The sequence below is a fragment of the Peromyscus maniculatus genome, chromosome 7 (genome assembly GCF_049852395.1).
Source record: "Peromyscus maniculatus bairdii isolate BWxNUB_F1_BW_parent chromosome 7, HU_Pman_BW_mat_3.1, whole genome shotgun sequence".
Lineage (NCBI taxonomy): Eukaryota > Metazoa > Chordata > Mammalia > Rodentia > Cricetidae > Peromyscus > Peromyscus maniculatus.
The window spans coordinates 72,906,858-73,048,369 of record NC_134858.1 but is presented as its reverse complement, the minus strand read 5'-3'; the positions used below and the strand labels follow the sequence as shown (position 1 = coordinate 73,048,369).

At 45.2% G+C, this 141,512-nt stretch overlaps 5 protein-coding genes across 10 annotated transcripts in view; 2 read left to right on the top strand and 3 right to left on the bottom strand.

Annotated features, from left to right (window-relative positions):
- Tmod3 (tropomodulin 3) overlaps positions 1–34,474 on the top strand; it is a 61,385-nt gene extending 26,911 nt beyond the window's left edge. For both annotated transcript variants that reach the window (XM_006973748.4, XM_006973749.4), the window contains exons 2-10: positions 2,468–2,638; positions 7,005–7,161; positions 17,309–17,431; positions 18,620–18,709; positions 22,459–22,589; positions 23,687–23,794; positions 26,808–26,951; positions 28,032–28,176; positions 32,090–34,474. In XM_006973748.4, the coding sequence (XP_006973810.1) occupies positions 2,513–2,638; positions 7,005–7,161; positions 17,309–17,431; positions 18,620–18,709; positions 22,459–22,589; positions 23,687–23,794; positions 26,808–26,951; positions 28,032–28,176; positions 32,090–32,124 (1,059 nt within the window). In that variant the 5' untranslated portion in view covers positions 2,468–2,512 and the 3' untranslated portion in view covers positions 32,125–34,474. The remainder of the gene's footprint in view (positions 1–2,467; positions 2,639–7,004; positions 7,162–17,308; positions 17,432–18,619; positions 18,710–22,458; positions 22,590–23,686; positions 23,795–26,807; positions 26,952–28,031; positions 28,177–32,089) is intronic.
- A 5,728-nt stretch (positions 34,475–40,202) lies between these two features.
- Positions 40,203–57,214, bottom strand: LOC107400792 (RNA polymerase-associated protein LEO1-like). Its single transcript, XM_042281279.2, has 10 exons — positions 56,870–57,214; positions 53,665–53,759; positions 52,915–53,060; positions 51,775–51,859; positions 49,105–49,199; positions 47,628–47,762; positions 45,292–45,424; positions 43,767–43,941; positions 42,090–42,178; positions 40,203–40,982 (listed from the first exon to the last, which is right to left on the bottom strand). Exons 2-10 carry the CDS (start codon positions 53,743–53,745, stop codon positions 40,929–40,931), a joined length of 993 nt encoding a protein of 330 aa, XP_042137213.1. The 5' UTR covers positions 53,746–53,759; positions 56,870–57,214; the 3' UTR covers positions 40,203–40,928.
- Positions 57,215–59,265: 2,051 nt separating this feature from the next.
- Leo1 (LEO1 component of Paf1/RNA polymerase II complex) lies at positions 59,266–83,976 on the bottom strand. Of its 2 annotated transcripts, none has more exons than XM_006973750.4 (12): positions 83,811–83,976; positions 78,955–79,731; positions 76,018–76,122; positions 74,141–74,235; positions 73,154–73,299; positions 71,733–71,817; positions 69,084–69,178; positions 68,523–68,657; positions 67,537–67,672; positions 66,124–66,310; positions 64,928–65,025; positions 59,266–59,504 (listed from the first exon to the last, which is right to left on the bottom strand). In XM_006973750.4, exons 1-12 carry the CDS (start codon positions 83,866–83,868, stop codon positions 59,403–59,405), a joined length of 2,019 nt encoding a protein of 672 aa, XP_006973812.1. In that variant the 5' UTR covers positions 83,869–83,976; the 3' UTR covers positions 59,266–59,402. The 2 variants fall into 2 exon arrangements, with proteins under 2 accessions (XP_006973812.1, XP_076431513.1); XM_076575398.1 differs by having other exon boundaries at positions 59,335–59,500; positions 83,811–83,966.
- A 21,521-nt stretch (positions 83,977–105,497) lies between these two features.
- On the bottom strand, positions 105,498–121,850 carry LOC121830905 (uncharacterized). Its single transcript, XM_076577462.1, has 7 exons — positions 121,785–121,850; positions 119,223–119,326; positions 111,340–111,455; positions 110,047–111,139; positions 108,289–108,481; positions 106,072–106,825; positions 105,498–105,999 (listed from the first exon to the last, which is right to left on the bottom strand). The coding sequence occupies exons 1-4, from the start codon at positions 121,848–121,850 to the stop codon at positions 110,487–110,489; spliced, it is 939 nt and encodes a 312-aa protein (XP_076433577.1). The 3' UTR covers positions 105,498–105,999; positions 106,072–106,825; positions 108,289–108,481; positions 110,047–110,486.
- Positions 110,390–133,111, top strand: Mapk6 (mitogen-activated protein kinase 6). 4 transcript variants are annotated; one of them, XM_076575394.1, is made up of 6 exons: positions 110,390–110,619; positions 122,521–123,692; positions 125,713–125,857; positions 127,872–128,036; positions 129,507–129,708; positions 131,398–133,111. In XM_076575394.1, exons 2-6 carry the CDS (start codon positions 123,138–123,140, stop codon positions 132,500–132,502), a joined length of 2,172 nt encoding a protein of 723 aa, XP_076431509.1. In that variant the 5' UTR covers positions 110,390–110,619; positions 122,521–123,137; the 3' UTR covers positions 132,503–133,111. The 4 variants fall into 4 exon arrangements, with proteins under 4 accessions (XP_076431509.1, XP_076431508.1, XP_076431510.1 ...); XM_076575393.1 differs by lacking the exon at positions 110,390–110,619 and adding an exon at positions 111,132–111,330; XM_076575395.1 differs by lacking the exon at positions 110,390–110,619 and adding an exon at positions 111,132–111,451.
- The last annotated feature ends 8,401 nt before the right edge of the window (positions 133,112–141,512 follow it).

Below are 141,512 nucleotides of genomic sequence, written 5' to 3'. Positions count from 1 at the left end.
AAGTGTGTGACTCCTAAGTACTGAGATGAAAGGTGTGTACCACTACTGCCTGGCTCTGTTTCTCTCCTAGACTGAATCAATCTCATATAATCCAGGGTGGCTTTGAACTCACAGAGATCCAGACAGATCTCTGCCTCTTGAGTGCTTAGGATTAAAGGTGTGAGCCACCACTGCCTGGCCTCTATGTTTAATTTAGTGGCTTGTTCTGTCCTCTGATCTTCAGGCAAATTTTACTAGGGTACAATATGTATCACCACATTGAACTTGTATCCCCTGTGTGACCCTCCTCAATGGCTGAAGTTACACGTCTGTGCCACCAGGTCCATCTAGCAGAATTGTTCTTGATACATGCTTGTAAACCTTTGTCAATCTGTTACCCTTACCTGTCTCAAATAATCACCTTACTGATATTTTTATGAAAGGACTATTTTTCAAAGCCATCTTATTTTAAATAATTTTCCCCTCCAAATTATCCATCACCTCCTGCATTACTTTTTATGGTTAATATATTTGAAAGTTCTGGGAACTTATCTGAAATGGCAAATTATGGGCTCTCACCAGACTCATACTTGATTAGTCAATCAGGAAACTGGGTAAGGCTCTGGATTCTGGATCTTAAAGTGTGGCTGCATTCTGATAACAGTCAACGTAGAGAACTTTCGGAGGGGATCTCTGTCGTTCAATGGTAGGGAGTTTGTGTAGCATTCACAAGGCCCTGGATAGACAGTTAAAAAATAAAAACAAACCGTTGTCTTAAAGTTGGAAATACAAAGTGGGAGTTGCTTAGCGATAATAATCCGCTCAAAACCAAACAATAACAACAACAAGAAGCAACCCAGGCACCATAGCACCCCTGTAACTCCAGCATGTGGGGGGCTAAAGCAGGAGCAGTGCCAGCTTGTGCTACAGGAAGTACAGGATGCCTGCTACCCGGAGGAACTGCCACTCAACAAGTGTACGCCAGGCCTGTCTTCGGCAGTTACCCAGAATGCCTGCAGTGTAGCATCTGCAGAGATGGATGCTGCCCGTGTACTTGTCGTTAGACCTTAGGGTTGCTAGTAAATTAGTGGGTGAGTCTTCCTTCTATACACGAGGCAGAAAAATCTGTAATGAGTTTGTAGTGGAAGATATACCAGCTAAAATAGTAAGCTGGGAACTCTTGGGAGAAAAGGAGGCAAAGGATACGGATCAGACCTTGGCATTACTGGTCATTTCACAGCCAAGAAAAAACCAGGCAAATCACTAGTGCAAGCACTGTCTCTTCTACGAACATTTTGTGTGATGGTCCAGGCATGCTGATAGAGATTTTGAAGCACATGATCGCCAGCTTCCCATATTGTTGTGGCCTGTTTTCAGTGTCCTTTCCTGTAGAGTAGTCCTGCTGTGTGTAGGGATGGCCGTTATCAGTGTACAGCCACACTGACAAAATGAAGAGCCTCCCTGGGGTCAGGCCTTTGGTCACTCTACCAACTACTGGGTGATGCATCCCAGTGTGTTTTAAGGAAGACTTTTCAGAATGCCTTTTTATTGTTGTTTAAAAACATCTTTTCAGCTGGATATGGTAGTATATACCTGTGTTTGTAATACTCCGGAGGCCAATGCAGGAGGCTCACCTTGAATTCAAGGCTAGCTTGGTCTATGTAGAGAGTTCCTGGTTAGCCTGGGCTATGGTGTAAGAGCTTGTCTAAAAAAACCTTACATGAACAAATAACAAAATAATATTTTCCTTTAAAAATGTTTTTAAAAGATTCCCTTGTTTTTATTTTATATATACCTGTGAGTGTCTGCATGTATGTGTGTGTATCACATGTGTGTGAGTACTCTTGGAATTCAAAAGAGTGCCAGATCATCTGGAACACAGGCAATTGTGAGCCACCCCATGTGAATGCTGGGAACTGACCACAAACTCTCTACAGGGAGTATTCTTAACTGCTGAGCCATCCTCTCCATCTCCTAAAATAATCTTTTTGAAAAAATATTTTTTAAAACTCTTTTCCCAGAGGCAGGGGACTATTCCTTCCTGTGACACATTATTACTGTGTCCTAAATTGCACTCCTAAATAGTTTGTAGCGAAACAAATGTCCATTGGGACAATTTGACATCACTGATAGAAACAAATGTTGTCCTTTAGGACAATTTAACATCACTGAAAAATTTGTTTTGGCAATATATATATATATATATATATATATATATATATATGTATGTATTATTTCGCCACTGAAATTCAGTTATCAGAAATTGTAATTCTATAAGTAGTTATTTTAATGATTTTCATTTTCACTTTTTCCCACTTTATTATTTTTCTACAGAGACAAAAAGTGAAGGCATGAATGATCTGTAGCTAAGAGTAGCGTATGATATGATCAAGAATGTATGACAAATGGACGTAACAGTTCCCTTCCCCCAATAATAGATACAGCTAGATAAGATTTATGTTTAAATGGCTGTTTCTTTCCTCCATAGCTATCAGAAGTGGGGCAGATCACGAGACTGGCTACACTGCGAACCATGGCACTGCCATTCCGGAAGGACTTGGGGGAGTATAAGGACTTGGATGAAGATGAGCTCCTTGGCAATCTATCAGAAGCAGAGCTGAAACAGCTCGAAACTGTCCTGGATGATCTCGACCCCGAGGTTGGTGCTGGTCCAGGAAGAGAAATGCGATAGCTTGTCAGACTGCCGGCTTGCTTTCTATGGCTTTCCCCGGTTCCCTTCACCCACTCTCTATCCAGGTCCCCATATCCACCTCCACATCTTACCACACAGGCATTCTAAACTATCGTTAAACATCTACACAAGTTTTTCTCTATTCTAATCTTCCCTCTGTGCAGTTGAAAGTAATAATAGCTAATTAGCTCTTTAATTGATGCTAATCTGTTTCTCTTCAGAGTTTCTGTACCAGGCTGGTGCCAGTATACTGGGCCTCTAGAGTGTTCTTAATGGCCTAAACCTAATTATAACGGTCCTTGAGAAAAGTTGACCAAATGGTAGAAGTCATTAGCATTGGTAGAACAGTTCTAAGATGCAGATCTGAACACAGATATTTCTTTACTGATAAACCCATCCTAGGTTGCAAATATTATACATTGAAGTGCATTTAATATACCTGGCCTACTACATCATAGCTTTTCCTAGCCTACCTGAAGTGTGCTCAGAACACTTAAATAACATTTGGACAAAATCATCTAATACAAGCCTAGTTTGTAACAAAGTATTGAATACGTTGTGTAAGTTGTGTGCTATAGTGAAAATGAAAATCAGTGATTGAGTGGGTGCACTTCTCCACCATCGTAGAGTTGATCCATTGTTAAGTCAAGGACATTGTAGATGTACCCTTGTCTGTATTTGCCAAGCGGCTGTTACTTGTCTCATACAAGGCTACATAAGGCTAATTAATGTAGAACCCTTTAACCTTTGAGTGTGGCTCGAGGAGGAGCAGGTAGCAGGAAGAACAGCAAAGTGGTGGTTATTAGCAAAGCTTTACCATGTCTCTTAAAGCCATTGGTTTTATATGCCCTTTAAGAATTGAGGTATCATGAGCTTCTAGGGCAAGGAGAGGTACTGGGATTAATTAAAATCAGGGCCTCAAGCATGCTAAAAATGTGCTTTATAAAATTGTTCTTGTTGCTAGCTGGTATGTCTATACCATAGGTCAAGTCCTTTGACCATAATTACTATTACGAGGAAAACTGCTCATACCTAAGACTGAGAGATTTCTCAGGATAATAGAGCTGTCAGCAGTATATTTGGCAGTCAGTTGATGAGACCAATTTAAATAAAATGGTTTAAGAACCAGAAAGCATGTAAGAGACTGTCTAGCCTGGGTTTTTCACCTGGGCCAATGACTTTTTTGAGGGCCTGTCCTGTGCTTTACAGGATGTTTAACAACCCCTTGCCTCAGTAGGAGCAATCTCCATTGGGGAGCAGTCTTCAGGCTGTGACTATCCAGGGGAAGAAAACTATGGTAGACATTTTTGTACACACTGTCAACATCCACACCTAGAAGCAATAGGGCTCACTATTCCCTTCTGAGTCCCACCCCCAAGGAGAAGGCTTTACCATTTTCTCCCTGGGTCTAAGACTGCGGGGTCCTTAACATGGCCATGCCTATGTCAACAGCACCATTCTCTCAGGACTTCACTCAGGGCTTCCTCTGCTCCCTACACGCAGGTGTATATACTTCAGTCCCCAGCTCTGGAATCTTGATTCGGTAAACGTTGGGGGACAGCCTGCAGGTCCTGGCCGCTGTGCTACAATCAGGAAACGCAGGAGTGAACAAAACAAATGTAATTTTTGCCCCGTGATGCAGGCTGGTAGGAACGGGGAAAACTAGACTTGAATCAGATAACAAAACTATGTTAAAGGAGTGATGAGTGCTACAGACAGTAACTTATGAATGAGACATCAGGAAAAACGTTCCCGGGGGCCTGATGCCGGAGTCTTAAGAATGAGTAACCGGAAAGGATGGACAGAACCTTCAGGGGAAGTGGTCTCCGTATTTCACACATTTAAAGGTCGTCGTTGAAGGAGTGTATGACAAGAACAAGGAAGGAAATAGTGTACCAAGAATGGAGGTGTGGGCTGAGCCTGGGCTAACAGATGGAGGGGCGCGAAGGGAGGACGAGACCGGGCACCTGATGTCCTGAGGTCAGTACACTAGTGTAACATTCCAGCCAAGCTCACATCAGAGCTTGCACCCAAGTACTGGCCTTGGGGATGAGGAAGTGATGGTTGTATTCGTTAGGAAGTAAAACTGGATAAACTTGCAGGCTGAATGGGCTATTTGTCAGTTCTTCTCATATTTCAGCATCTAAAGGTAGAAATCTTATGTTTGGTCTTTAAAGTTGCACAGATAGTTTCTTAATTGTAAATGCACACAATATTCAGGGTTAGGAACAGATCTTTGTGGTTTGTCCTTGTAGATCAGCCTTCTAAGTAATGAGTATCACTACATTAAGAATTTTGTGAAAACTGTTGTGGACTTCAGGAAATGGCCAAAGCGTAAGCATGATATTTTTAGTTATAAAGTCATCATTTCCCATTATTGTCCATAGAAAAAAATCACCTTTTGTAGTGAAAATGTATACCATCTGTGAGGTTGAACATCACTGCTAGTAATAGGTGTTGCCTTCACTGGCTGCCTCAATTGTAGAACAAGGAATATTCAGGAATATGAGGCAAGGCAACCTGTCTTTGCTTTTCTTTGCTTTGCATTGCTTTGCTTTAAGACAAGATCTCTTGTAACCCAGGTTGGCCTGGCTGTGAACTCTTTGTCCTCCTGTCTCTGTGCCAAGGACTGAGAGTCCAGCCATGCGGCCCTGGTTGAGGTTGACTTTTGACAAGCAGGGTGGTACTTACTTTGTCTTGTTACTCTGTTAATACAAATTGAGAGTCCTGACTTCAGGGGCAACTTCAAGCATTCCTCCCCTTTCTAACTCTAGTCAGTCCATGTGCTCAAGGCTGTGCGGTGTGGACACCAGAGGACTTCTGTGTCTCAGGGTACCATGAGGCATGCATAGCAAAGACATTAACTGTTACTAGCATACACTAACACTTATGTGTGCATATGGAAACATACACAGTGAACGGTTTTGTACTAGATTTAAATCTAGTAAACAGTCTTAATGTTGGACTGTGTATGTTTTTAGCTTGATAAGAGCTCTGTGATCAAATGGAAGTCATTACAAGGAATATTATATAGTAGTTTGAAGTTCTTTTGTGATAGAATTAGTTTATGTACATGTTTACTGGTCAGTAAGCATTAAGAAAATTGTTGCCGGGCGGTGGTGGCGCACGCCTTTAATCCCAGCACTCGGGAGGCAGAGCCAGGTGATCTCTGTGAGTTCGAGGCCAGCCTGGGCTACCAAGTGAGTCCCAGGAAAGGCGCAAAGCTATACAGAGAAACCCTGTCTCGAAAAACCAAAAAAAAAAAAGGAAAAAAAAAGAAAATTGTTGCTGTTGTTTGGACATTGAACTTTTTATCCTCCGGCTTCAGCTCCCTAAGAACTAGAACATAGGTATGTGTTACTAGGCCAAGCTAGGAAAACCTTTTTCTTAATAGTCCTTGGAGAAAAATAAAAATATCAACTTGAATATAAATATCAACATAAAGTAAAACACCTTCCCTGGAAAAATAATAATCCATGGACACTTAAAAATTAAAGGGTGGCCGGGCGGTGGTGGCGCACGCCTTTAATCCCAGCACTCGGGAGGCAGAGGCAGGCGGATCTCTGTGAGTTCGAGGCCAGCCTGGGCTACCAAGTGAGTTCCAGGAAAGGCGCAAAGCTACACAGAGAAACCCTGTCTCGAAAAACCAAAAAAAAAAAAAAAAAAAAAAAAAAAATTAAAGGGTGAAGTTAGGCAAAATGACTCGGCAAGAAGGATCATAGCAAGTTTGTGGCCAGCATGGTACACATTGTGAATTCCAAGCCAGTCATGGTGATATATCAAGAGCCTGTTTCAAAAAAACAAAATGCTAATGGGTGTTCCCTCCTAGATGATTTCTGAAGAAAATATGTAGGTGCCTATTTTTAATAATGTAAGTGAATTCTGCCTACTTAAAAACAATAAGACTTGCCAAGTGGTGGTGATGCATGCTTTTGAGAGGCAGAGGCAGGCGGATCTCTGTGAGTTTGAGGCCAGCCTGGTCTACAGAGCGAGTTCCAGAACAGCCAAGGCTACACAGAGAAACCCTGTCTTGAAAACAAACAGACTTGTGAGCCAGTCAGATGGGGCAGCACTAAAGGCAGTTACCAGTAACTCCCTAAGTTGTCCTCTGACCTCTATATGTGCCCACACCCCAAATCAATAAATCAGTGTTTCAATATAAAAAACTTGTAATACCTCTCACGTGACTGTCCTAACATCCTGCAAGGAGGTGTTTGATGCCTGTGTCCTGCTGTTCCTTGATCTTTCTCACTTGGGAAGTCCGTAGAAGCATGGAGGGTTGGCATTCTTGGTGGTTTGCTGCTCACAGTGACTGACTCATTCTCTTTGGCAGAATGCCCTTCTGCCTGCAGGGTTTCGGCAGAAGAACCAGACCTCAAAGTCCGCCACGGGACCCTTTGATAGAGAGCGTCTCCTTTCTTATCTAGAGAAGGAGGCACTGGAGCATAAAGACCGGGAAGACTATGTGCCCTACACCGGAGAGAAAAAAGGTAAGTAAGCCCAGGACTGGATGTTGTCGTTCAGCAGCTTCAGGTCCTTTTTATAATGGATGCCCAAGGAGAAACTGGTTTCTAGAGGTGCATAATATTACAGCAGCCTTTGAAGATGCAATACTGTCGACCTAAAAGTTCACTAGGTAGTGTAGACACTTCACTTATATTTATCAGCTTATCTAGTGAGATTTTTGTCTCAATTATTCATTAGTGAGGTTTTATTACACAGAGACTTTGTATAACATTACTTCACGCTACAAGTTGTGGAAGCAAATTTAAAACCTAGTTTATTTACAGAGTGCAAGTGACAGCAAAAAATGCTCTTCCTAAAGTCTTTAGAGTGAAATTCCATAAAATAATTCACGCTTTTTAAAAGATACCCTTCCTTAACTGTCTTTAATACATCATAGTTTGCTAATGTTTCCTATGGTGAGTTTGAGGAAATTTTTCTTTTTTTTTTTTTTTGGTTTTTTCGAGACAGGGTTTCTCTGTGTAGCTTTGCGCCTTTCCTGAAACTCACTTGGTAGCCCAGGCTGGCCTCAAACTCACAGAGATCTGCCTGGCTCTGCCTCCCGAGTGCTGGGATTAAAGGCGTACACCACCACCGCCCGCCCGGCTTATCTTTTCTAATCAATAAAAAAAGAACAAACAATGCATGAAGATGTGGCTTAGATTGAACTTTACTTTTCAGAGTGAAAAAGTTTACCAGCTAAAGTTACAGCTCAAGAAGTAGTGGGGGGCTGGAGAGATGGCTGAAAGGTTAAGAGCACCGACTCCTCTTCCCAAGGTCCTGAGTTCAATTCCCAGCACCCACATGGTGGCTCACAACCATCTGTAATGAGATCTGGTGCCCTCTTCTGTATACATAATAAATAAATAAATCTTTAAAAAAAAAAAAAAAGAAGAAGAAGTAGTGGGTAGCATATAACTTAGAATTGGGGCATACATGAGGAAACAGAAAACCGGGAACTAAGGACAGGTAGTAGACTTTTACTTTAAAGTACAACTAGATAGAAATTCTGCAGGATGGCTTAGCTCATATGCAGGTTATACTATAGAAGTTACAGGAAAGGCTGGAGAGGTGCTTCAGTGGCTAGACCACTTGCTGCTGATCCACAGGACCTGTATTCAGTTTGCAGTGCCTATGTGATACAACTCACAACTTCCTGTAGCTCTAGCTCTCAAGACTCCAACGCCCTCTTCTGGTCTCTGAGGGGACCTGCACTCACTTGCACATACCCCCCCCCAATACATAATCAAAAATTAATATTTTTTCAAGTAAAATCAGAGTACATAAAACAAGAACCAAATATATGAACACATAGGGTACAATTATGTATATTAGATAGATCCCTTGATACAGTAAAAGAAGTTTGTTTTTTTAATTTGAGGGTTTCTTTTTAAAAATACGTGTTTGTGCTTATATCTGTGTATGTTTTATGTGCACGAATCCTAAATGTTCTTTTAATAAAAAGCTGGAACCAGATATTGGGGTAAATACTGAAAGATCAGAGAGACAAAGAAAGAAGCCACTGCCCACATCTCACCTCACCAACTCCTCAGCCGATCTCCACAAATCCTCAGACTGAATGCCTCTGAGCCCTCAGCCGAAAAGGCTCTTAAGTTCCTGTCTCCTCACACCTTATATGCCTTTCTCCACCCAGCCATTTCACTTCCTATCTCAACCTTCCTAGTGCTGGGATTAAAGGTGTGTGTGCTTCCCAAATCCTGGAGTTAAAGGTGTGTGCCACCACTGCCTGGTTCTGCTTTTCTCCTAGACTGGATCAATTTCATGTAGCCCAGGGTGGCTTTGAACTCACAGAGATCCAGATGGATCTTTGCCCTCCCCCACCCCCAGTGCTAGGATTAAAGGTATGTGCCACCACTGCCTGACCTCTGTGTTTAACTCTATGGCTGGCTCTGTCCTCTGATCTTCAGGCAATCTTTATTTCTTAGATTACAAATATATCACCACAACTGTGTGTAAAGTTTCCTGTGAGGCCAGGAGAGGGAGTTGTGTAGCTACAGTTGTGAGCCACCCAATATGGATGCTGAGACTTGGGTCTTTTGAAAGAGCTGCAGGTGCTTCTAACCGCTGAACATCTCTCTAGCCCCAAACTTGCTTTTTTCTTATTATTGCATTTACTCATCTATTTTCTGTTTATATGTGTGGATATATGTGTGTGGGTGAGTGTGCATGTAGAGGTCAGAGAACAACTTGAAGGAATGAGTTTTCTCTTTCTACTTTATGGATCTAGTAGTTGAACTCAGATCTTTAGACTTGGTGGAAAGCATCCTAACCTACTGAGCCATCTCTCCAGCCCAGGAAAGCTATTTTTTAAATTACCCAGCATCCTTGTAAGACAGCATTTAGGTTACCTAATAGGGAAGAATTGTGGTGGTGGGTTTTTTGTTATTCTTTGTTTTTGTTTTTTAAGATAGTGTCTTACTAGTCTAGACTGGCCTGGAACTAGCTGAGGCTGACCTAACCCTTGTGTAATCCTCCTGCCTCAGCCTCCCAGAGTGCTGGGATTGCAGATGTGAGCCACCATGCCTCTTTTTTTTTTTTTTTTTTTTTTTTGCAGTGCTGGAGATTAAGCCAGTGGTTCTCAACCTTCCTAATGCTGCGACCCTTCAATACATGTTGTGGTGACCCAAACGATAGAATTATTTTGTTACTACTTCATAACTGTGATTTTGCTGCTGTTATGAGTCATAATGTAAATATCTGTGTTTTCTGATGGTCTTAGGTGATCCCTGTGAAAGGGTCATTTGCCCCCCCACCCAAGGGATCACAACCCATATGTTGAGAACCACTGGATTAAGCCCAAGAGGTTGTGCATGATAAACAAAACGCTCCAAGAGAATCAGGGGTATGAAGCCAACCTGGGCTACATGAGACCCTGTCTCTCACCACATATACACACACACATAAATAAATAAGATAAAATTGCAAAATGGGTAGCTGGGCATAGTCAAAGACAAGGATGAGGGAGAGTATTTTTCTAGCTCTTTTGAAAAATGATGAACATGCACAATGTTGACTATGGCTATTTCCCACCATACTTCCACATGTCATCAATAGTCTGTCTCAGAATTAAATAAGGCATAGAGCTGTCCCATGAATTTATCACTTGGCAAATTATGTGCCTAGTCTTTAATATTTCTTTCTGTCTTTCATGTTGCTTTGCTGTGTGAATCCTTGTTCATTTTGCTCCTACCTTGCTTCACTCTTGTCTGGACTGTTTTTCCTATGCCCATTATTTCAATGTCTTGACTGAAGTCTATTTGCTACAGATAGGTGTGTACCGTTGCATTGTTTGAACTCTGACTCATCAGGGGAGGGACTCATCAGGGTTGGGTCCCTCCTGTCCCTGAGGAACACTCCTGTTCTCTCTGCCAGTTCTTCGGGTGGAGCCCTCAGCACTTTATTGTTCTTCTTCTTTTCTTTCCAACTCTGAGAATGTAGTATTCTCAGGTTCCTCCCCAAGAATCCTATGTACTCCCCCTTGCTTCCCAACGGTGAATTAACAGGTTGTCTTAAATGCATGACTTGTTAAATACATTTCCACTCACCTGCAGCTGCCTCAGCTTTCCAGAAGTCTTGTGTTCACCATTATTCTGAGAGACTTCCAACATCTCCTTGAGTATGTGGCTCTGACGACCATTTGACTCTTGAGTGAGTCAGAAAGATGCAGTTCGAGGCCTTTGCAGCAGCTGCATGTGCGGGTTTGGGGGTGGCTGAAGCTCTGCATCAGAGACTTAAACTCCCACTGTTACTTGCTTTATTTTGTTTGGGGGTAGGACTGGATCATTTCATACTGGTTCCAGGGATTATTTTTCCTGGTCTAGTCATTGTTTATATTTTGCTACCAGTGTAAAAAATTGATTATAATTTAAAAATTCCAGTTCTGGATTTTGTTAAACAAGGAAATTAAAGTCAATCATATAGCGAGCACTTGCATTCAAATGCACATTGCCACAAGCATGCATGCTGCAGTGAATATTGCGTGCAAATGGTTGTTGTTGCTGTGGGTTTTTGTTTGTTTGTTTTTGTTTTTGTTTTTGTTTTTTTTAATGACAGCTATGTGCTGTAGCCCAGGCTGACCCCAAACTCCTAGAGATCCTCCTGCCTCTATTCCTAGTGCTGGGATTACAGGTGTGAGCCTTTACACACAGCTTTCTGATTTGTTTTGAATTAATACTTGTGATGGGGGGGGGGGGCGTCCAACTTCCAGGGGTCTTGCCTGTGACTGTCTAGTTAGCTACTGATCTTTCTCAATTGAATTGTCTTTATGTGCTTGTAGGTAAATCAGTTGCCCAAGTATAAGAGTTTACTTATGGATCTAGTCCATTGGTCTATATATCTTATTTTCTACACAATAGTACTAGCTTAATTATAGTAGGCTTGCATTCAATCTTAAAATGGTCAAGTGTGAGTTCTCTGGTGTTGGTCCTTTTCAAGGTAGCATGGCTGTTCCGGCTTACATTTGTTTCCATATGAATTTTCAGATCAGCTTGTCATTTCATGTAAAGTGACCATTTAGGATTTTGAAAAAGACTGAAGTCAAAAAATAAATTTGGAAAGAGCCCACAGATTTTGTATTATAGAGTAAATGTAGATCCTAATTTATACTTTCTTATAAAATTAATCTCGTACTTATTAATGTTAAAGTACTCACAAAGAAAATATGAAGTAATTTTTTTATTGTTGGATAGGAGGAGCTGTCTTTTCTATTTTGCCCTTTTTTTTTCTTCCTCCTGACTTGGCACGTTAGGCAAACCAGCGCCGCTGAGCTAAGTCCTCAGCCCCCTCTCTTTCCTCCCCACCCCTCTTATTGAAACTGGAGTCTTCTCTCATACGGTACATCCTGATTACAGTCCCTCCCCACCTCCCCTCCCCTCAGAGCCACACCCTTTCTGTCTCTCATTAGAAAAGAATAGGATGAAGTCATTACTTTTCATGATTAACACATTTCTATATATGGAGAGGTTATCATAAAGAGAATGCCGAGACAGGTGCCAGTCCATGTCAGGAATTATTTAAAAATAACATTTGGTCTGTGTGCTGCCACTTTCTAATATCCTCGTAAGAGTACAACAGCTCATTTGTAATTGACCTTATTTAGAAATGAGACATTAAGTTGTATTTAAAACTTGGAAGGAAATGTGAATTCATCACAGATCATTATGCCCCTGGAGATTGTTGTTATCTTTAGTGCCTTTAAAAATGTGTAACCATGTCTCTATTTATCAAAGAATTAATAAAATGAGTTTAATTCCAAAAAATAAAGATAAAAATCTGTGTTAGAATTTCCATAGGTCTTCAGAAATTTTGTTTTGCCTTTTTTTTGCTTTTTCTTTTTTCTATTAAGATTTATTTTGTGCTTTTAAGCTTTAGCAAAAGTTTGTGGGTGGGGAAAATCAGATATAAATAGTAATACCTCTAAGAAATGTGGTAAGGATCACAAAAACAAACATCTTAGATTTTTACAATGCTTTAGATTCCTTCAGTTCCTCTAAGACGTGGACAGCTATTGGATAGTTCGGGTGGTTTTCTTTCTCATTTTCTTTTCTATTTTTATTTTTTAAAGACAGGGTCTTAAAAATATTTTTAAGTCTAGGCTGGCCTCAAACTTAGTATATGTTAGACCTGAGGATGATATCCATCTTCTGCCTCTACCTCCCACATAAGGCCACACCAGCTTCTCTTTTTTAATTGACAAAAATAGAAACTATATATATTTACACTATGCAACAAAAGGTTTTCTATATGTACACAGGATAGAATGGCAAAATCAAGATATTTGATATATGTATTGCCTGACATATTTTTTAATTTTCTTGTGGCAAATATGGTTTTGTTTGATCCAGTGAATGCCACAATCCAGTGGTTCTTAACCTTGTCTGCTGTCTCTTGGAGTGCAGATGCCCCCAGCAGCACATCAGACCAATTAACCAGAGAACTCAGAGTGTAGAATTTATCAAAACTTGTTGCCAAGTCTAGCGTGCATTCACTGTTTATAAACAGCAGGGAATGTGGGCTAGCTTGAGCCCGGGATAGTGCAATGGCAGTAGAAGGCATTGCATGATAAGCACGTGCTCTGCCACTGAGCCCTACTCCTTGCCCCGCCAAATACCATTTTTATTATAATAGTAACCACTGTGAGTATTTTAGGACACTATTATTTGGATTTGCCTTTAATTATGAACCAATAATGAAAAATTACCTAAAAGGCTAGAGAGATGGCACTTGATACTCCTACAAAGCACACAGGTTTAGTTCCCAGAACATACACAATGGCTCACAACTGTAAATCCTGTTCCAGGAGATCCAACACCCTCCTCTGGCCTCTGTGGGCGCCAAACACGCACATGTAAACAAACATGTAAACATGTGTGAACAAGCACTCATGCACATAAAGTAAAAAGAAATAGTAAAAAGACATTATCTAATCACCAGAATCCCAAAGTTTGGTGTTGAGATCAGTTATGCGTACTGCCATTTAGCTTGGCATTTTCTTGTTGGGGGGGGGCTCTTACTAAAATTAAAATTTTAAGCTACCAACTTGTTGGAAGATGCACTGGCTTAAGAGTTTGGAAACTTTTATTCCAGGGCTGTAGAGATGGCTCAGTGGTTAAGAGCGCTGGCCTCTCTTCTAGAGGACCCATGTGACAGCTCACGACCGTCTGTAACTCCAGTTCCAGAGGATCTGATGCCCTCTGCTGGCCTCTGTAGGCCCCAGGCATTCATGTGGTGCACAGACATAGGTACAGGCAAAACACCCCTATTGATAAAATAAAATTATTTCTAGTTAGTTATCTCACCTTTGAACCAGCGTGTTCAAGTTTTGACAAAGTGAGACTATTTCGACTAAAAAGTTGACCTTCAGTAGTTCTTCAGCAAGTTGGATTACCACGGCTTTGTCACTTTATTTCCGGTTCTCTGTTCTCTTCCAGTTGTCTGTTTCCGTCATCCCCAGGCCACCTTTGTCACTACTGCAGTGTCATCTGAGGGTCGCCGATACCTCCAGTTTTGTTCCTACACTTTAAGATTGCATTGGCCACCTGTGGCCTTGAGTCCATGTGACTCCTTAGATTTCTTTCCCTAGATCTGTGAAATAGCATCTGAATTTTGATGGGTATTGTGTTAAATCCGTAGGTTAATTTTGGTAGTAACGCCATTTTCACAAATAATTCTGCCAATTTAGGAGCATGGAAAATCCTCTGTTATCTAATATCTTCATTCATTTCCTTTTTCAGTGTCTTGAGGTTTTCTTTGTGGAGGCCTTTAGTTCTTTGGTTAGGTTTATTTCTAGCTACTTTTAGCAGAGGAAGGAGCTCAATGTAAATGAGATACTTTTCCTAATTTCTTTCTCTGAGAGTTCGTTTTTGGTGTATGTATCTACATAGAAAGGCCACTTGTTTCTTATATTGATTGTGTATCCTGCAACTGTATTGTGTTTATTAGAGCTAAGAGTTTTCTAGTACGTTGAGCGGTGGTGGCACACACCTTTAATCCCAGCACTCGGGAGGTAGAGGCAGGCAATCTCTGAGTTCAAGGTCTACAGGACAACCAGGACTACACAGAGAAACTCTGTCTTGAAAAACGAGAGCAGGGGATGAAAGACCATATATAGTCTGCAAATAAGGATGGTTTGATGTCTGGTCTTACCCCTTTTATGTCTTCCTCTTGTTTAATTGCTGTAGCTGGGACTTCAGACTCTGTGTCTCAACTAGATGGTCTGTGGTATGCCTGTCATTAACATATCCTCACGGCTGTCGCTAGGACTTAAAGCTCTGTGTTTCAACCGGGTGTTCTGTGCCGTGTATGCAGTTAACATGGCCTCACTAATACATACAAAGCCATCTGGATTCACCCAGTGATAGGTTCTGATCAGAAATCCCTGGCTTTGAATTCAGAGGTAGGAAGTTATAAAAACTGTTATTCTCGCACTCTTAGTTTTTCTGTCATTTTAACAAAAGACCTCAGCAAGACAACTTTGTTTCTTTTAAAGGGAAAACTTAGGGCTGGATGTGGTAGCACACACCTTTATAGTTCCTGCACTTGGGAGACGGAGGCAGACACAGGAGGATCTCTGTGAGTTCAAGGCCAGCCAGGGCTATCCAGTGAGACCCTGTTGTTGAAAAGGTGATATTTGATCACTGCCCGGGAAGTGTCAATCCATGGCCAACCAGCTCCTTTATCCTGGGCCTGAGGTGAAGCAGAGCACCATGATGAGAGCCCTGTTGCGGAACAAAGCTGCTTGCCACGTGACAGGAAGGGGCTGGACGTGGGGTAGACCTCCCCGGGCCACGCTCCAGGAACTTGCTTCTAACTAGTTCCACCACCCACCACCCCACGTTCCAGGGCCACCATGTTATTAGGTCACAGCTCTCATGAGTGACTGCTTACCAACTGGAGAACACGACTCCTGCCCATGGACTCTCGAGGTACTTCACAGCAAGGCCGTCACAACCAAAATAGACAGAGTAAACTCTAACTGGCTGCTATCTGCCATCCTCGTTAGTCCAGATATCCAACAAGGTGTGTCCACTGAGCACTGGAAGGATGGCTGAAGTTTTATAAGAGCCCCATGTGGCCAGTGGCCATTGGCATTGGACACCGGGCAGCAAGAGAGACAGATTGCGAGTCTGTGTTTCGTGTGGGGATGGTACTTCAGGAACAGAGCGGAGAGGAAAGCTCCCCAAGGCTTGCCTGTCAGCTAGGAGAGACTGGGGGAGAGCAGCAGAGAGCTACAGCTCTCTCCAGGCCACCCTCCCCCTCACTGGGGAGAAGGTAGACGAGATAAGCACAGGTCCAGTTGTCCTCCAGGGTACAAAAAGTAGAGAGAGGAAGGTGGGAAACGCTGTCAGCTGCCTGGAGAGCTTGTAGTCAGGGCTGTATTTGGGGCGGGGTGGGGGTGTCACTCAGGGTTCACAGAAAAGTAGGCAGCTCCTCCAAAATCTCAGGGTCCACCTGTCAGACCATGACAAGAAACTCGTGATATGTTCTCAAACGGTTCAGCACTCAGGAGGCAGAGGAGGTGGATCTCTGTGAGATGAAGCCAGCCTGGTCTACATTGTGAGTTCCAGAGTAGCCAAGGCTACAAAGAGAGACCTTGTCTCAAACAGAACAAAGTAAATCAATAAAAATAATACAAATAATAAATATTTAATTATGTTAAAACTAACCTAAGAATCTTTATAGAAATGTATACAGTGGCATATATAAAGGGATGGGGAGCTTTTAGAAGAGACATGGAGTAACTTGGCTTTGATTTTTTTTTTTTTTCCGTGGGAGGGGAGACAGTATCTCATGCATCTCAGGCTAACCTTGAACTTCTGACCCTCTTGCTTCTACTTCACAGCTTGTTAGTGTGCTTGCTTCAGAAGAACAATTGTAAAGTTTTAGAACACTACTGAGGACATAGAGAAATTTCCTTAGAATTAGAACTTGAATTCTGGAATCATAATTGTGTCTGCTGTTCCTCACGTGACTGTAACAGTTTGTAGCTTAACAAGAAGAAACTGGATCCTGTTTTAATTTTTAAGTTTTATAAGTTTTATAGACGAGAGAGAGAGAGAGAGAGAGAGAGAGAGAGAGAGAGAGAAGAGAGAGAGAGAGAGTGTGTAGAGTGAGTTCGTGCAGTTGGTTGATTGGTTTAGACTTTGTTTTGTTTTCTCGTGCTAGACTGGCCTGGAGACTATGCCCATGCTGGCTTCGGGTCCTCCTTCCTTAGTTTCCCAAGTGCTCCGATTACTCAACTAGCTTCATTTAAATATTGGTTCAGAATTTGTGAAATAACTCATAATTGCTCCATGAAAGAACTGAGCATTGTGCACTCAGGAGGCAGAGGTGAAAGGATTATGAGTTCAAGGCCAGTTCTAGGCCAGTCTCAGCCACGTGGTGAAATTCTATCTCAAAACAAAACAGAAAACAAAAAGAGCCATTTTTATTTGCACAGATGGGGGAGTTTCTCAGGGATTCTTCCTTTCTAACGTCTATAGCCAGTATATCGCTAGTATATTGTCCATTTCAGTTGCACATGCCTAACCTAACGTTTGTTAGAAGGGCAAAGATGGTAATGAGTTAGTAGAAATGAATAACAAATGTGTGGTTTGGTTTTGTTTTGTTTTTCAGGGAAAATTTTTATCCCCAAACAGAAACCTGTGCAGTCTTTTACAGAAGACAACATATCCCTTGATCCAGAATTAGAAGAAGCTTTGACAAGTGCCTCTGATACAGAATTGTGTGACCTTGCAGGTATCGCCTCAAACGAGCAATTGTAAATGAGTGTGGTGTGGGAAGACTCACGCAGGGCCCACCTGCATGCACTACACAAACACTTACTTTGCACTTCACACAGAAAACCGGGCAGTAGGTTCTTTTTAAGTACTCTCTATGGTGAAATTTTAAGGTGATAAAATTTGATACTTTTTCCTTCGTCACTGTATTTTAAATTCTTTCTAACAACAAAGCCATATCACCAGCTGGTGAGCCTGTCCTGTCTGAGCCCTAGACACACTTCAGGGTCAACTTCTGCCCTGTTTCATGGAGAGTAAATAAAAATCAAAAGCTGTATTCATGTCCTCAACTCTGCCAGAGTGACAGGGAGCGCTGCAGACCTGAATCCACACCGCCAGTGTTCGCCTAGGCTACTCTGCCCTACTTACCGTGCGGGAAATACCCATTCCCCCGGTGGAAGACCGCATGCCAGAGGACTCTAAGAACTGACATGTTTGAAAGTAGATTGAAGGTTTTTTGGAAGCGCCCTAGAAAGGGCAGAGTGAGGTGTGGTCTCTCAGCTAGAGAAGGTGGTGTATTCTTGAGGGACAAAGGACTGGTGGATTTGTAGATGGTACTTTCATTAGAGGGGACATCAAAAGATTTGAGTGTTTCTGAGGATGCTACATTACCTTAAATGAACGACCTTAACTGTACTTTAGTATAGTCTCACATGCACCACTGTGCTTGGACTGTTTTGTTCCTAGAAACCTAGACAATGAGCAGCCAAGTAGATCTTGTCCGTTTCCTCTCTTAGCCACCAGGTGGCGCTAAGCATAGCGTTCCCTTTAGGGTCTGCCTGGCTCACACTGTTGTCTAAATTAAGACATTGGGAAATAGCAACGGTATTGATGAAAATGAATGGGAAATTGTCGGTGATTTCTAAACACTACACCCACCCGTCCTCTTGTTTGGGGTTGTAAAGTCCATTTTCAATTTAATAGAAAAATGTCTAGAGAATGTTAAAATTATTAATACAAATTTTTGTTTGCAAACTGGGTACTGGGCACACATCAGTAGTCACAGATACTTGGAAGTCTTGAGGCAGGCGACTGCTTCTGCCTAGGAGTTAGAGGCCTGCCTGGGCACCACAGCAGACTCCATCTACACACAGTAGAAATGAAAGTTTAGAGCAGGTAGAAGTGAAAACCTCTGTTCTCTCTGCAGCTATTCTTGGAATGCACAATCTGATCACAAACTCACAGTTCTGTGATGTGGTGGGGAGCAGTAATGGCGTCGACCAAGAACATTTTTCAAGTGAGTAATTGAAATGCCTTGAGAATGCCAGTCCTTTGTCAGATGTTCTGCTTCCTCCATGTATTAACTTCAGTATTTATTACACCAAATAGTGTGTGTGTGTGTGTGTGTGTGTGTGTGTGTGTGTGTGTGTGAAACTTAAAATTCAAGTTTGATAGTACTGTTACAGAAAGCCATTAAAATACAAAATGTGGTCAGGTGTAGTGATTCATGCCTGTATCCCATCATTAAGAACACTTCCTGTTCTTCTGGAGGACGGAAGTTTAGTTCCTACGTTGTACAGCTTACAACTACCTATAACTCCAGCTCCAGGGGATCCCATGCCCGTTCCAGGCCTCCAAGCCCCTGCCCACATGTGGCATACACACATACACATAAATTAAAATAAATATTTTTCAAATCAAACTTTAAAAAATAGAATAAATACTGAGTATTTTAGTTTTTTTAAAACAGGGTCTCACTGTGTAGCCTTAGCTGACCTCAAACTCAGATCCGCCTGTCTCGGCCCTCTGCCTCCTGAGTGCTGGCATATGCCACCATACCTGGAGGTCTTTTAATCTTAATGTGGTGGCAAATGTAATGAGAACTGCTTTTGCCACATAAATACTGATGACAAGCAGTATGAAAACTAGACCAGCTTAGGGAGTTTAATTTGTCTTTTTTTTTTTTTTTTTTTTCTGAGTTGTCTTTGCAGTGTGGGGATCCAGCCCAGGACCTTAAGCATACTACCTGAACTCTCTGCCACTGAACAGCCCCAGCTCAGCCATGCTTAGTTGTTGTCGACATTTTATTGTTGTGTTGCTAGTTTTAAGGAATCCATGGAAATTCTGACAAAGTTTCTTATTTAAAAATATAGGATGATTTTAAATTCTCAAGGTAAATATATGCTGTTGTAGCATATTTAAACATGACATAAACGTATACACTACAAAGTAAATGTCTCAGAGCTGGAGAGATGACTCAGCTAGAGCTTACTGCTCCTGTAGAGGACTTCAGTTTGGTTCCCAGCACCTCCACGGTGGTTCACAACCACCTGCAATTTCATTTCCAGGAGATCCGATGCCCTTTTCTGGCCTCCGTAGGCTCCTGCTTGCAAGTGATGTACTTATATTTCAAGCAGGCACACATACATACATATAAATAATTTCCTTTAAAAAGGAAGTAAATGTCTCTATTCACAAGCATTATGTAGCCTGTCCCCCTGCCCCAGCGTTAATAAGATGGTATGTATCCTGTTTTATGATTCTGTCCTGTTTGAAGTTTATATACAAATATATACATACATGTTATACATAAACTGCCTTTTTAGTAAAAATTATATATTTATCGCAACTTGATTTTAAAAGTTTTAATGTTTTATCTAAGTATGTGTGTCAGTGTACCCGTGCTGGCAGGAAGAGGCTGCTGGAGTCCTGGGACTGGAATTGGGTGTGAGCCACCCTGGGGGTGCTGGGAATCAAACCCAGGTCCTCGGGAAGAGCAGCCCATGCTCTTAACTGCTGAGCCATCTCTCCAGCCCACAGCTTAATTTTTCAGTAATAGCACTGTTTCTAGGGTTGTTTGTTTGCTTTGTAAATTCTTTCTATGGACCTCCTCTGTGTATGCCCTCAAATGCAGATTAATCTCACTTAATACTCACAACAGCCCTATGGAAGAGGCATTATTGTTCTCTTTAATGTCCCCCTGAGGGAGCTGGGATTTCAGAGTGCTAGGAGCCTTGGGGCCACATAAAGAAGCAGTGAGGTTCCAACCACTACATGCAGATTTATTTTATTCAAACGTTTATATAGCTGTCCCTCTTAGAATGTTCTGTGGTTTAGCTATTTCCCATGGTTTTTAACTTTTTATTTTCATAAATGTTCGACTGTGAGAAAGAAGAAAACATCAGGTATTCATTACCTGCCTCCAGCTATTTTATTAACATTACCAACCTTTCTTCTGCCTCCCTCTCAGCTCCTTCACAGTTTTTCTGAAGTAAGTTCGGTTGTCCTCCCTCCTCCCTCCCCCCCTCCCTCCCTCCCTTTCTTTTGTATTTAGAGGTAGAGGGCAGCCTTCATGAGTCCCTGTTCTCCCAGGGATCACAAGGTCATCTGACTCTCAGCAGGCACCCTCACCTGCTGGGCCATCTCACCAGCCTTTTTTTTTCCCTGAATTTTTTAAAACTCAAACCTTTAGCCATGTGGTGGTAGCGTACGCCTTTAATCCCAGCACTCGAGAGGCAGAGGCAGGCGGATCTCAGTGAGTTCGAGGCCAGCCTGGTCTACAGAGCGAGATCCAGGACAGCCAGAACTGTTACACAGAGAAACCCTGTCTCAGAAAAACCGGGGGGGGAAAAAGTCAAACATTTTGTTACTTTGTGCATAAACACAAACATATATGTGTATATACATACACACATATAATGTATATATGTCTCTCACAAATTTAAGACTTTTTAAGACATAACCCAATGCCATTATTAAACACAAAATTTAATATTTACTTTATATCTTCTGAAATTCAGTCTGTGTCCAAACTTCTCTTGCTTTCAAAATCATCAGCTCATCCTTGCTTCACATGAGAATCCGAGTAAGGGTTTCACGTTGTGTTTGTTTGTTTTTCAGTCTCTTTTTCCTTCCTTTGAAAACTCCTTCTGCCGTGTTGCACGTGTGTAAACGAGAAGACAACTGCAAGAGTCAGTTCTCTCCTTCACCTTAGGGGTCCCGGGGGTCCAGGCTCGGCAGGAAACCCCTTCGCCTGCTGAGACCTCCCACCAGCCCAGTCTGTTTCCTAACAGTTCCTTTCCTCAGCTTTATCCCTCCTCTTCCCTGTCATTTATTTCACCAGTGAACTAGGTTATTTGCCGAATAAAAACTTCTCCATTCTGGACTTGGTTTATTGCAACCCCAGGGCGTTATTTTATGTTTTTATATCTCCGGTGTTTCTATAAACTTTAGGTTAATGGCGAGGTCAGATTCAGATGTAGGAATTTTGACTTAATGTTTAAATCACGTAACATATCAAGTGTGGTCCCTCATTTTTGGAGACTGTTCAGACTGATCATTGAGGAACTATGTGTGTCGTGGAGGTACACAATTCTAATCTCAGCACTAGAGAGTCTAAAGCAAGAGGATTCCAGGTTCTCGACAGCCTTGGTTACATGACAAGACTGTCTCAGAATGAGGAGGAGGGAGGCAGAGAATAAAATAAGAGATGAGCTGGTTCAGGCATCAGCCTGGTCCATCCACTTACAGTTCCTCACGAACCTTTCATGTAGTTGTAGCAGGGCATTGAGCAGATACTATTTTGAAAGTCAGACTTTATTTTTGTTACTTTGTGCCTATATGTATATATATGTCTCACAAATTAAGAACTTTTTAAAAACATAATCTAATGCCATTATTAGATGCTGGACCTAAAATATACCTAGTCTGTCTGTGGTTTTGTAAAACTGAGTACTCACTCAAGCCTCCGTTCATTGAAGAAGTACTCTTCCACCTCCTTTGCTCCACTAGCTGGAAGAAAGCTGCCAACTTAGATTGAATTGGGAGCAGGCCTGCTCTTCCCTTGTCATCTCCTCATAACACTTTCTGTGGTGACACGGTGACTACCAACAGAGAGAGGATCTTTTAGCAGTTGTGCAGAAGGGATTCCAGACTACACGTGTTGATGGTGTGGCCTGGGAGGGGGGCAGAGATGACCAGGTTAATGTGTCTCCTCTCAATTCCAGCCGACTCGGTCAACCCTTGCTCTTCCGTTTGTTCCTACAGATGTGGTAAAAGGTGAAAAGATTCTTCCAGTGTTTGATGAGCCTCCAAATCCAACCAACGTTGAAGAGAGTTTAAAGAGAATTAAGGAAAATGATTCCCGTCTTGTTGAAGTTAATTTGAATAATATAAAAGTAAGTATGTTAAGCATGCAATATACATATGTATCAGCATCAACACATGTGATGTTTGCTTTGAGTCAGCTGAACCCAGGTAGTAATATGACAGTTCCGATGTGTAGTCGTAACTTCTGCTTTAAGGGCAAGTATACTAACAGTATACAAACATAGATTTCTTCAAAGTTTGTAATTCAAGTATTATAGAAAATATTTTGTTACTTGCTTTTTAAAGAGTTTATCATGTAAGAATGTGGCCCTTGTCAGTAAGTTACTCTCATTTTTGAAGTACTGCCCACTTTTAAGAACTTTCACCTTTGGTTTTAATTTTAATTAAATTTAATTTAATTTTGGTTTATTTTAATCAGGTTTATTAAGGTATTTTTAATATAGTTAAGTAAAATTCTTTTAATGTACAGTCCTGGGATGTAAAGCTGTAAAATACCACTGACAAGCTGTAAAACCAAAAATAAACGCCTGACTAAGTGATGTAAAGCCCACCTGTAACGTCAGAAGCTCTTCGGCCCCTGTGTTATTTATTTCCCGTCCATCTTGCCTTCTCCAGCCTTGTAGATGGAGTTGGGTTTGCAGCCTTTTGAGTCTTCCCTTTGGGCTAACGCGTTTGAGACTCACCGTGTTGTGTAGGCGCCACTAGTCTGTCCTTTGTCACTGTGGAGTCCTTCTCTCCCGGGACATGCTGTGGTTTGTTCATCCCGGAGTCCAGTAGTTGACGTATGGGTTGCTTCCATTCTAGAATGGTGATGTGTAAAGCGGCGGCACACACTTACATGTGAGGCCTTTGAAAAATAGAGGGTTTTGTGTCTCTTGACCAAATGCCTAGAAATTGGCTTTCTGGGATCTGGTTTTTTGTTTTGTTTTTTTCAAGTTATTATTACTGTTTGTTTGTTTGTTTGTTTGTTTGTTTGTTTGTTTTGAGACAAGGTTTCTCTATGTAGTCCTGGCTATCTTAGAACTTGCTTTGTAGACTAGGCTGCTTATTTGCATACTTCCTGAATATGTTTTTAATCAATCAGTAAGTATAAATGTATTTGATTGATGGATTGAACTTCCTGAAGCTAAAATGTTGATGGTGTTTCACATTTTTGTCTTTCAAGAATATCCCAATTCCAACTCTAAAAGATTTTGCTAAGACTTTGGAAACCAACACACATGTGAAACATTTCAGTCTTGCAGCCACCAGGAGCAATGACCCCGTGGCTGTGGTAAGTACGCTGTGATTGATGCTGTCAGTAATTCCCAGCTGATGTCTGCAGACCTGTGTTAGATTGAGGTTAACCGACTTGTTTTGTGAGACGGCGTCTCTCCTCGCCCAGCTGGCCTTGGATTCACGTGTAGTGGAAGATGATCTCGAACTCCCAGTGTAGTGGAAGATGATCTTGAACTCCCAGTGTAGTGGAAGATGATCTCGAACTCCCAGTGTAGTGGAAGATGATCTTGAACTCCCAGTGTAGTGGAAGATGATCTCGAACTCCCAGTTCTCCTGCCTCCACTTCCCGAGTGCTGGAATTATTGGCCTGAACCACTATACCCTCTTACACTGTGACTCCTTCTACACTCATATTGATTGATTTGGCGGGGGGGGGGGGGGGGGGGGGGGGGGGGGGTTACATGTGTCATAGTACACATGTGGAGGTCAGAGGACCACTTGCAGGAGTCAGTTCTCTCCACCACATGGGTCCCAGGGATGGAATTCAGGTAGTCAGGCTTCACAGCCAGTGCCCTGATCCACGGAGCCATCTCCTTGGCCCAAACTGTGATACATATATATACACACACACACACACACACACACATATGGGTTTTTTTTTTTCACTTACCATTTTACCTCACATATACTACATTATGTACCCTTTTGTATTTTTAAATTTTTATTTGTATTTATCATTTTTTTAAATATATTTTTTCCTCTTTGGGGGCAGGAAAGAGATAGGTTCCCAAGATAACAACTCACTGGGTAACCTAAGCTGCCGTCAAATTCATGATCTTACTGCCTTGGCCTCCTTCTCATTTTTTAAGCATAAATGGTGCCTGGAAATAAGACTGAATGGTAAAGTACTGGCCTGTGAGTTAAGTTACCTGTGAGTCCCTGTCTCTAATCTCCAGGACCACAAAAAAAGAAGAAAGAATGAATTGACTCGATTTTGATTTCTCATTCAACTGAATATGTTGGAGCTCTTTTTGTGTCAGCAGACAGAGGTCTGCTGTATCCTTAGCATCTATCCGTTCAGGGTCCCATTAGGGGTTTGTATCAAATGCTCTCTCTGGAGATGAGTGTGTGGTGTTTGTTCTTCAACACCAACCCTGACTTGTGTGTGTTGAGCTGGGCTTATGTTCTTCCAGAAGATCGTCCAGAGAGCCTTTTCCTCCCGTGGCTTTGCGCAGTCACCCCTTCTGGTTCTCCCCCAGCGTCACTAGTCCCGGGTTCCCGCCAGCAGTCCTCCTCGGAACACTCGAGTGCTCCAGGGCCCCAGCGTCACTAGTCCCAGGTTCCCACCTGCAGTCCTCCTCGGAACACTCAGTGCTCCAGGGCTTTCTGCTCACTGGCACTCCTGCCTGGGCAAGCTCATCGTTTCAGTGCTGTAGGTTGTTTGGACATGCGGGTGACTCCAGTCCCCCTTGTACCCGGCTCCTTCACTCTGCACTGACCCCCAGCTACCTACTAAGTAGTGTACCTGGATGTCTAGTGGACATCTCATATCAGAGACTCGGACTGAACTCCTGACTCTGTCCCATGCCTGGTGTTTTCAGTCTTTATCACCAAGTGGCAGCATCAGTCTACTTTCCCTGGTAGACAGGAAACAAATTAAAAGCAATCACTCTTAACTTCCCTTTCTTACAGCTTTAAAGCATAGATTCAGCAGTCCTGTCTTCAAAATATTTTTAGAACCCAGGATAGTCATGCCGACTCACACATTTAATCCTGGTATTCAAGAGGCAGAGGCAGGAGGATTGCCATAAGTTTGAGTCCAGCCTGGTTTCTTCATAGCAGCCTCCAGGCCATTCTGGGCCGTATGATGAGATCTTATCTTTTAAGAGCAACATGGTGCGATAGATCAGCAAGTAAAGTCACATGTCACCCAGGCCTGAGAGCTTTAGTTCAGTCCTCGGAACCCGTGTGAAGGCAGAAGGAGAGAACTGGCTCCACCAAGCTGCCCTGACTTCCTCATGCACACCACAATGCACATGCATCTGCACACATCATATAGACACATTCAAGATTTCTAATGGCCCAGATCCGGGTGCAGGGGTGCACGCCTTTAATTCCAGCAGTCTGGAAGTGGAAGCAGGCCAGTCTGTGTGTTCCAGACCAGACAATGCTCCATTGTGAAGCTTGTCTCAGAGGGGGTGGGGAGGGCTAGAGACGGCACTCACGTAGTGGAGTGCTCACTCAGCATCCCAGAGGCCTGGATTTATCCCCAGCACTGCACAGACTGAATGTGGTAGGACATACCTATAATCCCAGCATTCAGGAAGAAGAGCCAGAATGATCAGATGTTCAAGGCCATCCTCTGCTCCACAGAGAGTTTGAGGCCATGCATGAGACCCTGTCTTTTTTATTTTTTTATTAAAAAGTCAGGGGGAAATAATTCAGAATCTAACCGCTTCTCACGTTTTGTTACTCCTGCCCTGACCCATACAGTCTTGTCTTTTCTGGATCTTCACAGTTGCCTCTCCAGTGAGCCATCTCTGTCTTACCCACCCTCAAACCATAAGGGATATTAGTGAATTAGTTCCTTACAGAAACTGAGGAAGTAGGAGAGGCGATATGGAGTAGAGAATGAATGAACATGAAATAGGAAGAGGAGTTGGGAATGTCAGCACCAGGAAATTACATGTGACCAAATAATCTGAATATTATATATGGTGGGGCTGGACAGATGGCTCGGTGGTTAGAGCACTGGCTGCTCTTCCAGAGGTCCTGAGTTCAGTTCCCAGCAACCATGTGGTGGCTCCCAACCATCTGTAATGTGATCTGATGCCCCCTTCTGGTATAAGAAGCATACATAAAATAAATAAATCTTTAAAAAAATTATATATGGGAATGTACATGGGATAAGTAAATACATGTGAGACCTGACCTGAGCAGTAATGTAACAAGCTGAAAAATGTAAAGAGAAACTTAAGAAAGTTCAATTTATGAATTTACTTGGCATGTGCAGTGAAAAATGTGTGCTATCAAAATTTAATCTCCAAATGTTTTCTCTGGATTTCTAGGCGTTTGCAGATATGCTGAAAGTGAACCGAACTTTGAAGAGTTTAAATATGGAGTCCAACTTCATCACAGGCACTGGGGTTTTGGCACTGATTGATGCTTTGAGAGACAATGAGACCCTGACAGAGCTCAAGATTGACAATCAGGTTGGTGCTCTACAGTAAGAATTCCAAGGAAACTGCGGCCCCCACTGCCAGGAGGGCTCTCTGTAGGGTTTTGTTTGTTTGGTTTTTGAAGACAGGGTTTCTTTGTGTATCCCTGGCTGTCCTAGAACTCACTATATAGACCAGGCTGGCCTAGAACTCACTGAGATCTCTATGCCTCTGCCTCTGCCTTTTCCTCCCAAGTGCTGGGATTAAAAGTGTGCTCCACCATCAGCCTAAGTTTTTTAACGTCTAAGTTTTTTATGAACATACATGTTTATTTCTTGGGGCTTACACCTACGAGTAGAACTACTGGATGGTAAGATAATTCTGCTTTCTGAGCAATTACCAAGGGCCCACTTTGCCACATTCTTGACAGTCACTTAAACAAACGGAAGGGTCACATTGTATTGCCCAGACTGTTCTTGGTCTAGGATCAAGCATTTCTCCCCCCTCAGCCTGCCCAGCACCTGGGACTGGAGGTGCCCACTACCATGTCTTCTGCTTGTTCATCTTGTTTGGTTGTTGTTGGTTTGGGTTTGTTGGGGCCAAGACTGAGACAGTCTCATGTAGGCCAGGCTATCTTCTCTGTGTGAGAAGATGACCTTAAACGTGTACTGTCAGCTCCCAGTACTGGGGTCACGAATGTGCACCTGGTGGAGTGTGCACCTCCGTACCCGGTGGAGTGTGCACCTCCGTACCCGGTGGAGTGTGCACCTCCATACCCAGTGGAGTGTACACCTCCGTACCCGGTGGAGTGTGCACCTCCGTACCTGGTGGAGTGTGCAGTGCTGGGAACTGAAGCCAGAGCTTCATGGATGCAAGACCAGCACCAGCTGAGCTAGTTCCTCAGCCTTTTGTCTCTTTCATCAGTATGAGGTGGCACTCAGGGTATCCACACTGCTTTTCATTTCTATATAAGCTTTTGGTGTCTGTTGAACTTTTAAAAATGTTTTTCTTACGTATGTTGTAGAAATTGGGAAAACGTAAGAGACCAACAAACTAAGCATGGGACTGAGTCTTAAATTTTTTTTACCTAAAAATGTTTTGATCAGGTTTATTCTTTGTTTCTGATCCTTCCAGAGACAGCAGTTGGGCACAGCTGTAGAATTAGAAATGGCCAAGATGCTTGAAGAAAATACGAATATCCTTAAATTTGGGTATCAGTTCACGCAGCAAGGACCCCGAACCAGGGCAGCCAATGCTATAACGAAAAACAACGACTTAGGTAAGATGTATGCAATGCTCAGTCAAGTCTCCAAATACAACACCAAGCTATTTTTAGAAATAAATTGTAACATGGAAAAATAGCCTGTCCTTGGTGTCCAGTGCTGCTTGGGCCTTTATACAGCGAGTCAGAGCTGTGCCAGGCTGTAGTGGTCTTCCTGTCGATGGCGAACTACATCTGTGACAAGCACATGCTAGCTTTATGTGATGCTTTCCAGGACAGATGCTTTGTTCTTGGTTACCACTTCCTCCTTGTGCTTTGAAACAGAGTCCAACACCACCAGAGAGCATTCTGCCTGTTTACCAAGCAGATCCAGACAGGAATTCAGTTTTATATTATGAAATATCGAGGAAGTATAGTTTAACTCCCTAGCCTCTCTGTGTGCAGTGCCCTCCTCCTGCACTCACCTGCCTCAGTGATCCCATTCTCTTGTGGTCCCTAATTGAAATGAACTCTCTAGTCCTGGATGAGTTAATAAATACTGTGCTTGTAATTTTGTTTCTCTGTGTTTCCAGAAAGTGACTCTCTTTTTAAGTTATGCAATTTACCACTGAAATGTTTGACAAGATTCATTGTAGGCAAGAAGTAAAAATAAGTCTTCTCAACAGGGGTGGCGTTTCTGAGCAGTGTAGTTCTTTTAAGTTTCAGCCAGATTTGCATTTATGTTGCTGTAGTTTCATTCCTTTAATCTAGTTATGTTGTAGAATATTATTTAAGGTGTGTTACTTTTGATTATGCTACATTTCTTTAACTCTGTGAAGCTGTGTTACCGTGCCTGTCTAAAACACCTGATGGTCTAATAAAGAGCTGAACGACCAATAGAGAGGCAGGAAAAAGGATAGGCGGCATTGGCAGGCAGAGAGAATTAATAGAAGAAGAAATCTGGGAGAAGGAATGAGAAAGGAAGGAGGATTTCAGGGGCCAGCCACCCAGCTACACAGCCAGACACGGAGTAAGAAGGAAAGAAAAGTTATACAGGAATTAAAGATAAAAGCCCAGAGGCAAAAGGTAGAAGGGATAATTTAAAGGTAAGTGAAGCTAACTAGAAACAAGCCAAGCTAAGGCCAAGCTTTTATAATTGAGAATAAGCCTCTGTGTGTGAGTTATTTGGGAGCTGGGTGGTGGGCCCCCCAAAAGAGCAAAAACAAACCACAACAAGTGGCAATAAGGAGATCCCTGGAGGGGGCACTGCATGTATAGAGGGTTGGATGTGAGAGCAAGCTCTACAATAAACTCTCCTTGCATACTTGTTTGAATAAATACAGATTTTTAAAGTGGTATCACTGGCAGGGAAGAGGGGATTGATAGGGATGGGAGAGAGACAAGGTGGGGTGAGAATAACCGGAATGCATCGTATTCGTGTATGAGCATGAAGTGAGGTCAACATTAGGAAGATGGGTGGGGAAAACGTAGCAGAGGTTAATAGAAGGAGCTAAAACTACACGACAAAGAACTTAGTTGTTTGCTTTTTATGTTTTATGTTGGAGACATTTGGGAGCTAGTATAGGCTATATGATGATCACAATACTTTAAAAGAAAAAAATAACATGATTATTTTGTAGACTGGAACTGAGGTTAGTTAAGACTTACCAACAATGGCTACCAGTGAAGGATCAAGAATTTTTACTCTCATGAAGTAGGTTTTGGGAACAAAGATTGGACACCAGATGACAAAGAATAATCAAGACTGGCCTCTGCCCTTTGCCCTCTGCCCTGCTGTCCACACAGCAGCTGCCTCAGATCTGCTCACAGCTTCATTCTCTTCCAGTGCACTGTGGTCTCTGCCCATAGACTTGGCAGAGAGCCTGGGAACCGCGCTTCCTAACCCAGCGGTCCCAGCGGCCTGACCTGACAGTCTCCTGAAATAACTCTCCTTCAGCTTGCCAGTGGGGCTCTATCAGACCTTGTCCTCATCTTTATAATATCTTCTCGTTATCTTCTTACTCTCAGCTGTCCATTGAAATACTTCTGCCTACTCGCCATCTCTCCAGCTAAGAAGTGTCCCAGCTCTAACAGAAAAGAGGTTGTATGGTACACATACAGTAGTCCCTTCTACACTGAGCTGCTCATCTGTACACTAGCTAACTGCATAATCGGCTTCTGTGGAGTTTTGTTTGCTGTGCTCTGTCCTGTAGATCCTGTCTGTAATGCCTTTAACATTGTTTTAGCATGCATTTTAACATCCGAAATGGTTTGCCAAAACCAGTCCAACCTGCCCTAAGACTTGCCTGGTGTTTTCCTTTTCAGTGTCTATTTGTATTTGTATTTCTTTCTGGTCGCCTTGACTTTTTTCTCCCTCAGTTTTTCAGTAGACACTTGAAACTTGTTCCTCATTACTATAGGCTAGACCAGAGTCAGGAAAAGGTGCGTAGGTAAGTATAGTTTGTGGAGACTGTAGCTTTTGCTTGTATTTTTTCAACTCCACTCAGCCAGTGACTGGACAGTCCACCTGTACACCAGCAGCCAGCAGTCAGAATAGCATGGGAGCGGCCATTACTGTGGCTGGGCAAGAGCCAGCACACTCTTGACTAGCTCCTCTGACAGCCAGCTCAGGCTAGAAAGAGGCAGTGCCGCGTGACCGGCTTCTAGAGGGAACGCGGGACTCAGCAGTCAGAGTCTGAGCGCAAAGCAGCAAACTGTAGTACAGGAGTGCAGCTCCTCCTGGTGGCCAGGTTGCCTTTTCCTCACTAGGAACATGGCTGACCTCAGGGCTGGCGTGTAGCCTCACAGCGGCGGATGGAGAGGAGTCCTCTCTACTAAACACTGTGTTCTCTGCACTGCTCTGTGCAGCACCTTGTCACTGAGAGCTGTGGGAATTAGATACCGTTCTAGTTCTCCTGCCAGCGAGGAAAGCTCCGAGAGGCTGACTGCCACAGCACACACCCAGAACAGTGACAGAGCTGTGGTTCTGTTCCCTTACTGACTCTTTGAAGAGTGGTCGGCCATAGTGTTGAATACTGACGTGGTGACTCTTGCTAAAAGCCCTTGGTGACTGATAGTCAAAAGAGCAAGATAGCCGAAGAGCTTACTTGCTACTGGCAAGCTCAGCAATGGCTTCATGTCACCAGTCCATGAAAAGGCCGAGCATCGTCAGGCATCTGCATCTTGTTTGTTCCATCATCGGGACTAGTTGGTCAGCCACTTTCTGGAGCCAACGTTTATAGGACCCAGATGGAAAATTTGTAAAGAGAAGGGAGATTTGAAAAACAGTTCGAAGTCAGTTATTAGAAATGATGAAAGTATTTTTATAGATTCCTTCGATGTAAGGAAATATGGTGTATCTAACCAGGGGAACATGCAAATACTTTTAATAAAACTTTTTAAATTTTATTTTGTGCATTGGTGTTTTGCCTGCATGTATGTCTTTGTACCATGTGTGTGCCTAGAGGCCAGAAGTAGATGTCAGATCCTCTGGAACTAGAGTTACAGACAGTTGTGAACTGCCATGTGGGTGCTGGGAATCGAACCTAGGTCCTCTGGGAGAGCGTTGAGCCATTTCTTCAGCCCCCTACTATAACTTCTTAGGCACAGCTTGCTGATGTCATTGTAAACGTTATTGTATTAACCAATCATTTCTCTAAACTTAGGCATACTTTTTGTCTGTAAGCAAATGACTTGAAAAGTGAGTGCTGAACATGCACTGAACACTGTGCTTTGGGTTTCTACCCGGCTATATGGAAGCACCTATATCATAAGGTACATAGCTCTTGTTTAGAAGTCTCATCAAGTTTAGAAGTTTCATCAAGTAATGACAGTGGCAGGTGACTGAGCCTTCTTTATTAGTGGTCATATGAATCAGAAGTACTCAGTTCACTTTTATGAGATGTTAACTGCATTATACAGAAACTTGTTACAAGCAAGTTAACAATTTATAAACCAATAGGGATTCATAACCGGCTTTTTTTCCCCACAGTGCGCAAGAGGCGAGTGGAAGGAGACCACCAGTAAGAGTGCCACGGTAACCTTTGGAAGCCTGCAGATCACCAGAGGCTCCTGTTGGTGACAGCAGATGTAAAAATGTCCTGGGTAGAAGGGAAAAGACTGGAAATCTTTTTTTAGCCATATGCATTATTTTCCTAGCTTAAAGTATTATGTTTGATTTGTAAAATCAGTAATTAGTATTTTATACTTGTAGCCTTTCTACTGAAATCATTTTAATTTAGCTTAATTGAATGGTTTATAATTTTTAGATAAAAGTGCAGTTATAGAAAGTTTCAGAAGTCATATATGTAAGGATAATTTGAACACCTTGAGGACCAATCTTTTTTAAATCAAAAAGGGACATTGCTGACCGACCCACTGCTAATGTTGCTTCTTGTACATAAAGGATAGGACATGGCGGTTTCCTTTTTTAAAAATCCATGAATTTGGGGCCAGGCGGTGGTGGTGCACACCTTTAATCCCAGCACTCAGGAGGCAGAGCTAGGCGGATCTCTGTGAGTTTGAGGCCAGCCTGGGCTACAGAGTGAGATCCAGGTCAGGCACCAAAACTACAGAGAAACCTTGTCTCGAAAAACAAAACAAAACAAAACAAAATCCATGAATTTGGCAAGAGTTTGCTTTTTCCTTATTAGGGAAATAAAATTTCAGAATTTTAAAAGATGACTCAGAATCTGATATATCTACATAATCCAAAGCAGGCCTCCAGGAGATGACCGGTCCTCTTCTGGGGGACAGAACAGCCCCCTGCGTTGCAGGTTTCTATACTTGTTCAAGGGACCTCAGCTACACTGGGGTTGGTTTTTTGTTTTTTTTGTGTGTTTGTTTGTTTGTTAATAGTCCTTAATTCTGCCCCACTGCCTACCTTGTTTGAAAGTATAGTTATAGCTAAGGTTACTACAGTATTTCATCTTGCTGTGGGCATTAAATTTTTGTAAAAGCTAGTGGTTAAAAAAGCATCCAAGTAGAGAGGTCATTTCCTTCTCCATAAAAGGCTCTTGGCCAATACTCAGTTAGAGTAAAAGAAAAAAAAGAAAGGTGCTTTAGATACAGGAGGGAATCCAAGCCCAAAAGCTCACAGGATGGCAATTAAGTTAATGAGCACTGTCAGTCAGAAACTAAAACGTGAGCTGGCTCTGATGGCTCGCTCCTAGAATCCTAGCCCCTGGGAAGCTGAGAAAGGAATGTTTCCAGATGTTCAAAGCCAGGCTGGACTACATAGGAAATTCCAGGTTAGCCTGTGAATGTGAGAACCTGTGTCAAGAAAAGAAAGATCTGTACCGTGTGGTAAGACACTAGACCCTTCCTGTGTGACTGCACAGGTGCAATGCAGCATTTCATGAACAGTTAACCCCCACTCCACAGTGGACCAGCCACACAAAAACTGCTACTTTCAGAAACCCAGCCTTAGTAGGTGCTGCCTTTCTTCTTGTACTTTTAAAAAGCCATATGGTAAAGAAAGAGAGAGAAAAAAGTTGTATAGCGTAGGTTATCTTTCTCACCCAGGCGTTAGAGTGAGGACTTGAGCAGCATACCTCAGAGTGGGGTTGGGCGAGGCTGCACACTGACGCCCTTCTGAGGATTTGGGTTTGTGTCTGTGCCCTGTCCCGGGGCAGCTCCTACAGGAGTAGCAGAGGCAATCACAGCCACAGACAACAGAGAGGAACAGGTCCAGGGAAGTATGAACAAGTTGACTTGTTTATACATTCCACTTCTGTTCCGTAATGCATTGTGTATCTGAAGAAAATACTTCTTTATAAGTAACTTAAGTGTGGACTCATCTGATGGAATAGGGAGGCAGAAGCAGGTGGATCTCTGAGTTTCAGGACTGCTATTACACAGAGGAATTCTGTCTTGAAAAATAAACAAAAAAAAGAATTATAATGGAGAACAGTGTTTACCTTCATCTTTAAAAGTGTGGCACCTCTTGACTTTTTAGTAACTCAGTATTTTCAAATTCCTCTGAGACTTTTATGACATAGTAATAAATTAGGACTTTGCAACAGTTTTCATTTTAAGCCAGAGATTTTCTAAACCCTCGGGTTTTATGTCAGGTTAAATGGTTTATTCTTAGATAAAAATAACATTCACATTTTTAAATTGCTCTTTTAAAAAGCTTTAAATTGCCCATTTTATAAAACTGTGTATTCATATTTGTCTTGTTATAATTTTCAGTATGTCCACATGAAATTGTATACGTTAAATTCAATGTTAGTGGCTAATATTAATACCTTGAAAGTAGATTTTGGTGCTATACATTTATAGCTAAAACCTACTGGAGTTTAAAGAATAAGTAAAATACATTTTCTAAAGGTGCCTGTCATTTCAAAGACCAAATAAACATTTTGTGTTAAAAGTATTAGCAGACTGTTGGTGATTTTGAGGAGAGTGTCCGTGACCATTAAGTTGTACATTATCCACTAATCAAATTAGCCACACACTTTATACAAGGGGGCACTCCTGAAAAGTTATGTAAAAGATATGTAAATAGAACTTTAAAATTTGTTTTCCAACCGATAATCCCTTCATGTGTTTTCCTTTAAAGGCGATATAATAAAATTATAACAGAAAAATGTCTCAATAAAGTATTAGTTGTATGCTACATCATGTTTAACCCTTATTGCCACTAAAATAAGTTATTAGGCTTCATAAAACCTCTGGTTCCCAGGGCTGTCCCACTTTTCCTGTCTAAAGTCAGGAACCACTGTTACCACTGTTAGCCAGCAGATGAAGCATAGCTCTGCTGGAGTCACAGCCACCGGCACCCTGGAGCCCCGCCGTGTCTGGCTGGACTCTGCCAGGGCTGCTTCGCTTTGAACAGCAGCGACTAAAGACATGGCAGCCAAGAGAAATGAGCCTGTGGGCATTTGAGAGACTACTCCTGCTGCTGTTGCCAGGCACAGGTGTGAGTTCTGGGATCTGAACATCTGTCTGCAGAACTGTCTCCTCCATCAGTTCTCACAGATGACCATGCTTTCTAGATAGTTCTCACCCTTAACACTTGCCGTTAAATTGAGAAAGTCCTTCCACAGGTAAGGATTTTATGTCATGTTGACTTTTCTGCACTATAATTTGGTTCCATGAGTCCTTCCTTATAAAAATTAAACAGGGGCTGGAGAGATGGCTCAGTCATTAAGAGCATTGGCTGCTCTTCCAGAGGTCCCAGGTTCAGTTCCATATCAGGCAGCTCACAATCTCCTGTAACTCCAGTTCAGATACGATGCCCTCTTTTGGCGTCTGTGGGCACCTGCACACATGTGGTACACATGTAGACAAGCAGGCACACACACATACACAGAAAATAACAAAAACAACATGCAGACTTTACAGTAAACATAACATTTTGCAGGGAGCCGGGACAGTTGCCATTACAAAATGGCGCCCACTTCCTTGCATCCTGGAGATAAACAACTTCTTATAAGACAATGCTTCGATGAAATACACGCCTTGGCTTTGCGCATGCGCAAGCTATATAATGGTCCCTAGCCAATCCTGTGGCGCCTGGTGGTGGCAAGCTAATGTCAGCCAGTCCAGAAGCGACCCATGCCCCTAATCCCTATATAAGCAGCTGCTTTTTAGTGCTTGGGGCCCCTTGCTTCCAGCTCTCCCTTAATCAAAAGGCTCTCCAATAAAGTGTAATTTGAGAAGAGTCCTTGAGTGGTGGTCGTTCTTCCTCGCTGGCCGAGGAGATCGCCGCAACATTTCATTTTAAATAAGTAAATTTAAAGATTTAGGGCTGGAGAGATGGCTCAGAGGTTAAGAGCACCGACTGCTCTTCCAGAGGTCCTGAGTTCAATTCCCAGTAACCACATGGTGGATCACAACCATCTGTAATGAGATCTGGCGCCCTCTTCTGTATACATAATAAATAAATAAATCAAAAAAAATTTAAAGATTTATTGATTATGTATACAGTGTTCTGCTTGCACATATCCCTGCAGGCCAGAAGAAGGCACCAGATCTCATTATAGATGGTTGTGAGCCACCATGTGGTTGCTGGGAATTGAACTCAGAACCTTTGGAAGAGCAGCCAGTGCTCTTAACCACAGAGCCACCTCTCCGGCCCCACATTTCATTAATTTTAAACTTCACTTTTCAGTCTTGTAATTTAGAAGGGCCAACCTTAGAGGTAAGGTAGGAAAAAGATACTTCTCAGTAAATTGTTTTAACCATTGCCACATATTTTTTTGTTTTTGCTTTGTCATGTATTTTAGAAAGCCTTAGTTAAAGAGCAAAGGATTGGACCTGAGGTATCTGTTTTAAAGGCCAGGTGAAAGTAGCCTATAACACTACAATACCACTTGCTCTGTTTTTTTTTTTTTTTTTTGTTTGGTTTTGGTTTTGGTTTCTTGAGACAGGGTTTCTCTGTGTAGCTTTTCACCTTTCCTGGATCTCACTCTGTAGCCCAGGCTGGCCTTGAACTCAAAGAGATCCGCCTTCCTCTGCCTCCCAAGTGCTGATTAAAGGCATGCACCACCACCGCCCAGCTGCTCTGTTTTGTTAACTGATGCAAGTTCACACCTTTAGGGTAACCCCTCACCCTTAAAGATTTCACTCCTTTTTCTACATTGTCAGTGTTTTGGTACAGAGCAAATCCCATAAAAATCTTTCAGATGCTGTAGTTTCTATATTCAGATAGGTTTGAGAAGGTGTGCGCATGCGCACGCTCATGTGGACACATGCCAGGCACACGTGGAGGTTAAGGGACAACTCTGACGTTGCTTCTCTCCTTCCACCTTTACATGGCTCCCGGAGATCAAAACAAGCGCCTTGACGTCCATATCAGCTCACTGGCCCCACTTTTTTTAAGCTGGATTTTTATATTACAACCCATAATCCAGAGGGCTCAATTACCATTTTCACAAGAGCACCAAGGACACGGTTTCTAAGAGTCTGCTTCCTTTCTCCTTGCTCTCGTTCAGTAGCTGACTATGTATACTCCCAACTGAATAAACAAAATGAAAAGAACTGCCAATGCAGAGTTCTTACACAATTCCTAATAATCAGATGTCTCTACTTCAGTTATTAATACAGAAGCCAGGTGGGTCTCTGTGAGATCAAGGCCAGCCTGGTCTACAAATAGAGTTCCAGGACAGGCTCCAAAAAAAGGTACACAGAGAAACCCTGTCTTGGGGGGGGCGGGGCACATAGTTGAGGCCATGTTGGGTCGAGGCCGCTAGTTGTGTGGGCTGAACCACTCTGTGCACTTACAGAATGACTGAGTTGTCCGAAGATCTCCAGCCCCCGACGCCAGTGCCGTAGTCAGAGCCAGCCTGGCTTCCTGCTGAAGGCCTCCAGCCTGCACTCTCTAGTGTGTGCTGCTAGCCTTTGCGTCTGCAGCACTGATGGCCCCTGCCCTCTGAATGAGGCAGAGGGTGGCATGCATTTTGTTCACCTTCTGGATCTGTTCAGCATACTCACTGTCTTTTTTGGTGTTCCACAAATAAGATCCATGCTTGAGTTTACTTCCTGTAGTAGACATCTATCTTAGGGTTTCTAGGTCATGATGAGACACCATGACCACAGCAACTCCTATAAAGGAAAACATTTAATTGGGGGCTGGCTTACAGTTCAGAGGTTTAGTCCATTATCGTGGAGGGGAGCATGGTGGCATGCGGACAGATGTGATCTGGAGAAGAGGCTGAGAGTTCTATATTTGCATCTGCAGGCAGCAGGAAGAGAGAGACACTGGGCCTGGCTTGAGCTTCTGAAACCTCAGAGCCCACCCCCCAGTGACACACTTCCTTAACAAGGCCACACCTAATAGTGCCACTCCCTGGTGACCAAGCATTCAAATCTATGAGCTTATGGGGGCCATTGCTCTTCAAACCACCACATCATCCAACAGCTGTATCCACCTCAGAGAACACAGCTCCCCTGCCACCAAAGTCAAGTTGAGCCCGTTACAGCCCAGAGACCTGTCTTCTGTCCTCAGCACACGTTCAGCTCCTGACTCCTCTTGGCATTGGTCAACAGAATTGTTCTGGTATGAGGCAGAGCATCTCCACCTGCCAAGATCCTGGTTTCTCCAGATTGGATTCGTTTGGGGGAAAACTGTAGCCCTCAGATCCGCCTCCTCCAGTGATCAAAGGTGGCATAGCAAACCGAGGTCGCTGAGAACAGAACCGTGTGTTATTGTGGATCTTTATGTCTGTGCCTGGCTTCGCACCATGGGACCCTTTTGTGTATTGCTTTGACACCCCCACTTCCCCAGTTATCCAGCAGTGTGCCTTTTTAAAGGGCCCAGTAGTGAGGTTCACATGTAGCCTTTCACTTGTCACATGGGGACACTGCAGCCTTGTGCTCTTGAGGGTGCACCATTCCAGGCACCACGGCCTTGTAGGCAGAGACTGAAACATCGGTAGTTTCTCTTTCCCCTCAGCAGGAGTCATTGGTTTCCTTCTCTTGTGGCTAGTAAATACTCTTCCTAATGCAGTGTGAAATTTCAAGTTCTGAAGGCTGGAAAGCCAAGGCCTGGATGCCGGCAGATTGAGATCTGGTTTGCAAATGGCCTCCTCACTGAATGTCATGCAGCCGAACAAGCAGCAGCAAGTTCCCTCTAGGTGTTTCTCCGTTGGTATCTGTTCTGGTGGAAGCTCCACCTCAGCCCCTGGCACCCACATACCCAAAGAGTCTGGAATGTTCTGGTGGAAGCTCCACCTCAACTCCCCTCCCTCATCTCTCTCTCCCCAAACCTGTCCCCTCAAAGCCCACCAAAAGTCAGCCCCTTTCTGGGGCTGCTCAAGACCGTGCCCACAGGTTACTTACGGCCTGGTAGCCATATTTGCCATGTGACTCTTCCCCTGCCTTTCCAAGGGTCACCCAGGATTGCTTTGCTCTGTTCATTAAACCTGGGTTTATTAATTCAGCTTGATTGGCTTATTACATTGATACAACTGGAGATTCAAAACCTATTAGTATATGTAGCAATTTTTAACTGTTTATTTCATCTCTGCTTTAAAAAAAAAAAAAAAGATGATGGTTTGTTTTCGGTTTTGTTTAGTTTTTGGTTAAGGTTCTCACTATGTTACCTAGGCTGGCCTCCAACTCAGTGAGCTTGAAGAGGTCTAACCTAACAATACTGGGACTAGGCCTCACCATTACAATAACCAGGAAAAGCCACAAACTGTACCCTGCGGGGGACCAACCAGAATGGAGACAGACAAGTACTAGATGCTCTAGAACTTGAAAGATAGCTTACATCACTTGTATATAGGTTGCCAGTTTCCTTGCAGCAACAGCAGTACCGGTCCCTGTTTGACAAGACTTCTGTTACCTCACTCCTGCCCAATCAGGAGTTCAGGCCCCATCCGAATCCGGAATTCTCCTACCCCGGAATCCTTTACTCCTTAAAAACCCTGCCATAACTGAGCTCAATGCTCTCCCTGATCCAACCGCTGTGTCTGAACAGACAGGAAGCCCAGCTCAATCTTGCAATAAAGGCTCTTTGATTTTGCATACGAACTCGGACTCCTGGTGGTCTCTGGGCGCTCATGGTGCAGGGATAACAAGGCCTGCCTCAGCCTCCTGAGTAGCTGCAACCGCAGACCTGCATCACTTTGCCCAGCTGAGCAATACATTTATTCAGTAGTCTGGAGATTTTAGATTTGTATGCCTAGGAATTGCTGCTTACAACGTGTTTCCCTGGCTGGGGTGGAATGCCAACACAGCCTGAGGCAGGAGAGTCCCGGTCCAAGGTCACCCATTGCCTTGTGTGCTAACGAACCTAAAGCCATAAGCTCTTTAAAAAGAAAGCTTCCTGATTCCCCAGCTACTCTTTCCTGTCTGTTAGGAACTCCATCTTTGTATCCTCCCCAAATCCTTGTGCTGAAGATGGGCCTTTGGAAGGCAGAGGGAGAAAAAGTATGCACCAATGTAAAGCCCCTGTGAATTCACGTACCCGCTTTATTTCCGGTTCAGTCTTGTGGATGAATTACATTTGGTTTGGTTTTGCTTGAAGCCTGAATAGACCTTTATGGCAGCGCATGTTTTTCTGTCCTTTGAAGCTGGGTATTACATAAAGTTTTTCTAATACTAACAAAGCAAAACACTAAGTGCTTTGTAAGTAGAAAAGCAATGAATCTTCTGACATTTAAATCACAAGTTTATTATCCACCCAGTTTATAACAAAGAAAAGTTTCTTTTGAAGACTATAGGCATTTAAAACATACTGTATACCAAAACAAATTAACTATTAAAGTTCATCAAATATCCTATATTCAGACTTTTTTTAATCTCTTCAGTTTTAGAATTCTAACATTCATCACATCTTCCTTCAGGAACCGGCTTATTGTGGTGTGGGGAGGGGCGTGAATGAGAACCAAGTATAACAGCACATGCGTATGAGGCAGTCGCTGTGACGCCCACTGCTTTGTATGCTCGTCTGATTTATTAATAAACCTTTTTAAGAGATCAAGCTTACTAATTCCCAAGCTAGTCTTTCCTGCCTATTACAGACTCAATATGTTTATCCTCCCCAAATTCCTATACTGAAGTCCTAACACGCAGTGGTGGTGGGACTTGGAGATGGGCCTTTGGAAGGCAATCAGGGGTATGTATGTTAGGTCCCCAGAGTGGGACTCTCATCCTGAACTAGTGGCCATCTGAGAGGAGACATGGTTTCTGCATGGCCCATCTCATTCATTGGTTCATGTGGGTCAAAACAATCATTCTTGCTTTAATATATCCAATGGGCTTGGGCTGTCCCTAAGCAGTAAAATGCATGTTCAGCAGACAGGAAGCCCTAGATTCAATCCCAGCACAAACAGGAAACTGAGGACTTAAATAGGATAGACACCAGTGCACAATTCATTTCACACTTCATTCTTCCTCTTCAACCCTTGGTCTCTTTCTGGAGGGTTCATCTCCTGAAGAAATATGAAAGATGGGTTGTAAAATTCATATAAGACATTTCTGGCAGCCTTGTCCAAAGCAGTTCTGAACTGAAAGGAGAAATCTGCGCCAGAGACTTGTGTTCACCCAGCACCGTCTCTGAGCGGCTAGGCTCTTGGGACTTGCGTTTCTCTGGGTGGCCGTCATGGAAAAGGGACACTTTTCATTCAATATGGCATTTCTATCCCATTACTGGAGATACATTATTTTGTTTCAGTTCCTCTATAAAATTCAGTATTTTAAAGTCTGATTTTAAAGGCCAGAGAGATGGCTCTTGTAGAGAACTCAGGTTCGGTTCCCAGCACCCACATGGCAGCTCACAACCATCTGTAACTCCAGTGGAGGGTGGAGGGGTTCCAACACCGTCCTCTGGCCTCCACAGGCACTGCGTGCGTGCGTGCGTGTGTTATACAGGCAAGTAAAACACTCATAAATTAAAAAATTTAAAGACTGAATTTTAAGAATGCTCAGGTATGTTTTACGTGGATTTGTTTAGAAAGGTCTACATATGTGCATGCACATTAAATATGAATTAACAAGTAGCCACTATTTAACATTAATGCAGCTGCCATGCTTATCTCTGCTTCTGGAACCTGGAGCAAGTGAGGTGACACTCAGAAGACACTGAATTAGTAATGTCCCAGGAGCGACAGCATAGGAGCCCTCCCAGAATTGTGACTCCCGATGTCTCTGGGGAAATGAAAACTCGGTGGGAAGAACTACAGACTGAAGTAGTCCCCCATCGCTGCTCCATCCACGGCAGGCACCTGTTTATCCGCACTGAGCATGTGCCATTCTCTCGAGGAGCCATAACGCCTCAGGCCCTCAGGCCCGGCACCCTGCCGTATACTCCACTCTGTGTGGCTGAAGTGCCTCGCCCTGGCCTGTGATTTTGCAAACTTCATCTGTCAGGAGTGTCCGTGACCTCCCAAGCCCCACCCCTGCCTGGCAGACAGCAGCCTCTGGCTCTCCTTGCACTTGTCTCACTGAGTGTCAGTGAGCCGTGCTCCTGATCTGTGCGCGGGCTCTGGATCCGAGGTCCCCCTAGAACCGAATCAATGGAGCTCTCTCGCGTCACTCACGAGTTTCTTTGCTTTAAGTAATCTTCCGGCCTTATCTTCTTCAGCTCCTTCATCACCATCGCCGTCTGAGGAGGACAGGGCTTGTTCCTCTGAAAGCAAAGGGATTTTTAGGGAGGGGGTTGACCTCTGGAGGGACCCACCTTTGCCTGCCTGTAGCCATCTTGAGTTGTAACGACGGGGATTGCCTGCCTTCGCTGCCACGTTCCAGCACACTATAGGTGCATACAGCCGTTCAAATGGCTGTGGAGCCTTCCGTACAGACCCGGCACCATCAGTGCCAGGCACGTGATGACACCTTCCGTATTCATTCCTAGTTAGGTGCTTCCTGCTCTGAGTGAAAGGCCGCGCTGTCTGGACTGCTATATAAGTTCCCGCCCTCTTACCCTTGCTGCCATCTGTGACCATAACTGCTGCTGTGTCTGTTGTTTTAAAAATGGTAAGCGGCGCTGGTTACCCGGCAAAAAGGTCATGAGACACGACAAAACCCAGTATCAGAGCTTTATTGGGGGGGGGGGGCAAAAGAACTAGGCTTGGGGAAGAAGCACATGCAAAGAGCAGAAAGGGGGAGGGGAGGGAGGGCAGGGGGGAGGGGAGGGGGGTCTATATCCGACTTTTTAAGGATTCCCATGCACATGTGCAGGTAGGCTTAGGAGCTACGCCACGCATGCGCTGACTGCGTGACCATGCTGCGCGCTCACGCGCGCCCGCGGTCATGCAGCTGGGGTGGCGGCAGAAACCTGACAGTGTCCCCAATAAACTGCCTCCTGCAGTCCTCACTGGCTGGCTGGCCTCATTGCTCTCAGCAGGTTCTGCTAGGCTCTTCAAGCTGGATTTTCCCACAACAGCCTTCAAAGAAGACGACTTACTCCTGAGTTTTACTTTTGCTGAATACTGTCACTCATACTATGCAAGAAATAAATAAGATATTGGCTTTTTTTTTTTAAAGTTTCAATAAATGTAACTTTCACATGAGCTGAATGACAGACAGCTTGAGATATTCTCAGGTTGAGCACTATTTGGTACCCCAAAGCCGTATAAGCACATTGTTGTGGGGTTTTCATTTGTTTTTGTTTTGTTTTTGAGGCAGATCTCTGTTGGCTAGCCTGGAACTTGTCAAGTAGCAGCCCAAGCTGGCCTCCAACTCAAACTCTCCTGCCTCAGCCTCCAGAGTACTAATTCAAGCTTCTGCCACCTTGTCCAGTTGTTCATAATATCTTTAAAGATAATGAGGTTTAAATACTTAGGTTTTTTTATGTGCATTGGTATTCTGCCCGCATGTATATCTGTGTGAGGGCATCAGATCTTGGAGTTACAGACAGTTGTGAGCTGCTAGGTGGGTGGTGGGAATTGAACCCAGGTTCCCTAGAAAAGCAGTCAGTGCTCTTAACTGCTAAGCCACCTCTCCAGCCCCCAAATACTGAGTTCTTAATTGTGCTAATATATACATTTCCCTCCACAGGTACACATACCAAGTGTAAAACAGGTGTTGTGGTTTCTGGAGATGTCTTGTTTTCAATTAACCTTTTCTATGGGTGAGTAGCCCTAACCAAAGCAAAACGGGAAGGGGGGGGGGTGTTCCACAATCTTATGTAAATAATGTGAGCAAGAGGAAGATCCCACCAGAGCAAAACTAGGCCCTGCCTACTAAAATGAGATCTGACACTGATACTGACTTACCGTGGACTGCTCCCCGGTAATGGTTTTTAATGGTAACTAGTCCGGAGGCCTTGTCTTCCCCCTCTTCTCCTTCCTTCTCTTCCTTGTCATCACCGTCAGGCTGCTGGATGGTGGAACTTGGAGCTGGCTGCTTCTTCCTCTTCCGTGGAGTAGACACCCTCGAGCGTTCTTTTTTCTGTAAAAAAAAAAAAAAAAAAGCAAACTTTCAACTTAAAGAAATGAAGTACTTCCAGCAGGATGGGTAGCATGAACCTGTAGTGGAGACTGAGGCAGGAAGACATCTTAAACCTGGAGTCCAAGACAAGCCTATGTGTTGGAGCCCATCTAGGTTCCCTGGTAGCTTTGCCCATAAAGAGGATGACTGGACCACAGGCCTGAGTGCAGGTATTTGTTAGGGTCTACACTTGACTGTATCTCCCAAGGGGGAGGTCTTTGCTCCTCCCTTGGGCATTGTCATAAAAAGCCCTTTGGAATAAAGTTCAAGGCTGGTGGGTTCAGACCCAGGACCTCCCAAGGCTGTCCTGTGTTTTCTCTTTCCTCTCGTCATCTAGGTCTCTCTTTCTACCTAATTTTTCTCACTTCTCCTTACTCAAGAGTACCCTGGGTCACTAAGGTGGCAGCTGGTACACCACACCTATGTAATATGGTGGAAGTTTCTCCAGCAGAACAGGGGAGGAGGGAGAGGGAAAATGGAGCTCCTTCGTGCCCGTTCAAACCCGTTTTTAAAGCGGTTTGATGCCCTGTGTCTCCAGTGCGCAGCCCTGCCCTGCGTTGCTGGAGGCCCACACGGCAGATGGTCTGGTGGGGTAAAGGGCACACGAGTGAGAATGCAGGAGAGGCCCCTGGACCGTCCTGGTCAAAGCTAGCACAGGCACGCCCCTGCGAGCTGTGTGCATCCTCTGCTGATGCCACTCACAGCTCAGAAGTGGCCAGCCTGAGAAACCCTCTCTGAAATGACCCTCTGCAGCCGTCAAAGCTGGCTGTGCTCATGCCTGAGCTGCAGATCCTGACCTGCTGAGGCTCCACCAAGCTTCTAAGCTTCCGGGACATTCCTACTGCAGCCTTCAATGCAAATAATATAAATAATATAACATGATTATACACACACACATATATTTTTTGGGGGGGCGCGTTGAGACAGGGTTTTTCCGTGTAGGTTTGGTGCCTGTCCTGGATCTCGCTCTATAGACCAGGCTGGCCTCGAACTCACAATACAAATCCTATTAACCCAGCTTCTGCCAACAGGCTGAGGAAACTGCCAATTTCTTAGAACTGCCCACCCAGCATGCCACACTTTGGAATGAGAAAAGCTGAGCCAGTGTCAATTCGGAAAGGTTCTTAAGGCCTTCCTATTTTCTTTTTTTCTCCCTGTGGTACCCAGAAATCAAAGCCAAGGCATTACACATGCAAGACAAAGCATTCTGCTTCTCAGCTGTACCCAAAGAACTTTTTAATTTTTTTTAACTTCAGAAAAAAACAGCTCTTCATGTACAAAAGGTCCCAACATAAAGCTTACCAGACATACCTGAATCAAATCTGTGCGTGGCCACTCAGGGTCACGACCAGCCATCGGTAAGATTCTAATCTGTGTCTTTGAACTTCTGCTCCCAGATGACAGGGTCATCTTTTTATATGTGGCACTGTCTGTACAGTGAGGTCTGCCAGGAAATGAACAGGAAATATCTGTCTCACTTTGATCGAGAACAACCAAACCGCCCATGGGTATTGACCTCACACGTGGGCAGAGTGAGGAGGCAGGACCACAGTTCCCCTGTGTTCACCACTCAGGGAAAGGGAAGTGGACTGACCCAGAGTGCAAGGGGAGAGGCAGGTGGCCAGATCAAGTGCTTTTTACAAAGAATACGCCCAACTACAATCACAGACAAGGGTCATGAAATCTCAGATTCAGGAGGGTGGAGCATGCCCTAGCAGGAACATTTTGAGAACTAAAAGATGTTCCTGCCACCCAAGAAAAGTAGGAGAATGATTTTAAAAAGCAGGTGGCATGCTGGGCGGTGGTGGCGCATGCCTTTAATCCCAGCACTCAGGAGGCAGAGGCAAGCGAATTTCTGTGAGTTCAAGGCCAGCCTGGTCTCCAAAGCGAGTTCCAGGAAAGGCGCAAAGCTACACAGAGAAACCCTGTTTCGAAAAACCAAAAATAATAATAATAGTAATAATAAAAAAATAAAAAGTAGGTGGCCAAGTGTGCGATCCTGTCTCAAACAGAAAGTGAGCCACAATGGCATGAGGGTCCTCAAAAGCTCAGGACGAGACAAGAGTCTCAGCATGGAAGCCACCTATAATCACATCACTCAGGCAAAGGCCAGGAGGACTGCAAGCTTGAGGTGAAGATGAATAGTGAGTGAGTTCAAAGCCAGCCTGGGTTACACAGCTGTACTGTCCCAAACAGTAAGTGCCTTCCTGAGTATAGCAAGACAGCTTGTAACTGGGTCCCAAAGACGGAAAGAAAGGACCTAAGGAAAGAAATTGTGCCAAGCAGTCATATGCTACCCCAGGGCAGTGCTCGGAGCAAGGTTAGGAAGCAAAAACTAAGAACTGCACACGTTTCAGGACGCTTCTAGAAACGTTCATCAGTGGGAAGGTGAGCACTAACTGTGCAAGGTTTGTGTGCTATTTAACACAACACCCTGTGACATACATCTTATAGCCAAGGAAACTGCAAATTGGTGAGACCCTCAAGCCTATATATATATACCCTTGCAGTTGTTGCAGTCATTAAAAAAAAAAACCAACACGGTTACCAATAATATACACCCCCGTAGTCCCTTATTTTAAGTTTATAATTGTTTTAATTTACAAAGTTGAGCAACCATGACCTATGGTGATATTTTTATTTGTGCTGAAATGTGGTGATATTTTATTGGTATGTTAATAAATAAAGTTTGCCTGGAGATCAGAGGACATAGATAACCAGCCATAAACAAAAATCAGGCTGTGGTAGCACATGCCCTTAATCTGATCACATGGTAGGCAGAGTCTCTGTGTGTTCAAGGACAGAGCCAAGTGTGGTGACACTTGCCTTTAATCCCAGTACCAACCATAGAGACCTGGAGGTCTGTATAGATAGGCAGTGATGAGGAAGTGAGGTAGCTGGGCTAAAAGCCTATGAGAAGGCAGACCATCAAGGCAATAAAGGTGCAGGTTAGACAGGAAGATGTTCGATGTTCTCTTGGGAAGCTACAGCGGGGTGGTGAGCTAAGGTTAGCTGGTGGCTATTCCTATTTCTCTGATCTCTACAGCTTTCACCCCTGTATTTGGCTCTGTGTTTCTTATTTAATAAGGCTGTTTAGAAATTCATCTACAATGACCACAGTCTGATTTTAAAATACTTCAGCATCTAAAAAGGAACCATGTGTCACTGCCATGGTAAAGGCTGTACCTCTCAAGGAAAGCTGGATCCTAGTCACAGGTATGTCCTTAGGAGGACGGGCCATAGCACTAAAGCTGGCCCCGGGTCTCGAGCAGGCACAGGCTACAACTGCTTTGGTCACACCTGCCGTGAGCACACACCAGCACCACATTCTGACGACAGTTTAGCTTTCTTGGGTTAGTTTCACTAGCTGGTTAAGGACAGATCAAGCAGCAAGCTACCATGGCGAGTTTTTTTGCAAGTGCCCTGGCCATTGAGAAGCCATGGACCCATCTCTTGTAAGTGTTTATAGCATGAGCTGGTTCCCCGAGAAACTGATAGTTAACTTTAAAAACTCATCTTGGAAGCAGACACGGTGGCCCGTGAGCTGCACTCTGGAGTGACGTCAGTCAGAAGGGTCAGGCTCTCTGTGTCACGGCTCAGCTTTGCTCTTCCATGGCAGGTAGCAAGGCGCGTATAGAGAAAGTTACCTAAAGCTAAGTCTGGACTTGAAGACGGCTTGTCCCCGGAGACCAGTGTCCTCCCGTATGAACAGCTGGTTGAGGTTGTCTTGCAGTGGAGCTTTGTAGATATCAAACACTTCACTGCCTAAATGCAGGGACATGCTGGAGAGGGGAGATAATTGGGGTATTAGGATGCTTAGTGATTAGCACAGGATCCTGACCTCATATAGAATTAAAAAAAAAAAAAAGATGCTCTCAATAGCTTCCTTCCACACTGGGTGTGGACGTGTCTGCCTGTAACCCTGCAGGGGAGGTGGAGCATGAGGATCTGGGCCAGGATGGGCTGTGAAACCCTGGCTTTGGTTTGTTTGTTTGAGGCAAGGTCTCACTGTGTAGCCTTGGTTGGCCTGGAACTGGCTATGTAAGCCAGGCTGGCTACAAATTTACAGAGATCCGCCTGCCTCTGCCTCCCCAGTGCTGGATCAAAGGTGTGCGCCACCACACCAGGTGAGACCCTGTCTTTTTGTTGTTTAGTTTTTCAGGGTTTCACTGTGTAGCCCTGGAGGTCTTGGAATTCACTTTATAGACCAGGCTGGCCTCGAACTCACAGAGATCCACCTGCCTCTGCCTCCCAAGTGCTGGAATTAAAGACATACGCCACCACCACCCAGCTGAGACCCTGTCTTAAAACTGAAATCAGGACTCTTTGTGGTGGTTTGAATGAGCATGTCTCCCTCCCTCAATGTTCTGACGTTTGAATACTTAGTTTCCTGTTGTGGCTGCCTGGGTAGGTGTGGCCTTGCTAGAGGAAGTATGTCACTGGGGGTGGGTTCTGAGGTTTCAAAGCCCCAGACCCAGTTAGCCAGCTGTCTGCTTCCTGCCTGGCTTGAGAGATGTGAGCTCTTAGCTGTTCGTACGACCATGCCTGCTTCCTGTTGCCAGTTTCCATGATGGACTCTTATGCCTTTGGGACTGTAAGTCCAAATGAACTCCTTCTTCTGTAAGTTGCCTTGGTCATGGTGTTTTATCAGAACAATAGAAAAGTAACTAATAATACGCACTTTAGAGCAAAAAGTGGTAAAACAGACTTTTCAGCTTGAAATAGAATTGTCTTACAATGTCTCTCAATCTGTATCTTTTAATTAGCAAACTGAATTGAGTTCTCAAATAGTTTCAATTTAGGGGCTATAAGCTCAGTTGGTAGACCACTTGCCAGGTGCCCATGAAGCACTGGGTTTGATCCCCAGCACTGCCAAAGAAGGTTATTTCAAATCACCCTGATGTTTCAAAGGGTAGGCTTTCAGCCAACAAGACAGATAAAAGGGATCTGATCGCACCGAGCCACATCCAAGCTCTCCCACTGGCCCAGCTGGAAGGCCTTAACTCTGCTTAGCTCTCTCAGGTTTCCGGGGTAATGACAGCAGCCCAGGTTTTCTCAGTAAAGTCCTCCACAGGAAATTCTGACTGATCCAGCCCCCCACACCCCAGGCGTTCCAACACTCACCTTCCATCAGACCACTTGACTATTCGAGCATTGCTCTCTTTAACTCTATATCCTTCTTCATCCCGGCCTACCCTCCAGCGGATAGTATTTTCCACCTGGTTCGAAAGAAAAGGTATCAGACAATCAATTTAACTAGCCATTTGTTTCTTGGTTCCTCAAATGATTCATAACCGTATGCCAAGAATGGGTGGGTGGAAAGAAAACGGCTGACTCAGCAGCCCCGCCACCGATTTGCAGCAGGTGTCTGGGCTTGTTGGTTAGGCTAACGAGGCCCAGGTCAGAGCGGTGGCAAGAGAGGTTAAACGGGATGCAGCCTGTAGCCACAGCTAAGACCTAGCTCCTCAGGAAAGAAGAGGTTAGTCCATACACGGTAAGTGGCTGAAACTGACACCTCAGCTGAGGGTGTAACATAGTGGCAGAGCACTTGCCTGGCACCTATGAGGCCCCCCCAGTTCTATTCCCAGCACTGTTACACACACACACACACACACACACACACACACACACACACACACACACACTGTTGAAGGACTATGAGTGCAATGAAAACAAAATAAAACAAAACAAAACCTTTTAAAATGTTTCTTAGGGAATATGGTCTACAGAATCAACTAAGCAGGCTTCCCAGGGACTCAGACTGAAGTGACAGATACAGTCCCTATACGGGTCTGAGCTAGGTGTTCTGTATATGTTATGGTTCTGTAGCTTCGTGTTCCTGTGGGACTCCCAACAGTGGGAGTTGGTGTCTCTGACTCTTCTGCCTGCTCTTGGGACCCTTTTCCTCCTACTGGGATGCCTCATCCAGCCTTGATATGAAGCCTGGTCTTATTTTAACTTATTATGCCATGTTTGGTTGATATCCCTGGGAGGCCTGCTCTCTCTCTTGTTTTGGAAGGAAAATGGAGGAGGAGTGGATCTGGGGGAAAGGGGAAGGGGCCTGAGAGGATTGAAGGGAAGATAAAATAAAAGAAATCCCTCCTTTTCCAAAAAAAAACAGGTGTCTCTTAGGGCCAGTGACATGGCTCACGACTGACTACCTGAGTTGAATCCCCAGGACCCACAGAGTGTGAGGAGAAGACTTCTGCACATTGTTTTTTGACCCATGTGCACATGCATGTGCATGCTCTTGCACACACAAATAAATATAAATTTCTTAAAGAACAAGTGTCTAATGAGCCAAGTGGTGGTGATGCATGCCTTTAATGCCAGCACTTGGGAGGTAGAGCCAGGCGGATCTCTGTGAGTTCAAGGCCAGCCTGGGCTACAGAGCAAGATCCAGGACAGGCACCAAAACTACACCGAGAAACCCTGTTTCAAAAAACCAAAACAAAACAAAAAAAAGAGGTGTCTAATGAGATAAGATCTAGACATGTCATTTTAAGTTGTTTTAAATACTAAATAACTAGGAGCTAGAGACATGGCTTAGCAGTTAAGAGTATTTGCTGTTTTTTCAGAGGACCCATGTTCAGTTCCCAGCACCATGCTGGGCAGCTCACAACCACCTATAACTCCAGCTCTAGGGAAACTGACACCCTCTTCTGAAGGTATCCACACACACGGTGTACCTACACAGATAAACACACACACACATGCACACACACACACACACACACACACACACACACAAACAAACAATTAGCAGAAAATTAAAATCTGAGACCTATACTTAGTTCTGTTTGAGTCCAAATTAACTCATGAAATAGAAAACCCCAAGTCACAAAAGACTACTAAAAATGGACCATCCCACCCTTTGGAAAGGCACTATCCCTACATGAACAATGGTAGTACTTGTCATCCCAGGTATTCTCGAGAGAAGTCCCCTGATGGCAAGGTCTGCTTCTGTGCACAAAGTAAGTCTCCATGACCAGACACTTCTGTGGTGGGAGGCTGCTGGGAGGAAGTGTGGAGACAGGCCTGTACACCTTACAGCATTGTTGATCTGAGGGAAGCTAGTGATTTTCAACAGTTTCTCCCTTTAGTTCAGTTAAAACTTGAAATTGAGACTGGGCTAGTGGCACACGCCTTTAATCCCAGCACTCTGGAGGCAGAGACAGGCAGATCTCTGAGTTCGAGGCCAGACTGGTCTACACAGAGTGAGTTCCAGGACAACCAGGGCTGCACAAGAAACCCTGTCTCAAAGAAACGAAAAATAAAAACTGAAAACATTTGAAAGGTGTCAATTCTAGAGGAGAGAGAAAAGGTATGTGCTTACTCCCCTAAATATCCAGAAAGGCCATTTACTTCCATGTTCTAGAGTTATTTGTTGAGTAAGCAGGAAACGTTAAGAACATTCTCAAGCTCGGGTCTCCTGTTATCATCCCTGTGTTTACTGTCTAAGGAAAAAACTCCAGGGGCTGGAGAGGCGACTCGTGGTTAAGAACACCTGTTGCTCTTTCAGGGGATCCAGGTTCCCAGCATTCACAGAGTGGCTCACAACCATCCATACCTTCCAGTTCCAGAGGATTCGGTGCCCTCTTCCAACCTCTGCAGGTACCAGGCACACACATGGTGTACCTACACATACATGCAGCCAAAACACTCACACACATGAATTAAGTAAATCTAAAAGAAAAAAAAATGTGAGGAAGAACTTAACCTGTGGCCACAGCTACTCAGAAGGCTGAGGCGAGGGGCACTAGAAGAAAAAAGGGTTAGGAAACAGGACAATACCTTCAATTTCAGCCTGGTTTTGTCTGCCTCATAAAGCACTTTCTCATCCTCAAGTTCATCTTCATACAGCTGAGGATCGAAAGGTCTAAAAATTGATGCCATATTAGTCATAATTAGTGACTGATTGACACTACAAACCAACCATCTCTACCACATGCATCACAGCCAACAAGGAACTTCATGAGAACCTTCAGCAAGTATGCCAATGGCTACTTTCTTGAAACTTCTTTTTAAAACAAACTTCCTGAACAAAATCCAAACAGGGCTCAAAATTTAAAACCCTCTTTGAGGAAACACATCTTAGAAAGCACAGATAATAATACCTGACCCACCCATATTCAAAAAAACCAAGACCTCAGTGCTGTGTGAAGGGCTGTAAACCCAATGAACGGCTTCAAATGTGTCCCTTGAGCCAGGCATCGTGGTATACTCCTTTAATCCCAGCACTCGGGAAGCAGAGGCAGGGGGATCTCAAGGCCAGCTTAGTCTGTGTATGGAGTTCCAGGACAGCCAGGAAAAAAAGTCCCTTAGCTTAATTAGCCAATATCTTGGCATGGCATTTATATATATATATTTGGTTTTTCGAGACAGGGTTTCTCTGTGTAGCTTTGTGCCTTTCCTGGAACTCACTTGGCAGTCCAGGCTGGCCTCAAACTCACAGAGGTCTGCCTGGCTCTGCTTCCCGAGTGCTGGGATTAAAGGCGTGCGCCACCACCGCCCGGCTGGCATTTTTATATTTTTAAAGAATAAATAAATAAAAATTAACAAATTGAAACCTCTGTTTATCTTAGGGACTAAAATTTCCCCCATGGAGTTAAGAACAGCCAATACTATTTTTTGGCAAAGTCGCTGTCTGGTCCAGATTCAGTGTCGTTTACCGTGACCTCTCTCTCTCTCATATTCCGTATTTTCAGCTTTACATCAGTGACACGTCACATGCCATCTGTTCATATGCAGCGGAGTATCAATGGCTAGGAAGACAGCCAGCATCCTAATTCTCTACAGTAACTTAGCCTTCTCTTGTTTTCAGTCACATGAGAAGAAACCATTCATCTTATGATTGGCCAACTCTTAACAGTTAATTAACGTTTTAAAGTTTGTTTTTTTCAATCCCTTGAACGTTTTTTTCAGTTCTCTTACTTGGGTTCTATCCTGAGGAATCTAGGTAGTTTAACAAAATACAATTCATTCCCTAAGTCAGAGTTGATGCTGGGAATTTCTATTTTTATTCTGGTTTCAGAAACACGCCGTTCCACATGCTGGTTCTGAGGCACTCTGCGGCCGCCCTAAGGGTGGGATCAGAATGGGAGAACATGAAGAGACAGGAGAAACATTCCGGCTGTGCTCTGCGTCGGGCAGACACAGGTTTGAAAGGAAGTTAAGTCAGACACCACTTCAGGGGTAGTCAGCCATTCCTTCATCCAAGTCTCTCCCCCAAACCTCACCCCAACCCCACCCACAAAGGAAAAAAATGCCATGGGGAATAAGATACATTATCCTGCATTACTAGAAAGATGAATTTCGTTGGCATAGTAATTTTCTATTTTGCATGGCATTCAAGGAGTATAAGGAATTCAATCCTTCACTGCTAAGGAACTACTAAAATCAGAAAAGATGATCAACATTGCCCATACAGCACAGCACAGGTGTGGATAAGAAAGACCTTTTAAATCAAAGGCTCTCGTGTCAAGAGTCTCTCATTCTAATGATTCCTCCTGTGCCTTCTAATTATTTCCCCAGAGGCCCAGTTCAGCTAAGAATGTCACCACACGGTTAGTCCTCTGTGATCGCCCCCCTCAACATGAGAGACAAAGCTCGAATAAGCCTCTTCTGAACTTTCCCTCCCAGCTTTCAACCCCGTCATCCGTGGTGTCTGGTGACTGTACTCACATCAGGCTGTCTTGGGACAGGTGTTCGCTGGTCCACATCGCTGTCTGAAGAAATGTCATCTATATCTCCAAACAGATCCATGTTCCCACTATACTCTTCAGTGTTGAGGGAATAGATATTATTATTGGGTCTGACTCAAATTATTTTTAAATTTGTTTTTAATTAGGTGCATGGGGGGAATGGATATATATGTATGAGTGCAGGTGCCCATGGAGGCCGAGAGTCAGAGCCCCTGGAGCTAGAGTTACAGAAGGTTGTGAGCTGCCCAACATGGGTGCTGGGAACTGAACCTGAGTCCTCTGCCAGAGCAGTGCTCCCCACAGCCCCCTAACTAAAGTCCTCTATGTAGTTCCTCAACACATTCCCAGTCTTCACAAACCGAATCTCCAGCTGGCTCTCCAAGCCTGGCCTTGAGCAGCGTCACAAGAATGTCTTCAGAGAAGGAAGGCACGGAAGTCACCAGGGGAGCCACTTTGAGGACGGTTCCCAGAGAGCTGGGCATGGTGGTGATCACCTGTAATCCCAGCATTTAGGCCTAGCCTGGACTACATGAGACCCTGTCTCAAAAACAAAAAAAGATGGTTCCAGTAATTCCACTGATTACGACTCTTGCGCGTGGCCTCTCCATCACGTCACAGCTGAGCTGTGGGGTCAGTGAGCTACCGCCTCACTTCCGAAGTTGGACTATGGATAATGCCGCGTTTTTTTCTGCCTCACGGTGTCATTCACTGTGAGGGAAGCAGCTACTTCAATGTGAAGATACCCACTGCCTATGGGGACGCCTACCCCTGTGGTGAGAAACAGGAGGTGCATGAGCTAGCTCTGAAACTGATCCTTCAGCTGCAGACGGGCCATCAGAGAGTGCAGTCCTGTGAGAGTACCTGAACCAGAACCTTGGAGCTAAGGCGTTTCTAGGTCCCGCCCCCCCCCCCCCCCAAGCAAGAATCCGAGTGAGAAACTGCTTTGTTGTTCTAAGCTGTTGTGCACTGGGAAAATTTATCACACAGCCAAGATACCCAACAGTCACCCAAGAAGCACTTCCTCCCCTCGTCTATATTTTTCTCCCATTCTCTTTATTCTCCAGGACCCTAAAGAGCCTCCTACAGTCTCAGGCTACTGAAAGTGGAAGCTTGGGTCCGCCACACCCACAGGATGCACTAAAATGACCAGCTTTAAGCCGGGCGTTGGTGGCGCACGCCTTTAATCCCAGCACTCGGGAGGCAGAGCCAGGTGGATCTCTGTGAGTTCGAGGCCAGCCTGGGCTACCAAGTGAGCTCCAGGAAAGGCGCAAAGCTACACGGAGAAACCCTGTCTCGAAAAACCAAAAAAAAAAAAAAAAATGACCAGCTTTAAAGGGTGATCAACTTGTCCAGTAAAGACATAACGGAGATGCAGGGGCCAACAGGCCGCCTGACTTCAAACCCTGTCCAGATAATGATGCTTTCCAAGTCGCAGCCTTTCCAGCGGGCCCTCTGCATGCCTTCATCCACTCTGGAAAGCAGTGCTATCGCCCGTGACTGACAGAGGCTGTTTCACACTGACTACTTACCTGTGCGCAGGAAGACCAGCATCCTGAAACAGTAAAGTCTAACAGGACAGCTTGCCAATAAAGTAAAACCAGATCCTAGCCCTGAAACGTATCCTAGATTTTAAATACACCACCAAGTTTTTAGCACATTTATCTATGTGTGGCGGTCAGGGGATAATGGGAAGGAGTCAGTTCTCACAGGTTATCAGGTGTGGCAGCAAGCATCCTTATCCAGAGTCATCTCCGTGGCCCTACTAAAAGACCGAGAAGACCCAAATAACAAATACCTTGAGTAAAAGAAGACTACACCACAAAATGCAGTTATTCAAAATAACAGGGAGGGTCAGGCAGTGGTGGCGCACGCCTTTAATCCCAGTACTCAGGAGGCAGAGCCAGGCAGATCTCTGTGAGTTCGAGGCCAGCCTGGGCTACAGAGTGAGTTCCAGGAAAGGCGCAAAGCTATGCAGAGAAACCCTGTCTCGAAAAACCAAAAAAAAAAAAAAAAAAAAAAAAAAAAAAAAAAAAAAAAGAAAGAAAGGCATGGTGGTGGCACGCCAGTAATCCTAGCAATCAGGTGCTTAATACAAACAAGAACAACAAAAAACCACACACGTAAGTTCAAGGATAGCCTGGGCCATACAGTAAAACACTGCCTAAATAAAAAAAAATTTTTTTTAAAGATTTATTTATTTATTATGTATACAGTGTTCTGTCACACATATCCCTGCAAGCCAGAAGAGGGCACCAGATCTCATTACAGATGGTTGTGAGCCACCATGTGGTTGCTGGGAATTGAACTCAGGACCTCTGGAAGAGCAGGCAGTGCTCTTAACCTCTGAGCCATCTCTCCAGCCCCTTAAATAAAAATTTAAAAAAAAAATCTAATACACTTAAAGTTAAAATTAGGCAGCCAGGCAGTGGTGACGCACACCTTTAATCTCAGCACTCCTGAACTCTGGAGGCAGAGGCAGGTGGATCTCTATATTTGAGGCCCACCTGATCTACAGAGTGAATTCCAGGACAGCTGAGGCTACCCAGAGAAGCCCTGTCTCAAAGGAAAAAGTTAGGCTTAAAGTTTTTTTTGCTAGGTTATTAAAATATATATATATATAATTATATACAATATATAATACGACATATACAATTATATAATATATTGTATGTAATTTTATATATACAATTAGATAACTAAAGCCGGATAGTGGTGGCACATGCCTTTAATCCCAGCTCTCAGGAGGCAGAGGCAGGTGGATTTCTGTGAGTTTGAGGCCAGCCTGGTCTACAAAGTGAGTTCCAGAACAGCCACAGTAGTTACACAGAGAAACCCTGTCTGGAGAAACTTTAAAAATAAAAAATAAATAAAAATAAATATAATAATAATAATAATAATACAGAGAACAACTCTCAACTCCAGACCGGAGAAAACACAGGGAAGAGGTAGAATTATTAGATTTTAAGTATTTAGCCAGGTATGGTGGCGCACACCTGTAACCCCAGCACTTAGGAGACAGAGGCGGCAGGATTACTCTGAGTTAGAAGCCATCCTGGGCTACAGAATAAGACTTTGTATCAAAATACAAAACAAAATACCCTCCCCCAAAACGAACAAAGCAACTTAAAATACCTCAGGGCAGGGCCCCGAGTGTAAGAACAGACGTTTTAAAAGATCCCTCATACCCGAGGAGAGCAGCTGTCCACTGGCCTGGTGACTCCGGGGTACAATGAGGTTGGTTCTCCGGGTCACACTCCCGGAGACTCAGCGGCTGGGGAAAGGAACTGCCTCTGCTGAGGAGGACAAGGGCTGGTGGACCCCTCACAGACACGCCAAGCCAACAGGAAGCCCCCTGAAGCCCCAGGAGCAAACAGGAAGGAGCAGGTCTCTCCTCTGCTATCCAGCCTTCCAGTCTCCCTGTAGCGCCCCCAACAGGGAGGGCGTCAGGTAAAGCTGAACACAGCCTTCGGCTCCCTGTAGCGCCCCCAACAGGGAGGGCATCAGGTAAAGCTGAACACAGCCTTCCAGTCTCCCTACAGCGCCCCCAACAGGGAGGGCGTCAGGTAAAGCTGAACACAGCCTTCCAGTCTCCCTACAGCGCCCCCATCAGGGAGGGCATCAGGTAAAGCTGAACACAGCCTTCGGCTCCCTGTAGCGCCCCCAACCGGGTGGCTGGTAAAGCTGAACACAGCATCAGGGCTTGGAGTTAGGGGAGGTGGGTAACCGACAGCCTAGGAAGGACACACACAGGCACACACTGCCTTGGGAAGGAAGGAGGCAGATAAATCTTTTTTAAAAAGTCATTAAATAAAAAAAAAAAAAAAGCCTTATTTACTATGTATACAGTGCTCTGCCTGCATGTATACCTGCAGGCCAGAAGAGGGCAGCAGATCTCATAATGGATGGTTGTGAGCCACCATGTGGGGGCTGGGAATTGAACCTCAGCCTCTGCAAGAACAGCCAGTGCCCTTAACCTCTGAGCCATCTCTCAAGCCCCAAATAAGGGCTCTTAAGCCAAGTACCCAAGTTTTAACTATGTAAGCCACAAAATACACAAGAACTTAAGTTAGGAAAGGGGTGTGATGGTGATTCAGGATTTTTCTTTGAAGAACAAAAAAAAACGTTAACCATGCACTCTAATCATGGAGCTAAAGATCAAAATTAGGGGCTGGAGAGTACTGCTCCTGCAGAGAACCAAATTCAGTTCCCAGCACTCACAACACTCACAGGCATCTCACAACTGCCTGTAATTCCTGTTCCAGGGGCCCTGATGCCCTCTTTCGGCCTCCTCAGATAGCCTCCTCCCCCCCCCCCCAACACACCCTCACACATACACATAAGCAAAAATCGCAAAACAATTTTTTTACATTTCATTCATTTTAGCCGGGCAGTTGTAGTGCATGCCTTTAATTCTCAGGTCGCAGAGGCAGGCGGATCTCTGTGAGATCGAGGCCAGCCTGGTCTACAAAGCAAGTTCTAGAACAGCCAGAGCTGTTACACAGAGAAATCCTACCTCAAAAACAAAACAGAATAAAAATCACTCATTTTACATTAATTTTTAAAAAATATATGATTTACTGTAATTACTCAAGCAGGTTGAATTGTAACCCTATACACAAATTCATGTCTACACAGAACCTGAGAGTGTGACTTTGCTTGGGATAGGTTTCTGCAGATATAATCAGTTAAAATGAGGATGTGCTGGATTTAAATTGGTCCTATGGGTTCTGGTTCTTGCCAACGTAGTACAGTATAAAGACCCAGAACAGGTGCACAAGAAAGCAGCCGTGTTGACAACAGGCAGGTGTCACACGCCACAAGCCAAAGAATTGACGGAAAGGCAGGATCCTTACCTTGGGAGGAGTGTGGCTCTGCACTCACCTTGATTTCAGACCTCCAGATTCTCCAAGTCTGAGCGTACGTTTCCACTGTTTTTAATTTTATGAATTTGCGTGTTTTGCCAGCATGTATGTCTGTGCATGATGTTCATGTCTGGTGTCCAAGGAGACCAGAAGAGGGCACAGGATTCCCTGGGACAAAGGTCACAGATGGTTGTGAGCCACCGTGTGGGTGCCGAGAATCGAACCACTGAGCCATCTCTCCAGCCCAGGTTTCACTGTTTTAAGCCAACCAACTTGGTGATCCTCTGTTAGGGCAGACCAAGGAAACTAATTACTGAGGGGTTTTCTTGTCCTCTATGAACTCTGTGTGGGAGGAGAGCGCCTTGCTCTGTCTTGCCCTAGCCATACCAGGAGGTGACTTTGTGTGGGGAGAGAAGATGGGGCGACAAAAAGCAGCAGAAATCCCCACACCTGGACTCTGTAAAATGCTTGTGAAATCAGCTTGCTCCCCCGTCCCCTGGAAAAGCAGATTTCTTTCTTTTTTTTTTTTTTTTTTTTTTTGGTTTTTGAGACAGGGTTTCTCTGTGTCGCTTTGCGCCTTTCCTGGAACTCACTTGGTAGCCCAGGCTGGCCTCGAACTCACAGATATCCGCCTGCCTCTGCCTCCCAAGTGCTGGGATTAAAGGCGTGCACCACCACCGCCGCCCGGCCGGAAAAGCAGATTTCTTAAGCATAGGAACTTGCTTTAAAATTTTTTATTACAATTAAATTTTCACAAACACAAATCAATTAATCTCAATGAAAATAACTCATGTTTACATCATATTTATAGACAAGCTGTACAATAAATATATAAAATGCAGTCACAGTTTGTACTTCAGTCATCTTCCTCCTCTTCATCACTGATCACATACTTCTTGTGCTTTTTATTGGCTTTATCATCATCTTCGGCTTTCCTCTTTCCAGAAGATTCACCTTCCTAAACAAATAAAAATATTTTACAGTCTCAAAGTCCAAAGAGAACATTTCTAGGGAAGTTTATCTGAGTTGAATAATTCTCTACTAGTAAAGTAACTTAAAAAAGATCTTGCAAGGGCTTGCTTTGGCAGCACATATACTAAAAAGTGGAATGATACAGGAAGATTAGCGTGGGCCTGTCCATATTTTTACTGGAAAAAAAAAATGCAGGGCATGGTGGTGCACACTTGATTCCAGCACTTGGGAGGCAGAGGCAGGCAGATCTCTGTGAGGTACAGACAAGCCTGGTCTACATAGTGAGTTCCAGCCCAGCTAAGTCTACAAGTAGGACTCTGTCTTTGCAGAGTTCCAGCCCAGCAGATTGTTTTGTACAGGGAACCACTGTAGGCGCAGACAGCCACAAGGGTATGGGTGATGGGGTCTGCCCTTGAAAAGGTTGAGACTCAAAGAAGTTTCACCTGGGCCAGCAGCATGGCTCGGCAGGTATGGCACACATACACCCAAACACACACTCTCTCCTCTCTTCTCTTTCATTCACAGGCACACGGTTTCTTAATCTAAAACTGAAGAGTCACTTGTCCCACTGGAACATTTTCCCAGTCAGGTACTTCATCAACATTAGCTCTCCTTTCTCATCGGCCCACTTCTTTTCCCTATCTAGAATTCAGGGTTTCAGTAAGTGTCCATTTTTAAAATAATTTTTGTTTGGATAAATTAAAACCCATACCATAAAGAATTTTGAGAAAATATTTAAATAATTTTTGTTTGAACATATTAAAAATTCACATCATGCCGGGCGATGGTGGCGCACTCCTTTAATCCCAGCACTCGGGAGGCAGAGCCAGGTGGATCTCTGTGAGTTCGAGGTCAGCCTGGTCTACAGAGCGAGATCCAGGACAGGCACCAAAACTACACAGAGAAACCCTGTCTCGAAAAACAAAACAAAAAAAAACCCTCACATCATAAAGGTTTTTGAAAAAATATTTAAAGACATCAAAGGCCTAAATACAAGCAGAGAACCTTTGAAAACAACTGAAATTCATCCTGCACAACCCTCTAATAGTAACAAAACTCTGGAGGTTTTCTAAGAAAGAACTTTGTCAGGCAGAATTCAGCTTCACATTTAAGTCAACATCCCTTCAATCAAGTCTTACATTGGCTGACACTTCAGAATTATCACGAACCAACCCTTCACATAAATGATGAAGTTGGATTACATAGCCCAGAGGCAGGCTGCTTGCTTAGGATGAGACCCCCCGACCAGGTCACTAGCACCACAAAAACAACTTCAGTGGACAGACACACAGCTTGAAAGTTAGTCAGGGAAGGATACAAAATGTTTCAAGATGCAAAATGCAAGCTGGCATGCCCACGTTTTTCCTGATCTCCTTGCCTGGCCCTCTGAGAACAAGATGACAGCCGGCACTTGTTTCTTGCCTTTTATCCAAATGTTTTCCTACAGACTGGGAGTGAGTGCCACAGGAGAGCTCGCTCAAAGTTATGAACCCATACAAGGACATTAAATGCTCTTCTATGTACCTCCCAGCTGGTGGTCGTGAAGGGACCCCATTGACACCACTGGAAGGCTCTTACCCCCAGGATGTGACAAGTCTTCTCCTTCCCTACTCTCCAACCTAGAGCAAACCAAAATCCTCTCCAGTCCGGTCAGCAGAGGCAACACTGACTTTACTTCCCACCGAAGAGTCTTGCAAACACATTACATGACTGCACATAAACAGTGTTCGGTGTCTGGCTCTAAAATTCTTTAATGTAAGCGTTAGATTTGAGTGGCTGCAAGAACTGCCGTGGTACTTCTAAACATGTATAACATTTTTCCAAAAGCTCCCAGAAGGGGTCCAGTGACAGCCTGAGGTCAGGGCTCCCCCAAACAGAGTCCAGTCCAGGACTAAACAGTTGTGGTTCGCCTGCCAACACTGACTCCCCAGAAGCAGCAAGCAAGCACAGCACAGGAACCCCCAGATCCACAAGGGAGCCTTCAGGATGACCTTATCTCATGAAACTAGGCATGCAGAATGCTGCCTTACTGAACAAAGCTGAAACATACATTCCTGCGCCATACATGCGTGAAACAACAAAAAACATTAAGACTGAACTAACACTTGATAATGTAGTCAGAGCATAGGTTCCTACAGACACAGGCAGCTCACAGGCTGGGCCATAGGCAGGGCTGCTAGTGGGTTCCAGAAAGGAGAGGCAGAAGGGAGAGAGAGGACCAGACCTCTAACTAACTTCTCAGCAAGCAGCCTGCTGAAAGAAAGAGCTCTGACCTCCCACACCTTTCTTTCCAGCTGCATCTCAACCTTTCAACTGGTGTTTCCCTTTCTAGCCCCCTGGGGAACAGCCATAGACAGTCCCCACTGTTTCATTGTCTTCAAGGGAGGAAATGAAGCTTTCTGCAGGTTTTACTAGTAGAAATGAAGGGGCTGGATAAAGCACTCTCCTTTACATGCGCTCCATTAAGGCTGGGGAAGGCAGGGCAGCATTTCCTTTCAAGCTATATGTCACTTTGTTCCCACACTCCTATTGGTGTTTTCAACAGTACAGTAACTTTCCCAGGCAGGAGCATGCCATGCACCAGAAGAACAAACTCAGGGAAGTGAGCTGACCTGCCCCAAGGCATGCAAATGGGAACTGGCAGGTATGGGCAGCATCCAAACTCAACAATCCAGCTGATGAGAATCGTTTCTTTTCACCTTTGTTTTTTGAGACAGGGTCTACTCAACAGCACAGCTGGCCAGGAACTCACTATGTAGCCACCTGCTTCAGCCTCCCAAACCTGGGGCTATGGATATGATCCACCATGCCTGGGTAATCTAGCCTCTGTCCCTCACCCTCAAAGCTGACTCTGGCATAGCAGTGGCTCCTGATGTGGGTATCCTGACACCCAAAAGCTCCCCCACATCTTAGAAGCATAGCCAGGTTCCTAGAATCTGGGGATGGGGTGTTGTTGTACAAAACAGGGCAGGAGGATCCTCTCAATTCGTCACTGTCACCCACGGGCACCACCTGAGCTGCAGCAATAGAAGAGGCAGCAGCAAAGGCTTGGAGGCCGAGGTAAAACACTCGCTGTCAGGGAAGGCAGGGAGGGTACAAAGCACTCAGAGAGTGCTGGGGGAACCGACCGACGGGAAAGAGCAGCTTCTGTAAGAGAGAGCTGGAAAGCTTGCACTTTCCCAGCCCAGCCAGCGGCAGGAGGATCTGACAGGCATGTCTTTTACTAGGAATAAATAGTTCCATGGCACCTCTCAATTTTCACGGTTCTGCTTGCCAAGGATTAAGCATCTGCTTGGATGACAGCCCCCATTTGCCAACTGTTCATCACACTGTAAACGCACTATTAAGATGTTATTTCATTTAATCCACAACAAATATGTTGCAGAATAATGTTAACAAATTCTGTCTATAGCAAGCTACTCTGAAGAACATCACGAAATATTAAATGTGGTAATCAACATTAACCTGAGAACATAATTTTGCTTCACATGAGAAAAGAGTTCATAAAAGCCCAAACTAATTAAAATAGCTCAAAAGCAAAAACAGGAAAAGATCTATTTCCTGCAATATGGCAGACCAGTCCTTAGAAGAGCCCTCTCACTGAAAACAGCAAACCATGTCGGGTAAACTAAAACAGAAGCATCACCAGAGGCCAAAACTAAGCGAAAGCAAGAAGGCCGAGAGCAGTGGGGCACTGAAGCAGGCTCCTCCTCAGACCACTGAACTATGATCATGAGCACCGCCTTTTATGCCTGGCATGGTGGGCAGAACAGGAGACGAGGGCCAAAGCCTTTAGTGTAAAAGTGGACCAGGATGTAAACCTGGCACTGTTTCTCTGAGTCAGGAGTCTGCAAAATCAAAGTATTTATTTGTGTTGAATGTGTGTGTGAGGGGCACATATGTACTCCAACACGTGTGCAGAGGTCAGAGGGCAATCTGGTGGTCAGCCCTCTCCTTCCACTATGTGAGTTTCACAGGTCAAACCTGGTTGTCAGGCTTCACAGCCCAATCAGCAAGATCTCAATCTGAGACTATAGTTCCAGGTGGTCCTGGGCGGCTGATCAGCCAGACCTAGCTGTGCTAGGTAATCTGTAATCTCAGCACTAGCAGGACGATCAGGAGTTCAAGCTGATCACCCACCCCTACACAGTGAGTTCAAGGCCTGCCTGAACTACATGAAGACTCCAAAAATCAAACCCAAACCCAAACTCAAAAATCATCTTTGGAGAACTTAATCAATCTAGGCATCAAAAATTCCTGTGGAGGAGGCTGGAGAGAAGGCTCAGTGGGTAAGAACACATGCTGCTCTAGCAAAGGACCCAATTTCAGTTCCCAACACCCATGTCAGGTGGCTTACAAACCTGTAACTCCAGCTCCAGGGGATTGGATGCCCTCTTCTGGCCCCTGCGGGCACCCACATACATGTGCACACATACAAATAAAAATAAATCTTAAAGAAAAAAAACAGCATGGCTATCAGCTCAGTACATCAATCAGAATCATTCCATCACAGAACGTACAAAAAATACGGCACCATAAGATACAGCCAGCAGAAACGGTAGGAGATGCTCGAGTCTGTGTCTCAAAGGCTGAAATGCTAACCCCCAAGGTTAGAACTAGGGCTTTTGGAAGGTTAGCTTGTGTAGCAGTCTCCTCCTAGGATTAAAACATTCTGTCCTGCAGGAAGTTCCTTCACCAGAAAGGTAAACAACTCAAAACAGCTGGAGGAAGTACCTGAAACTGACCAGACTCACTACACCCATCCCTGCCAGAGTAAACAATAAAAGCTGAGAGTCCCATTCAAGACAACCAGAAGCTGAGTGACAATCTGAGATGGACAGAGCTGCCAAAATCTGGACCAGCGAGGAGACCCTGAGACCAGACCAGCTGCCAGAAGCAGAAACCAGCAGAGCTGCTAGAAGACTTTTAGACCAACTGAGGCACCTGGAAAGGACACTCACCACCCTGTTGAGCTGCCTGAAGGCTGGCAATGTGCTCCAGCTTCCCAGCTTTTGTGAGCTGTCACCCATGCTGGGGTGGGCCTTGGTGATGGAGCTGTCTTGGAGTCATGTCTGATCATGTAAGTAACCCCTCACCCATATTCCTGTAGGTAATCCCCAAAGAACTTACTGGTTCACCAAACTGGACTTTGGTCTGTCATGGTTCCCTATCTGAGGTGAGTAGACTTGTGTGTCTCCCCAGGGCAAGTTTTTGTCACAACAGTAAGCAGGACAAAGGCAGAGCCTCATGAGTGGAGTGAGTATTTACCCAAATGTGGGCCTCACCCCATGCACCTTGTGGACTAGCACCTTGTAGAGATGTCCTTCGTATGTGTCTCAGAGCTCCTTGTCATCCAGTAACCAAGGCCTAAACACAAGATAACCCTAGCATTCAGTACTCGCGGCTCACCTCATCACTGTTGAGTTTCTTCGCTTTGAGTAATCTTTGCGCCTTGTCTTCTTCTGAGCCCTCATCGCTGTCTGAGGAGTAGATTCTAGCGCGTTCCTCTGAAAGCGAAGAAATTAGACCGAATCATTTTCATAGACAGTTACCTATTCATTCCTGAATATGAATACCTTCTTTCTCTTCTCTCTGTACATTTTCCACTGAGTTTCCACTGTTTTTTTCCAGTTTCCACTGATGTTTTATTTGTTCTATTTTCTTGAGAGAGAGAGAGAGAGAGTGTGTGTGTGTGTGTGTGTGTGTGCACATGTGTGTACATGCATGTGGAGGCCTGAGGTTGATGTCAGGAATCATCCTCAGTCCTTGCATCTCATTCAGTAAGACAGACTCTATCAAACCTAGAGCTCACAGATATGGCCAGTCTCACCTATCAAGCCTAGAACTCACCTACCTGGTTTTACTCTCTAGTGAACTGAATGTTATATACCATAATCCTTGAATGCATCTCTAATATTTTGTACTAAAATGTTACAGTTAAGATTTTTGTAATGAATTAGCATTGGCAAATGAAGAAGGCCGCCTCATCTGAACACTAGCGATCCAACAGAGTATCCTGTCTGTCTGGGGTTCAGTGTGTGCTGAGTAAGTGAGAGCACCATGAAATGAACACCAAGCAGAGGGGTCTGCAGAGCACAGCTCAGGGAAAAGCGGGCGGAGAGGCAAAAGAAGGCACCACGGGCTCTCAATAGCTGCATCTCTTGACACCTGGCAACTCAGCTCAGTAAGGTGGTTTATGCCTGGAACACCAGCACTAGAGAAGCTGAGGCAGGAGGATTGCTGAAAGTTTGAGGACAACCTCAGGTAGAATGAGACCCTTTCTCAAAACAAAAACAAAATCCCTCAACCTTTCAAACTGGAAACAGAAGGTTAAGGGGTCAATCCGCAAGGGCCCTGATGTGGTGTACATGCCTGTAACCCCAATGCCAAGGAGCCAGGCAAGGGACCTGTCTGCGAAAGCCTCCAAACACAAAACACCTGGAAGAGAGTCACGAAGGTCCTACCCTCCCAAGGACAGCCTCAAACAGCATACAATGACTTCATCACGAAAATGTGGCAGGGGACACTCAGGAACACTGACTCTTTCAGATGGCAGTAAGCGCCTGTGCAAGGTGACACACAGGACGAGGGTCTACACCACTCACCCCGAATGCCCCCTTTGTATCGGTTTTTAATGGCTGCCAGGCTGATGGACTCCTCGCCTTCCTCCTCCTCATCATATCGGTCAGGCTCCAGGTAGCTGGCGCTCAGCCCTCGCTGGTGCTGCTTCTCTCTCATGCGGCGCTGCTGAGACTCCCTCCTGATGGAGGCCCTCAGGCGCTCTTCTTCTTTCTGTAAGAAAGCAAATCAACCAGCTGCTGTGGCTTGAAAGTGACCCCAATTTCATGTGTTGGAAACTTTATCCCTAGCTAGTTAGTTAATTCGTAACTGATAAGTTAACGGACTGATGAGTTGTCACAGGATTGATCATGACAGAAGCGAGCTTTCTCTCTCTGTCACCATGATTTCCAACATGCTGGAATGCAGCAAGAAGTCCCTCATTAGCTGCTGTTCCCTGGTTCTGGACTTTCTAGCCTCAAAACCTTTTTTTAAAATTCATTTTATTTTGTTTGTGTGTTGGGGGGGGGGGTAGGTCAGAGGCCAGCGATGGGAGCTGGTTTTATCCTTCCACCATGTGGGTGCTGGAGTAAACTTGGGTTGTTAGGCTTAAGTGGAGTACATTTCTTGCCTTACTTTTCTGACAGGATCTTAGCCTACACCAGGCTGGCCCAGCACTCACAATCCAAGAATGCCTGAGGCTCTAGGTTTAATTCTCAGCACCACAAACCAGACTCACACAACTCTGCGAGACTCTGCTTTAGGTCGTCTTCACTGGACTGCTGTGCCTCCTCCTGAGCCTGCCCACCGAGTTCTGACAGGACAGCCTGGTGTAGTGATTTAGTGGTACTTGACTTGTGAAAACTCAGGGATTTCAGTGACTGGTTTTTGTGGAACTCTCAAGCCTGTTGGAGGAGAACCCAAGAGCCTGCATCCATTTTATCACGATCCCCACATAACTACACTTGATAAATGCTTATGAAATTAACCTAGCCCATGTCACCGGAAGGAGGGATGTCCAACAGGAGATAATGAACACGGTTTGGGCAATCTGTTTTTTGTTTGTTTTTCAAGATAGGCTTTCTCTGTGTAGCCCTGGCTGTCCTGGAACTCACTCTGTAGACCAGGCTGGCCTCAAACTCACAGAGATCCACCTGCCCACGCCTCCCAAGTGCTGGGATTAAAGGCATGCATCACCACCTGGCTACAATCTATTCTTTTCTTTCTTTAAATTTTTTTTTTTTTAATTTTATGTGCCTGCATGTACGTCTGGGTGAGGATGTCAGGTCTTCTGGAACTAGAGTTACAGACAGCTGTGAGCTGCCACGTGGGTGCTGGGAATTGAACCCAGGTCCTCTAGAAGAGCAGTCCGTGCTCTTAACTTCTGAGCCATCTCTCCAGCCCTGACAGTTTGTTCTTAATACACAAAACTATTCCTGGATGAAGGTTAACCAACATACCTTAATCATCTCTGTGCGCTGGCACTCAGGGTCACGACCAGCCATTGGTAAGATTCTGATCTTCTGTGTCTTTGAACACCTATCTGCAAGTGACAGGGTCATCTTCCTGTGTGTGGCACTGTCTGTGGAGTGAGGCCTGTGGGAAATGAACAGAATTCCCACTTATTAACATCTTTATGGGCCAGTCATACCCCCGTCACAAAACCACTTTCTAGTCAAAGTAGGCAAGACCACTGAGTCAGGTATTCTACTTGGAGGGCTGCAGACTTTCCTTTCTCCAGCTCAGTGAGACAAGAAAAGTGAAAAAGAGAAGGCTGGGGTGAAGGCAGCTGGACTAGCACGACCACCAGAGGCAGGAAACAGCCCGGCTCAGGCAGTGTTTTGGACACTGTTTTTTGCATCTGACTTGTCACAGCTACCCCATGAGGTAATCCCACAGAATGAAAGCTGCCCAAGGTCACACAAGTAGCCATGGATGCAGGCCAGATCCCAAGCCTAGTTTAAACGCTACAATTCTGAAAGTTGGTGCTCCCTACAGATTGCATGTCACCCAGGAAAGGGAGAAGCACAGTGCCCTCACCAGTGCCCAGGGTGCTCCGGTTTGTCAGGGGACACATTCCCATAAAGGTCTGGACACAGCAGCACTAGGCAGTGGACAGCCCCAGTATTCACATCCCCCAGCTCAGTGCTTTTCTGACAGTAGCATACACAAGCTCTAATTACCAGTTGTCTCCAGGTCAGTTTTACATTTGACCAGCATAGACACAGCACTTCAGCTCTCCTGGAGGGACAGTGGTCACTGGAACTAATACACAACATTCTGTCTTACATCACAGCCTCTGTACGTCTGGTTGGAAGGACCTGGCTCCCAAAAAAGCAGCCCTGCTGTGCTTCCAGAACCGAGAACTGGCTCCGGGCCTGTGCTGTGGTGTCCATCACAGGGAGCAGGCATCAAAAAACCAAACGCCTTTCCTAGGAGCACTTACCTGAAGGTGAGCTTTGTTTTAAAGACTGCCTGTCCCTGCAGCCCAGTCCCTTGTCTTATGAAAAGATGGTTGTGGTCACCCTGCAGTGGGGCTTTGTACACATCGAACACTTCATTCCCTAAATGCAGCGACATGCTGAAGAGAAAAAACAAAACAAAACAAAACAAAACACTGTTAACATCTAAAGGCTTTCACGCTACAGCTTTACTTTCCTGAAAATGTGATCCAACCACTGTCTCCCTCTTTATACAAAACACAGGAGGAAAGACACCATGATGGAGAAAAGACTTCCCTGAAGTCACACCTGCTGTGATTCAGGCCCGCCTCTCCCTCGGTCCTTCACATTGTGACTGGTATACAATGGGGCTGAGGGGAGGGCTTGAGAGTCTACACTTACATTGGTTACTGTCTCCCACCAGCCTGACAGCCTCCAGCTATCACTTCTGTCAGGTTTTCTAGGCAATCACAGGAGTAGCTAATGGAGACTCTCTAACAAGAGCTGGCCCGAGTAAGGTCGGAGCCCACCACCGTCTCTTCTCCCGCACTGTTCTGGGCACTCACCTTCCATCTGACCACTTGACTATCCGAGCATTGCTCTCTTTCACTTCATTTCCCTCCTCATCTCGGCGCACCCTCCATCTTATTGTGTTTTCCACCTGTTGTAAAACACAGAACCTTAGCAAACTGTGCCTGTGGTTTCCGCTCCAGAGACAGACAGTCACAGAACAAGCACATGTAGGTACATGACAGAAAAACAGACTGTGAATGCTCACGACACACACACACACACACACAAACACACACACACACACACACACACACACACGCACGCGCAAAACATATAAATATATTTAATCTTTAAAAATTTTTAAAATGAAAACAACCCATCACTATTCCAGTTCCCCTCTTCTGTACAATAGGTTAGTGTGCTAGCTGGTTTTTGTCAGCTGACTCAGAGAAATCCAGGAAGAGGGAATTAACTGAGAAAATGCCTCCATCAGATCAGACTGTAGTAAGGTCTGATCTTGACTAATGATTGACATGGGAGGCCAGCTCACCCTGGGCAGTACCATCCCTGGGGCAGGTAATCCAGAGTTGTATAAGAAAGCACGCTGAGACGGGTTAGGGATTTAGCTCAGTGGTAGAGCGCTTGCCTAGCAAGCACAAGGCCCTGGGTTCGGTCCTCAGCTCCGACAAAAAAAAAAAAAAAAAAAAAAAAAAAAAGAAAGTACGCTGAACAAGCCATGAGCAGAGAGCCTGTAAGTAGCATTCTACAGTGGCTTCCACTTCAGTTCCTACCTCCAGGTTCCTGCCCTGACTTCCTTCAATGATGGACTACGATATGAAAGTGTAAAATGAAATAAACCCTTTTCTCCCAAGCTTGCTTTTGGTCATGGTGTTTTATCAGCAACAGAAACCCTAACTAAGACAGTTAGCTACATATAAATATATAAACATGTATAGAGGTAATGTCTTTTTTAAAAAAAAAAAAAAAAAAAAGATTTATTTATTTATTATGTATACAGCACGTATGACTGCAGGCCAGAAGAGGGCGCCAGATCTCATTACAGATGGTTGTGAGCCACCATGTGGTTGCTGGGAATTGAACTCAGGACCTCTGGAGGAGCAATCAGTGCTCTTAACCTCTGAGCCATCTCTCCAGCCCTAGAGGTAATGTCTTAGTTACTTTTCTAGTGCTGTGATAAAACACCATGCCCAAGACAAATTATAAAAGGGAGAATTTAATTTGTGCTCACAGATTTGGAGAGTTGAGTTCATGCCCACCACGGCAGGGAGCATGGCAGCAGGCAGACAGCAGTGCTCTGGAGCAGCAGCTGGGAGCTCACATCTTGATCAACAAGCACAAGGCAGAGAGAGCTCACTGGGAGTGGTGTGGGCTATTGAAATCTCAAAGCCCACTCCCAGTGACACACTTCCTCCAACAAGACCACACCTCCTAATCCTTCCCAAACAGTTCCACCAACTGAGGACCAACTATTTAACTATATTGCCTATGGGGGCCCATTGTCATTCGAACCAGCACAGGTATTGTCAACTGAGAAGACATTTTGAAAGACGTCTTTGAGTACTCACTGTGAGGTCTCATTCTAAAGGAATGAAGCACATGGTAGTACTTCTAAAAACAGAGAGACACACAGCTGGTTCCTGGTTCATTAAAGAACTAACTGTACCACCAATTAACTCTAAGACTGTTCAACCTGTCTCAACCATCACTCCAGAAACAAATCTAGGGTCACTTTCAATCACATCCCAAGAGTAAAGGAAAGTTACCTATATCAAACATGGACATTTTGTACTTTGAAGCACTTGAGATTTTAGAGCAAAATACTGATGTCTACACTATGATATCCACACTGGAATGTATAGTAGGTATAATGATACTCATTGCTGTACCACAGCACAAAATGGGAAAATGCCAAAATGATTAAGTTGAAAAGGAGAAAAGAACTACCACATTAATTTATATAAATGATAAAAATAATGAAAAGCAGCAGAAAGAAGTCAGAGGCAATAAAACGACCATGAGAAATTAATATTGCTAACTCTAAATCAATACACACATGTTCCAAGCAGATAACATTGATAGATGAGCCAGCAGTATAAAGACAGTGGAGGGCAGAGCAGAGCACATAAAGTCCAAACCTACCAGCTGTACGATCTTGAGCAAATTATTGGCATTTTCACCCCTTTCTTACTTGCTCTGTGGGATCCCCTAGAGCAGACGGGTCACAGACGGCTCTAGACACTGTACCCTTAGTCAGGGACCATCTCTACCAATGTCATTTAGACACCAGGACACTCTGGAATGTGGTGGAGATAGTCCCACTGGAACGCAGAAGCTCACCCCCTGGTCAGGCATGCGTCTCATGCCTGTAATCCCAGCGTCCAGGAGGTGGAGGTGGGAAGAGCATGTGTCTAAGGCCAACTTGGGCTATCTAGTAAGACTGTGCCTTATTTTAAAAAAGCCTAAACTGCAAGGGCCTAGGTTTAGTTCCCAGGCAGCAGGTCAGGGACCAAAGATGCAGCTCCAGGAAGAGTATGCAGAGGCCAATCCCCAGCCCACAAGGATTCTGAGAAGACAGATGGCTCATCTGGCTGATAGAACAAGGGACACAAACCCATCAGAGCTCAAGGGTGAGGTCCGTGTCCCAGATTCACTCTACAAAAGGGAAGCAGACAGCATGGTACCTTCAGTTTCAACCTGGTTCTCCCTTCTTCATCCAGCATCTCTTCATCTTCAAATTCATCTTCATAATACTGAGGATCAAAAGGCCTACAAGGAGTTTTTAAAATAAGCTGTTAATTCTGTTTCATAAAGAGTACTACCATGATGCAGTTATAGTTATCACAACCCACTATATCAAAAATCCTAACTTTAAAGACCACAATGCTCAAATAGTTTGAAGCTCAACTTGAAAGTATTCAAAATATGCTATAATCCAAAAATTTTAATGCTGTTATATATTTACTTGAAATAAATTATAAACAAGGCTAAACATTCCAAATAGCGGGTGTGGTGGCACATACTTTTACTGCTAGTATTTGGGAGGCAGAAGCAGGTAGATCTGTGAGTTCCAGGTTAGTCTGGTCTACATAGTGAGTTCCAGTCCAGCCAGAGCTACACAGTGAGACAATGTCTAAAAGAAAAAAATTTTTCTCAATTACAGAAGCCTTCCTGAGGGGGAAGCATGAAAATCACCCAGGTCTTTGAGTGTGAACCTAGGGATCCCATCAGCACTGTTCACCATTAGCTTTTCTGGTGTGAGTGTGAACTTAGGGACCCCATCAGCACTGTTCACCATTAGCTTTCTGGTGTGAGTGTGAACTTAGGGATCCCATCAGCACTGTTCACCATTAGCTTTCTGGTGTGAGTGTGAACTTAGGGACCCCATCAGCACTGTTCACCATTAGCTTTCTAGTGTGAGTGTGAACTTAGGGATCCCATCAGCACTGTTCACCATTAGCTTTCTACTCTGAGTGTGAACTTAGGGATCCCATCAGCACTGTTCACCATTAGCTTTCTGGTGTGAGTGTGAACTTAGGGATCCCATCAGCACTGTTCACCATTAGCTTTCTACTCTGAGTGTGAACTTAGGGATCCCATCAGCACTGTTCACCATTAGCTTTCTGGTGTAACAACAGCGGCTCCGGCGGCCAGCAGGTCTCACCACTACTCACTGTAGTGTTGCTGGCTGCCGTCGTTACTAAGTGTCCCCTCCTTCATAAGAAAGCATCAACAGCTACAATCAGAGCGTCTCCCCAAACACTAGGCCATGCTTTTTGTAGCAGGATGCTTGACTTACCTTTTCAGATACAGAAATGAAGCTTCCATTTCTATGTTAATCAACTCAGTGAAAGTAAGGAAAACACATTCACATATACCCGCATTTCTTTTCTTTTTCTTTTTTGTTTTTTGGGTTTTTTGGAGACAGGGTTTCTCTGTGTAGCCCTGGTTGTCCTGGAACTTTGTAGCCCAGGCTGGCCTCTAATTCACAGAGCTCCACCTGCCTCTGCCTCCTGAGTGCTGGGATCAAAGGTGTGCACCACCACCATCCGGCAATACCCACATATTTCCAGCCAACACTCAGAAGACATCTTAATTTCCTTACCTGGGCTCTACACTGAGGAAATTGGGCAGTTTAACAAAATATAAGTCGTTTCCTAAGTCAGTGTTTACTTTGGGGATTTCTACTTCTATTCTGGTCTCAGGTATTGGCTCCTCCTCCTGCTGATCCTGAGGCAGGCCGTTTTCATCCTGGTACAAGAAGGCAGAAAGTCAGAGCTATGGGGACCGGGTGTCAGACCAGTTGAGCTCCACATTTTATTACTCAGGGGAGCAAGAAACACTCTTGGTTTTTATTTTGTTCTTCGTTTTGTTTGAGACAGGATCTCACTCTATCATCCAGGCTGGCCAACAACTCACTACATAGCCCATGCTGGCCTCAAACTCACAGAAATCCTCCTGCCTCAGCCTTCCAACTACTGGGATTATAAGTATAAGCCACCATGCCCAGCAAGAACCATATTTAGATATTATCTTAGGGCTGATGCACCGTCAGTCCTCTGCTCTATTCATCTATCTGCAAAACATCTTAGTTTGAAAAGCAAGGCAAGGCTGGCTATGTCACTGCAGAGCATCCGGGATCTAGTGTCTTCCAAAGCTTCGCTGACAGAAGCGTTCACTCGGTCAGCACTTACACAGTCAATCTAAGGGCATTAGAGAAGATTAGCACCACACGGTGAGTCTGAGGCCAGCCTGGGCTACATAGCAAGGCCCTGTTTCCAAAACTAAACTTTTTAAAAAGCAAAAGGGAAAAGAATGAAGGAAAAATTACTAAGACAGCACACATTTATTTGCATGAATAAGAAAAACAATGAAGTGAAAGGTTCTCCAATGCCAGGTCATGATCTCAACCTGTGAGGCACAGCACCACCTCATGTCAGCCACAGTCACGACATCTACAGAAAGTCATCTACTCACTGTATTTTCATATGACAATTTAGTTAGCGACTAACTTTCTTGGAGAGAGACCCTTCACCTCTGAGACTTCGTCTCACTGGAATATGGGCCGGCTCACACTAGTACTCGGACTTACCACAGGCTGTCCTGGAGTAGGGGGCTTGTCTTCTCCATCACTCCCTGAAGATATGTCATCTGCACCGCCGAACAGGTCCATGGTTCCATTGTTATCTTCAGTGCAGAAGGAAAAATGCAGAGTGTTAACACCCGCTCTTCACTTGAGCATCCCAAGAGTTCTGGGTCAGCTCCAGGAAATGTGTGTGGAGAGAAGAGCATTGTCAAGTGTGTGCAGAGAGACAGGCACATGCACAGGAAGCTCCTCTTCCTCCATCCATCTCTGTATTCTTCTCTTTTCCCTTACTGTCCAGGAGCCAGTTTTTTCTCCAATTTTTACCCCAGGCTAGATCCTCAATTTGGGCTAACACATTCTGTGTCAGGGTTACACATCTGTGTCTAGCCAGGCCCCATCTCACAGGCAGAACATCAGTGAGGCACTCATCAAAACAGGAAGTAAACAGAAAGACAGAAGATGGTCGAGCGCTGTCTCGAGTGCTGTCTGGGATTACAGAAGTCAGAATTTCCGGTGAAGACATGGTCTAGGAGAAAACTATGACACTGACTTACAGAGATGTGGCAAAGGACAAAATCACTGGACAGCAAGGCAAAGGTGGCCAGAGTACTGGAAGTTCATTATACGACGAGCAGGAACATGACCATGCCTCCCCGTCCCTCACTACACCCACTACTGGACATGTGAGGTTACTTGTCTCTTCAATCTGCACACCTAGGCACTGGGCTGGCAAGTTCTACAAAGGAGAAGATGCTTCCATCATGGCTATACTCCCAGGGCCTAGAACAGCCACAGTATACAGCAGAGCCTCCAAAAACATCAGTGACCAAAATGAAACAATGGACACAGCCCACCTAATTCTCACAACTCTGTCAGGGTCTGCATCAGCCCACTTTGTATCTTAGAAAACTAGTGAGAAATCTGACCACCCAAACACGGCAGGTCATCTGGGTCCAAGGCGCACTCAGGCAACTACTGAGCAGACACTGAAGTAAACCCTAGAGTCTGCTGTTTTGTCTAGCTTCCTTTTCTCTATGGTTGACCCTCTAAACGTCTGCCTTAGTTACTGTGTTCCTTAGGCTCATTTCTCGAAGCTCTGGAGTACTGTCTACTTCCCACGCAGCATACATAGTAAGAGCTGCACAGACCCGAGGATCCGTCACAACTGTACTTGCTGGCACTTTCATACCAACATCTTCACTGCACGGCCATCTGCCGTTTGCAAACAGGTTACAGAGATGAACACGTACATCTTCACCTTTACAACAACCTTAACCTGCATTTCTGTGGATGAACTCATTCTGTAACCCAGTCAAGGACCACTCCTTCATCTAATATTAAACTGTTAAAGTCTGAGAACAATAAGGGAAGTCAGTCCAGGACTATTCTTATTTAGACTGAAGAACACAGTGTCACTTCCAAACAGACCAGAGTGCCGGGCGGTGGTGGCGCACGCCTATATTCCCAGCACTCGGGAGGCAGAGGCAGGTGGATCTCGGTGAGTTCGAGGCCAGCTTGGCCTACAGAACTAGTCCAGGACAGGCTCCAAAGCTACAGAGAAACCCTGTCTCAAAAAACAAAAAAAAAAAACCCAAAAACCAAACAGACCAGACGTTCAGCCCCACCCCCTTGATAAATTCACTCAAACTATAAACAAAGAAGCAGGTTCTTAGTGTGAGCTCAGCCTCCTGGCCCTTGATAAATTCACTCAGACTATACACAAAGAAGCAGGGTCTTAACAGTGTGAGCTGCAGAGTTCACTGACCACATCCACACAGTGTTCTCTGAGTCACGCAGTCTCAAGGTTTGGGAGTGCACTACAGTTCAAAGGACGGAGTTAGGAACTAGACATGGGTACAAAAGGGCGGAAACTCAAGGGCTACCTTTGGGCACCTCGGTGTCACTGTCGGCTTCGGAGTCGGACGGAATGGCGTTCTTGCGCTTCATTCGTAAAACCTCATCTTCGCTGTCGCTGCCCCTTGCCGATTCTGAAAGAGCAGAATTAGGTGTGCACAGTCACATCCGAGCTTTACAGAGAAACTGCAACATTCTTGCAAGGCAACCCAGTTCCGCAGCAAATAGAACAGGATGATGATATATGTAACAATTTCTATCGATAGAAAACACATTATGCTAAGTCAAAGAAGAAAAACTAGCCTGGCAGACACAGTGCCTGGATTCGGATACGAAGGACACAGTTCTAAGGAACTAATGAGGCCGAGGCACAAGGAGACAAAAGCATAGTGACAGATCAGATCAGTAGGTGATGAGGGGCAGGCAAGGGATGTGGCTCTAAAATGTGTCTCATAGCATGCTGTCCTGTATCATGATGGTATTACATATGTCCTATATTATGATGGCATAATCTAAAAACATGTCAACACTAATTAAACTGCACACAAACAAAAGGGTGGAGATGTAGCTTAGTCACAGTGTGTGTGTCTAGCATGGCCAAGGCCCTGGGTTCATCTCATCATAGAAAAACAATTACAGTGGGGGTGGAAGCCAGGGTGGGGGGTGCATACCTGTAATGCTAGCAGTTCAGAAGCAGAGGCAGAAGGAGGGCAGGGACTCAAGGTTAGCCTGGGCTGTGCAATAAATTCCACGCTGATCAGGGATGTACAGAGAGACCCTGTCTCCAAAACCAACAATACAAAGTCAACCTTGCCACACACATACAAACACACAAGATACATTCTCTTATACTTTTTTGTTTTGTTTTGTTTTTTGTTTTTTGAGACAGGATTTCTCTGTGTAGCTTTAGCACCACCTTTCCGGGAACTCACTCTGTAGCCCAGGCTGGCCTTGAACTCACAGAGATCCGCCTGCCTCTGCCTCCCGAGTGCTGGGATTAAAGGTGTACGCCACTACCGCCTGGCTACTTTTTTTTTTTTTTAAAGACAGAATAGGTAAAGATTTTGTACCCTGGCTGGAACTTGTTAAGTAGACCAGGCTGGCCTTGAACTCACAGAGATCTGCTTGCCTCTGCCTCCCACGTGCTGGGCCATGTATTAATTTAAAAAAAAAATAGCTGAATCATGACCAGAGGATTATGAGTTCATGGCTAATCTGTGCTAAACTATAAGATCCTGTCTCCAATAAATTATTTTTTCAAAGAACCTAGATTTCTGAAAGCAGAAACTTTTGATAGAGATGAGAAAATCAGTATTGTAGCTTATGATAAATTATACAGACACATTATAGAAGGAACAATTGTGAGGAAGAGACAAATCTACAACTATTTTCTAAATAGTTATTTCCCTTAAAAACTTCATGAAGAGCTGAATATGGTAGTACATGCCTGCAATCCCAGCTGGATTGGGGGCTGGAGGCAGTCTGGGCTATGTGAGTTCCTGTCTCAAACAAAACAAAACAGCAGACTCTCTCTGACCCGTTCTTAAATTAATTTGCCAGTATTGTATGGGCCTTAAATTTTCCGACAACCTCATAAAGAATCCTTTTCTGAACTAGTTACTAAATACTTACGGAGCCCTATGCATGGCCTATGATTTATATCCATATTGGAAAATATCCTGTCCTTTACTAAAAAAGGTCAAAATGTGGTTCTGAATGCTCCTCATGAGATGTTACAGGAGCAAATCTCCCTTTGTACTTAAGCTTCCCAAGATAGAACCAAACTGTAGTTTAACATGACCAATCACCTATAGAAATGAAGTAATCCATATACTACTTCTGAAAGACTTAACCTAAGTGGGGTGACTTATATAATACAAAGAATTCAATCTCTAAAATATTTTCCTATTCTAATATGAAGAATGTGTTGATTTGAGCTGAGCAATCTGACAGTTATAAAGGGGGGACCCAGGGACAAAAATCAGGCTGTACAGTCGCTGTGCTCTGCTGGCCTTTGACCTCCAACCACTTGCTATGGCACATGAATGCACACACATACTGTTATTAAACACACACATACACACAAATTCTAGGGTGGGACATGGTACCCATATCTCAGTACGACTATACGGGACGGTTCAATGATGCCATCATTACTGCAGGCAAATCTGTCACACATGCTTGTCAGTTACCCTGGGAAGTAGAACCAACTCAGTTCATTTAGCTTCTCTAGCACCATACATCTCTAAGGCTGTGCGCTTTAGTATTTTTCTCTAATCTAGTCAGTTTATAAATGGAAGGGGAAGCCGGGCGGTGGTGGCGCACGCCTTTAATCCCAGCACTCGGGAGGCAGAGCCAGGTGGATCTCTGTGAGTTCGAGGCCAGCCTGGACTACCAAGGGAGTCCCAGGAAAGGCGCAATGCTACACAGAGAAACCCTGTCTCGAAAAACCAAAAAAAAAAAAAAAAAAAAAAAAATAAAATAAAATAAAATAAAATAAATGGAAGGGGAAGACGGTAAAAACAAATGGAAATGTAGAAGAATGGAGAAAGTGTGTGAGTGAGTGAGCGTGTGTGTGTGTGTGTGTGTGTGTGTGTGTGTGTGTTAGAGTTTAAAAAGTGAAAATAAAAGGATAGAAGAGAAAACAAAAATGAAAACCAGGATAATAAAGATGGGAATAAAGGGAATGAAGAGATGGCTCAGTGGATAAAAGCATGGGCTGCTCTTCCAGAGAACCCAGTGATTTCCAGCAACAATGTGGTGGTGCACAACCTGTTTACTCCAGTTTCAGGGGACTTGGACACCCACTTCTGGCCTCCATGGGCATTGCATGCACATGATGCACAGATAGGCATTCAGGGAACACACTCATTCGCATAAAATAAGATTAAAAAAAAATCTTTAGAAAGAAACAAGAACAGAGTAGGTGTTTCTACTGAATCACACCGGTTCCCATGAATCTTTACCTGACTTCTGGTCCTGCTCCTCATCATCATCGGAATGCCTTCGATCTTCATCTGAGACTTGTGGCCTTTCGTCATCAGAGTTCTGCATTTTCTCCTCATCAGACACCTGTGGCCGGTCCTCATCGTCCGAATTCTGCTTCTCATCATCATTATCAGAAGCTGCAGGATGCTCGTCATCAGAATTCCCCTTTTCCTCCTCAGACAGCTGTTGTCTGTCATCATCTGAAAGCTGGGCCCGGTCCTCATCCTCTGAGTTCTGCATCTTCTCCTCCTCATCATCGTCGTCGTCATCGGAGTTCTGTAGCTTGTCTTCATCAGACCCTTGCTCCCGCTCCTCCTCATCGTCCTCAGAGTTCTGCATCTTTTCATCGTCTGACTGGTCGCTCTTATCTTCTCTGTCCCACTTTTCATCATCTGACTGTGCTTTTTCAGAACCTTCTGCTTCTGAACGATGGCTCCCCTCATCTGATCTGTGACCCTCATCATCCTCATCATTGTGGGCTTCAGATCCGCTGTGCTGATCTACATCAGAGGGCTCATTATCCTCATGGTCAGATCGCTCAGAAGCCTCTGACCTGTTATCTGACTGTTCCGAGTGATTGTCACTGCCACTGTGATGGGAGGCTCCCTCCTCCTCGCTGTCATCTCCGAACAGTTCCTTGTTGCTGGGCTGTCCAGAATCCCCTCGGTCATCTTGGTCACTTTCGCTGCCAGAGGCGTTGCTGCCAGAAACACCGTTCTCCTGATCGGAGTCAGAATCAGACCCAGAATCAGAATCTGTGGGATCATGCAAACAAACACAAGGTACCATCAGCAAAGTAAGGAACTCTAAAAGTCCATCTCAACTTGATAAAAGGCAAACATGAACTGGCCAAACTGTTGGAGCCAACTTTCTCAGTGTTCCAGAGGCAAAGGAGTTTCAAGAACCAGGAGAATGTTCAGTTAAGAAAAATCAGCAGCCGGGCAGTGGCAAACACCTGTAATCCCAGCACTTAAGAGGCAGAGCCAGGAGGATCTCTGTGAGTTCGAGGCCAGCCTGGTCTATAGAGCGAGATCCAGGACAGGCACCAAAACTACACAGAGAAACCCTGTCTCAGAAGAAAGAAAGAAAGAAAGAAAGAAAGAAAGAGAGAGAGAGAGAGAGAGAGAGAGAGAGAGAGAAAGAAAGAGAGAAAGAAAGAAAGAGAGAAAGAGAGAGAGAGAGAGAAAGAAAGGAAGAAAGAGAGAAAGAAAGAAAGAAAGAAAGAAAGAAAGGAAGGAAGGAAGGAAGGAAGGAAGGAAGGAAGGAAGGAAGGAAGGAAGGAAGGAAGGAAGGAAGAAGAAGAAAGAAAGAAAGAAAGAAAGAAAGAAAGAAAGAAAGAAAGAAAGAAAGAAAGAAAGAAAGAAAGAAAGAAAGAAAGATCAGCAGACTTACACTCATCAAGCACAGTAGCCCACACACACCTATAATTGAAGCAACTCAGAAGGCTGAGGCAAAAGGATCAACTCAAATCTGAGGCCAGCCTGGACAACAGTAAGTTCCAGGACATCCTAGGCTACAGCATGAGACTGTTTGAAAAAGCTGAGATAAATGGATACATAAATAAAGTAGAACTCTTCCTGTTCTACCTCACCCAGCCCCACCCTCCACTGCCTAGTTCACCCACACAAATAAGTAAACAGTCCTACATTGGGAACCTGTACCAGAAATGCAGCAGGAAGAGAAAAGAAGAAAAATGAACAGAGCTTAATAAATAAGTATAGAAAAAAAATTGTACCACGTACCATCAAATACAAAACATATGCATGGTGGAGTCCTAGAATAAAATAATAGCTAAAGAATTAATGACCCAAATTTGATGAATCTACACATCCAAGAAGTTCAGTGAATGCCACACTGGAAAAACTTAAAGGAATCCACACCTAAACATATCATCAAGTTATCAAAGAATTGTGAAAAGAGCAAGACTGTGTCATACAAGGGATGCTTTATAAGGATGACGGCTGATTTTCATCAGAAACTACAGAAGCAAAAACAGGCATTCAAATGCTGAAAGACTGTCAAATGTGCTAGTCAAGAACATGACCCCCGCCTGGCGGTGGTGGTGGTGGTGGTGGTGGTGGTGGTGGTGGTGGTGGTGGTGCACGCCTTTAATCCCAATACTCAGAGGCAGAGGCAGGAGAATCTCTGAGTTCAAGGCCAGCCTGGGCTACAGAGTGAGTTCCAGGACAGTCAAGGCTACAAAGAGAAACCCTGTCTTCGAAAAACAAAAAAAGAAAAAGAACATGACCCCTAACCCATGATTCAGCCTGACCTAGAATTTTATACCTTGCAACTGCGCTTCAAAAAAATTTTAATAATTTAAAGGGTTTAAAATGATCACAGAAAAACTAGAAATTATTTTAGGATGAATGAAAATGAAAACATTACACCAGTTCTTTGGGGACAAAAGGAAAAGCAGTGTTGCTCAGGGGAAAATGTATAGCTACAACCACCTACATTAAAAGGAAACATCTCAAATCAATAATCTACTTTCACATCTTAAGAGATCAGAAAAAGAAAATAAAGCCCAAGCCAGGACAGTAGTGGCACACATCTTTAATTCCAGCATTTGGGAGGCAGAGGCAGACAGATCTCTGAGTTTGAGACCAGCCTGGCCTACAGAGTGAGTTCTGGGACAATCGGGGCTATGCAGAGAAACACTGTCTCAAAAAGCCAAAATAAGAAAAGGAAGCCCAAAAATAGCAGCAGTAAGAGAAGAACAAAGAAAATAAAATTAAAAGACAGTGGAGAATCAATAAAACCAGAAGTTTGTAGGTTTGTTTTTCCCATCATATAGGCTCTTGTAGTCTTGGTCTGCAACTAGGATATGGACCAGGCTGACCTTAAACTTGTGCCAATATTCCTGCCTCTTGTCTTTTGAATGTTAAAGATTACAAGGATGGACCATCATGCCTGGCTAAAATTTCATTCTTTAAAAACATTAACAAAATTAAACCTTTGGGCAGATTGTCCAAGGAAAAAAAATGGTAAGACTCAAATTACTAAAGTCAGGAATGGAAGTGGGGATGTCATTATTGACCTTACAGAAACAATTGTAAACCATAAGTAATGCTAGAAACCTAGATACATTCCCTCTAAGGTCAAGAACAGTATCTACTTTTGCAATTCCCATTCAATATTATAAAGAAAGTGCTAGCCAGAGTAAGTAAAATACATAGGTAAGAGAAGGAAACAGCATAACGCTCTCTAATCAAGATGGCATGGTTTCCTATGTAGAAGAAACTAAAAAAGCCACAAAAACTATTACAGCTAATATATTAGCTGCAGGATAGCAACAAGACACAAGATCAACTTGCATTAGAAATGAAAAATATAAAATAACTACTTGCTAGGAGTGGAGGTACATATATGTAACACCAGCACTCACTGAGGCGGGAGAATTAGGAATATAAAGCCAACAAAGGCAACATACACAGCAGAACCTGTGAAGAAAGAGGGAAAAAAAGGAAGGGAAGAGGAGGAGGCGAAGGCAGACAAGCAGGCAGGCCTACCAAGTACCACCCTATAACATCCATTCCAACCTTAAGACCAAGAGCCATTGTCAAGGACGGCACACCAGACCCGGAAGGAAACCTTAGAGTGTCCACTAACTTAATGATAAAATGGAAGAAAACTGTAATGACCTGAAAAGAAGTTTTAAAAGGGAAGAAAAGATAGAGCAAAAGCTTAGAATTGCAATCATCTCTAAACACTTCCCTATAGGAAAGCACTACAGGGTACATCTCACTATCCACGCTTCTCTTCAACTGTGAATCAAAAAGCACTGAGCTAGGGAGACGGGAACCTGTCTTCTCATGATTATGTCCCCAACACCTAGCAAGGTAGCTAGAAAATTATAGGGATCGTTGTTTATTGAATGAATGAAATGCAAAACCTTATGGAAGTCATAGGAAGGTTTACATAGAACTGTGCCTCGAAGAGACAAGAATAAACAAAGAGGAAAAACTACCAGCAAAAGTTGTGGGACCAGAGTTAGTATACAGAGATATTCCTGGCTTATCCTAATTAGAGCTGTCACAGTAGAATTCCGTTCTCTGTACTTTTACCCACTGCTCCCTTCACTACAGTAATATAAACTGGAGTTGGTGAAAATCGGGGGGCGGGGGAAGGAAGAAGACATTGATACAGGCTAATTTGGGCCTGGAGGGCTGCAAGAATCCCGAAGTTGGTCTTGGATCTTCCCTCGTTCCCAGTTACTTCCATTCATATCTCAAACAATTCAGAGACCTGTGCTAGAAACACCTCCACGCACCCTATAACTCATCACCAAATCTTCTGTCACTTCTCTCCAAACGCCCCACAAGCTCCCCCATTCTTACATCACAGACAGGGAAAGTGGTCCTCTGAACGGGCCCTCCAAGGGCACTCAGCTCCGGCGCGTAGTCCTTCCATGCCGCCCCACCCTGATCCTTCCCAGACCCTTCATGAGCATCTTCAGTCCCCCATCATCTCACGGACTTCACCCAGGAGGGCGTGATCAGGCCCGATGACCATGGCACAGGTCTCCACTTAAGTCACTGGCACCCCTCATTCGGCCAGGTGTGCACAGCCGGGCGCAGACCACACGTCCTCGGACTGCTCCCCCACCACCACCACCACGAGCCCAGGCTGGCCCCCTGACCCTCGAGGCGCAGACTCCGCGCCCGTCTCCCGGGAGAGGCTGGCAGCATCGGGCATGCAGGGGGCGCTGGGCAACAGCGCGGGAGCGCCACGGTGCCGGGCGGCGCGCCTCCAGCCGGAAAGCAACTCGGCACCCCGGGCGCCCATCCGCGGAGCCCGCCCGCCCGCCCTCCAGCCCGCCAGCCCGCCGCACCTTTGCGCTCCGCCTCGCTCTCGGCTTCGCTCCCGAAGAGGTCTTCCATGTCCGCCATGGCAACTCGGTCCGCGGCCTTGGCCTGGACGACTCGTGCCTCCTTTACGGCCGGAGCCGACCGAGCACGACAGTGTCGTAAAGGCCCGCACAAAGGCCCGCTTGGCTTCTGTGACCTAGTTTCCGCGTGCGCTCGGCCGTCTCCGCCCCCCGGGGTGCGGACGCTCGCCCGCCCGCCCGCCCGCCGGGCTGCCAGCCGGCCTTGCAGAGCTTGGCGGACTCCTTTAGGCCATGTCCGCTGCCGCAGCCCTCAACTTCATGGGAACCTGACGCTTTTAATCCCTGCACTGGGTAGGCAGACGTAGGTGATCTCCGTGAGTACCAGGCCAGCTCGGTCTACATAGCGAGTTCTAGCCAGCCTGGGCTGCATAGGGAGACCCTGTCGCAAAGAAAAATAAGTCACTGAGAACTCAAGCCAGACGTGGCGGGGTCCGCCTGTAATCTAGCACTCCAGAGGCCTGATCAGAAACCCAAATTCATCCTCAGCTGTATAGCAGATTTAAGAGCAGCGTGGGATCCTTCAGGACCCCCACCTCTTAAAAAAAAATAATAAATAAATAAAACTGAGAAAGCTGGAGAAGTAGCTTGGCGGTAAATGACTTGCCCTGCAAGCCTCTAGATCTGGGTTCGGGAACCTCAGCACCTACTTAAACCCAGGTACGGTTCTGCCAACTGTAAGTCCAGCACAGGAAACACAAGCTCCAGGTTCAATAAAAGATCCTGTCTTTAAAATTAAGATACAGGGCTGGAGAGATGGCTCAGCGGTTAAGGGCACTGGCTGTTTTTCCAGAGGTCCTGAGTTCAATTCCCAGTAATGAGATCTGGCGCCCTCTTCTGGCCTGCAGGTATACATGCAGACAGAGCACTGTATACATAATAAATCTTTAAAAAATAATAATAAGATGGGGCTAGAGAGATGGCTCAGCGGTTAAGAGCACTGACTTCTCTTCCAGAGGTCCTGAGTTCAATTCCTAGCAACCACATGGTGGCTCACATCCACCCATAATGACATCTGGTGCCCTCTTCTGGCCTGCAAGGACACATGCAGGCAGAATATTGTATACATAATAAATAAATAAATAAATCTTAAAAAAAAAATAATAATAATAATAATAATAAGATACAAAGCCAGGCAGTGGTGGTGCATGCCTTTAATCCAAGCACTTGGGAGGCAGAGGCAGGCAGATCTCTGAGTTAAAGGCCAGCTTGGTCTATGGAGTGAGTTTCAGGACAGCAAGGGCTATACAGACTACCTCGAAAAACAAAACAAAAATTAAAAATTGAAAAGAGAAAGAAAAGTTTGAATAGCATGCATATAAAACTACCATTAAAACTCTGTGAGCCAAACACAATGACATGCCTTTGATCCCAGCACCCAGGAGGCAGAGGCAGATGGATCTCTGTGAGTTCAAGGTCAGCCTGGTCTAAAATAGAGAGTTCCAGGGCCACATGGAGAAACTCTGTCTCAAAATAACAAACAAACAAACAAACAAAAAACCTTTGTATGTAGCATGAAATTGACCATCTGTCTCCAGAAGACTCCTTCTGTAGAAGCTGGAAACAGTGGCCACTTGCTAAGAGAGGACCCTGAGGAGGACAAGAGGATAGGGAGGGGGAGATGCCATCCTTCTTTATCTCTTTTTAAAAGATTCATTATTTTTATGTGTACCTGTGTGTGTGCCTGCTTGTCTCCACGTGCACCACATACGTGCAGGTACCAGCAGGAGCCAGTAGAGGGCATCAGATACCCTGGAACTGGAGTTACAGGCAATTGCGAGCTGCTTAATATGGATGCTAGGAACCAACCCATTTCCTCACAGTATAGTACATGCTCATAACTGCTGAGCCATCTCTCCTGCTTTATTATTGCCCTTTTATACCCTCTGGGTTTTATATAAAGTGTCCTCTAAAATTAAAGTCAAATTTAGATATGCTCAAAAGACAGTAAATGCCAGTGGTGCTTAATTAGCTCGGGGTGCAAAGATTTTATTGTTCTGATTTGTGGATTTTTCTACCATGGAAATATATTAGAATAAGCAAGGACATTTTTATCTAGTAGGACATACTGTGTTATGTTTTTCCTACTAATTTGCTATGCTGGTTAGGGTTTTCTTTTGTCAACTTGACATTAGCTAGAGTCATCTGGAAAGAGGGAATCTCCAGTGAGAATATATGTCCATGAGATTGGCCCGTGGGCACGTCTGTGGAGCATTTTCCTTGATCAATGAGTGATGTGTCCCCCGTGCACCCTGGGCAGTGCCACCTCTGGGCAGGTGGTTCCTATAAGAAATCAAGCTGAGCAAGCCAGGGAGCGGCATTCCTATGTGGTTCTGCTCTGGTCCCTGCCTTGAGTTCCTGCTCTGATTCCCCTTCATGATGGGATATAAACTGTAAGGTGAAATAAACTCTTTCTTTCCCAGATTGCTTTTGGGCAGTGTTTTATCACAGCCATAGAAAGTAAACTAGGACATTGGGCATGGAGGATTCTGATGGTTGTTTTTATAATCACAGTGGGAAATGCATAGAATAGTATAAACTGAGAGTCACACTCTCTTCTCTCTCCCCCCCCCCTTTCTGTGTATACATACTTGGCATTATAAAATCGATTTTGATGGGATGCTGATTTCTACAGGGAAGAGTTTTCTGAGCATCTAGAAATAGACAACACTTCCCAAAATAATGACAAATATTTTATCCTGAACCTCCATGTCCTCTAATTGCCATGTATCAACTGGATTTTTAGGAGATCTGATTGTCAACTTCAAAGCCCTGGTAAGTTCCCTATGCTAATGAGAGTCTGGGCAAGGAAAGATGAATGTTGAAAACGTTTGGGTACACTTCCCATGAAAGTGTGTATTTATGTGGAGAAAAGGGAAAAAAGCAAACAGACCACAGCAAACGGGGGAGAGGTATTAAATCAGAAAGCATGTCTTAGAGAAATAAAGGCGGGCCTTTGGTTTGTTGGGACCTTTCCCCTCCAACGCGGAGGGGCTCTGGAGAAGGCTGGATTTAGTTACTTCCTGCCGGTTGAGGGTTACCAGGGAGCTGTGTCCTGGAAGGACCTCGCCAGCAGGCAGGATGAGGTCAGCTGCTGCACTAGCAAGGGGAGGAGATGAAGAAGGAAGGAGCAGGCAGAGGGGGCGGGGCCTGCTAGGAGGAGAGTGACAGCAGTCAGGACGCCACGAGAACGGCACCGAGTACCCGGAAGGAGAGACCTGAGGACTGTAGAGACGGAGGAATAAGGAGATGAAAGAACATCTTACAAAAGCCTAATAAAATCGTGGGGGAGGAAACTCCAACTTCTAAAACAGAGAACTTGGGGAACTCCACTCCTCTACAATGTATGGGCATAGGTTTTTGCTGTTTTTTTTTTTTTTAAAGGCAGTCTCATGTAGTCCAAGCAGGCTTTTTTTGGGGGGGAGGGGGGGAGTAATTGGTTTTGGGTTTTTTTTGTTTTTTTTTTTTTTTCGAGACAAGGTTTCTCTGTGTAGCGGTCTTGGCTGTCCTGGAACTCACTCTGTAGACCAGGCTGTCCTTGAACTCAGAGATCCACCTGCCTCTGCCTCTGCCTCCTGAGTGCTGGAATTAAAGGCATGCATCACCACAGCCTTGCTCCAAGCAGGTTTTAAACTAAATTTTTTGAGGAAGCCCTTGAACTTCTGATCCTCCTATTATTTCTTCCCAAGTGCTAGGAGTGTGCACATCTGCACCAGTCCATCCAGTTTATGAAAAATAAAATAAAAAGAAAGTACTAAAATAGGTTTAGCTAGCTGGGCTTGGAGGTCTATGCCTTTAATCCTAGCACTCTGGAGATGAGATAGGTGGATCCCTGAGTTCAAGAGCCAGCCTGGCCAACAGCAAGTTCCGGGATGACTAGGGCTACACAGAGAAACCCTGTCTCGAAAAAAGAATAAAATAGACTTAGCTCAAAAGCAAAACTGAACCGTTCTTCTTATAGTAACACTGCTCGGATTAAGTCTGTCTGGTTTGTTTACTTATTGAACTGAGTATTTTAGAATCCTGAGTAAACACAGAGATGCCATCTCAGCAGAGGGTGGGAACTGGTGTGCCTGGCTGCCTGGCTGGCTGGCTGGCGCTGTATAATTCTCTCTCTCACAGGGGAGTCACTAGGAGGAGACTGGCCTTAGGCCTCAATTTCACAAGCTTTGAGGTCTTAACAGTAACGTGGCAGGACTCCACAAGATGGTGATGGTATGCTGAAGAGACCTGTCACTGAAAACTCAGGGAGAAGCAGCTCCACTCCCGCCCTTAGCCAGTCTTTCTTAAGCTAGATGTTTATGTGAGTCTGTGGGAAAAGGTGAAGAGTCCCTTTGTAACCTCTAAAGTAAAATGTAGCCATGTTAAAAACAATATTCGTAAGACTAACAAATAGTACAGAAATACATTTTCAGCTAGACACTTCGATGTTAAAGATGAGACCACAAACACATACACCATACACACACACACACACACACACACACACACACACACACACCACAAACAACACATACGCACACTGTACACACACACCACATACCACACATATACATCTCTCTGTCTCCCAGGCTGGCCCTGAACTCCTTGACTCAAGTGATCATCTTGCCTTTGCCTCTCAATACATAGGAGAGCAATGAAGCTCTCTCTGTGCCTGGCAAAATGATAGTTTTGGTTTTTTGGTGGGTTTTGTTTGTTTTGTTTTAAAATAACCTCTCATTATATAGCCCTAGCTGACCTGAAACACATTGTATTCCAAACTAGCTTTGAACTCATGATCTTCCAGCCTCAAGGATTACAGGCATGTACCACTACACCTGGCTGTTGATTCAGTTTAAAATAACAACGGCTACATTTTTAGAAAAACGCTTTTTCTTGGGCACCATAAAATGGGAAATTTCCCCTAAAGAGTCCACTGAAGGTTTTCTTCCCTTTACTGTAATTTATTTCCTTACTCATCAGGAAATGACAGTTGGGGATAGTCCCTTACCTTTAATGGGTGTGACATTTTAGGTTGATTATGATTCATACTGGTGTTTGGGTAGATTTGGCTTTCAAATGTGGGAACATATGTGTTTGTGTTGCTGCTGCCTGGTGTGAGTATAGATGATCAAACCAGGGCCTCGTGCCAAGGAAGGTGCCGAACGAAATGAGCTATAACTGCATATACCCATTACCACTTAACATGGAAGCAAAATTTGAACATAGGAATAGATTATAATCTTGGGCTTAAAATAGCAAGAAAAACTAAGCGACGGAAAACAGCATACAGATGATCCCACCAGCGCTATAACCCTTTTGTCCAACTATGTTATTAGAAGTTATTTTTCACCAGGCAGTGGTGGTGCAGACCTTTAATCTCTGTGAGTTAGTTAGAGGCCAGTCTGGTCTACAAAGCGAGTTCCAGGACAGCCAGGGTAGTTAGACAGAGAAACACTGTCTCAAAAAAAGAAAAGAAGAGAAAAAGAAAAAATTTCTAGACAGAAGCAAGTAAATTTTTTAAAATTTATTTTTATCGTACAAGTTTTTTACTTACCTGTATGTATATATACCACATTCCTGCAGGACTTAAGGAGACCAGCCCCTAGAAATTAAATTTAAGAAAAAAAATTGACAGATATGCAAATAAATGGATAAAATGTTCACAGAAACTTTCTTGTAATAAGAAATTGAAACAAACAAACCATGGACATAGTTCACGTAAGTTATAATGTAGTTTAAGTAGGTTTACTTTGTAGCTCAGCAGTAACTAGTATGTCTGAGAGTCTGGGTTTGGTCCTCAGCACCACAAACACATACACTATATATACACACACACCACAAACAGTACATATGCACACTGTACATACACATACCCCATGCCACACACACACCCATCACATACATTATATGTCACAAAAATGCCTTGTACTATTCCAATTTTTATATTTTTAAATTTACTACATTTTATTAATTTTTTGTTTATGTGTGCATGCACATGTGTTACAGTACACGTGGAGATAAAAGGACACTTTTCAGGAGCCGTTTTCTACCACGTACGTTCCAGAGAGCACACTTAGGTCATTCATTAGGCTTGGCATCAAGGGCGTTACCAGCTGAGCCAGCCCTCATAACTTCATTTTGTGAAGTATATGTGTGTACACACATTTACACAGGAAAATGTCTGAAAGGAAACACGCCAAATGTATGTGTGGTGATTGCGAATGATAGGGATTCTGAGTGGTTTGGGATTTTGCTTTCATTTTCACTGTTTTCTACACATCATTTGCATTGTTCTGCCTCTCAGAGGTTGCAAAGGGGAATTCGCTTTTATCGAAATGGCCCAAGATGCTGAGTAGTAGGGAAAGATCTGTCCTATCCTGACTCCAGCAGCACTTCTGTACCCTACTCTGATTTGTAATTGATGAATTTTACTTCTGTTTTTCTTTACACAGGGAATCACTCTATAGGTCAGGCTGGCCTTGAACTTGTGCAGATTCTCCTACCTCAGCCTCTGAGTGCTGGGGTAACAGATGTGAGCCACCACATGGTGCTTTTAATTAATTTTTGCCAAGCGGGGATTGAACCCAGGGCCATACACGTCACTTGATACTGAGCTATGCCCTCAGACCCTGATTCTAACTTGTAATTAATTAATTTTATTTTTAGTTGTGTGTATATGTATGTGCATGAGCGTATGCATGTGAGTTCAGTGCCCACAGAATCCAGAAGAGGGCGTCCCATCCCATGGAGCCGGAGTTAGAAGGGGTTGCAAGTTGTCCGGTGTGGGTTCTGGGAACTGAACTCAGGTCTTCTGCAAGAGAAGCAAGTGCTCTTAACTGCCGGGCCCTCTTTCCACACCCTCCCCCATCCTGTTGATTCAGATTATTGTAAAAAACGAAAACAAAAACCTTCTCACTCTCCCTCCCCCTCGCTCCTCCACCCCACCCCCTGTTCTCCTCTTCCCTTGGCACAGTCCATTATGTGGTTAGAAAAAGTGTGATTTTTCTAAAGCATGTGATCAGAATGAGATTAGGGAAATCTCTCTGTGTGTGTGTGTGTGTGTGTGTGTGTGTGTGTGTGTGTGTGTGTGTGTCCAAAGATGAATTATCTTAAAGTGCCCTGTTCTTCTCTGTTCACAGCAGGTAGGAAAAGAATGTGTGCAGCTTGTCATTCCTGTAACAATTATCTGAACATCCCACTGTGTGTGCAGGGGAAAAGCCTGAGGAAGATACTTTGAATTCTTAGAAAAGCTTTTCTCTGGGTATATGAGATTACAGAGGCATCTTGTGGTGCAATTTTGTTTCTGAAATGTTTTAAGAGAAATCCTGTGGTGTTTGGTGGTACACACCTATCACCCCAGCCACCCAGGAGGTGAGGGCAGGAGAATCCCTAGCTTCAGGCCAGTCTGGGTGACTTAGCAAGACTGTGCCTCAGAGTAAAAGAAGCTGGCGGTGTACCCAGTGGTGGGAACGTCCCTAGTATACGTGAGGTCCTAGCGTCACTGGGTAGCACCGGACACAGAAGGAGAGAAAGCATCTAGGTCACTTGCACAATGCAGAAGGAAATGAAAATGGGAAGGGAGTTCAGGAAAGACTGGAAGGGGAATTCTGAGGTCGTCTTTGTCCCCGTGTCTCCCAGCAAGGTCTGCTTGTTCGTTCAAGTCCACCCCTCACCCCAGGCCCCCGTCACAGATCTCCCGTCCTTGATCACTCCAGCCCGCCTGACGTGGGCTCTTCTCTTTGTGTTTTGTCGTGCACTGGGTATGCACATTATTAAAACTGTTTGATAGTTATACTTAAGGATAGGCTGTAGGCTTTTGCTCTGTGTCCCCTTTAGTGCCTAAACACTCCAGGGCCACAATGGATGATTGTTTGTTAAATTAGTTTGAAATCCAACATCTAAGGAAGTTGAAAAGAACATGGAAAGTTATTTTCTTAGAGAAAACATGTTATGAAGGACAAAATTGGATTTTAAAAATACACAGGCTCAAGAAAGGAGAGCAGCAAAGATAGAAACATTTCAGGGATAGGCTACTGTTTGAGTTGCTTGTGGCTGACCACAGTTTGGTGGCCGAATACAGCAGAGTGTAACCACTCCCGGTGTGGAGGCTGGAAACTCAGTCTCACTGGCGGAAAATGGCTCCAGCAGGGCCAGGGAGAACCAGTTTCTTGTCTTGGTGGGCTCCTGATAGCAGTCAGCACTCCCTGGCTACTGGGCCCATCAGTAGAATCTCTCCATCTGTGGTCTCACTGCCTTTCTCCCTTCGTGTATGACATCCCCCTTTGCCTCTGTCCTCTACGGGTGAAGGCTCCTGTGTCTGTGGCCACCTCCAAACTTGACTGAACCATCCGTTCAGTGCTGTTTCTCACCATGTGGGTCACATTCACAGATCACGAGGATAAGGATGGAGGAACTTGGCAGGAAGCCGTCTCTGTTGTAAGAATGCCTTGGCTTGTACTCCAGCCCTTCTTTTTTTCTTCTATGTAAAGATTAAAATTCCTAAAATAACCGACTCTGCTAACTTGGTGATTAGGTCAGTAGGGACAAACAGACGTTCAGAGCAGTATGACTGGGCATGAGGAAAATACCAGAACTCTGTATTTTCAGCTGCTGAACACAGCAAGATCAGTAGCAGATGGCACAGAGAGAAGTGACATGCTCCAAACTGAACTTGGTAAAGTCCCTCTCTGCAGATCCGTAGTATCCTGTCAGCCCTGGGATGACAAGGAGGGTCCGGGGCATTAGAAGACAGTGCTGGGTAAAAGACAACCACCAAATGATTCTTCTTGCTCTCGATAGTTAAATGGAGAAACTGTCTGCCCGAGCAGCCCAGCCAGATTGTCCATAATGCCCTGCTTTGAAACAGATTATGAGATTCCAGGCTAAGACCAGCACAGAGAAGCAGACTACTCTCCTGCTGTCGTTATGTAATGCCTACCAGGAGTGAGGAATTGGGGCCATGTCTCTGCAGATGAAAATAGGATTTTATGCAACAGGAAAGTAACGAATAATACATGCCGTGGGAAATGAAAATATGTCAATATTTCATAGCTTTAAAAGCTAAAATGGAATGCCATTTGGGGAAGATAAAAATGTTGACTTACATGGGCAAGTCTGAATTTGCAGTGTGGGTAGGTTTTACCTCTGAACTAACACAGCACATTGCATCCTGGGAGAGAAAGGCAAACATTTTAACTTTCTTGCCTTTTAGATGAGTAAAGTGTCTTATCTTCCCTAAGGTAGAAAATTGGTCTTATGCTAGTTATAAAAAAAAAAAGTGTCAGTATGGTGGCACTTACCTTTAAGCTCAGCACTAAGGAGGTAGAGGTAAACAGATCTCTGTGAGTTTGAGGCCAGCCTGATCTACAGAGTTCCAGGACAGCCTGAAGTGAGACCCTGTCTCAGAGAAATAAATATATAAACTTTTTTGATGTTTCAGTGTAACAAATATGTCTAATCTCTGCTGTGTACCTGTCTCCAGGAAGGAGCTTAGTACTTCTTAGACTCTAAAACAGAAAAGGACTTATGTCACAGATACCTAAATTTCTACCAGGGTTCAGAGTTGGAAAACTGGCAAGGCTGTGGACAGCATGTGGGATGCCTTTAAGGATGCCAGGGCTTGTTGTCTTTGGAGATGCAATGGGAAGACAGGCCTGAGAGGAGAATCTGCATGAATAAGGCACAGACAGCTTGGGGTGAACACATACAATCTAGAAAGATTAGCAAACATTCTAGTAGGTCCCAGAGGTGGTTAAAGCCCATGCCCGGGTCAGTTATCCCGGCACATCTGCTGACAGAAATGGTGAGGGGAACTTTGGGGGTCAGCTGTTACCTATTGCCCTGCATGAGCCATGGAGGTTCTGCTACAAGAGTTTGTGGCATCATAAAGAATGGGTGAAAGTGATACAGTGGCCTGTGATTGTAATTGCAGCACTTGGGAAACCGAGGCAGGAGGCACACCAAGAGTTGGAGGCTAACCTGGGCTACATAGCAAGGCCCTGTCTCAAATGAACAAAGACAAAAACTAAAAGAATGAGTTGGGCAGGCAGCTTTGGCTCCCCTGGCAAATATAAATTTAACAGATGCCATAATGAGTTTAAAAAACAAAACAAAACAAAATGGAGCTGAATCTCAGGATAATGTTAACTGCAAGTGACCCCACGGAATGGGGATGTGGCTCAGTTGTAGAGTGTTTACCTGGTATGCAGGAGGTCCTGGGTTCAATCTCAGCACTGCATGAGCCAGGCATGGTGCACACTCGTGATGCCAGCACTCAAGAGGTAGAGACAAGATTAGAAGTTCAATGTCACCCTCGGCTATGTAGCAAGTTGGAGGCCAGCCTGCACTACGTGAGACTTTGTCTCCCTCCCCCCCACTCAAAAAAATAAAATAAAACTTGAAAAGTGACTAATGGTGTGTCACTTCTTTTACTTTCCTCTCTGCTCCTCCCTCCCTTTGCTACATAAATCAAACCATGTGTAGGGCTGTTGAGGTTTGGGTGTGTCTTCATTCGGTGGAAGCTTGGTCCTCAGTGGAGTGGTGTTGGGAGGTGTAGGACCTTTAAGAGCTAGAGTCCAGGGCACTTGTTAAATCATCAGAGGTGTTGCCCTTGGAAGGAGCTGGGGAGTTTGTTTTCATGAAGATTCACTGCTGTTATAAAAAGGCCTCTCTGCTGCCTGGCTTCTCTCTGTGTTGTACTCCTGCCATGATGCCATCTGGCATGGTGTGATGTAGCCGAGGAGTTCCTCGCCAGAAATCATCTGATCTTAGCGTATCAGTCGCCAGAATGGTGAGTTAATTAAATATCCTGTTTCTTTAAAGTATCCAACCTCAGTTCTTTTGTTATAGCAATAGAAAACAAACTGAGGCAGGACCCGAGCAAGGTGGGGGTTTTAGGACCATAGTGGTCTAGAGTTTGGGTGGGAGGGTGGTCTGGAAAAGGAGGTCAAAGTCAAGAGGGACAAGAAGGATTCTGCGCAGAGGGTGGCTTTACTAGGAAGGAGAGGGCATCCCACAAGGGAGGGGCACCCGTAGAGTATTCTGGGACAAGGGAGAATGGAGTCCCTTTAGAGAGGCAGCCTGGCGTCAGACTTTGGAAACCAAGGAAGGTAAACGTGGGACAAAGGGCAGGGAAAGGAGAGAGGAAGCCTGCAGGGTGCATTGGTCAAGCTGCCCGTGGAGACTCGGGGCACTGGGGCTGAGCACGGTCCATGGCACCTGCAGTGCAGGTGAGAAGGAAAGTCGCACTGGAGGGGCAGGAGGACAGTAAGAGACATAAGAGAAAGGGCTGTGTCCTGACCCAGGGACACACTCAACACTGCTGACCCCAGCTTCCTCGGTGGACACAGACCAGGACTCCTACACTTCACTTCTGACAGTTTCTACCTAGAAGAGGCAGAACCCACAGATTGAACGGATGGTCCCATAAGACTGCCCCCACTTGTCAAGCCGTCTCGGGGTGGCTTCACACTTAAGTTGTAGATCTGAGTTCCCACAGCCCTTCTTAGGTTTGCTTGGTTTGCCTGGGCAGCTCACATGCTCAGGGAAACACTTTGCCCATGTACATCCACGTATTAGAAAGACTTGTACAAGAGATGGAGTTGATGGCTGGACGAGATATGGGAGGCTGTAGGGATGCAGTGCGCTCTGAGTGCCCCCCACCCCCAGCTGGGGACCTGGAAGGTCTTCACACTTTATCCCTGGAAGTTTTATGGAGGCTTCATTAGGAAGCTGCATTGTTTACAGCACTGGCCATTCATGTCCAGATCCACCTTAAGCAGCTCTTGCCCCATCTGATCACATGGCTGGTTCCCCTGGCAACCATCTCCATCTTGAGGCTCTCCAGGAACAGGTCAAGAGTTGCCTTGGTACAACAGAGGATGCACCTAGCTCAGGAAATTCCAAGGATTTAGAGGCTCCGAGTTAGATGTGGCAGGAACTCAATAAATTACACAAGTCTGAAGATCTCTGAGTCAGGAACCAGGGTCAATGACCAAATATTAGGGGAAAAAAGATTCTCCTAGCAGCTGTTGTTACTCAGGAAACTACACAGGTTTGTGGATCTCTCTGTGAAGGCCAAATCTATATTTCACAATTTCACAGGCTGTCGGGAGGTTGCTAACACAGAGAATGCCCTAAGCTTTTCACCAGTAGAGATAGTCATTGCCTACATAGGAAGCGAGAGGACTCAGGCTGGTCAAGTTGGACAAGAATTGGAGGTGAGAGTGACATTATTTTGGATCTACACAGAAGAGTCTAGAAACAACTATAGCTCTAAATGTGTACATTGTTATTTATAAGTACACACATGTACACGCATGTGAATATTTCCTATATTCCCTAGCTGTATGTGTCAATGGGCCCAAGAACAGAAGAGTAAGTAACACATTTAAGGTCCAGATCTTGGCTTCTAAAATAATGGCTGAAGGGCTGGAGCATGGAAGATACGGAGTAAGCTTGGAGCATCTTACACAGGGAGCAAGGACAACGGAATGAGAGAATCAGCGGAAAGGACAAGGAGGCCAGTGTGCGTGCACAGGCTCCTACTGGCCACGGAAAGCCTGGAAAAGTAAACAAGGAAGTAAGTTAGCTGTGGTGGCTGGCTCACAACTTTAATCCCATCACTCAAGAGGCAGAGGCAGGTGGATCTCTGTGAGTTCAAGGCCAGCCTGATCTACATAGAGAGTTCCAGAACAGTTAGGGCTATATAGGGAGACTTTGTCTCAAAAAACAAAACAAAATAAAAATAAAATAATGAAGTAATGGATTATAATTTCCTGCATGAACAGGAGTCCTTCATCCAATGCAGACACAAAGGAATGAATAAATACACTCAAGGTCTGATGAAGGGCAGGATATTTGCTCTTTATATTCTATTTACTCGTAGCTGTAATGCATGTCCCCATAAAAAACTTAATTTCAAAGGGAAAAGGTAATTTCACAGAAATCCTGGCAGTCACCACCTAGTCAAGTGGTCACAGTTTACCCGCATTCGTGATAAAACAAGTTGGCGGCATGTGCCACCCACTAGGATGCAATGAAAAGTGGCTGCTCTGGTAGTTTGTCCAAAGGTGCATGACCTCAGTCTAATTATGATCAAACTCCAGTTTTGGGTTCTGTCTTTCTGTACCCTGGAAGATGGCAGTCCATGCCTGCAGAGCATGGCACCTGAGCGGATGCAGGGGCAACTTGTAGGAGGTGTGGTGATACAGCCAGTGGACTCCATTGCAGAGATCTCCCCTCAGTTTCTCTGCTGCAAGCTAAGCTCAAATTCAAAAACCTTCTACAAAAAGAAGGGGCCGATCATCTGGAGAACTGTTGAGTCGTGGAAGTCAAAGGAAAGCCGCCCATGGTGGTGCCCGCTGAGGCGCTGGGGAAGTAGAGGCAGGAGTCTGAAGCCAGCCTGGGCTGCTGCGTGCGTGAGGATTACATAATCCTGCATGTGTGAATATTATATAAAGGGAAAGAATGACTAAGAAGCTGTGCAGTGTTGAACAAGGCGGGAGGAGCTGTGAGACAGCGCAGCGGATGATGTTGCTCATGATGCAACCTCCAGAACCCGTACAGGGATGGAAGGAGAGATCGGATTCCCTAACTCCACAGAGTTGTCCTCACGCCTCCCACGTACACATACATATACACGTTAATGACCATGAAGCAAACACAAAAACCAGACTGGGGAGCCATGCCACCTAAACACAGGTGTGATTTCTGGAAGGGTCTTTTCACTATAAAGACGGTGTGATTAGGGCAAGGAGGACAGCCCAGTCAGTACAGTGTTTACTCCCCAGGACCCACGGGGGAAAGTCCGGCATGGTGGTGTCCGCTTGTAATCCCAGAGCTGGGGAGGTGGAGACCCTGAGGCTCTCTCTCCAGTCAGCTCCCCCCCACAACACACACACACATGCACCCACTCATACACACATGCATATACACAAAGCCCCCTACCATGTGCATATATGCCCACATACACATGAACACACACACAGGATACTATTGAGAACGTTGACAATTTCAGTAGAGTCTGGAGATGAGAGGCAAACTTGTTAAATCCTGATTTAGATGATTTTGCTGAAATGCTCTGAGTGTTCTCATTTGTGAGGAAAACACATTACAGTTCTAGGGGCAACAGAGCGTCTTCATAGCTGTGACTCCACAGGAAGAAGCCTCTGAGTCACAGTTTAGCATCCAGGATGTTTGTTAGGGAGTGCCTCTGAAATTGACACCTGTGGAAGGGAAGGGAAGAGAAGGAAGCAAGCGCAGGGACAGGAAACACAGCGGTAAGGAAGAGCAGCAGCCTCAAGTGACCCATGAGGCGCTCTGGAACCACAGCGCCCCAATCAGGCTGAAAGTGCTGGGACCAATTTTTATTGTTGTGTGTGTGTGTGTGTGTGTGTGTGTGTGTGTGTGTGTGTGTGTGTGTGTGTAAGTTCATATGCTCATGTGTGCACATGCATATGAGGGCTAGAGGACAGCCTCAGGTTTATCCTTTGGGAGCTGTCTATTTTGCCTTTTGAGACAGGCTCTCTCATTGGCTTGGAAGGCACCATGTAGGCCAGGCTGGCTGGTGAGTCCCATGAGATCCTCCCGTCTCCACCATTCCAAGCATGTGCTGACGCACCCGGCCTCCTACTCCTACATGGATTCTGAGGCTCAAGCTCGGTAGGCAAGCACTTTACCAACTGAGCCATTTCCCTGGTCCAGGCCTTGAGTCTAGAACCACACTTTGATCAGCTATTGGATGTGGAGGGTCCTGATGATGATGTCCCCCCAGGGAGACTGTTCCCCTTGTCTCTGGATACCAGGCACACAAAGTGTTCAGTTTGCTAGTTATTCAAAGGGACTTCTGCTGCCTCACCTGGTGCAGAGAGAGTCCCATTTTAGGAACCAGGTACCTCAGCCCTATGGAATCAGAACGGCAGGAGTGGATCTGGGACCCAGGGGAGTGATAGCAAGTTTGTTTCCCAGGTCCACATATTCTTCCTGCTGGAGACACAGAACCATAGTGAAACCCTTTTGTTCTCTGTCCTTATGCAGCCTGGAAAATGGCATTCCATCTCTGCAGAGTGAGGCAGACCAGCAGGCATAGATACAGCTTGTGAGCAACACAGACAGAAGATTCCATGTCAGGGACCGACCCACCATCACTGCTTCTGTGTTGCAAGTTGAATCCCCCAGTCTGATGCAATGTTCTGTGAGATTCTATGCTAATGGAATATTCCAGAACCCCAGGGTGATGCCTGAGGGATGAGACAATCGAAACACTCACCCAAATACTTGTCCATTCCTGTTAGAATGAATCATTCCCCGAAGAAGGATTCCAGCGTCTCCAGCTTTTGTCGCCAGATGGCTTCTTGGGGGTGTGATGCCATCCATACCCAGACTTCCACAGGCCTCCCAGGCTGTCGAGTTGGACACTGGAGAGCAAGAAGTAGTTAAGCCCTAGTAAGTGAGAACTGGGCCACTGGGCTCTGGAGAGTCTCGGTCTGCCACAGGGTCACTTAACTCACGCATCTGTTGTGCCAGCTGTGGTGTGGCTGATGACAAAGGCTGACTCACCTGGCTGAGTCATTTTATATGAGGGATTTATATCTGCCATTTTGCTATTCCTTCTGTTTTGTCTGTCTATTCCTCCATTTTGTGTTGAAAAAAACGTATTTTTAAGATGGGTGTTATATTATTGGCTGATAATTTAGCACCGGGCAGTGGAGGTAAAGAGGGAGGATCAGGAGTTCAGAATTAACCTTGGCTACATAGGAAGCTTGAAGCTAGCCTGAATTACTTGAGATGTTTTAGGGTTTAAGAGTGCTTATTGATTTCTAGTACCCACATCAGGTGGGGGACCTGACACCTGGCCTCTGTGGGCACCAGCATTCACACTCACATACCCACAGACACAGTGTGTGGGAGCACACACACACACACATTAAAAACAAAATCAATCTTTTTTAAGTGAACAAAAAGATACTTTCAAAGTATTTTAATTGCTTGTCTTGTGCCAAAGGCTATCTGTGCTCCATCTGTCACTCATGGAACCTGCGGCCTGTCTTGCCAGTGGTGAACGGGCCAGCTCCAAACCCTGTCTGATCTCTGACTTCTCAGACCGCCCCTGGCTCCAACTGCAGGAGTTTGGATTTTTCAGGAAGCAGACTGAGACAGACTCAGGGCTCAGGATATTTATTAGAGAGAGCTGTTGGGATCAACATCTGTGGATGGGAGGGGAAGGAAACAGGACTGGGCAGAGGAGGAGTTGGAATGAGATGCAGACTGACGGCCTGAGCTAACCCCACCACGGAGCCCTTACACAGCCAAGGCCCACAACGTCACCAGGAGCAGGGCTCAAGTCCGTGGCTCTTTCTGTATTTGCTTTGATTGTCAATGGATTGGGCCACTGAGGAAAGGTGTATCTCTCTGGGCAAGGATGCTCTCTGCAGATTAGGCAAATCCTGAAGGAAGTGATTGACAGCCATGTGCAACCACAGTCCCAACAGCTAAACACCAAGTTTCTTCTCAAAGGAAGAGTTAGCCAGTGGTCTGAATGCCACCACAGGGATCACGTTGGCAGTTTACTCTCTAATTGTTCAGGTGAAAATTGGTGTGTTTTGTTTTGGCCGGCAGCTAAGCAGTGTAGCACTTAAATGAAACCTGGGTTCTATCTTAAACACAGGAAGAAATCATTATGCTATGTGTGGACAGTTCTTCCTGATTTATTTATTTTTATATTTATTTTATTTGCATGTGTTTTGTGTGCATATGTATGTGTACTCTGTGTATGCCTGGTACAGGTGTCAGATTCCCCTGGACCTAGAGTTATGGATGGTTAGGAGCTACCGCAGGGGTGATGGGAACAAAATCCTGGTCCTCTGCAGGAGCAACCAGTGCTCTCACTGGTTGAGCCATCTCTCCAGGCCCCTGCCCCTTTCAGCTTTTACAGTAATATGAGTCGAACCCAGGGCTTTTGCCATGCTAGACAAATACTCCACTAGGAAACAACATCCCCAGCCCAGGTGTACAACTTTTCTCTAAGTCTGAATTACTAAAAATAAAAAGCTTTTCCGAAAAGAATACTCAACAACTGAAGACACACAGGAAAGCTGAAAAGATGAAAATCCATTTGAGGTTGTAAATCACGGGTCTCTCGGAGAGTGGATGGGAGACCAGCCTGAAACAGAAGTTGAGCTTCATCCTTCCTAAGGCAATACAGTGTGTACGGCTTACAAATAATGGGGCGAGGGGCTGGAGAGACGGCTCGGAGGTTAGAGCACTGGCTGCTTATCTAGAGGGCTTGGGTTGGATTCTTAGTTAGGGTTTCTATTGCTGTGATGAAACACCATGACCAAAAGCAAGTTGGGGAGGAAAGGGTCTATTTGGCTTATGCTTCCACAACACTGTTCATCATCAAAGGAAGTCAGGACAGGAACTCAAATGGCAGGAAATTGGAGGCAGGAGCTGATACAGAAGCCATGGAGGGGTGCTGCTTATTGGCTTGCGCAGTCTGCTGTCTTATAGAACTGTGGTTCTCAACCTATGGGTTGTGACCCGTTTTGGTCAAACAACCCTTTCACAGGGGTCACCTAAGACCACCAGAAAACACAGATATTTACATTATGATTCATAACAGTGGCAAATATACAGTTATGAAGTAGCAACAAAAATAATTCTAGGGTTCGGGGTCACCACAACATGAGGAATTTAAAGGGTTGCATTAGGAAGGTTGAGAACGACTGTAATGGAACCTAGGACCACTAGCCCAGGGACAGTACCATCTGCCATGGGCCCTCCCCTATCAATCACTAAGTAAGACAATGCACTAAGGCCTGCCCATAGCCCAATCTTACTGAGGCATTTTCTCAACTGAGGCTCCCTCCTCTCGAGTGACTCCAGCTTGTGTCAAGTTGACATAAAACTAGCCAGCATAGATTCCCCACACCTACATGGTGGCTCACAACCTCACTTCCAGGGGATTCAGTCCCCTTTTCTGGCCACTGCACGAATGTGGTACCCACACATATATGCAGGCCATACACTCACATACACGTAAGAAAAACAGTGGGGCAAGAGTAGGAAACACTGGCTTCACGAGATGGGCCTCGGTTGTGGCCCGCCTCAAAGCGTGTTAGTCTTCTGAATTTCCACACAGAGTTACTGTTCCTGGCCTGGAGCAGAGCTCAGAGGTAAGAGCACTGGCCGAGCATTAGTGAGGTCAGGGTTCATCCCCTGCATCACAAACACTGTTTCTGATGGGCCTAGAGACAGGGGCCTGTAATCTCATTTACTTTAGAGGCTGAAGAAGAGGTAGTCACAAGTTCAAGACCTGACCAGGCTATAGAAAGAGTTCAAGGCCGGCCTGGGAAACTTATTAGAGAAGCCAGTTCAAAAGGAAAACCAGGCTGGAGATACAGCCGGAGTGGGGGCACTCTTGTCCGGGTGCAGTTGCTGGTTCCAGCCAGGGGTGCTGGTGCACAGGTGCAATCCTAGCATTGCTGAGGTGAGGCAGGAGGATCTGAAGTTTGAGACTAGTCTAGGCCCCATAGAGAAGTCCTGTCTCAAAACAACCCCACCAGCCCTCTGCTGGCAAAAAATCAAAATCCAAAGTAGTTCCCACCTCCTTCCCTTGTTCCTCTCCCTTGGTCGGCCATCATGGAACTTGTGAAGGTGCGTCTTCCTCAGCTGAGACGGGGACTATTTTAGGGATAATCTCTGCGTCACAGAGGGAGGCAGGAAGGAGCCACTTATTTTCTTCCTTTTCATTCTTGTATGCCCTGCTGTCCAGCTAAGTCATTTTTTTAAATGTTTCTCTTTTCCCCCCGAGGATATTTAGCCTCTGCCTTTGCTCCGGAACTGGTATCTGTAATCCTTCAACAAAGGCTTCTAAATGTAGAAGAAATGTTTCTTTGCTTGAATTGACCTCAGGCTAAACTACAGAGCATGAAAGCTGCCTTTGTAAATGAACACATTCACGATGGTACTGGATGCTGGGAATGGCGAAGTTGCCAGTCACTTTGGTATCACCTGGTAATTTCTCCCGGTCTTCTTTTTTTTTTTTTTTTGGTTTTTCGAGACAGGGTTTCTCTGTGTAGCTTTGCGCCTTTCCTGGAACTCACTTGGTAGACCAGGCTGGCCTCGAACTCACAGAGATCCGCCTGCCTCTGCCTCCCGAGTGCTGGGATTAAAGGCGTGTGCCACCACTGCCCGGCCTCTCCCGGTCTTCTTAACCTTATCCATCCTGACCTTCCTTTTACCTCTCCTGGCCGAAAGCAGAAGGCATCCTTGCTTCCCAGGGAGCCGAAAGCATACCTTCCTTCCAGGGAGAGATACGGGTAGACTGCTTGGCCCCTTGGCCCTGAGAGATGTGCTTGGGCAGGTGTCAGGCTTTACTATTTCAGCATGCCTTTGAGAAGTAATTAAGTTCAAAACAACGCACTCCACACTTTAAAAATGGTCCCATCATTTGATGTGTAAGACATGCATTGAAAACAACAACTTCCCAACTAAGTTACCCTGAAGGTTTGGGGAGTTGTCGTATCTGCCCTTTCTGTTGCTGGGCACCCAACCCAGACCTCATGTATGTTGGGCAGGTGTTGGACCAGAGAACTGAGTCCTCAGCTCTGGGAAAATGTTCTTCCTCAGATAAAGTAGACACCCAAAGAGTACCTGTTGAATGAATGACAGCAGAGTGGAGGGAGACCAGGCCACCTTCAGGAAGCCACGGTAGGGGAATAGGCTTCTGGTTGGAGACCTGACCACCCTGTGTGTGTCCCTTCCACATTGCCAGGGCACTCTCCACACAGTAGCTCATGAAACCCTCAGGATGACTCTGCAAGAGGAGAGAGGTCGGCTCTGTTCATAATGTCCTGAGATGAAATTACTTGCCTGGAGTCAAACAAGTAATAAGTGGCAGAAGTGGAACCAGTCCCAGGTCTGGTGAATGCCTTTGGTGTCAGGGCACCAGATGGACACCAGCAGGAGCTCCTGGTGCTCTCAGAGCGGAGTGCTCCTGAATCACTGCTGCTGGAGGGCATGAGACTCTCAGAGGCTGAAAATGAAAAGTCACTGGGCTGAAAATGTCCCGAAGCTCTCCAGCACAGCAATAAACTCCAAGCAGATGCATCTATACTGAAGAAAAGCAAACTGCACACACAACCACGTCAGTGGACAGAAGGACGGCAGATGAGTTCCACTTTGCACTGTTTGCAGTAATTCATTTAGGCCGTTACTGTGCTGTGAGCTCAGGATGAGCTGGAAGCCAAGCTTTGTTCCAAGAAGAGAACCTGAGTTACGACTGACTGTCATACGACAACCTCTCCACAACTGAAAGCATTTTGTCCAAGACACTAATGAAGCAATACTCAGAATCATGCATTGAATTCTTCTGGGAAACCTTAAAAAAGGGTCTAACAGATTCACCAGGGGACAAAATAACCAGGCAGATCCCCATTACAGTTTGGATGGGGACTGTTCCCGAGGCTCACGTGCTGCAGGCTTTTGGAAAGTGACTAGACCCTGAGGATTCTGATGTCAACACAGTTACCCATTGAGGGAGTAAAATTATTAGATGGTGCTGGGGGGTATGATATGTAGAAACTTTAGAAATGGGGTATAGTTGGAAGGAGCAGGCCGCTGAGGATGAGAGTGGTACTACAAGGGTCTGTCTTGTCCCTGGCTTCCTTATTCTGCCTTCCAGAGCCCCATAGCAACAGTCAGATGACCATGGAACCTTAGGAACCATAAGCCAGAATAACACGCCGTGACTAATGTCAGCCACTGTGTTACAACCATGAAAAACTGAGGAAGGGCTGTTGAGATGGCTCCACGGTAAAACCACTTGCTGCTAAGTCCCTAAGTTTGGGCCATGGCTGGCATAAATACTTAATTTTCAACACTTACCAAAAGGCTACTACAGCCAATGCCAGGGTGATCGTGAGTCAAACCCAGAAGTTTTTTTATGCACACCGCCAGAGAATAGCAGACAGGCTGAATCTTGGGTCCCGCTCAGCACAGTCATCTCTAAATGGATTACCATCTGTTTAGTCAACCGCAGCCTAGCCAGTACTGGTCACCAGAGACCGTCCACCTAGGCGGAAGCAAGTTCTTTCAGCTGCAGCTCCTGAGGGCTGGACTCTTCCCAGGGGACAGAGTGAAGTTATCACTGTTAATAACTTCGTGTTGACATGTGTCTGCCCCAGTTTTACATCCTTCTTGACCGTGCTGGCTTTTCTGAGCTTGGAAGACAGACAGCCCTTGCTTGTGACTGAGATGAGTTCTTAAGAGTTGATTTCGAATTTGTGTCCTCCACAGACACCATGTCATAAATACCGACCGTGTTCTTCCTCCCCACCTAACTCTGGAATAATGGGGCCCAAGTGTGGTCACTACAGGAAGTGTGCCTCCAGTGTGGCAGCTAGCTTAGAGGCAGCCTTGGATCTCCTGGAGAGAGCGGAGCTAGTCTGGCTTGTTCAGGAAGTGAGGGGAGTGCCAGGAAGTGGGGAAGTCCTTCTTTGAGCCACCTTCTTCAGGGGCTGGGGAGATGCCATGGGGGTGGGGTTTCCTAGCAATGCTGGTGAGAGAGAGAGAGAGAGAGAGAGAGAGAGAGAGAGAGAGAGAGAGAGAGAGAGAAAGACTGCTAAAGGTAGAAAAATATAAAATGCTTCCTTTTGTTTTCAATTTGTTTATGTGGTTCTAAAGAAAAAATTTACATATTTTTATGTTATGTTGCAGGAAGGCAGCTTTACATGTAACCACAAGCACTTATTTTTTGCATATACTCACCAAAGTGTCACAGTTTCTGTCTCAGGGCTCAAACATTTTTATGTTTTGTTCTGACCAGGGAAGCAAGAAATTTGCACAAAACTCACTCAGCCTTACTGTTTTACCTCTTGATACACACCTCCCACCAGGAGTCTCCGAAGCATAAGGAGGGACTGGTTGGAAGTGTCCTCAGGACAGGTGCTTGGCCAGCACAAAGCGAGAGTGGCCATGCCACCATAGTTCAGTCTTTGGAGTATCAGAGTACAGGGCTTAGGTTTCAAGTTCTGTTTACTGGAAAGCGCGGCCTCCGGGAGCTGCAGACAGCTACTTCCCTTGGACTCCTAGCTGTGAACTCTGACATCTGTAGCTCCATCAGAAATCGATGCCTGTGGGCGCGGAGACTGCCCTGAGGGGAGTGGGGAGATAAAATGCAATACGGTCTCTATCCCCTCTGTTCACCCCCGCTCCTCTGTCTCACCTGACTTCCAGACAGGAACTATTAGGAAAGTCAGGATGGCAGAGAATTAAGTCAAGTGCACGGCTTCTCTAAGCATCTCTCATTAGCAGGCTAGGGTAAGTTGGGCAGAAACACTAGATTCTCCTACCCTCTCAGGTTCTTCAGTCATTTGCTTATCAATCTGCCTTTCCCATTGATGTCAACCATTTCACTTCAAAGAACTAGGTGCAGGGTGGGCTGTCAATCACCAGCAGAGAGCCAGCTCAGTATTCAGAAGCCTTGGGTTCCCTGGGTAGCATCACTCATACACTGTCATCATCATCATCATCATCATCATCATCATCATCATCATCATCGTCATCACCATCGGTAATTAGTTGCATCACCTAAATTCCTCGCCTGCTGTCATTATCATGAAATCTAGAGCTGTTGGCAGGGCATTCAAAGCCTTCTCCATCTGGAGGCAACTTTCTCAGGCCTGCTGTACTTCAGTTCTCCAGAGTGTGGTCTGAAGGCTCATGCCTTCTTACAGTCTGCTCTTTCACTGGGAATGTCTATTGTCCTGCTACTGCCTCATCAAGTGGAGGCCAGGTAAAATGCTGTCTCCTAGTTGAGCCCGCCGATGTCCCCAGCTCTCATTAACTGTTCCTTCCATTACAGCTCAACTTGTGCAGGTAGTCCATTGCATCTCAGAAAGCACTCAACATTCTGCTACCTTCAGCCAAGTTTAGCTTCTCCTGTGTACTTCCACCATAACCATGGCTCTCAAACTTTCCTAGCAATGAGCAAAAAACCAGAAATTCATTTCACACTGCGATCAAATATACACAGCTCTATATGCCTTACATTTCAATATTGCGTTCTTCCTCTATTTAACAGCTCTGAAATCAGAACACAGCAATGAGACATTTTGATATGATTTTATTTATTACTTCTTTGAGGCTGGGTTTCACTGTGTAACCCTGGCTGGCCTGGAACTTGCTATGTAGATCAGGCTGGTCTCGAACTCAGGGAGATCTGCCTTCTTCTGCTTAGCTGGTGCTGGGATTAAAGGCCTGTCTGGTTTTGATTTTATCATTCTTTTAAATAAAAAAGTGTAAGGATGTTTTGGCTCCACGTTTGTCTGTGTACTTATACATCCCTGGTGCCTGTGGTGGCCAAAAGAGGACGATGCAGCCCTTGGAACTGGAGTAGATGGTTGTGAATGCCCATGTGGGTGCTGGAATCAAACCCTGGTCCTCTGGAAGAGCAGCCTATGCTCTTAACCTCTGAACCATTTCTCTATTGCCCCGATTTTTTTTTAACTACCTTGAAACTTTATTCAAGATTCCTAGTATTATGTTTTCATTTCTTAAGTTATCTTTTGAGATTTTTTTTTTAAACTTTATTTTTTTGAGACAGGGCTTTCCTGTGTAGCCTTGGCTGTCCTGGAAGTCACTCTGTAGATCAGAGATCCTCTTGCCCCTGCCTCCTTGAGTGCGCCACTACCATCTGGCAAGTTTTTTGGGTTTTTTTGTTTTAATTTTATATATATGGGTATTTTGTCTACATGTGTGTCTGTGCACCATGGTCTTGAAGAGGGTGTTGGATCCCCCAAACTAGAGCTTCAGATGGCTGTGAGCTGCCATGTAGGTGCTGGGAACTCAATCTGGGTCCTCTGGAAGAGCAGACAGTGCTCTTTACCACTGAGCCATCTCTCCACCTCCAGGCCCTGGATTTATCATTCTTAGTAGTATATAAAATAATGGCATGGCTCATATTTGGTGGCATTTTGATTTGCTGAAATATACACAAAGCTGAAAGCTTCACTGTTACCCTTTTTGTTATAGAGGATGTTCTCTTATTCGGCTTTTTGCTCTTTTGGTAATGAAATTTGCTGGTCATGACCCACAAAAATGATTTTCCTACTCATTAAGGATTGTCATATGCAGCTTCAAAAACTACTTGGAGCAGCTGGGTGTGGTGTGGAGCATTGGGGAGGCTGAGGTGGGGCAATCAAGACTTTGAGGCTAGTTAGGGCCTCACAGACAGATCCTGTTTCATAACCCCCTTCAAAACAAAACTAACCTTAGTGAACTGGACTGTTTACACCCATACAACAGGATTAAGAGCTAGGCCCAGCTGGATTACCAGGAATGCAAGTCAGCTGTGCATGTAAACATGACCTTTTTAGAAAAATTCTTTGACAATTTCACACATGTATGTGATACATTTTGGCCATTTTCTCTCCCCCATTACCTTCTCATTCTCCTTTCTCTTACTTTGCTTGATTGCTTGCCTTGAAGACTAGGTCTTATGAACCCCAAGGGTTGACCTCACCTCAAGATTCTCCTGTCTCAGCCTGCAGAATGCTGTGATGACAAGCGGTCACCACCACACCTGGTCTGTACGCATGACAAATTTCAAGAAATCCTCATCCAGGAAGATGAATCTGCAAATATTTTATTGGACGTTCAGGCAGGGACTTCCTCAAATCCTTTTTTTTTTTTTTTTTTTTTTTTTTGGAAGGCTACAACAGTAACCAAACTCTCAGGGTAAACAGCCCCCACCTCAGCAAGATTACTGGGCTTACCCACCATTACACTCTCCTAGGCTTCAAAACCCTCCCCTTTCCCACCCTAAACTGTTACACCACTCAATCCCAGTTAAGTCTCCTAGCCGAAAGACCTGCTTTAAACCAAATCCCCCAAATCTTGTACCAGCCCCAGACCTCTCTCCAGATACTGCAAAGACGTAACTCCACGGACTCCCTTGACGGCTATAAAACAATAAGGTTGGCTTTTGGCCTTTGATGGAAGTCAGGGGAGACACTACATTATGACCTTTTCGTGGGAAGGCACACTGCTTGCTCTTTATTCTCACCACCCCCAGGTGTCCAGGCATTACAGGAAGATGGATGTGGAAGAGTCCCTGAAGAAGAATGGGGCAGTGATGGGGGTGTAGACAGAGCAGTGCTGGGCCGGGAGCATCCACGAGCTGAAAATCTTGGTGTTCGCTTGGCATTCCTCACCCGGTATTCAGACGGTATTGCTTTAAATATCGTAGAGCTGGGCTCAGCAGCCTAAGCCTATAATCTGAGCACTGGGGAAGCTAAGGCAGGAGGATTAGGTGTGCTAGGGCAGGCCGGGCTTCCTAGTGAGATGCCGTCTCACAAAGCATATATTTTAATGTATCTCTGTATTAGAAAACATCGAAGCCCATCTCAGGCTCTTAACTTCAAGTGACTGGGTCATCTCTGAAGGGGTTTGCTGCATGCAGTGGATAATGGGCTGCTGTGTGTCAGATTTCCTTTAGGATGGTCAATTATCACTGATAAAAAGGGGTGACCAAATCTCTCATTTTTCTTTTTGTGAGACAAAAAGTGTCTTAAGAAGTCTGGGCTGGCTTTGAACTCCCTATGCAGCCGAGGGTTACCTGCATCTCCTGACCCTTCTTGTCTCCACTCCCGGAGTTCAGGGATCACAGGGGGGCACCAACAAGCTCCCCCGCCCCTTTTTTTTTTTTCCCTTTGAGACAGGGTCGAGTATGTAGCCCAGGCTGTTCTGGAACTCACTATGTAGGCTGGTCTCGAACTCGGAGAGAAACTCCTGCATGCACCACCACTCCCAGACCAGCCCTGTGGGTTTGTTGTTGTTTGTTTTGTTGTTTTTGAGACAGGGTTTCTCTGTGTAGCTTTGTGCCTTTCCTGGAACTCACTCTGTAGCCCAGGCTGGCCTTGAACTTACAGAGATCGGCCTGGCTCTGCCTCCCGAGTGCTGGGATTAAAGGCGTGCACCACCACCGCCCGGCTCAGCCCTGTGTTTTTTAATCTCTAATATTCCTAAATCACCAATTCCTAAAAATTTCACCCAAGCCCTGGGAAGGGCCGCGATCCACCTTTCTCACTACCCAAGGCTAACAACGCCCGGCCCCAGCTCCCACAACACGCCAGCCACTCTCCGGGGTCTCAGCCTGGGTCTCCGCTCTCACTTCTCTCAGGACCCCTCAGCCATTCACCTCCTGGGTTACAGCGGAAGCTTCTGGAAGCCCTCAGGGGGGCCGATCTCGGGCGCCTCCCGACCCACACCACCCGGAGCTGATCTGCTCCGCACCAGGCCCTCGGCCACTTCCCCCAGACGGCCGGGGTGTGTGGGGGGGGGCAGCTGCCGTTCACCGCCTCGCCCTGCCGGGTCACTGGGTGTCACAGCCCCGGGCGGTGGTTGAGCGGAGGCCGGGGCATACCCGCCAGCAGGCCGCGCGCCCGCGCGCGCATCCCCCGCCGCCGCCCCCGCGGCGCGCGTCGTCACGGGCGTTGGAAATTCCGGCGCGTGCGAGTCCCCCGGCCGGCGGGGGCGGGGCCGCCGTGGAGTGAGCCTGTGACGTGAGGGGGCGTGCCCCGGCGAGGCCCCGCCTCCTCTCGGCGCCCTCCCTCTCTCTCTCTCTCTCGCGGGTCGGGGTTACATGGCGGCGACTGCGGCAAAGCGAGAGCCTCGGAGACGCCGCCGCTGCCGCCAGCACAGCCGGAGACCTGAGCCGACCTTGGGGGCTGTCCGCGGGCCCTGCACACTCTCGATGAGTCGGAGGAGTCCCGTGAGTGTGCCTCGCGTGTGTGTCCGTGTCCGTGTGCGTGTGCGGGCCGGCGCGGGAGGGAACGGCGGAGGGCCCGGCGGCGGCGGCGGCGGCGGCGGCGGCGGCGGCTCCCGCGTCCATTGTGTGTGACCCTCCGGGCGGCCGCGGCTCAACAAAGGCGCTTTTGTTCCGTCTGCCCGCTCGGCCCGGCCGGCTGCGAGGGCCGGGTCCCCGCGTGGGGTTGGCGGCGCGGCCGGCGCGCCCCTCCCACCCGGCACGCCCCTCGCCGGGTAGCCGGCCGCGGGCTCCTCCGGCCGGCCCCCGCCGCTGCCGCCGCCTGCGCCGGGCTGTGTTTGCGAGGGTTCGAGTCTCCGCCTCCCCCCCCTCCCGCGCCCGGTTCCGCGGGTTCGAGTCCCCGCCACAGCGCGCAGGCGAGGGCGGTGGTCCAGGAGCGCTTGAGGCGACGGAGGCTTGCCTTCCTGGCTCGCTGCCTCCCTAACGCTCTCCTGTCTCCTCCCCCAGCCCGCCCGGGTGACTCGGCCTCAGCTGACTCGGGCCGGGCAAAGTCTTCCCCCGGCACGTTGCGTAGCTCTCGGCTCCAGCCCCTAAGTCCGCCCAAGTTTGTTGTCTGGCCGTCCACGAGGTGCGGGCGACCGGCCGGCCGGAGACGGGGCTCCTGACACCCTTTCCGGACGTTAAGGTGTGATCCGGAAAAACAACCCAGATGAAAACGTACGTTACCGGTTCCAGGCCTCCGCACTTGGAGCTTGTTATAATCCGACTTGGGAGTTGTGCGGAGCGGAGGGCTTTCGGCCGCCTTTTGTTCCTGCCTGGCGTGGTCTCTCCGGCTCAGGTGCCTGGGGGAGCTGCGTGCGGCGGGCGCCTTTAGATCGCTTTCGTGTTTTTTTTACCTTGGTGGTTTGAAAGTACGGAAAGATCGAGCGAAGGGACCTAGCAAGGGAGAGTCAGGAGGTCGCCTTACTGTATCTGAACAGCCCGTGTGCGTTGCTAAGAGTCCCGAGGCAGTCCTGTATTAACTTTTTATGGCTACAGATGATTGTCAGAGGGGAAGAAAAAAAAAAAAAACATTCACGGGCCATCCAACGAAGAGCAGCTAGCTTCAGAATAATTTTCTAAATTGTTGATTATTCCAGCGTGTTTATTTTGGTAAGATTCTGGGGTTTAACGTTCTGTCTGTCTCTTTAACGTCGGAGAACTGAGTTGGAGTGATTTGAATAGAGAAGAATGTAGGGTCCAAACAGGGTCTGGCCCTCAAAGGGTTTTTGTTGTTTTGTTTGTGGAGACGGTCTCGCCACGTAGTCCCAGCTAGGCTTTGAGAAACGATTCTCCTGCCTCGGCTTCCTGCTGGGCTTTAACACGTGTGCGCATTACCCTCAGCTTTAGAGTTTTCTTAGAAATGATAGGTTTTGCTGTTTGGAAATAATTTTGAATTGGGTGGAAGAAAAATATCTTTAGCTTGTAGTTAAAAACTGTAAGGTGCTTGGACATATATGTTGTACTAGTTAATCTAACTACATCATAAATCTTGCTTACTGGTGTCCTAATGAATATTTGTCATCTCTGAAGCTTGCTAGATTTGGGCAGACTATTCTGTCACTTCAGTATTACTGTTCAGAGAAAAAAGACCCTGGGAAATGAAAAACCGTTTTAAAATCAGCTTTCTATGTGAGGATATTTTGGAGTTTAGTCATTTGCAGAAGAGGATTAAAAGTAGCCTGCCCACTTTCCGCGATTAAAAAAGAATCTGGAGAAGACTGATTTGAAGAACATTTAGTTTTGCAGTAGAAAAGGCAGCCGTTTCAAGACAAGTGCGAGCGCTAAAGCGCTGCAGCATTTTACATAAGTTCATGTAGGCATCGTGAGAATTCATAACTGACCAAATAGTAAGGAAGGCGTGCTGACTCAGGGTGCCTTGTGAAGGGGTTGGGGTCGGGTGGGAGGAGACTCAGAAGTACTGCTGCAAGTTTCGAGCTGGGTGATGACTCACCCTGCCCACTACTGCTACTACGTGGCTGGCTTTCCCTCTCCCCCCTTCCTGTCTCTCTCTTTCTCTCTCCCTCTCTTTCCCCCTCCCTCCCCCTCCCTCTCTTCCCCTTCTCCCCCCCTCACTCTTTATATGATAAACTGTTAGTGTCCATATCATAGTTCTCTTTTCTCTGAAGAGTAGTCACCCCCCCCCCAAAAAAAAGTAATGGCTTCTTAAATTGCCTTTTAAAAGGCTATCCAGTACCCTACAGGTACAATTGTATAACATTTGTTAGGAGAAAAGATAAAGTCAATTGCTGGTTAGTTGCTGAAATTAAATGTTGGTCTTTGGCTACTATTAAGAGAGATTTGTTAGCAAGTTATTTCTAAAGGACAGACAGTACATTATAGTCTCAGTGGAAATTGACTGGTTTTCATTGATTATGTAAAAGCTATCTTTATAACATCTAGAGGGTACTGGATTAGATGTTGTATAAATACCACCAGAGTTTAGTAGAGCTGCTAAAGATACACAGTGCTTTCTTGTGATAGTTGTGTATTTTCTGTACTTTATAATTATTGTTATTATTTTATCAGCATGGATGTTTTGCTTGCATGTGTGTCTATGAACCATTTGCCTGGTATCCTCAGAGAAGCCAGAAGAAGGCATTGGATCTCCTAGCACTGGAGTTTCAGAGGGTTGTGATCTGCCATGTGGGTGCTAGGAATCAAATCTGGGTCCTTGGGAAGAGTAGCCAGTGCTTGTTAACTGCTGAACCATCTCTCCAGCCAGTATTGTTACAAGCACTCTTTATAATTGATAGTTTTTAAAGCGATAAACTAAATGAATCGTTCCAAATCTAGGACTTAGGCTGAAGCTTGGTGATAAAGTAGTTGGCCAGCATTTAACAAATTGGCTTAAAGTAAGTTTGAAGGGCGGGGAGGTTGTGCTCATCTTAAAGTGTCCCCCCACCCCCCAGAGCCCAGCAAGACTGTGAGTTTGGGACAGTGGGGTTTACGAGGAGGGTGCCAGCCCAGCCAGAGCCCTATAGTGAGACCTACCTAAAAATAATGAGGGGAAACAAGACAGATTGAAGATACTTTGTTTCCTAAGTGAGGAAATAAATAAAAATCTCCTCACCCATTTGTTACTTTCTCTATACTGTTCATTTTCTGAAAGTTATTTGGGAAGATTCCTGGGCAGTGAAATGTGTTGTGGATTTGAACTAAATCTTTGGGGCATTTTGAAATTGTATCAAAGATTAATTCATACTTAATATTGCCTACTAAAGGAAACACAAAAATACAATTGTAAAAGGATTGAGATTTTCAAAGCATCACGTTACTTAGAAGTTGGGCATGTGGGCTTTTTAAATGCAGGTTATTAACTGTTGTACATAATTTAGAAATTAAAAACAAGCTTTCTCTAAGGTGTTGCTTTGTGAGGTGGGGAGTTCTCGACACTGCTCTCCAGTTCCTTATTTGCATTATAGCCCTTGAGCCTATGTTACTTCAGGGCTCCTGTGAAACCAGGAAGATGCCTCTAAAGTCATTTCTCTGTGCCATTGTTGGCAAGCTGTTTTGTGAACTCTTACACTATAACCTGCCTACAGTATCAGGATCTTGATCAGTTTTATTGCTTAGTATTCAGACTTCACAAACATAAAGATGACATTACTCTGCCGATCAGAACTACTTCAAAAAAGCCAGATGCAGTGGTAGGCACCTGCAATTCCATCACTCAGGAGGCAGATTCATGAGTACAAGGCCAGCTTGGGCTGAGTTTGTTCTAGAAAAACCATAAAAGAAGGGAGGGCAAGAAATATTCTAAAAGAGAAACAAAATTTGATTTATGCTAAAAAAAAAAATGTCGTTACTGTACTCCCTGGCTTCTTGCCAGGGAGCTGCTGCTGTTGAGGAGCTAGTGGCTCCCTGAATTTCTCTCCGTGAATTGCATTTGGAAAATGTAGTCTGTTTTCCTGAAACACACCTCTCCCAGTTTTGTTTTGCTGAGACAGCTTCCTACATAGCCCAGGCTTGCCACAATGCCTTAATCCTTCTGCCTTCACCTCATGAAATTGCAGGCACGTGACACCATGGCTGGGTGCTAGAGTTTGTTGTTTGCACTGTGTGTGTGTTTTCTTTTTAGGTGGTAGTACATGCCTGCCCTTAACCTCAGCGCTCGGAAGCAGAGGCAGGCGGATCTCTGAGTTTGAGACCAATATGGTCTACAGAGCGAGTTCCAGGACAGCCTGGGCTGCTACACTGAGAAACCCTGTCTGAAGAAACAAGAAAAGGGGGGGGCGGGGGAAAGGATTGTTCGAATGTTGCTCTGGTGAGAAAGCGGGTGAGGAGCTTGCTGTGTGAGGCTGATTACCTAAGGTGGATCTCAGCAGTTGTTGTGATGGTGAAAGGAGAGACCTGATTCCAGCGTTGTCCTCTGACCTCTGCATGCTCTCACAAGCACAGGTCATGTACACAAAAGGAACAAATCCAAAGGTTTTAGGATGTAAGAACCTTAACATTTGCTGGGCGGTGGTGGCACACGCCTTTAATCCCAGCACTGGGAGGCAGAGGCAGGCGGATCTCTGTGAGTTCGAGGCCAGCCTGGTCTACAGAGCGAGTTCCAGGAAAGGCTCAAAGCTACACAGAGAAACCCTGTCTCAAAAAACCAAAAAAAAAAAAAAAAAAAAGAACCTTAACATTTACTTCAAGGAAGTCCGCCTCTGCAACCATAAAACTTCATGTGAGTGTTTGAAAGGGTGGCACGAACATTTTGCTCCAACTACATCATTTGATAATTAAGTAAACTGAGGCCCAGTATGATCTAAAACCATATCACTTGGGAGCTGGCTCATCCGGACCCAGTGAATTATTGTGAATATTGTGATTTGAACTCACAGTCATTTGGCTGAGGGAGACATGAGTGGCCCTCAGCTGGTTAGCAACTGGTTTGGAAAACCACGTCTTATGAACTGTTCTTTCTCCTGGCCCTCATGAAAAATGGGAATGTAAAGTTGAGAATATAATCAATTTTGGATAGAGTTTGTGTGATGAGGGAGTCCTCAGTTTTGTGCTGACCAGTGAGGTCTCAGCAAGCCAGAGTGGTGATGATTAAGTATTTGACAAGTGACTGATGCCCTTGAGAAATTGAATTTCATCTGTTTGTTTGTTTTTTGAGGCAGTGTTTCTTTGTGTAGTCTTGACTGGCCTGGAACTTGTTCTGTAGGCCAGGTTAGCCTTGAACTCACAGAAATCCACCTGTCTCTGCCTCCCGAGTGCTGGGATTAAAGGTGTGTGAAATCACTTCTAGCTTTCTATGTGATTTTCATGACAGGGCCTTAGGTAGTAACCCGGGTGGCCTCAGAGTCACTCTGTTGCCAAGGCTGGCCTCAGTCTCCCACTTCCCATCTGAGATCACAGGTGTGCACCACTACACCTGGTCTTCTGTGTTGCTGGAGATTGAGGCTGGGGCCTCTGGTTGGTTAGGCACACAGTCTACCAACTGAGCTATATTCCTAGCCTAATCTAGATTTTTTTTAAACTAAATTTTAAATTATCCAATTCTCAACTTAATAATGAGTCTCAGTTTGGTAATTCTTCCCTCTTTATGTACAAATTGAAGAGATGGTAGTTTTTTGACTAACTTACTTTATGCCTGGATATTCTTTTAATGACTGTTAGAAAGTGGTGCCAATTTTCTGTTCAGTAAAGCTAATCTAAGTTGCAAGAATGCATGCATGTTTCTTCCTGTTTCTTTCACTTGGATAAAAAAATAACACAGAGGGATTCAGTTTTCTGAGGTACATCGTGGTCCGTGTTGGTAGCCTTGCCCTTGGCCTGGTCTCTCCACGTTTGTTGGCTCTGGAGGTAACTGCCAGGCAGACCTGCTGGGTACTTTTCCAGGTGCAGAAATGGAGAGAGATCTTAAGCTCTCATCAGAGATGCATACATAGTAGTCTGTCTTGTCAGTTTAATTAGGTTAGGAAATGCCTAAGGAGATCACTAAAACTTACATCTGGTGTGTCCATGAGGATTCTGATTTGATCAGTGACTTAATTCCTTGATTGACTTGTAATTTGGTGGCATTTTTGGGAGCTGGTTAAAAGTGGGAGGTGGCATCTTTGAAGGAAGTAGGTCATTAGGGGCATGGCTTTGGTATTACACTAAGTCTCCATGAGTCACCTGCTCTACTATGTCTTGCACTCCATCTTGGAATGACATTTTGAAATTGAGTCAAAATAAATAATTCCTCCTTTTAGCTTGTCCTGGGGGATTTTGGCCATTGCTCTGCAAAAGTCACACAGACTGTATGCAATGAGAAGGTTCTGACTCCAGAATCAGACTGGTGTGCTCAGATCCTGGCTTTACTTTACTGTCCGTGTTGCCTAATGAGATCACCTCGCCTTTGGGAACATCTGGACTCTGTAAGATGAACTATTTCACTTAGAAAATGCTTGGCCGATAGCAGGTACAGAGTAAATTATGAGTTATGTTCCTACCTTCGGCTTGACTCCTATATTATTCTGTATGTAACCCTGAGTTTGGGTTCTCACTAGGCTTAATGCATGCTCTACCTGTTCTGTTCTGTGTATCGTACTCTCCCCCCATGCATTCCACTCCTATGCTCTTGACTCCTTCTCTGGTTTTTTTAAATATGCCAATGTGCTGTAGAATTGTCCAATATGGGAGCCACATGTAGGCATTTTATAATTGATTTTATTTTGGTTATAGAGGTTGAACCCAAGGCCTTGGGCATGGTAAGCAGATTATCTTTGAGCTGTACCTACAGCCAAAAAAAAAAACAACTTTTTTGTTATTTTTGAGGCAAGTCTTTTTATGTAGCCCTTGATGTTCTAGAACTCTATGTAGACCAAGTTTAGAACTCACAGAGATCTACCTGTCTCTGTCTCCCCAGTGCTGGAATTAAAGACATTTCCCTTTAATTGATGGGGATGGGGATGGGGATGTAGCTTCGTGATAAAATGCTTGCCTAGCACGCACAAGGCCTAGAGTTCAATCCCTAGTACCATAAAAATGAATGAATGAGTGAATGAATGAATGATGAATTCTTCAGTGGAGTCTGTCTCATTTCAGTTACCATCTGTGGCTATGGCTACCTTGTGGGGCGGTAGATGGGAACATCACAGAAAATCCTATGAACCGTAGTTAGTATGTTCTATGAGTCTTTGACCTTCTTCTCTGCTGACAGCCTCCTGTTGGTGCTGTTTTCCTTTCTAGTGATGATCAGCCTAGGTCTTTCTTTTCTTCCCTGATACAGACTTGAGTCTCCTGGTTGGCTTTAACAGCTGTTCTTTATTGTTTTGTGTCACTGGTTTGGTGTGAATTCATTTGAGTTGGTTTGGTTTGGTTTGGTTTTGTCTTGTTTTAATTGATTTTGAAAATGTCCTGACACATATTTCTGAAGTCTCATTAGTTTCCCAAACCTTGGAGTTGCTCTGCTTCCAGCCTGGCTTCTGGCTCTGCTGACTACAGGAGCTTTCCTCCTGCTTTCCAGTGCGGCCCCCTATTTCCTTGGCTCAGCCTGAGGAGAATATGAACTTGTTAGACTGAAGATGCCTTTAGCTCAGCTTCCTGCCTTGGCCCCACTTTCAGAGGGCTGCTGCTTTGGAAATGGTGGGTTTTCTAGCCCTCTTATCTGTAGCCCTGGTGGCCTCAGACTTGCACCCATCATCTGTTCTGTGCCTCCCTGAGTGCTGGGATTAGAGGTGTGTGGCACCACTGCTGACTCCCTCAGTCTTCTGTACTCACTGAAGATTACCAGTAGGAAAGGACTGGTGAGTGGGATGTGCAGGGTGGCCCTGATGAATCCCCATGAGACTTTTCCCTAGAAGTTAGCGTTCTCCTTAATCCTGTCAGTGGGAAATGCCTGGTTCTCTGTTGCCAACCACGAGCAGCCATGGTATCTTCTTTTCTGAAAGGATCGAGTGAACCAACCTTCCTTCCTTCCTTCCTTCCTTCCTTCCTTCCTTCCTTCCTTCCTTCCTTCCTTCCTCCCTTCCTCCCTTCCTCCCTCCCTTCCTCCCTTCCTCCCTTCCTCCCTTCCTTCCTTCCTTCCTTCCTTTTTCTTTTTGAGATGGTTTCTGTGTGTAACTCTGACTGTCCTGGAACTTGCTTTGTAGACCAGGCTGGTCTCAAACTCACAGAGATCCTCCTGCCTCTGCCTCCCTAGCACTGGGGATAAAGGTGTGTGTTACCACCACCTGGCAAGGCTTGACATTTTAATGAATTTTTTTTTTACATTTTTTTACTTTAATTTATGTGTATGAGTGCTTTACCTGAATGTATGTATGTGTCTAACATTTGTGCATGGTGATAAAGGTGAGAAGCATGTGTTAGATCCCCTGGAATTGAAGTTAAGGATGGAAATCAATCTTGGGACCTCCTGAGTGCTTGCCAAGGGTGCTATTACAGAACTATACCTAGTCCTTTTTTAAAAATTTTGAGACAGGGTTTCTTGTCCAAACTGGCCTTGAACTACTGAGCCTCTTGCCTCCGCCTCCTGAGTAGCTGGGAGGACAACTTGTGTGAGTCAGCCACTGAGTCTAGACAAGTTTTGTAAGGTCCTATACCCTGGTGACCAGGCTCAGCTGCAGGACAGCGGTGCTGGGTCTCACCTGTCGTGGAGTATGGCCAAGGCGCCCTCGACCCTGCTGGGGTCACTGTGTGTGAAGGGCTGACTGACAGAGGCTCTGCCTTTCCAGAGGCTGCTGCCGTGGTTCTGCAGAGCACAGTGCCCAGGCAGTCTGTCCTTCCACCTCCACACAGGAAAGGGGGAGTGGAACAAAGCTGAGTGCTTTTGCTTCTGCTCTCCCAGGGCTGGAAACCAGTTTCTTTTTCCTGTCGACAAACTTGAACATTCACTGTGGGATGAGGCTCCTGGGAGTGCCTGGAAAGTCAAATGCTGGAGCTGCATCTTCACAGATCTCTCCAGTGGCCAGGCTAGTCCTCTGATTCTTGAAAAATAGGAGAATAGGGCTTATCCCCTCTCAAATGTCTCATCATCTCATTGGATAGGCTGTTTTATTCATTCGGTACAGTTTATAGGGCACCTAGTAACCGCCAGATTCTGTACTCAGCAAATGCTAGTAAAACTGCTTAATCTCAAACCTTTTGATTTAAAGCAGACAGCCACCATCAGTGGAGAGGGATGGTGTCATGGGAGAGGAAGAGGAGACGATCTAGAAGATAACCTTGGGGAAACTGACAGTGCTGTTAGGGAGGGACAGGAAGTAGGAAACAGTGAGCAGGAGGGAAGTGCTCAGACTCAGGGCTTCTCTGAGTCAGGGCTGGAAACAGGTTGTTTCTCTTGTTTCCATCACATCTTTTTTTTTTTTTTTTTTTTTTGTTTTGTTTTGTTTTTTTTTTTGGTTTTTTTTGAGACAGGGTTTCTCTGTGTAGCTTTGCGCCTTTCCTGGAACTCACTTGGTAGCCCAGGCTGGCCTCGAACTCACAGAGATCCGCCTGGCTCTGCCTCCCGAGTGCTGGGATTAAAGGCGTGCGCCACCAACGCCCGGCGTTTCCATCACATCTTAATGCCTGAAGATAGTGCTGGCCATGGTGAGCATTCAGGACTCGGATGAACAAGAACAGACTCGGACGGACTCTTAGAACTGTTCATGTCTTAGTGCTCTGTGCTCCTGGGTCCTGGTTGGGGTAGCACTTCCTCAATTCTTTTGGGTGTGTCTGTGAGACTGTGTGACCTGCTTAGGTCTGTAATAGGTTGGTAAATGTGTCATGGGGATGAGAGGTGTAGATGCTCGTGTAGATCCTTTGGTGTACTGAGTATCAATGGTAAAGGTGGTGTCTTTGATAACAACTTAGATAACAACTTCATTGTGACTTAGAGTAAGCTGCCAAGTTTTGGGGATCATCTGGTCTATCCTGATAGCCACAGAAATCTGATGGGAATCCTTAGACTCAAAGGTGTCTGGAAAAGAGTCACTCAAACATTTCAGAGTCCTGTGTTTGTTCCAGTGTTTCTTTAATCTTAGGTCAATGTGGCATCTTAGAACTAAGTCTTGAGCCAGGGTGGTGGTACAGAACTTTAATCCCAGCACTCAGTGAGTTCAAAGTCAGCCTGGTCTATATAAGAGACTTTGTATTCCCCTGTCCACCATGAAGTCTTGGCCAGAAGCAAGATAGATGGCAGGATTAAGTGTAGCTGAGTAGGTACTGATACTGTGTGCAACAAGCCTGCTAGGCCTTGGCGTTTATATGTTAAGTCTTTCTCTAGCTTCCTGCAATGATTCACCCAATCCTGGGTTGCACCGCTGGCCTCCTTGATGTCATCTCTTCAGGCCACCCTACCTGAGGAACAGGGGCTTTGTCAGGAATGCCTGTGAGTAGCTAAGCTATGGCCTTCTGTGCCCTAGGAACTCAGTAACTAGAGAGTCTGAGGCATGATCACAGACGAGTGAATTTGATAACACCACCAATTGTGCCAGGCTTAGGGGACAGAGTAGAGCTCAGCTTGTCCCTTCCCAAAGCAGTTGGCTGAGTTCCAGTTAACTCAGACTGCTCACTTGACTCTGGAGAAGAGCAAAGTGACCAGGAGCCTTTCAGAGGCTGTCACTGTGAACAGGCTGGGGTGGGGGGGAGGGGCACTTTACCCTGAGGAGCTCCAGTGTGCTTTCAAGTGTTTCTATAGAATGGGGGCATTACACTGTAGCCCCCATTTTACTGTTGTATTTATTTAATTTTTATTTTCTGAGACAGTCTCACTTTGTAGCCCTGACTGGACTGAACTTACTATTTAAACAAGGCTGACTTTAAACTCGAAAGAGACCCATCTGCCTCTGTCTCCCGAGTGTTGGGATTACAAGTATTAACTACCAAGCCCTGATTTCTTTTACTATTTTTAAACTTTCACCAATACTGTATCATTCTGTTGGGTTTTTTTTTTTTCCTTTTTTGCTTTCCTCCTCAAACTTGATATTAATGGAGCATTAAAATATTTTTCTGGGGCCTGTGGAGATGGCTGTGAGTAAAGTACTCGCCATGCAAGCATGAGAAACTGAGTCTGCTCCTCAGCACCCATGTAGAAGGCAGGCACGGTGGTATTTACACACTGGTGTGCAAGCGACCCCCCAAGTGTTTGAGTTGGAAATGTTAAGATAGTTTGATTTCCTTGGCAGTCAGGGCTGTCTGTCTCCTGAGCTGCCTGCACCCACTCTTACCAGCTTCAGAGTGTGTTCCGCAAGTTCAGCCTGTGCTGCTAGACTTTGCTTACTGGGTACCGACATAGTTAATTGATAATGATACAATGCTTCAACTAAGAAAAGTACTACTAAAATTTTACCTTTCAAATGAATTTTACTTGTAAAAAGTTCTATAAAAATATTACGAAGTTTCCTATACTGGTTGGCATTTCATGTGGTGTGTGTGTGTGTGTGTGTGTGTGTGTGTGTGTGTGTGTGGTGTATTTGTATGCCTGTGTGGACACAGAGGCCAGAAGAGAATGTTAGGTGCCCTGCTCTATCATTCTTTGGCTTATATCCCTGAGACAGGGTCCAGTGCTCCTCCTGACTCCACTGCACACAATGCTGGGTTACAAGCTTTTTACCTGAGGCCTGGGATTTGAACTTAGGTCTCAATGTTTGCACATCAAGCCCCTTTCTCACTGAAGTGCCAACCTGATGAGCCTGTTCCAGAGAATTCAGTGCTGTGAAGTCTGGGAAACTTACCACTTGACTGTGTGTGATGAATGGATAGAGACAGACAGACGGACAGAGATACTTCATAGCCCAGGCTGTCCCGGAACTCCCAGACAGTCCTCTTACCTCAGCCTCCCCAGATTACAGGCATGTGCCACCATGCCCGCTGAGGTCCTTCCCATGCCTCACTGCCATGTCGTACAGATAGGAAGTGTTTCCTCTAGTGGTGATATTTCTCCTTCTTTTCTTTTCACCCCAGGTTGTATCAGAGTAAGATGGACGGTAGCTTTGATTGTGATTGTGGTGAGCTGGAGCCACCTGATCACTAACAAAAGATACCTGTCAGCCAACATCACCAGGGCTTCCTGTTGAAATACAGCAACAAGGAAGAGAGGAAGCAAAGGGAATAGTGCTTTCAGCGCCTTAGGATGCTGCTCAGGACCAGTCCAACACTGAATGTATCTGCACTGTGAGAGGATGTCCACGGAGGCCTGCCGGGTGCATATTTATTCACAGTTTTGTCCCATGTTAAGTCGGTTAGCATAGTCTATCTGAGTGCATAGTATGTCATTTCATTCCGTTTGAGTTTCTTGAGTGTTTTCTTTAAATGTCTGCAGAGTTGCTGCCCTTCCTTGAACTATGAGCACTGCAATCTTTTTGATTCTCAGTATGAATAGAGATTTTTGAGCTTTAAGTCTGAGGGGAACTCAGCGGGCCTGGTTGGCGTCTGCAATGAACATCAAGAAACCATCGTGCTGTGGAAACGGAATTGTTTTTCTCCCTTTTTGAGAGATCTTTCCTTTTGATGCCAGTTGTCTTCCTTGTTTACACAAGTTCAACAATTTGAAAGGAAAAGGCAATTGTAAGGGTTTCAGAATGGCAGAGAAATTTGAAAGTCTCATGAACATTCATGGTTTTGATCTGGGCTCTAGGTACATGGACTTAAAACCATTGGGCTGTGGAGGCAATGGCTTGGTTTTTTCTGCTGTAGACAATGACTGTGACAAAAGAGTAGCCATCAAGAAAATTGTCCTCACCGATCCCCAGAGCGTCAAACATGCTCTCCGTGAAATCAAAATTATTAGAAGACTTGACCATGATAACATTGTGAAAGTGTTTGAAATTCTTGGTCCCAGTGGAAGCCAGTTAACAGATGATGTGGGCTCTCTCACGGAGCTGAACAGCGTCTACATAGTTCAGGAGTACATGGAGACAGACTTGGCGAACGTGCTGGAGCAGGGCCCTCTACTGGAAGAGCATGCCAGGCTTTTCATGTATCAGCTGCTACGTGGGCTCAAGTATATCCATTCTGCAAACGTACTGCACAGAGATCTCAAGCCAGCTAATCTTTTCATTAACACTGAAGACTTGGTGCTGAAGATAGGTGACTTTGGTTTGGCACGGATCATGGATCCTCATTATTCCCATAAGGTATGTAGAAAGCTCTCTCCACCCAACTTCTAAACTGGGATGTCTTTTCCTGACGCAGCTCTGCTTTCATTCATAATCTCCAGGGTGTGAACTGAAGGTGACGTGGACTCCCAGGTCCATACAACTTCCTCAGAATGCATGGCTGTTTGTTAGTAATGAAGTTCTGAGATGTACATCTTTTTTGTTTTGTTTTTTTTGAGACAGGATTTCTTTGTGTAGTTTTGGCTGACCTGGAACTAGCTCTGTAAGATAAGGCTAGCCTCGAACTTATAGAGATCCATCTGCCTTTGCTTCCCAAGTGCTAGGACTAAAGGTATGTGCCACCATGGCCTGGCCTTTTTTGTTTTTGTTTTTGTTTTTGTTTTTTTGAGACTGACTCTTGTTTGTGTAACCAGGCTGCCTGGACTCTAGTGTATGGTCTGGGCAAACCTCAAACTCACTATCTGCAGCCTCCTAAATACTGGGATTCTAAGCATGTGCTGCCACATAGTTATTTATTGTAATTAAGATTCTTGTTTATTTAGTTATTTCAAAGTAGAACACATTTTATGTTTGGATCTGGCGTCCTATTTGAAGGTGAGCGGAGCAGCTTTCCCAGTTTTTAAGTTATCTGTCCTTTTGATGCTGCTATACTATTCTATACTGTTCTATACTGTACTGTAGTTATACCTCATTTAAATGGAATTTAGTTTAAAAATTTAAATTTGCATGAACAGCTGGCAATTAAGTACAGCCAAAAAGGTTCACTTCATAGCAGCTTCCCTTTATAAGCAACTTTTTTTCATATAAGAACTTAATAACATCTTCCAGGGAGAACTTGGGCCTTTTGATTTTAAATTGAAATCTTAGGTAGAATCTTGATGTTTAAAATATAAAAGTGAAAGAAAGAAAGAAAATATAAAAGTGTGCTGGGTATGGTTGTGCATACCTTTAATTCCAGTGCTCAGGGGACAGAGACAGGTAAACCCGTGTAAGCCAAGGCCATTCTGGTCTACACAGTTCCAGGCCAACTAGGGCAACACTGGGAGACTCTGTCTCAGTAAAGTAAATCAAATATAGAGTTAGAGCTGATTTGGTGACAGAGAACCCCTGAGAGCAGGTTCTGTTACTTGGCATTCCATAGCCCATGTCTGAAACAAATCTTCATGCTTGCTGTGCGTGTTGTCTTAACTGATGGTCTTCACTCCATTCACAAAAAGGGGGAGGGAGGCGGCAAGATGACTCAGCAGAAAGGTTCCTTGCAGCAAGCCTGATAACCTAATTCAGACCCTGGAACCCGGACCGTAGAAGAGAATGGATTCTCCCAAGCTGTTCTCTGACCTGGACACTTGCACTGTGGTGGGTGGTTGCTGGCTCTCCCTCTCTCCTCCCTCACCCACATAGATTAATGAACAACTTTTAACATAGAGGCTGAGTCCCTGCTGAGCACAGTGAGGTGTGGACAGAACACTGGAAGGAGCCACACCTAGACCTTTACTTGACGTCCCTGGAGTCACCTAGGTGTGTCCTTAAGCAGACCCATGATCTGCCCAGTGCTCTGACCTGCAAATCAGTGTCCACCAGTACAGTGTCTGTGTTGTTCTGAGGGTGGAGCATGACTATGTGGACATCGGTTAGGAGTGGAGTGTGTGTGTGTGTGGGGGGGGATTTGTGTGTGTAATAACTAGGAGCTGCAGCTCTTTCCCCCACCTTCCCTCTGATCCAGGCATAGCATGCCTGCTCCTTAATTATGTTAAAACTTGGAGGGAGAACTTGTTTCTCTTCTGAAACAAGCTGCACTTGGCCTAGAGTTGGCATTAAGGCCTTATGATGTCTTGTTCTGCACTTTTTGTGACAGTCATCTGAGAGATGGCATGTCCATCTCTTAAGTGATGGTTGCAGCATCTAGATGGTAAGAGCCTTGAAAATGGGCTTAGAAATCAACAGTAATTGAGAATTTTACGGCTTTTTTTGGAGGATGAGTATCCTCCTACCCCATAAAGTAAGGGAAATTGAAGTCTGTTTGGTGTTTCCTTTGCAGGGTCATCTTTCTGAAGGATTGGTTACCAAATGGTACAGATCTCCACGACTTTTACTTTCTCCTAATAATTATACTAAAGCCATTGACATGTGGGCTGCAGGCTGTATCTTTGCTGAAATGTTGACTGGTAAAACCCTCTTTGCAGGTCAGTATCATGTGGGGAGAATTGTACCAGAAGTCATTTTGCATTTATCTCTAAGGCAAGGTTATGTAAGATTTCAAAGAGCTTAATATAGTCTGGAATATTCCAATGCAAAGATAAAACAGTGTTTATATTACTTAAGAAATGAGGACACCATTATTCACATATTCATGAAATTGCTCTAACGGTTAGTTAGAACTCTAGTGTTCTGTTATTGCCAGTTTATTTCTAAACCTCAGTGTTTTGAGGATCCATACTCTTTGTTGGTGATCTGTGTTAAGTCATATCTGAATTGCATTAGTCATTTCCTGGTAAATTTATTGTTGAAAATCCTCCAGAGTTCTGTTGTCCCCTTCTCCAGGTTTCCTGTGGACAGTGGGGGTATCCTCACAGGTGGAAACTTTTTATCCGTTAAAAGACCAAGGAAAAAGCCAGTGTTTTAAGAAAACCATCTTCGTTCGCATACCATACAGTTCACTCAGAGGCTGTGTTTCAGCTGGAGATGTGGCTGGATGTTAGAGTGCCTGCCTGGCATTCATGGAGCCTCTGGTTCAAAGCCTAGCACTGCAGAAAATGAAGTGTGTCATTGGGAATGTTCGTAAATGTATGGGTTATGCCCATTCTAGAGCATCCCCATCCTTCTGAAGCCAGCCCTGTGATAGTCGTTATTCCTTTCCCCAGCTCCTGTACCCACTCATCCACTTTCTGTGGATTGCCTGTTGTGCACTTCACGTGCATGGAGCCATGTATCGGGCTCTGTGACAGGCTGCTTTCTCGTCAGTGTTTTAGAGGTTCATTCATGTTGCGGATTATCTGTGTTTGACTCAGCATATGCCAGATAGAGAGGCCTCATTTAGTTTCCATTCATCAGTTGGTGGATGTCTTGGTTTTTACTTTTTGGCCCTTATGAACAATGCTGCTGTGAACGTTTGTGTATCAGTTTTTATGTGAGGTGTTTTCAGTTCTCTTCGGTCTACATGCCCAGGCATAAATAACTAGGTGACCCAGGGTAACTTAGGTTGAATTTTTGGAGACTAGACAGTTTTCTAAAGCAGCTGTGTGTTGTACATTCCCCAGTCAACTAAGAAGGAAGGTTCTGTTCACATTATCACCAGCGCTTTCAAGGTTTGTTGTGTCTTTGTTGAATGTGATCATCCTGGTGGGTGTGAAAAAAGGGTGTCTCGATGTGCTTACTGACCTCGTATTTGTTAGTGTAGACTCTTACAAGTTCAAGTGAACCATGAACTCATGAGACAGTCCTCCTGCCTCAGCCTCCTGGCTGCTAGAATCACAAGTGGGAGCCACCATGCGTAGTCTCTTATTTTTAATATCTTCTTTGTAGAGTACCCAGATCATTTGTTTGCTTTTAACTGGATTGTCTTTTGTGTTTTTAAGAAGTCTTTACACACCATGGACACGGGTCTATCAGATAGAGTTTATTATATTTTGTCCCAGGCTGTGTGCAGGATGTCTTTTCCTTTTACGACAGTGCCTTTTGAAGCACAGAACGTTTAGTTCTGTTGAAGGCCAACTGATCTGTCTTTTGTGTTAGCATATCATATCTGAGAAACCATTCTCCACAATATTTACTTCCAAGCATTTTATAGTTTTAGCTTTTTACATTTAGATCAGGATTTGTTTTGGGTGATTTATGTGTGTGATATGAGGGCAGGGGTCCAATTTCATTACTTTGCTTGTGGATGTCCAGTTGTCCTTGAACCATCTGGTGAAGAAGTTTTCGTTTACAAATTGAATAGTAAGCCACCTTTATTTAAAAAAAAAAAAAAAAAAAAAAAGCTGACCGTAAACATGAACTACCTTGTGATTTTCCTCAGAACTTATACACTGTCATTTCAGTCTCATTCGTAAAAGCAGGTCACCAAGGACAGCTCAGACTCAGTGCAGAGAGGTGTTGACTTCAAGGGAGACTATCAAAGAACCTGTGGGTGTCTTTATTGCCGGGAAAGTGGGCACCGTGGGTGACCTGTTTACACTGTGGTGTCTTGATTTCACTCAGGTGCACACGAACTTGAACAGATGCAGCTCATCTTAGAATCTATTCCTGTTGTGCATGAGGAAGATCGTCAGGAGCTTCTCAGTGTGATTCCAGTTTACATTAGAAACGACATGACTGAGCCACACAAACCGCTAACTCAGCTGCTTCCGGGAATTAGTCGAGAAGGTAATGTGACTTGAGAATAATGTCACATCTCTTTGGAGTGTGGAGGCTGTGGCCTGCTGCCATCTTGAGGTGTGTGTTTTCCCAGTCTTCAGGTGGACCCAGGCCTTAAACTCTGGCATTCCCCTTTTGACTATAGTCTGTGTCTTGGCTTTCCTGGAGTTAAGAAAACATACCCCATCTGCTGATTCTAATCCCATTTTCTAATTTATCTTCCCACCTACTGTGGGTAAGCATATCGAATGACTGGGTCTCAGTTAACTGCAGTGGAGTTCTGTGAGTGTTAGACACTGATCAGGTATGCCTTTGAATATGACTCATTGTTTTCTGTATTAAAACATAATTTCATGGGGCTGTAGAGATGGATTAGTGGTTTATAGCACTGGCTGTTTTTCCAGAGGACCCAGGTTCAATTTCCAGCACCCACATGGTGGCCTATAACTGTAACTTCAGTTCCAAGAGATCTTATGCCTTTTCTTCTGACCTCCACGGGCATCAGGCATGCACGTCACACACAGACATCCATATTCTAAAATAAAAGCAAACAACTACTTGAATCTTCAAAAAAGTTTACACTGTGTGTATGTGTGCAAAGATACATGTGTGGAGGTCAGAGGACAATTTGTAAGAAGAATGGGGCTGTCAGCTTTCACCGCAAGAGTCCAGGGGATCAAACTTGGGTTGTTGGGCTTGGCGGCAAGCACATGAGCTGTCTTTACTCCTTGGCCATCTCACTGGCTAAATTTAGATAGGAAAGAGAAGAGTAGTCGGGAGAAGGCAGAGATCTTCATGGCAAGGAAGAGCAAGATGCAAGCAGAAATAGTGTTTGCCCAAGTATTGATCCAAATGAACAAAGTATGTAAGAGTTGTGGGTTAATATTCGAAGTATGAAGTGCTAGATGTAAGAGTTTGTGCAGTCTTGAATATTGAAGTCTCTACATCAACTACTAAGTTAGTTCGTTTCTCATTTCAATGGAGTGACATGCTTGATCAAAAGTTTTCAACTTTTGTAGTTCTCTGTAATAAGATAACCTTTTCTTGAGAAAAGGGAAAGATACTTAGATCTGAGTTTGGCTCAGTAGTAGACCACTTGCCTAGAGTGCTCAGGCCTTCTTTTTGACCCCTAGCATCATACTGAGTATGTACACTTAATGTACATGCACGCATGGTAGTCAGATACATCGAGGTGTCAGAATTAGGGGGGTCAATGACACACGCCTTTAATCCTAACACTTGGGAGGCAGAGGCAGGGGGATCTCTTAGCTCAAGGCCACCCTGGTCTACAAAGTGAGTTCTAGGACAGCCAGGCAAGGCTACACAAAGAAACACTGTTTCAAAAAAGCTCCCCCCACAAACCCCACCAAAATTTCCACCATCGTGCCCAGCTATGCACATTGAATTAAATGAAACTAACGTTTTCAGTTTTTCTTCAGATGAACAGGCTGTTTTGTAAACCTTTCCTCTTCCCCTTAGCACTGGATTTCCTGGAACAGATTCTGACCTTCAGCCCCATGGACCGGCTAACAGCAGAGGAAGCGCTTTCCCATCCTTACATGAGCATCTACTCTTTTCCAACGGATGAGCCAATTTCCAGCCATCCTTTTCACATAGAAGATGAAGTGGATGATATTCTACTTATGGATGAAACACACAGTCACATTTATAACTGGGAAAGGTAAATTCATCCTAAGTTAGAAAAACATTTATTGAATTTTCAGTGTACCATATGTTGTATACTGTATGCTTATGTTTATAGATGTCCTAAAATTTTAAAGGGTTTGTTAAGTCACTGTCTTTAACTAGATTTTATGGAATTCAGCACTAGGTACTGGTGAGGAAATGGTGATAACAGTGCTGTCTTAAGCAGTCATTAAAGCATGCTAATTAAGATTTTAAGATGGTTGAAAATCTGAATGATTTAAAACTAATTTTATAAAGTCATTCAATTTTTAAAAATCATTTAATTACACACCTAATGCTTTTTCATCTGTGATAAACCTGCATTTTAGCTCTGAATCTCAAGACTCGACCTTACCTGGTGAGGTGACCCAGTGTCTGATTCCTGTCCATGTGGCAGTTGAATTTGTTTCCAGGTGACATAAAAGCAAACCTAGAGTAGGTTCAGTGAGAGGGGGACGGGTCTGGTCTGCAAACAGAATGGTGACATCACTGGAGTGCGTGCGGTCTGCTTTCTTCCGCCTCCTTTGTGTTTCTAACTCCTGGAGATGTGTCGCTGTGTGCACTTTCAGTGGGGTACACCCCTAACAACCCCGGAGAGTCAAGGTCTCCAGGGGTTTGATGTGTAGCCAGGACTGAGAATCACAAATGAGATTTAAGTTTTTATGTTTGGAAAGAAGTGGTCAAGCTGAAGCTAGTGGCACCTGCCTGGAAGCTGGAGAGGTAGGTGCCACCCTGGCTGTAGGGCAGTACCCTGTCTTGACCCATGCCAAACGAAACAGAAGTAGTTAAAGCAGTATTTTTTGTTTCTTAAGTAAATGTCAGGGTGTGTGCATACTCACCCCATCTGCTAGCTGTCATTTTCTGTCCCTAAGTACAGGTCTCATATACCCGGGGTTTTTTTTGACCTGTGCGTTCTCCTAAGTATACTGAAGTCGACATCTCCGTTGACTCCTTCCCATTCTCCAGCCTCTGTTGGTGTGTCAGTCTCCTCCCTTTGGGTGTGGTATAGTTGCCCTGCTGTGCTTTGTCAGTAAACAGAAACAGCACACACGGGTGGGGCTGATGGGAGACTCCAGTAAGCCTTCCCCATTACTCAGCTACCTCATTACCAGTGGAACCAAGACTAGGAAAGTACCTGCTCACTGTTAGATGTACAGAATTTGGGCATAAAGTGTTAATGGGAAACTGGTGGGATTAAATTACAGCTGTGCCAGCCTCCTAGGTAATTACCTGTGGAGGAGAGGAGAAGAGGGAGCACAGGAGGTGAGAAGTGGCAACCCAGCTCAGTGGAAGTCCTGACTTCCTGATGAAACTGGAGCTCTGTTGGCAACCGCCAGATGCTGCCTTCTGCTGTTTTAATCAGTAGCACGGCTTCCAGATGGAGATGATAGATTCTGATGGGAGGGAGGGACTGCTCCTAGCTTCTCTTCTCTTACCCCCCCAACCCCCCAGACCCTGCACAGCTTTTACAACTCAGAGCTGGGTGTGGCAGCATTCACCTCTACTCCAGTACTGGGGAAGTTGAGACAGGATGATCACAAGTGTGAGGTCAGCCTGGCTGTACAGTGAGACTCTCGCTCTTAAAAACGAAGCCAAACAAAAAGCACTCAATACTTCCACAGAGAGCACACTGTGCATTTGAAAATGAAGTCACCACGTAGAGTAATGCCTGTGTTTCCTTCAGGTATCATGATTGTCAGTTCTCGGAGCATGACTGGCCTATTCATAACAACTTTGATATCGATGAGGTTCAGCTTGACCCAAGAGCTCTGTCTGATGTCACCGAGGAAGAAGAAGTTCAAGTTGATCCTCGAAAATACTTGGATGGAGACCGAGAGAAGTACCTGGAGGATCCCGCCTTTGACACTAGCTACTCTGCTGAGCCTTGCTGGCAGTACCCAGATCACCACGAGAACAAGTACTGTGATCTGGAGTGTAGCCACACCTGTAACTACAAAACAAGGTCACCATCATATTTAGATAACTTGGTATGGAGGGAGAGTGAAGTTAACCATTACTATGAGCCCAAACTTATTATAGATCTTTCCAACTGGAAAGAGCAAAGTAAAGAAAAATCCGATAAAAAAGGCAAGTCAAAGTGTGAGAGGAACGGATTAGTCAAAGCACAGATAGCGCTGGAGGAAGCATCCCAGCAACTGGCGGAGAAGGAAAGGGAGAAGGGCCAGGGCTTTGACTTTGATTCCTTCATAGCAGGAACTATTCAGCTTAGTTCCCAGCAGGAGCCTGCTGACGTTGTTGACAAGTTAAACGACTTGAATAGCTCAGTGTCCCAGCTAGAATTGAAAAGCTTGATCTCCAAGTCAGTCAGCCAAGAGAAGCAGGAAAAGGGGATGGCGAACCTGGCCCAGCTGGAGGCCTTGTACCAGTCCTCTTGGGACAGCCAGTTGGTGAGCAGCGGCGGGGAGGAGTGTTTCCTCATCAGCCAGTTCTGCTGTGAGGTCAGGAAGGACGAGCATGTGGAGAAGGAGAGCACGTACACCAGCTATCTGGACAAGTTCTTCAGCAGGAAGGAAGATTCTGAAATGCTAGAACCTGAGCCAGTTGAGGAAGGGAAGCGTGGGGAGAGAGGACGCGAGGCAGGGCTTCTGAACGGCAGTGGGGAGATCCTCCTGAGCAAGCAGCTAGAGTCCATAGGCACTCCGCAGTTCCACAGTCCAGTGGGGTCCCCACTCAAGTCCATCCAGGCCACGTTAACACCTTCCGCTATGAAATCTTCCCCTCAAATCCCTCACAAGACATACAGCAGCATTCTGAAACATCTGAACTAAACACTCAGCAGACATTTCTCTTTGTTCTTCATGAGATGTGTTGTCTTTTTTTATCACTAATGTTCTAAGTCAGTTTTTTACTTGAATCAGAAGGTGTCATTAATTTGCAAGGAGTTTTCTTAGTTCTCAGTTTGTAAAATGCAGACTTTTTCTACATGTGAGTTAGTTTTCATTTGAACTGGCATGTCATTTGCACACATACACACAAAGAATAGAGCAAAACAATGCAGTGCAGGAGGAGACGAGATGCGCTAGGGTGAACAGACATTCTCATAGACCAGTGACCTGCTTTACGGGAAACAAAACCTTGCCTTGAAACTTACACAGTGAGACTGTACATAATTGCATGAAAAGATCTATTTTTTTCCTGAAACATTTTTCATTCATTAGTATTTTCAAGTTTTTCATACTGTACACATTTCTTAAGACACATGATACCAGCAGCAACTGAAAACGAATGCCGAATTTGGTACACATGTGTTATCTACCTCAAGGTAACAAAAGTATGTGGCGAAACATAAACCACCCATAGTGCTCCACGGCATCTGCACTTCTATCCAGCCAGCGTTTATCGTAGTAAACTATTGAGACCCGTTCACCGTTTATAAATGTCCTGGTATTCATTCTTAATAGTGAGTGTTAAATACATCACATCTTATTTATTTTTAGCGAATCAGTATATTTTCTGTATTTAATTATAAAAGTTAACTTAGTTTTAAGTTTATTTGCAACTGCCCTTTTTTCCATTTGGCACTATGGTTTGTTGCCTGCCAAGCTGATGACGTCAGCTTGCCCTGAGGCTGTCCATGTACGTTAAGTAAAGTACTCACTGTGTATAGGAATCTGTATTTTGGAGGTGCTTGATCTATCTACAAAGAAAAATTAGGAATTTATTATAAAATGCTCCTAGAAGTCTTAATTGTGTTTATTTTTTAAAAACTTGTAATGTTAGACTTGTGTGCATGGAAGTAATTAAGGTACATCATTATTGTAGTTTAAACATTGTACATGATAAGCCTCCCTCCTCTGCGCCCCCCCCCCTGTTTTTACTGTATGTTTTTATTGGATGATCTATTTCCCATCCCTAGGCAAGCATGAATAAAATTAGGTTAAATGTAGCATGCCGAGTCTCAGTCTTTTAGAGTTTGGTTCATCTGTTTTATATTGCTAAAGCCTGTATCTCCAGTTACCCTGTTTGAAGGAAACAGACAAGATGGACGACGGCAGGTACGGCTCTTGTTTGACTCTTCCGAAGGAAAGGTAGCACCAGCCTGCAGCCTGAGCACAGGTCCCAGGATGCTGGGAATGTGCCCAACATTTATAGAAGATAATAGCACAGTGACAAAAGCTTAGTTGTCCCTAATAGAAATACTCTTAGAGGCTGGGGAGAAAGGTGGTTTGTCTGTACAGAAGCTTCGCTGGTATGCTTTCACATTCAAATGGGATAATCCTTTGTGTCTCAAAGCTCTTACAGCCTGGGGAAGCATTGAACCTTGCAGAGAAACCTGTATCTACTCTCCTCAGTAAATGACCCTTACAGAGGCCATTTACTGGGAAGCTAGGCATGGTGGCATATGCCAGGCCCAGTGTTCAGTAGGTGGTGGCAGGAGGATCCAGAGTGGAAGGACCTGGCCTTCATGAGCACATGTCTATAAATAAGTAAAATGCTCCCATCTGAGGGAAGCCAAGGGTTTCTTTCTGCCTGGGAAACTTGCTCCTGAATGTCAACTTAGCATCAGTAGTGGTTGGATTTTTATTAACAATTTGACCTTTTAAAGCCATCAGAGGAAGAGGATGATAGATAACTATTTGGAAACTATATAAAACATGCTTGGTTTGTGGGGATCCAGGCTGGGTATTTCTTGTTTTATTTATTTGTTTGTTTGTTTGTTTGTTTTCTTTTTTGAGACAGGATTTCAAGTAGCCTCAGCCAGGCTGGCCTTGAACTTCTGATCTTCCTGCCTCTGCTTCCCAGGTGTTGGTGTTACAGACATGAGCCACCATACCTATTTTAAGTAATACTGAGGATTGAACCCAGGGTCTAGGTGCCTATGAAGCAAGTGTATTTGAACTACATCCCCAACCCTAGTTCTTACATTTAAAATGAGTCTTGGAATGCTAGGCATGTTGATGGGACCTGCCTGTAATTCCATCACTTGGAAGGCAGAGGCAAGAGGATCGCCCCAAGGTCAAAGCCAGCTGGGTCTACACAGTGAGTCACAGGCCAGTTAGGCTACGTGGTAAGATGGATCTTGATAGTCATATACATGAGTCTTGTATAGAGCATATAATTAGATTTTAAAGACCCATTGTCATTTAGTCAGGAATCTTCAATTTTTATAGAAGTATTGTTTTATATCTTGTATTGTCCCTGTTTTGTTGACTCTGTGTGTGTGAGGGGGTGTTCCTTCTGTAGGCATTTTCTTTGCAGTTATCAAAGGAGTTGTATAAAACACTGATGGTAACATTCTGTTTGAAACTGATAGCAACTTCAGCCATGTGCAGAAACTACTTCACATCTGTCCTTTGTTAGCAAAGTCACAATTTTTACCTTTTTTTAAAAATTGTAATTAAAATTTGTTTTTATGCGTATGGGTGTTTTGCCTACATATATGCTTGTGTACTACATGCATGCCCGTTGCTTGAGGAGGCCAGAAGACGGTGCCAATCCCCTGAAACTGGAGTCGTGGATGATGGCGAGATGATGGCGAGCCACCGTTGGTACTGGGAACCGAACCTGGATGCTCTCCAGCCCCTGCTTATTTTCATTCTTTGCGTCAGCTGGCCTCATTTGCAGTCCTCCGTGTCAGCCTTCCGAGTGCAAAGGTTGCAGGCCGGGTCACCATGCCACCTACGGACTGATAATGCATATGAAATATAAAAAGACACAGGTTAGGGGCTAGAGACTAGCTCAGGATTTAAGAGTACTGGCTGCTGTTGCAGAGGATCCAGGTTCATTTCCTTACCCACCTGGGGCTGCTCACAGTCCTCTTTAAATACAATTTCAGGGGCTCTGACGCTCACTTGGCCTTCAGAGGTACCTAAACTGTATGCTACACATATACTTAGGCACATACACATGCACACACGCACAGTTTTCTTTAGTTTTTGGTTTTGTTTGGTTTGGTTTCTGGTCTTTGAAGTGTTGGGGCTAGAAAGATGGCTGAGTGGTTAAGAGTAAGGGCTGCTGGTCTTCTAGAGGACTGGATTTGGTTCCTAGCACTTGATGGCTCGCAATAATCTTTAACTCCAGTTTCAAGGGCCTAATGGCCTCTTCTGGTCTGTGCAGACACCAGGCATGCAGGCAAAACCCCCATCCCTAAAGGAAAAGTAGAGCACAGCCTCATGGGTAGTGGCTGGTTCCCTCAGCACCCTGTGCTTGCTTTAGAAGTGTAGCAGTACTGTAAGTGCATCAGCCATGTGGATTCTCGGAACACACACGTTAGGCAACTTGTGACACATAGTTGACACCGTGGCCCATTGTTTAAGGAATGAAAGAGGACTGTGAACCAAGTAGTGTTTTAAAAACAAAAATAAAAACTAAAGCAATGTAACTGTTGATTCTAAGTTAAAAGCCTACACAGTACTGCTCTTTACACTGTTACTCCATTCAAAAGAACTTTTTAGAAACAGATGTTACGGTAGAATACAGGATGCTATGGTAGAATACAGAGCATAGTTGATTCCAGGCATCAAGTAGACTGAACTGTTCATGTCTTTGTTTTACCCTTTCAGTTCCTGTTTACTATTAGATTCAAAACCAACGTAAGCACTCCCTCCCCCCTACACTGGTGTGTCAAGTACAGAATTCATTCAGTCATTTCACCTTATGCCTGTTTGTGTTCCAACCGCTAATCATTCAGGTCTGAGTAGAGACTGCTGAACTTGGAATAGGGATGTCTGAGTTCTGATTCTCTTCATCACTGACTCTTCCTGTCACTTGGTTGTTAATCTTGGTGGACCCTCGTTCTTTTTTTTTTTTTTTCTTCCTGTTTGAGACAATGTAGCCCAGGCTAGCCTGCAAGAACCTCCTACTCTCTATGTGCCAAGACCATAGATGTGTACTGCCACACCTAGTTCCAAGTTCCCTGGAGATGCAAAGCACCTGGCCTGACAGTCCAGTGTCCTGGGCAGACTGAATGGGACAGTGTGTTCAGTTGTGATAGCACAGTGCACTGTAAGCACAAGCACCAGCCCTCGAGAGAGCAGCTTCTTCAATGACTCTCCCTTCAGAACTGGACTCTCCTGGACCTCGCAGCCAAGTCATAATCTGCCTTGCAGTCATCTGAAGCTATGTACTCAGTGTGCTCGGCCTGTGTAAGTCTGACCTGCCTTTACAAGCATATAACCAACCTTATGCTTAGCTTATCCATACAGTCAGCTTTTACAACCCAAGCTAAATGCATAGCTTTAATCGTAAACCTTGTGTTCCTCCATGACCCTGACCCAGAATGGTGTGTGTGTGTGTGTGTGTGTGTGTGTGTGTGTGTGTGTAGTAATTACTTGAAAACAACCAACAAACAGATTGAAAGCAACTTCTGTTTTGAGGTAGGGTCTCTACGTAGCCCTAGCTGTCCTGGAACTCACTTGTGTAGACAGGAGTCTCAAAACTAACAGAGCTCTACCTGTCTCTGCCTCCAGAGTGCTGGGATTAAAGGCATATGCCATCATACCAGCAAGAGTAATTTTGGGGCCTGGAGATATGGCTCAGCAGCTAAGAGCACTTGCTGTTCTTCTAGAGGATCTCTTCCCAGCACCCACCCCCAGCTCATAGCCACCTGCAACTCCAGCTCCAGGAAAACCAGGACCCTCTTATGGCTTTTGTGGGTACTGCAACCATGTGACATACACACAAACATAAATATGCTTTTTTAAATTACAAAAAAATTTGTGTATGGGTGTTTGGGCTACATGTATATCTGTGTACCATGTGGGTACCTGGTACCCGCTGAGGCCAGAAGAATGATTCCTAGGAGCAAATTTAAAACAAGTATCCACCATGAATATTGGAAGTAATGTGGATATAGGTTGATAATGTTTTGTGGTTTTAAGTGCTATTCTAGGTCAGTAAGTAACTTCCTCTCGTAAAACTGTTAAAGATTTAAAGTATGTATGTGCACCACGTACATACTTGATGCTTGTAGAGGCCAGAAGAGGTGATCAGATCGCCTTATACTGCAGTTACAGGTGGTTGGGAGCCACCATTTGTGTGCTGGGAAATGAACCCAGGTTCTTTGGAAGAGTCCCTGAGCCATCTGTCTGGGCCCTACCCCCATAAAGATTTCTATAATAGGTTTTTGGGTTTTTTTTGTTTTGTTTTGTTTTTGTTTTCAAGACAGGGTTTCTCTGTGTAGTTTTGGTGCCTGTCTGGGAACTCACTCTGTAGCCCAGGCTGGCCTTGAACTCAATAGAGATTCACCTGGCTCTGCCTCCCTAGTGCTGGGATTAAAGGTGTGTGCCACCACCACCCGGCATATAATAGGTATTTTTTTGTTCTTTTCCCATACTGTGTATTCTGTGATGTTCAGTAAATAGAAAGCAAAGCCCTTTGTTAGGGACAGACTTTAAACAGACAGACCACACACTACAGACGGATTGGAGACACACAGAAGTAGAGAATTCACATTTGGGCTCATTCCTGGTCTAAACTACTCCAAGAGGAAGGCTCTTCAGTCCTTAATGTGATATCACAAAAGCCCTGACCAGGCTGTGCTCACAGGTTCTGCAATGTCTGGATTGGGCTAGACTCACTAAACCTTTTAAACACACTGGGAAGTTTCCCATCCTGTGCACCAGTACTTGCTGAGGTTTGCTTGTCAAGCTTGCTCACAAGGCGAGGTGGTCTTAAATAGGCGAAGAGTGGCTTTTTAGGTGTTCTTCCCGTGTCTGGTAATAACAGGGCTCCGGTGGAAAGCGGTGGGTGGGATTTCATCACCCACCGGACGGCACTGTCTCTTCTGCAGTACAGAGGTCTGCCATGATGCATCCTGGTGCCGCCAACCTCACCCAGCAGACATGACAGGGTGTGCAAGTTGTCAGCACTTAGAGGCCCTCACCTCTCACTGCTGTAGATCAGGCCAAGGGATTCTGCTCGTGCTGCACCTGCCCTTCTGTTTGAAACTCCATCCCAAGCTCCCCTTTCATGTCTAGCAAACCACAGACCTACATACCTCTTTAGACTACCTCCGCCTGTGCTCGCCTCCCCCACCCTGCTGTACTTGAACCTCTCCCTGTCTTCAGCTGCAGCTGAGATGATGGTGCCCTGGGCAGTGTGGCCTGGTGCCGAAGCACGCATGCTTCAGAGCTGAGTCCAGTCTAAGCCTCAAGCTCTGTCCTATGGCTTATCAGCCTCGTCCTTGCATAGGTTTCTTATTCGTAAAACAGGGCCACTGGTAGATAACTCATAGGTTATTGTAAGAATTAAATAACACTATGAATAAAGCTATTTAACATGATGCTTGGTACTTCGTATACATTTTTCATGCATATGAGTTTTGCCTGCATGTTTGTGGATCACAAGTGTGCCTGGTGTTCAGAGGTCAGGAGAGGGTGTTAGATCCCCTGGAACTGGAGGTACCAATAGTTGTTAGCCACCATCTGGATGCTGGGATTCAAACCCAGGTCCTCTAGAAGAGCTGTCAGTGCTTTTAACCTCTGCACCACCTTTCAGATTTATTTTTAGGTGTGTGTGTGTGTGTGTGTGTGTGTGTGTGTGTGTGTGTGTGTGTGCGCGCGCGTGTGTGCGCGCGCGCGCGTGTGCGCATGTGGGTGCAGTGCCCACAGAGGCCAGGACTCTTAGAGCCCCCTGGAGCTGGAATTACTGGCAACTGTTAGTTTCTCGTGGGTACTGGAAACTGAACTCAGGTTCTCTGCAAGAGCTGTACATGCTCTTAATCACGGAACCATCTCTCTGGTCCCCCTTAGTAAGTTTTTTATAGCATGTGTCCTATTTGAATAATTGTTGATTTGTTATGGGAGTTGGGGTCAGCTTAGGCCCGGATCGTCCCCTAACAGTCCAGGCTCAGCCATTGCCCTCATTAGGCCTGCTGAAGGGACAAATTAATACTAAAAGGAAAAAAGGGATAGATTTGGCAGATGAACAAATCAAAAGAGGTCTGGTGACACCCGCTTCCTCCAGCCTCCCTCCCAAATCCATCTTCTGGGTCCTGACATGAGGTTCTGGGTTAAGGGACCAGAGGTATGCAGAGTTCCACTGAAGGTGTGGTCCTGCCCGTCGTCATTGCTTGGGCTCCAGTCTCTCCTTCAAGATAGTCTGACAGGCTGTATGTTTCCAGGGACACCCCCGACCCAAGGCTGGTTCCAGCCTTCAGCTTTTCTGGCAGGAGACAACCTGGGAAGTTCTAGTTTCAGGGAGTCCATTTTGCCATTGTTCAGGGAGAAATGCATACTATATCCTTAGAAATCCATGTCCTGCTTGGACTGTTCATTCTTCCTAGATCAGATAGAAACAAAGGAAACTGGCTGAGTCTGCCTTTAGTAAATCATCTCTCCCTTTGAGGGTCAGGACTTCCCGCTTGTAGCCCTGGCCTCATTTTTCATCCTTTCTCACCAACCCAGATCCTTGCTTCAAACTGTTCCATGTGGGCATCCCTATATCCCTAAAGGCCTACCTGATTCATAGCCACTTTCCAGGTTTGCCATGAACACTCTGCTTTGTCCCCTACCCCAAACAAACATCATCTGGAAGCCCAAAGCCCTGGGGTCCGGACCCAAAGCCAGGTATGCATGTTGGGCTGGGTCTGGATATTGAATGTGCCATGGAGGGATCAAGTCAGGTGGTAGGAGTGGAGCCTGTGCTGGTACATACAATGTGCCTCCTGGCCAAAGCCTGAATGTTGGGGATGGACTAGGCCAGGGCACTGGATATGTGCTCCAGACTAGATCTGGGGGTGGGGATGGTATGTGGAGGGGGAGATCAGGTGGTGAGCTTACCAGGCTGGCCCTGATGCAAAACTGAATAGATTTCTAGTAAAGAGGAGAGGAACAGTGACAAACTCCTGTACCGAGAGCTTCCAGGGAGTGGGTAAAGCCAAGAAATAAGTCTGGGCCCAAGGCTGGAGCCATGTGATGATGATGTGTAGGAGAGAGGGATGCGTGCCTCTAAGGCCTCCACAGACTAACGGAAAAGTCAATTAGGCTCTTGGGTAGCCCAAGAAATGACACAGTCTAACAGTTTTAAAGGATCAGTCTGGCCAGGTGGCGGTGGTGGTGGTGCATGCCTTTAATCCCAGGATTTGGGAAGCAGAGCCAGGCAGATCTCTGTGAGTTCAGGGCCAGTCTGGTCTACAAAGCAAGTTCCAGGAAAGGCGCAAAGCTACAAGAGAAACCCTGTCTCGGAAACAAACAAAAAACAAAAAACAAAACAAAACAAAAAAGCATCAGTCTGTGGGTTGGAGAGATGATTCCAATTAAGAGTACTTGCTGGCCTGGGCGGTGGTGGCACACGCCTCTAATCCTAGCACTCGAGAGGCAGAGCCAGGCGGATTTCTGTGAGTTCAAGGCCAGCCTGGTCTACAGAGCGAGATCCAGGACAGGCACCAAAACTACACAGAGAAACCCTGTCTCAAAAACCAAACCAAAACAAAAAAACAAGTGCCTGCTGTTCTTACAGAGAATCTGGGTTCAGTTCCTAACAACCACATCAGGTGGTTCACAACTGCCTGCAGCTTCAGTTCCAATGCCTCTTCTGGCCTCTGTGGGAGTGTGCACGCGCGTGCGTGTGCGCTCACACACACACACACATACACACACACCTCTAATCTTTAAAAAAAAAAAAAAGGCTCAAGCCGGGCGGTGGTGGCGCACGCCTTCAATCCCAGCACTCGGGAGGCAGAGCCAGGCGGATCTCTGTGAGTTCGAGGCCAGCCTGGGCTACCAAGTGAGTTCCAGGAAAAGGCGCATATCTGGAGCCAGGGCCCAGCCTGATATGTCTGTTTCTATCCTATGCACACACACTGCAATCCCCAGATCTAGCCTGGGCCCCACATCT

Bases quoted from the DNA above. Each gene is read 5' to 3' on its own strand.
- Mapk6 (XM_076575394.1), top strand. From the start codon at position 123,138: ATGGCAGAGAAATTTGAAAGTCTCATGAACATTCATGGTTTTGATCTG. The intron at 128,037-129,506 runs GTAATGTGACTT...TCTTCCCCTTAG, and splicing joins TCCGGGAATTAGTCGAGAAG to CACTGGATTTCCTGGAACAG. The intron at 129,709-131,397 runs GTAAATTCATCC...TGTTTCCTTCAG, and splicing joins CACATTTATAACTGGGAAAG to GTATCATGATTGTCAGTTCT.
- LOC107400792 (XM_042281279.2), bottom strand. From the start codon at position 53,745: ATGGATCTGTTTGGAGATATAGATGACATTTCTTCAGACAGCGATGTG. The intron at 47,763-49,104 runs GTGAGTGTTGGA...TCCCCTCTCCAG, and splicing joins GTCAAGTGGTCTGATGGAAG to CATGTCCCTGCATTTAGGCA. The intron at 42,179-43,766 runs GTAAGTCAGTAT...CTTTGCTTTCAG, and splicing joins TTACCGGGGAGCAGTCCACG to AGGAACAAGCCCTGTCCTCC.
- LOC121830905 (XM_076577462.1), bottom strand. From the start codon at position 121,850: ATGTCGGTACCCAGTAAGCAAAGTCTAGCAGCACAGGCTGAACTTGCG. The intron at 119,327-121,784 runs GTAAGAGTGGGT...TGTGCTCTGCAG, and splicing joins CGGAACACACTCTGAAGCTG to AACCACGGCAGCAGCCTCTG. The intron at 111,140-111,339 runs GTAACGTACGTT...GAGTCAGCTGAG, and splicing joins AGTGCGGAGGCCTGGAACCG to GCCGAGTCACCCGGGCGGGC.
- Leo1 (XM_006973750.4), bottom strand. From the start codon at position 83,868: ATGGCGGACATGGAAGACCTCTTCGGGAGCGAAGCCGAGAGCGAGGCG. The intron at 74,236-76,017 runs GTAGCCCTTGAG...TCTGCACTGAAG, and splicing joins TGACACCGAGGTGCCCAAAG to ATAACAATGGAACCATGGAC. The intron at 73,300-74,140 runs GTAAGTCCGAGT...TTCTTGTACCAG, and splicing joins CTACTCCAGGACAGCCTGTG to GATGAAAACGGCCTGCCTCA.